This window comes from Trichomycterus rosablanca, chromosome 3 (assembly GCF_030014385.1).
Source record: "Trichomycterus rosablanca isolate fTriRos1 chromosome 3, fTriRos1.hap1, whole genome shotgun sequence".
Lineage (NCBI taxonomy): Eukaryota > Metazoa > Chordata > Actinopteri > Siluriformes > Trichomycteridae > Trichomycterus > Trichomycterus rosablanca.
This window is the reverse complement of record NC_085990.1, coordinates 51,974,617-52,106,186: the sequence shown is the minus strand read 5'-3', so window position 1 is coordinate 52,106,186 and position 131,570 is coordinate 51,974,617. Positions and strand designations below refer to the sequence as shown.

Genomic DNA, 131,570 nt, shown 5'->3' with positions numbered 1-131,570 from the left:
TATAAAACTTCTTCCTTGAGAGAAGGGCGGCTTTCCAAGAGCTCATTACCTGTTAAAATGTATACTGACATGATCTGGGGGCTATAAAATCTTAAATAAATTTTATGTACACTTATTTCTGGTAGTCTGTGTGTTTTTGTTACATTTTCGCCATTTAGAAGACGCTTTTATTCAAAGTTACTTACAGTACTGTGACAGTATACACCGATCGGGCATAACATTATGACCACCTAATATTGTGTTGGTCCCCCTTTTGGTCAGCAGCGGATCCTTTAACTCCTGTAAGTCGTGAGGTGGGGCCTCCATGGATCGGACTTGTTTGTCCAGCACGTCCCACAGATGCTCGATTGGATTGAGATCTGGGGAATCTGGAGGCCAAGTCAACACCTCAAACTGGTTGTTGTGCTCCTCAGACCGTCCCTGAAGCATTTTATCTTTGTGTCAGGGAGCATCATCCTGCTGAAAGAGGCCACAGCCATCAGGGAACCGTCTCCATGAGAGGGTGAACATGGTCTGCAACAGTGCTTAGGTAGGAGCTACGTGTCAGAGTAACATCCACATGGATGGCAGGACCCGAGGTTTCCCAGCAGAACGTCACCCAAAGCAAGTCTTCTTCCCATAATGCATCCTGGTGCTGTGTGTTCCCCAGGTAAGAGACACACATGCGCCCGGCCGTCCAAGTGATGTAAAAGAAAACGTGATTCATCAGACCAGGCCTCCTTCTTCCATTGCTCTGTGGTCCAGTTCCGATGCTCAAGTGCCCATTAATGGTGCTTTCGGCGGTGCACAGGGGTCAGCATGGGCACCCTGACTGGTCTGCAGCTATGCAGCCCCATACACAAACTGTGCTGCTCTGTGTGTTCTGACACCTTTCTATCAGAACCAGCATGAACTTCTTCAGCAGTTTGAGCTACAGTAGCTCGTCTGTTGGATCGGACCACACGGGTCAGCCATCGCTCCCCACGTGCATCAATGAGCCCTGTCGCCGGATTTCCACTGTTCCTCCCTTGGACCACTTTTAATAGATACTGAACACTGCAGACCGGGACACACCCCACAAGAGCTGCAGTTTTGGAGATGCTCTGACCCAGTCGTCTAGCCATCACAATCTGACCCTCGTCAAACTCGCTCAGATCCTCACGCTCGCCCATTTTTCCTGCTTCTAACATCAACTCTGAGGATAAAATGTCACTTGCTGCCTAATATATCCCCCCCACTAACAGGTGCCGTGATGAAGAGATAATCAGTGTTATTCACTTCACCTGTCAGTGCTCAGAATGTTATACCTGGTCGGTGTATATTGTCTAAGCAATTGAGGGTTAACAGTGGTAACCTGGCAGTGGTGGGGCTTGAACCAGCATGACTGCAAGTCTGTTTACTGAGGGAGAAAACCCACACAGACATGAGGAGAACATGCAAACCACACAGAAAGGACCCGGACCGCCCCGCCTGGGAATCGAACCCAGGACCTTCTTGCTGTGAGGCAACAGTGCTACCCAAGAGTAAGTAATACCGTCTCTTCAGGGCTTATATAGTCACATGAGGCCTCAAGCTTCCACCTAATGCTTACATGCCACTTTTTGGGAAGCACTGGACAGGACCTCACTAAAGGACCAATTCATACAGTTATAATAAAGTTCTGAGTGACATTAAGCTTCAATTAACTTGGTACGCCCGTCTGTACCTCAGATACGTGTCCCAAACCTCATGGAAAAGGTCAGCCAATTCCCTCTTGTTAATTTAAACCTCAAGTGAACGGTCAGTGTGGTGTGCGCTCTCATCGGTGACCTGCAGTCAGACACGTCCGCAGGGGGAGCGACACCCCTCCGTTTCATGTGTGGTCCCTCCCTTTCCCCTTTCAGTCTCCAGGGTGCCGAGTCCCTTTTCCCATGTCGGGAGGTCTATTCTCATGCTAAATCCCTTCACCCCCCTTCCATTTCGGCACTCTCCTCCCCCGGCTTTCTGCAGTGCTGCTCTCAACGATCCTCCCGACAAAGTGAGAGGCTGGGCAGGGTTTTGTTCAATCTTTAAAAAGGAGCTCAGATACTTGGAGCGTGACGCCCACTGCTCCCGCTGTTACTCAAGACGTTTCGGTTTCAATAGAGCGATTGTTCATCAACGTGTTCCTTAATTTCCTTAACTATAATCAATATGGAATGATGTATCAAACTATGCTGCCATAAAATTGATGGATGAATATGATTATTATTTGGATGACCTGGATCTTTGCCTGCTGGTGTTTCTGAATAAATATTTGCTGAATTTTAGTGTCAGAAAGCTTCAAACTCTATGGGTTGGTTTCCCAGACAGGGATTAAGGCTAGTCCAGGACTACATTTTGCTTTAAATGGAGAATCTCCATTCAAAATGCTGTGTAGTCTAGGACTAGGCTTAATCCCTGTCTGTGAAACCAACCTTATATCTCTCACCTTTGAGGCTTACTGTATCTCTCAGGCCATTTTAAAAGTAGCTCACCTGATTGAACTTTTTGGTTCATAAGACTTCTGTAACAGGAAAAATCCCTCCAGACTTGAATGTTATCATTTATTCATTTAATCATTCACTGAGGACTTTGTGCTTTTTAGGACAAGCAGTGGGTTCAGCGCCACCTAGAAACACTGAATCCACCCTATGCAGGGTAGCGAGAATAAAAAAAAAAGCACCTCCACATTTTCCATTAAGTCATAGTCAAATCACCTACTGCATACTGCACTCAGTATATACTGTTATTTATTTATAAGGATTTTAACATCATGTTTTACACACTTTGGTTGCATTCATGACAGGACAGGTTGTTACTGGTTACATAAGATTCCTCAGTTTTAATGTCAAACACGGTCATGGACAATTTGGTATCTTTTATTAGCGTCACTGCCACATCACGCCACTGCTGCGTTCTCTTTACTGGCTTCCTGTAGCTGCCCGCATTCAGTTTAAAACACTGATGCTCGCCTACAAAGACAAAAGTGGACCAGCCCCGAGTTACCTTCGGGGTCTAATCAAACCCCGCTCTGTACCACACAACCTCCGAGCCACCAGTCTCGCTCGACTTGATCCTCCACCCAGGACTAGAGGAAGACGAGCATCAAGGTTCTTCTCTGTACTGGCACCCAAGTGGTGGAACGAACTTCCCCTGTCTGTCCGAACATCTGAGTCTCTCGCTGTCCTCAAAAGATGATTAAAAACCTTCATCACCTCTTTACTAAGCACTCAAGCTGACAAGTACTTACTAATACTCTTTATTTCTTGCAAATAACATAAATCAATAAATTAAAAAAAAAACACCTAACAGGCTTTTCAGCAGATTTGTGTTCTTGGACTGTTGTCTTGTTAAACTAGAGTAAGATAATGTTCACTATGGAAGCACGTTTGTAAGTCGCTCTGGATAAGAGCGTCTGATAAATGCCGAGAATGTAAGTGTAATTAACCTGACTGCATGTCTCTGTACTGTGGGAGTAAACCCACACAGACACGGAGAGAACATGCAAACTCCACCCAGAGAGGACCCAGACCGCTAGATTAGACCAGGGCCTTCTCGCTGTGAGGCGACCATGCTACCCACCGAGCCAACATGCTGCACTCATAATACATACTACCACATACTACACTCAGTATATACTGCATACTGATGTATACTACTTCTACATACTGCACTTAGTATTTACTGCATACTGTACTCAGTATATACCTTATAATACTGCTACATACTACACTCAATGTATACTGCATACCACACTTATAAATGTGTGTCAGTAGTTATTTCAAGAATGACAGTTGCTTAGGAACCGTTTTCCTTATTATAGTTTGGAATGACCCTACAAAAGGCCAATGTGGGCAGCCCTACTGTAGCCTAGAACCATTTGCAGTGGTGATCACATCAGAATGGACGAAAGCCAACACCACAGCACAAAATCTTAGATTTACTTCATAAAAAAATTACTTTTATTTATGTGGTTTAAGCACTTTTTATTGACACCAGTCTGTTTCCTGTTGGTCACAATCCCAAACTTTACCGGTGTAAATAATTGATGATTGCTGTCCCTTATTCACTTACGCAGGGTTCAGTGCAGCATTGCATTCTGGAACTTGTGAGTCACCTACTTCTGTGCTGTATTTGTTTTAAGGTCTTGCACAAAAATGACCGGTACACCAGCGATAACCCGTACACGGCTGCCGACGCCCCACAGAAAGAACCAAAATAATGGAACACCAAACACACAGTCCAGACAGTTCAGCCTCATGTAAAGTCATCTTAAAACTAAGCCTTAGATCACATGGTCAGCATTTTTCTCTGTGTGTGTGTGTGTGTGTTCTGGTTTAAACCAGTTATTTTAAGAGACCATCTGTCTGGCCATTCTGGTTATCCAGCAGTTTGAAGCTGGGCTTTGTTGACCTTATGGGCAGGGCACACCCATGACCTATGACCCTTTGGTATGCAAGGACTCCGATTCCTCACACTGCACTGATGGCAGAGCTGGCTTTTGTTTAGTGTTTAAATTAGATTTGGGTCTGAACCCCCGCCCACCACCACACACACAATCCCCAGGGACTGACCGTGTTTTGGTCAAATCGATGAGGTTTAACATTTCATGTAAATGTTCATGTGGTCAGTTAAAATTCTTACATGATCTTCTAATGACATTAAATTAAATTACATTAACCACGATTCACAATCCTACATTTTATTTTCATACACTGGCAAATATCAGATTCATTATTATTGAGTGATTAGTGGATTAAATCACTATCATATTATATACCATGTACTGTTATGTACTGTATATCAATCGTCATTTTAAATCAATAAGCTACTTGTTCTAATTTAACTATATTTACTTTATATTTGCTTAAGCTCCAATAAAACTATTTCAGCACAATGTTTTAACCATTTATTATTTTTTATATGGACAATCTCAGGTTAGACTGGGTTCCATTCTGAGTTCAGAAACAGAAACGATTCATCCATATAACGTAATGTAAGGGAAGAGATCCACAAATTTCTCACAGTTGTGGGTCAGCAGTTAAAGTACTGGACTAGTAATCTCAAGGTTCAAAGCTTAAGCCCCAGCACAACCATAATCCAACTGTTGGGCTCCTAAACAAGGCTCTTAACCCCCTGATTGCTTGAAATGTATTCGGGCAATAAAAGCGTTTGCTAAATGCTGTAAATGTAAATGTGTTGACTATAAACAAATCAAGTGAATTGGCTGAGAAATGTGTTGCAGGAAAGTAAAAATGACTTTATAAAGGATAATAAAGACTCAAAATCTCAGGGAGCATTCACATGAGAAGTGGCAAAACCACTGTTGGCTGCTGTGCCGTACATCACTGAACTTTAACCACTGACCTTTTCAAAGCTCCTCCAATGAGACAAACTGTTTGATATGACGCAGAAAAAGTGACGTGACTTATTGTACTGAAACAGCGAGTGAGAAATGTGATTAGTGGAGGAACTTATGAGCAGTAATAATGAAGAGAAGTTTAGTGCTCCTGTCTCCTTCTTTTACTACATTAAACCAAGTTAAGCTTTATTTAGACTCTGGGAGAAGCTGATTCTGATTCTCACCATTTCTCAGAAGCTGGAGCTGTAACACAAGTTTAAAAGTGAAACAGGGAGGAGAATCCAGATAAACACAGATACATGTGGAGCTGTAACCCTGGATCTGACGCTTATTCCACACTAATGCAGATTCAGCTCACATTCACACTTTGATGATGTTTTACCGCTCAAGCCGAGCGCTGAACAAAGCGGCTGTTTGTGCCGAGGCCCTTAGAGTTTTCTTTTAAACGTTTTACTAAATCGTTAAAATGCTTCTGTTAGTTTTTTGGCTTTATTAACTGGGAAAAAAGACGTCAACACTGATGATTCATTTCTGATGTTTTTGCTGATGTTCTCTTGCTATTAGTCATAAATGGTAGAAAGACATGTAAACAACGTTAATGTGATGATGCTAGCTAAGATGCTAAGATGATACAGACAGGGACAAAGGACAGTTCGGGGAGATGGGACAGAACAGGGGACAAGACGGGGAAGGTGACGGAACAGGGAGATGGGACAATATGGGGACGTGGACAGGACTGGGAAATGGGACTGGACAGGGAAAAGGGAGAAAAAAGAGAGATGGGACAAGATGGGGACAAAGGACAAAAATGGGGAGATGCTACAGGACGGGAAGATGCCACTTGCTGCGGTTCTCTTGCTTTTAGTTGTAAATGGCAGAAAGGTGGGTAGACTAACAATACTACGGTGACGCTAGGACCACACGCCCATCAGCCGATCGTGTCACCGGTTCGTTGGTTCCAGACCAGCAGCCAGTGCAGCACCAACTTTTCTTTTCCTCGAGAATCTGTGATTTTGAAATGGAAAAGCACCGAACCATTCAGGATTTTGGCACCAGCACCAACGCCATGCCAGTGAAAAAGGGCTAATGGTTCATATGACAGTCTCGTTTGTACAAGTTTGCACAGTTAGTCAATAAAAACACAACACAAACATTGAGGATCCCAACAATTTTATTGAACAGTAAAGAACAGAAAATAAAATCAGAATCTGCATAGGAAAATATTTAAAGTCAACAAAGACAACATCAGAAGACTGTAAACCATCAAAAAACATCCCGGACAGTCTCATCGGTATAAAAGAAACACAAATCCATGAGCATTGTGCAATGGTGAGCGCTGCTTAGAGAGCGAGGGGGGTTTTGGAGATGACAGAACCGACTCTTGGAGGGCACCGAATGTTCCACCTACTTCAGGAGACGACCGCTCTAGAGCTGGGATTAAGTCTTGCTACTTTGATCCTACCCTAAGTGATATATTTTAAAAGGCAAAACCCATCCCAGCCGTGAGCGTTCGGTCGTAGTTTAGCCTGTCTCACAGCTAAGCTTGCGATTATGGAATGATCAAATCACACACTGTAATAATTCAAACAAAAAACAGAGTTTTACTGTAGTATAAATTTAACATATATTAGGATTTGGATCGCTGCTGTGACATCAGTGTTTCTATGTTGCATTTTGAGATGCATTTTTTATATTTTAATTAGGCTTGTGCGATTAAATGCTGATTATATTTCAGCATTACAGACTCAGATCTAAAATTATAATAATATATAATAACATGCATTCCTGTAGAATTGATTTCTAATAAATCATTAATTGCATTTCATTTTAATTAATAAAGCTGTTTAATCTGCTTGAGAATGGGCTGGATTAAAGGGTTACAATAATGACGCACAATCACCTCATTCTTAAAAAAGCATTAACTATAAACAAACACAGTGAGAACGGGGAAATGAAACAGGACGAGGAGATGGGACAGGGTGGGAAAATGGGACAGAAGAAGGAGACGGGACAGAAAAGAGAGATCGGACAGACAGGGACAAGGGACAGGTCGGGGAGATTCGACAGAACAGGGGACAAGACGGAGACGGTAACAGAACAGGGACAAGATCGGGACGTGGACAGGACTGTGAAATGGAACAGGACAGGCAGATGGGAAGATGGGACCGGACAGGGAAATGCTACAGGATGGGAGGATGCTACAAGAGATGGGAGGACAGGACGAGGACAGGGAGATGGGATGTGGCCAGGGGACAGGAAGGGGAGATGAACAGAACCAGGACGGGGAAAGATACCAGGACAGGGAGATGGGACAAAATGGAGCAATGGTACAGAACGGAGAAAGATACCAGAACAGGGAGATAGGACAAAACGGAGAGATGGGACAGGACAAGTACAGGATGGAGACAAGGTACAGAACAGGGAGATGGGACAGGACAAGGACAGGGTACAAAAGGGGGAGATGGGACAGGATGGGACGAGGAGATAGGACAGGAAGATGGCACAGGGTACATTATAGAGACAGAATGGGGAGATGAGACAGGATGGGGAAAGGAAAGGGAGATAAGACAGGACATGGACAAGATGTAGAGATGGAACAGACGATGAGATGGGACAGGACGGGGAGATGAGACGACACGGGACAGAACAGGGACAAGACCGGGACAGAGGACAGCGTGGTTATGGGTCCAAATGCAAACAAACTAACTCAGATTTTTACAAATAATGGGCACTGCCACAGCAAGCCAATTATCCCCCACCCCCCCCCCCCCACCTTTGAGATTAGGATCATGTCCTGCATGGTAACTAAATGATAAATCCAAAACAAACAACCACAAACAAAAGCAAACTGGATATTTTTATATAAAATGGTAACAATGGACATGGTGTAAGATCACGTACTGACAAATGAAATCATTTTATCGCACAAGCCTGTTTTAATACCATGAGGACTGTTTAGTGTACTAATGTAAGAAAATCAATGAGGTTTTATAGTTCCTTTGGTTATCAGAAACAATATAAACGCTATTTGGTTTGATTATACCAGTTTTTTTTCTCTTAAATATCAACATTTCGTTCAGACCGGGTATGAAAATGAAAAGAAGTTACAAACCGAGTCGTCGAGGATCCTACGGAATTTAATAACAGCAAAGTTTCGTCGATCAATACAATAAATGCACACACACAAAAAAATAGATACTAAATCCTAAGAAATACTACCAGAGGATTTACTATCCGCTCGTAAGAAACACTGAATTCCAATCGAATCTCTATAAAGCTACCTGAGTTCATGTTTTCTTCTTCTTTAGTAAAACAATCAATTATAATAAAAAAGAGACCGTGCACTTCTGAACTGCTCACGTTTTCCTTTCTAAGATTAGGAAACAGATCAAAAGCTGGAACACACCACAAGCGGTGGTGGAGGAAACCCGTACAGACACTGACCAGAGGTTTAAACGTGCACCAGTGTGCAGTGATTAGATATTCTGAAGGACAAAGCTCCAGTCTGATTGATACGAGGGCTCTTCAAAAAGTTTACGCACTTAAGACAATAAATAGTCGCCTTCTGATGCATTTTTCCAGAGTCGCATCAACGATTTAATGTCGTCAGCTGCTCTTACATTATCATCGCATGGAAATCTTCTTCCCCTTAAAGCTTCTGGAGCTAAATCCAGACTATAAGCATCTCTCAGACACGACCGATAACAGGTGTGGCCTAGTGGTTAAGGTACTGGACTAGTAATCCAAAGGTTGCTGGTTCAAGCCCCACTACTGCCAGGTTGCCACTGTTGGGCCCTTGAGCAAGGCCCTTAACCCTCAGTTGCTTAGACTGTATACTGTAAGTCGCTTTGGACAAAAGCGTCTGCTAAATGCTGAAAATGTAAATGTAATGTAATGATTACTACTCCTCCACCCTCACCTCTTCCAACCAACATATAAAAGTGTGGAAACTTTTTGAAGATCCCTCGTGACCGTCGCACATACAGGATACACCGGTACACGCTGCTAACCGGACGCTTTCTCAGCACAGGTCAGTACAAATTCTAGTTCTAATTAATGAAATCTACAATCACTGTGAGCAACAAACAACACATTTTAATGTGGAGTTTTCTCAAATAATAATAGTAAAAAAAAAAATACATAAGGACGTAAGGAACAGAGACTGGATTAGAAAGAGAAACATAATTCGGGTTAAAAGTTAAAAAAGAAAAGAAATCGAGCGAGCTCTTTGGCTTTTTAAGTTTAGTTTCCGGTCTGATTTCATTCCGAAATAAAGTGGGAAGGGGATTAAATACAAACACAGCAATGTTAAGGCATATGAACTGACACCTTCCTTCTAGGACCGGTTTCCTGGACGTGGATTAAGCCTGGTCTTGGAAAGAAAGAAAAACAACCAGTAGAGCCGTCACAGTTTTATTAATTTAGAAAATATGAAGTTCTATTATTTATGTGGCCGATATAAGAAATGATTGGCTAGTAACGTGATCATTCAGTTCATGTGGCACTTATAAAGCAGTTCATCTGCATTTATTCGAACTTGCGCCTTTACAAGCACGTCCAAAGCCCGTTCAGTCTAAAACAGCAGACATTTAAAGTCCAATTATACTATACTGCAATCAAATTTTATTAATTAATAGTGTTTCGGATATTACTGTATGACTTTTATCGTGACCGCACTAATTTATAGTCATTTAAAGCCTTTTCAGTCCAAGAACGGGACTAATCTTGGTCTGGGAAACCTTCCACGTGTCTTACGAACAAGTACCTCGCTCTTTAAAGCTATCTTATTAGAGTAATACAATCTTGTAGTTAAAGATATCCACCACATCCCTACATAGCAACATTTCTTTTTGGTATAAATAAATCTTAAGTGTAATCATTTCCTCTCGGTTAGCTCTTTTTAAATAGACTCATCTACGAGGGCTTTTAAAGCATGCAAACGTTTCTCCTCTTATAGAGAATAGATATCTTTGGTTCTTCTGGGACTCTCTGAATTAAACAGTTGACATTAATGCTGAAACATGGGGCTGCTTGGGTTCAATACTTATTTTCCGCATGTCAGCCCGATTCTATTAATATTCTCGTCCCAAAGTTTGGCCCAGCACCGTCCAACGGGGTTCGTTTTCCAGTAGCTGGCACATTCACGTCAGCCTGTAGGGAATCTGATCCCATTTACTAAGGTGTAAGATGCACAAGCAGGTCCAAGGATCCGACCCTTTATCTACAAATGCAAGATCGATCCCAGGATCGGTCACACTGAAACATTCAATAAGAAACAAACGGTCATATTGGGCTCTTTTTGGCACATCCATTCAAAACTGTTCCCCTTTGGCAAGAAATAAAATTCCAGGCCACGATTAGTTCAATCTGAGTGGAGCGAACAGTCGCAAAAAGCTCCGGGCTGCAAGGAAATACTGTCAGAACGTCACATCACGAGGTACCAGCTGCCTCGCCGCTCATTTGTAATCTGCTGGGCCCTTTTTTCTTTACATTTTATTTTTTAAACCAGAACTGGAACGTTCGAGCGGAGCCTCTGTATCGAGTCGAATCAAAGCCACGACGAGTCGGTCCTGCTAATGTACCCAAATTGATTTTTTTCTGCATCAGATCGAAGACCAGCAACACATCGGTGACGGCGGCGAATAAAAAAAGCCACCCTATAAAAACAGATCCTGTCCAAAATCAACACCCCTAAGGGAGACCTGCATTCCATTGTACTCCTGAGCTGAGTATTCCCAGTTTGTTTCCTTCAGCGCTTCAGTTAAACTGGGTCCAATCAGGGCAAAAGACATTCAAATCCTTAACCAAAACGAAACGTTCTATATCTAATTTAATTCCCAATTTTATTCCCATTATGTTAATGCACAGGAGCAGCTTTTGGACCCGTTCGCAGCCCGACTGATAGGTAAAAATGTTAAGAACTACTGATCTATAGCGCTAAATACATAGAACTCTATTAGCATAGCAATGAGGCTTTTAAGCTAGGCTGCCATGCCATGTTGACGATGATGCCAGGTTTGTTACACCAACTGACATTCAATTAAAAACTGGACCCAGTCGTCAACCATCATCTATTCAATAATAACTCTGCGCCTGCCAACAGAAATTCCAACAAACTACCAACAGGCAGTCTATAAATAGCAATCAGCAGCAACGGCCTGTGGATGAATATGTAGGGAGTTTGACCCAGCAGCAAACGCCTATCAATGAATATGTAGGGAGCTTCACCCAGTAGTAACGGCCTGTGGATAAATTTGTAGGGAGTTTCAATCAGCATCAACAACCTATGGATTAGTATGTAGGGAGTTCCACCCATCAGCAACCGCCTATGGATGAATATGTAGGGAGTTCTACCCAGCATAGACTCAAATGCCTATAGATAAATATGTAGGGAGTTTCAATCAGCATCAACGTGGATTAATATGTAGGGAGTTCTACCCATTGACCATCCGCACTGGCCGAACGATTGCAACAACAATCCAATCCGGGCCAGCCGTATCATTGGAAAATATAACGGGTAAGAGGGCCGTCAGTGTCCTTTTAATGGTAAAAGCTGCTCCGCATAGGTTTTCAATAAAGGCATTTAAGGTACATTCACAGGAAAGTGGATTCCTCTGGGGCCGCTTCTCAAAATATGACAGCACAGTGTTGGATTCAGATTTATTATACTGTGTTTTATGCTTATAATAAAGCTATGAACTGACCATGAAGCTTGCAGATTTTTTAGTAGTTCTATAGTTGTGGTTTAATTCCAGTCTTATTTCTAACAACTACAAACCAGTGTAGAGTTCCAGAGGTAAATGGATTCCGAGTACAATGGATAGCAGGATCAGTCCCTGAATAGTGCAGGTGATGATAATCTAGCTAATACTAGATCTTCCCTGTCTCATAATCAAATCTCTATTAAAAAAAAAGTTTCATCTCATGATTCCATCTGATTCTGATAGATTTCAGTGCTCGTCTTTATTGTTGCTTTCTAACACTTTTTTTTTTTGACCAACAATCAGGCGAAGCAGGCAACATTCATTATAGTGGTTCCCCACAGACAAAGCAAATAAAAAAAAAATAAACAAAGGCTAATTTAAATTTAAGACCACGCCCGAGGGATTGCTGATGTTTTTAAACTGTTCCACAGACAGAGCGAATGGTCTTCGAGGAGATCTAACTGAGCATCGAGCACGGAATGAAATTAAACTAAAGTTGTAACAAGGTTTGGATTAAATCCAAGCAAGTTAAAGCATGTGCCGATGAACCTTTCTCATAATTATCAGCTACTTCATCTTCACAGCGCAGGATGACGAGAGATGAAGAACATACAAAATAAACACAGAAACGAACAAAACGTGGGATGATTCGATTATCCCAGGTCCCACGGAAACATAAAAACACACATTTTTTTCTTAAGTTTTCAATAACACATTAAAAAAGACTCAAAACTCAAAACCCAGAGCAAGTCGCTGCTTGAACCGCTCGGATCTTTAGCGATAACTGATCTAGGAAAAGACCGTAAGCCAGACCTTGGCAGACGTCAATATCTAAAGAAATTCAGACACAAAGTGAGGTATGTAAAATGAGGCATTTGTACACTCGGGTACAATCAGGTTGTGAGGTAAGAGGTTTAGATGAGGTATGAAAAAAACAAAACAAAAACATGACAGCCAGTAGATTTATCAAAACATATCTGTCCGAATATTTGCCCTATAGGGGTCACCGTACTCGAACATTCAGGGTTTCGTCCCGCGCTATACGTGCACAGTAAGGATCAGGAGGAAATTTGTGCGAGCTGTGCAAATATCGACCAAACATTGCTTCGTTTTTTCTTCCATTCTTGTCTCGGATTCTACAAATAAAAAAAGAAAAGCACTGAGGTAGACTTCCTTTATAAAACTTCACAGATGCCGCACACACCGGAGAATACATTCATACGTAAAGCTAGATGAGGTAGGTATAATGCCGAGAGTAAAATGTTTCAAGAACGCTAGAAATTCCCTGAGAGAAAAAAATCTAAACAAAACTCAGAAAGAGCAAAACAGCAGACGATACCGGCGACCGACCGACCGGTCTTTCTTTCTTTCCATCTATTTCTTTCTTTTGCTCTACTCCTTCTCTTTGAAAAAATAATAAAAAAAAGGCGTGTGCACGAGAGGGACACTTTCGCCAGCAGCGCGAATCAATCATACTACAGATTAAATAGATAAAGACGTAAATATATATATAAAAAACTCAATATTACTGCCACATTTCTGACATTCAGCCACGTTAGCTCCTGATAAGCATGAACCTGGAGCTTTCTCTCGACAGGAAACCCGAACACGCCAGCTCAGAAGATGAGGATTCGATTGTTACCAAAGTCAACGGCTACAATCATTCCGTCAGGGGTAACGGCTATACCCGATGGGCGATCCATCTGCCCGAAGCCGCTACCTTGAGTCCCAAACTTGCATAAGAAGTTGCCGTTGGGTTCGAACACCTGAATTCGATGGTTGCGCGAGTCTGCTACGATGATGCGATCCTCCTGGTCCACGGCCACGCCCTGCGGACGCAGAAACTGCCCGTTCCCCGTCCCCTCGGAGCCCAGGAAGCGAGCCGACTGGCAGTCGGGCCTGATGACCAGCAAGCGATGATTGTTGAAGTCGGTCACCACCAGGTGACCCTCTTGAGTGAAGGCGACGCCCCGGGGGGAGTCAAAATGCTTCCAGAGGGCGCCTTCGAACCCGTACTTGTTGAGGAACGTCCCGTCGGGGCCGAACAGCTGTACTCGGTGGTTGCGCGTATCCGAGACCAGGATCTTCCCCTCGGGGTTGACGGCCACGTCCCAGGGGTAGTTGAACTGCCCGTTTTTGGTTCCCTTTTCGCCGAATTTGAGGAGGAACTGGCCCTCGAAGGTGAAGATCTGGATGCGGTGATTGTCCTTATCAGCCACGATGATTCTCCTCTGGCTGTCGCAGGTGACCCCTGCCGGTCGGTCAAACTGGCCAGGCCGCGAGCCCAAAGTACCAAACTTGTGGTGAAAGGTGCCACCTGGCTTAAAGATCTGTATGCGATTGTTGCTCCGGTCGGCAACGATGACGTAGCCTTCCTTATCCACACAGATACCCCAGGGTCGACACAGCTGCCCATCGCCATCACCCTCCCCGCCAAATGATGCCATAGGGAGGCCGATGCCTCCATAGCTGCGCCCGGATTTGACCATAACTTTGAATGGACTTCCCTCAATGTGCTGGTTGCAGATAAGCACAGAGAGCAGATGCTCACCTTCACCCTTGGGCAGGTAGCTCACCGCGTACGTGCCGTCTTGGTTGTCAGAGACGTCTGCGCTGAACAGGTTTCCTTCGGGATTCATCAGGACCACAGATACGCCATCACCCCCGGACAGGCGCGGTTCTCCATCGTGGTCGTATGCCACCACTGTAAAGCAGGCCAGTTTCCCCTGCAGCGCCCTCTTGAGGCCCTCTCCGTGGGCTTTGGTGGCCGACGCGAAGGCTCCACTGCTTATCAGACCCATGGACTGGATGGCGATCAGCAGGGCCTGATCCGGAGGCGTGAAGACGATACGGTCGTCCTCCTGCGGCGGTAGGATGCAGCGCAGCGATTTGAGCTCCTGCAGCTGGTTCAGCATGTGCTCGCGCGCCAGCAGGACGTCGATGCTGCGGCCGTCCTCCAGCACTTTGGTTACCGTGGCTATCGTGCTGTCCAGCTTGGTCAGGTTCTGGTGTAACTTCTCCACCTGAAGGTACAGCGACTTGGCCTTCACCTGCCGAATCTTCTCCACCTGCATTCGGAAAACAAAGGAAACAATATCAGACTGAACTGTAAAGACTGTAAAGATGATTGTCTCAAAATGTTGCTGTCATTTTCTTTTAGGCCTTTTCGACCGACGTGGAACAGGCTCCGTCTCTCCATCTAGTGGTACGAAGGTTTACCTTCCATAGAAGTTCACACTCGCGCTCCTCCAGGGTTTTTTTGTGCCGCAGCGTGGTGGTCTTCACCTCCGACTGCACCACCTTGGCCTTCATTTCCACCTGTTCAGCGATGGCTTGAGCTTTCTCAATACTCAGCTGTAGAAACAAACAAAAAACATGTATCAGAACGCCGACAGTGCACATTACAGCGTACAACCATGTACACAGAGCAGTAGCTGCAAGCAGGCAAATGTGGGGCTTAAACCAGTGACTTTCCGATTACTAGTTCTGTACCTTAACCGCTGAGCTACCCCTGTCCTATAATATGAAATATAATATTAGACTAAAAAAATTGTTCCTTGTAAAGAATGTTAACTTGTTTTTACTTATTTTTTAAACAAATGATACCAGGATATAAAAACACATTTTAAGTGGTTTTGGAAAGTAGGGACTTGCTAAATGCATCTGTTAAATGTAAAAGTATTTAACTCTAATTCAATTTTACTCTACTTGTAATTATTTTAACCCAGACCATCTAGACCAGCACTGACAGTCAATTAAAAATAGATTATGTAACTTCATAACACTCATGGGCTGTTTGCATCAGAGTGAGTAAACACTGAAAACGAGTCTGTCAGAAAACCTAGTGATCTCATTTTACGTCATCCTACACCCCTGAGAAGAGGGCGTGTCTAAATTCTTAGATTCCCTAAAATGCTCCTACTGAGGCGCCTTAATTCTGAGTGATGATCTGACCGAATGACGAGGGAGCGTCCGACGCCTCCTCAGCGCTGAAGGCAATCCCAGCATTCAGTGCGGCACGACTTTTCTCACAAAAAACTACAAACATGGTGGACGAATGTGAATGTGGAGCAACCAACGGAGTTCTTTTCAAATGTAAATAAATTCTCATTGATGTTTAATGTGTATAAAGGTGCACAAGTGTTGTTTATCTGTAAATTCAGGCTCGTCAGGGACATTTTAACCGTTTTCGGTACACGGAGGGAGACGTTAGCTGGCGTGCTAGCAGTTTGTGCCGCCTCAGCACGTCAGTTTGAATGGCCTGAGGCTAACTGTGCTAGCTTAGTAAGTTAAAACTGCAGTGACGTAATTGCTAAGTAGAGCGTCTAAATAATCTGCCTTATGAGTTCCATGTCTTATTAGAATCCTCTCTACTAAGGCAGCTTGCTAGGTTTTCAGATAGACCCCTAATGTAATGTGATCTAATGTCAATCATTTGACTGTTGTTACAATGCTGTGTTATATATTTGATTTAACCCCTTCAGAACAAAGCACAGGTAGCTTAAATACTAAGAAACACATTCTCACATGACTACTTTGGTTCGAACCCTGAGTTTAATACCTATTTTAGTATTAAGAGTAGAGTGTAGTATAGTAAAAAAAAAAACATGCTTTCATATTGTAATAACTAGAATGCACACACATGCGCACAAACTATAAAGATATAAAACATATGTTTACAAACATGCCAGACATTCCAGTGCTACAGCACCAATGTTTTTTAAAATATTTTTTTTATTCATGCATTTTCTCCCCTTTCCTCCCTTTTAGCGCGTCCAGTTGCCCGATTGCGTCATGCTTCCTCTCCACCAATGCCGATCCCCGCTCTGATTGAGGAGAACGAAGCTAACCCACGCCCCCTTCGACACGTGGGCAGCAGCCATATGCATTTCATCACCTACACTTTGACGAGTGCAGTGCGGATCAGCGTTGTGTACGGAGAGACGCGCCCTGACAGCACTCTTTTCTCATCTCTGTGCAGGAGCCATCAATCAGCCAGCAGAGGTCGTAACTGCATTAGTTATGAGAGAGAGACCTCATCCGGCTTAATACCCCACACCTATCTGAACAAAAGGCCAATTGTTGTTCGTGTGGCTGCTCAGCCCAGCCGGCAGGCAGAGCTGAGATTCTATATCATGTATTCAAAATCCCAGCTCTGGTTCCAGCGTGTGTTTTTACCGCTGCTAAGTGGCCCAGCTAAGTGGCCCAGCACCAATGTTTTGACCAGAATATTATTAATATAAAAATAAATATTAAGAATTAAATCTCTGGTGGTAAACAGTTTTACCACAAAGTTGGTTTTACATCTGTTAACACAAGTATAATAATAATAAAAACATTGTTTATAAAAGGTCGTGGTGCATTATTTAAACTACTGGAAATTATCCGTAATATAAAGTGCTGGTTAATTATTGTGATTCAACAGTGAATGAAATATAAAATAACAGTAATTATTATAAGCAGGCGGCAGCTCTGATGGATGAGATTTTACCCAGCACACATCCACACACACAAAGCATTTTCCTCCCTGTGAACCTCAACAGATATAAAAAAAAAAAACACAAAGCTTTCTTTCGGGATGGGGAGGGGGGGGGGGGGGGGGGGGAGTTACACAGATACACAGAGGAGAAAATAGAGGTCAAATTGCAGCATCACGACCCTTGGCCTCTGTCCGAGCCGTACAATGAACTGGTGGAGGGGATGTGAACACAGCTTTCTCTCTCTGTACGCTGCCTCTGACCCCCATCACACTTCCACCGGCTGCCTTTTAAGCCCTCTTTACATGTTTTACTCCCTTATTGTCCAACAGATGCTGCTTTAGTTTTACATGAGAGCATTAGAGACTAAGGTGAACAGTTAGCAATACAGTTTTGTGTTTGTTCACCCTGATTAAAAACATTAAATCAGGCACCTCATGCTGATGTGGAAACAGTCTGGTTACTGACACGTGGTGGTCAATGAACGTATATTTGCATGTATAAGTGACAAAAACAATTCCATTATTTTACATGAGACTAAAATATATGCAGTTCTACAGGACCATGGAACACAAACAGGTTCCCCAAACATCCTTATGGAAAAAATACCTTGAGACTCAACGTCTCTTAAACTTGACGCCAGTCCTGAGCTTTGGGTATCCAAAGCGACTTCATGTGAAAAAGTTAGGACATCCCATGAGAACCTTTGTCTTTTTGAACGTATTTAAACACATGGACATTTGAGCTTCATTTGAACGGTACTGAGAGATGGAGCTTATATAACTAAACAAAAAAAAAAGTAAAATGTAATAAACAAAAATGGATGCCTATGCCCTAATAGCTGGTATTTCCCCCTTTTGCTGAAATAACCTGAATAAGACGTTTCCTATAACCATCTACCGTCTCTGACATCAACTGGAAGAAAGTTTTTGCAGAATTTCTTCAGCTGTGTGAGGTTTGAGGGGTTTCTTGCATGCACAGCCAGTTTCAAATCACCCCACAGCATCTCAATATGATTAAGATCCGGGCTTTGACTTGGCCATTCCAGAACTCTCAATTTCTTTCTTTTGATTCATTCCTTGGTAGATTTACTGGAATGTTTTGGGTCGTTGTCATGCTGCATGGTCCACCTCCGCTTCAGCTTCAGTTTTTGGACAGATGTTTTTACATTTTCCTTAAGCACCCTCTGATACAGTGAAGAATTCATCGTGGATTCTATAATGGAGAGCTTGCCAGGCCCTGCTGCGGCAAAGCAGCCCAAAACCATGACATTTCCACCTCTGTGCTTCAAAGAGGTTTTCATGGGGTGTCCTAACTTTTTCACATGACAGCATGAGTAAATACATTTAAGATAAGATAAGACAGCCTTATCTTATTATCCCACAGGGGGAAATTTGCAACATTACAGCAACTTTTAAGAATATAGAGATATAAAAGTGTTATACACATATTAAAGAAATAGAAATGTAAAGATATATAAACAGATATTTTAAAAAATACAGAAAATAACAGCCGTTAAAAAGTTTAACAAGTATTGCACTGGTTTTTTAAGCAGTGGAGCCCAACAGTGGCCGGTTGGCAACATCCAAATGACTAGACAAGTACCCTAACCGCTAAGCTACCCCTGCCCCACCGATAGCTGTTTTTGAAGCTGATAAGTGATTCGTGAAGTCGACGGTATAAGCGGCTGCGCACTTTATCAGCCAAAACCGGTAAATGGGATTAACCAGCATGAAAGAACCAGAGTGGTCAAAGGGTTTGTGGTCAGAACACTTTAAATACGGTGTTGAACACCGGCACTGCAGGAGCTTTCAAGTCCATAAACGTTACAGAGGCTTTGTAGTTAAAACCCTGTCGGCATAGGATTAGGAAAAAAGTGTATTCGCTTAATGGCACACATGCAGCTGGAGACGGGAGGTGAGAGACGGGTCTCTGTTCCAAACTCATCCTTCCAAGACTCATCCTTCCACTATATTATTCACAAGATCTAAAATATTTAAATTATAGTGCATAAACAACTTCAAATACAACCCCAAAAAGTATCCGTCCTCAAATCTGACCAAAAACTCATCATGCTAATGTTCAGCCTTTCAGGTCTTGCGTTCGCCGCTGGGTCTTCCTGCCGATCGGCTCTGCTCAGCATCACCGCCGAACAGCTCTTTTAGGGAACGCGGCACCCCCTCACACAACCCCCACCCTCCCGCTGTGCGTCTTTGAAGCAAATGTGCGAGTGATAGAAACATTTCCTCTGTGCTGGACTAATGAGCCGTCCTGTTCAGGCCATCAGGGCTGTGAATGCAGGCGGGTCGCTCCATTCAGAGCCGGGGGCAAGAACGGAGGGGGTAGGAACACTACAGGTCTGATAAAAACACCACCCAGCCTCACAGTCTGTTTAAAAAGATGTTTTAGGATTTAGGGGGGGGGGGGGGGGGGTTATTTGTGCACCTTTAAAAATCAGCCACTTTAAATGATCTTTAGACAGTTTTGTCCAATCACAGCGGCTTTCTATTTACTGCACGTGTCTTAAATAATGCACATTACAGTTCATGCACAACATTACAGTTATGCATTACAGTAAGTGTAATGCATAAGTAGTGCACCGTACTCCGAAAAGAATGATATTTGGAATTAGAAATGCAAATTTAGAAAAGCCAATTTCTTTAAACCAATAACAACAGTCATTAGCTGACGGTTACCTGATATAATAACTTTAATACACTTTATTTATACAGCACCTTTAATGCAGAAGCAGTTCAAAGTGCTTTACAGCAGTGGTTCACAACCGGGAATCACACATGATGGGATGGGAAAATCAACCTATTCAATCAAGGCTATTGGCACATGGGAGATTTCTTGTGATGTCATAAATCTATTTTATATAGACTCACCTGTACGGCCTGTCGTCCCTGCTGTATGTCGGCCAGCAGCTGGATGGTCAGCGCTCTGGAGTCGTGCAGCACGTCCTGCAGGTAGGAGACGCTGTGGCCCACGTGGCGTCCCACGCTGCACTCCCTACAGATGGGTACGGAGCAGCTCTCACAAAAAAAACGCAGCACCTGCAAGAGACAATTTATATATATTAATATACGTATTATTATATTTTATACATATACACATTATATATAAGCTTGTTTATTTTATTCTATTTTATTTTTCCTCTGTTTTTAGGACCCTACCCCCCATTATCTTCTCTATTCTCTCCTTTTCTTTTATGTTTGCATATTTGTAGAGTTCCCGAGCCTCCCAACACGCATTTTAATGTTCAATTGCTGCCAACATTTGTACAAATGACAAATAAACTGGAAACTTGAACTCATTTATTAATCCTCATATAAAACAAGACACTCAAATACAAGACAAAATTAATCCGAACTGTTCATGAGAACGTCGTTTGTCTGAAATATATTTAGATTGTTTTAAACAAAGGTAGAACATTTGCATCTATGATAAGACACCAAAAAAAGAACCAGAACACTGTTAGGATCTATTTTAGCAAAATCAGCTTAGCGTTCAGAAAGAAGATTGAAGTCAACAGTTCATTACAGTCACTAACTGACCATGCTAATCATAACAAATAGAAAAGTATAACGAAGCTCCTCCTGCCATCAGTCGAGTTATTAGAAGACGTGAGCATCAGTAGTAAACAGTTCATTACAAGAGCTTAAAAAGTGCTAATTAGAATGAATAAAGATGCAGGCAGTGTATTAAAGCTCCTCCTAACAAAATTAGTCAAAAAAAAGTACAATTTTTGCTTGGTTTCATACAGCAGTGGACTCTCTCCGAGAGACTCCAGCACATGCGCACTGTGAGTGATTCTCAACTCGACAGCCGGAGCTTTATACAAACCGAGTGTCCTCAGTTCCTAAACTATAAAAAAATGTCTCATTAATACAAAAAGAGATGGAACACAGGGGTGAACACACCTCTGCCCCAAAATTTTTGGATTGCGTTGCTCAGTTATTTATTTATTTATTAGGATTTTAACATCATGTTTTACACACTTGGGTTCCATTTATGAACAGGTAGTTACTGGTTACACTTGATTCATCAGTTCAAGTTTTTAATGCCAAACACAGTCATGGACAATTTACTATCTCCAGTTCACCTCACTGAACATCTTTGGACTGTGGGAGGAAACCGGAGCCTCCGGAGAAAACCCACACAGACACGGGGAGAACATACAAACTCCACACAGAAAGGACCCGGACCGCCCCACCTGGGAATCGAACCCAGGACCTTCTTGCTGTGAGGCGACAGTGTTACCCACCGAGCTTCACAGCAGGAATCAGTGTATTAGAGCTAATAAACTCTTTCATAGGAACTTTCATTAATTTGTTTAATTTGTGATTTTATCTTTATTTGTGGAATGATAACATTGTTTATTAAAGCAATGAATAAAAGCAAACCGTTTAACATATTAATGATATATGCATTCACAGTCCCAACTTTTTTTCCTGATTTGAGGTCGTAATAAAAATACATTATAAAAATCCCAAAACTGTATTTTTAATGCCAAGTTGTCACATTTGTGATATTCACGGCAGGAATCAGTGTTTTGTGCTTGCTTTATTGGTCTTGTATATTTACATTTTCGGCATATGGTAGATGCTTTTATCCAAAGCGACTTACAGTACTGTGACAGTGTACAATCTAAGCAACTGAGTATTAAGGGCCTTGCTCAAGGGCCCAACAGTGACAACCTGGCATTAGTGGGGCTTGAACCAGTGATCTTTTGATTACTAGTCCAGTACCTTAACCGCTAGGCTACAACTGCCCATATATTTTTGATAAATTCAAGGATTATTTTTGTTTTATCTTAGGTGAGGATGTTTTGTGCATATGTAGTTACTGTTGTACTTTGAGAATTCATTCAGGACGTGTTTTATGGTGATCGGTATCTGATTTATTCTTTGGAGTGTGTCGCGGGCATTAAATTATACAAAATACAAAGAAGTTAATCAGTGAAAACACTGGAAATCTTTTCTTATTGCTTTGCTTTGTTAAATTCACATCACATTCTTTGTTCTGCAACTTTTTCTGAAACAGGGATTGTTTATCCTCCCTTTGCTTCGTCTCTTGTTTGGATCTGTAATTCTCTCAGGTAACAATTAAATGAGATGTAAATGAGGAGATATTTTAATAGTGATGTAATCTGATCTCTGTATGACTGAGAAATGGAGGAAGTTACACTTCCTGTTTTTATTTCATCTGGAGAAAAAGTAAAACTGACTGTTCAGTATTAATTAACGTTTATAACCAGTTTAACTGCTTGGCCACCATTAAGACACGAATAATTGTGTTAATAAGTGTAATATTTTATAATCTTATACAAAATCAAACCAAGTAACCATAAATACAGACAAATCTACCAGATAACTGCATTGTAATGTAAATAAAATCAGATAAAGTATAAAACAAGCCATTAAGAACAAAACATTTAATTAATTGATATACTTTACAGGGTTTCTGAATATATCATTAATAAACCCAGACAAACCAAACAAAGAACCGCTGGTCAGATAACTAAATCAGATGTAACACTTATACAGTAGAGCAGAAACATAAACTAAGCTTATCAGAGCTGAATGAGTCTCTAAAGTACCTCAAACACAAGAACCAAACATCTTTCAGGCCCTAAACAAAGTGTCTGGCTCTGGGTTTCCTGTGTCCCGACAGCTCGGTGATGGATTGTTTAAGACCTATTGTTCTGTCATTCATCCACGGCCATTCAGAAACGACTTCATTGTTCTTTAAGAAACGTCTATCAATCATAAGATTAGATAAACTGCGACCCGTTCCAGATCACCTGCTGTGAGAAAATAATAAAACAGTACAGTGTGTTCCTGGAAGAACTATTAAAAAAAGAAAAACAAGCATCTCGACTCGAAGCCGTAACGTATCGACTTATTAAAATGATTTATCTAAGAACTAAATAGTTTTACAGCAACTTATGACTTAAAATCTGTAGGGAATAACAGCCGTGTCATTTCAGTCACACAAAATAAGAACCGGTTACATGAATAAATAAATCTGAAATTAAATTAGACACATGATTACAGTAAAGAGTGAGGGTCCTACATGTAGCCATAGGTGAATGTGGATTTGTGTGTTTGTTTACGCATGCACATGTATGTGTGTGTATGTGTATTATATTATTTATTGGGCTTTTAATTACTATTTAAGTCATATTTTATACTATAACTAAACCTCCTGTAAGGTTATTCATTCATCTCTTATAATTACACTCTATAGACGTGTGTGTAACTCTGACGGTCTCCATATGTTCTTCTTACTGCAGTGTTTGTTGATACTGTTATATTTACATTATTATATGTAAAGTACAGAAACATTTCAGTTTAATTGTTTATGTTTTTGTGTTGTGTTTGTACAATTAATTCTTTACAGTATTTACAGTTGTATCACGCTACTGAGGCGTCAATTTCCTTCAGAATCAATAACGTATCTGTCTGTCTGTCTGTCTAACAGTCTCTTTAACTATATATAATCAATCTGTCTGTCTATCTGTCTAACAGTCTCTCTAACTATATATAATCCGTCTATCCGTCCATCCATCCATCCATCATCTGTCTCTGTCTGTCTGTCTGTCTATCTATAATCTGTATGTCTTTCTATATGTCTGTATATCTATCTATCAATTTATCAATCTTACTGTCTATAATCTGTCTGTCTTTCTATCTACCTGTCTGTCTGTTCGTTTGTCTGCAGTGATGTTAATAAAATGCTTAAAATAATTTTATTTTACCCAAAACAAATAAAAAAAAGTCAAAAATACAAACACAGAAGAAGAAGAGAATAAAAATATAAAGTCACACTGATCCTGCAGTCATGTTACATGATATAATGATGTGAGGGCGGCACAGCGGCTCAGTGGGTAGCATTGGTTCTGGGTTCGATCCCCAACCCGGGAGTTTATATCACCGGTACTTTGACAGTAACGTTACTGTCAAAGAATTGTTGTGATTTTGTTTACTTTACTTAACACACAGAAAGGAGTGTGTTCTGTGTGTTAAGTAAAGTAAACAAAATCACAACAATTCTTTGACAGTAACGTTACTGTCCAATTGTATTGTCAAATGCTGTGATCAGCTCTGGGCTATTTTTGGTCTCTACATCAGGGAGATTTGTGATTAAAAAGCAAACCAAACATACTAATGATAAACACTGCATTTACCCTCCCAATTTTTTTTTCTGATTTGGGGTTGTAAAATGTATCTATTTATTTATTTACTAGGATTTTAACATCATGTTTTACACTTTGGTTACATTCATGACAGGAACGGTAGTCACTCATCACACAAGGTTCATCAGTTCATGTTTAATATCAAACACAGTCATGGACAATTTTGTATCTCCAATTCACCTCATTTGCACGTCTTTGGACTGTGGGAGGAAACCGGAGCACCCAGAAGAAAAGCAACACAGACACGGGGAGAACATGCAAACTCCACACAGAAAGGACCCGGACCGCCCCGCCTGGGGATCGAACCCAGGACCTTCTTGCTGTGAGGCGACAGTGCTACCTATACAAAAATACATTAAAACATTCCACACTAGCCAGGTACAAAGTTCGCTGACCTCCAGTATGGACTTTAAAGCAGCTACACCTGTAAATACCAACAACTACACTGTGATATTTATCACATGCTTTTATGACCCTGCTACACCACCCACACACAACGTGCTTATTCAGTTTTCTGTTCCAGACCTCCACACGCTGCCGGCAAACACCACATCCCTCAAAAAAGCAAGAGCGACCTGATTAAACGCTAATTACATTTTCACTGACTGTGTGCAGGAGCAGCTGCCTGTAAACGCAGAGCTGTGATTTCACTCCAGCCGCTATAGCCGCTCATAAAACCGGCCGGCCGTCTCTCTGGGGACCAGATGTGATGGTGCGAGTGTACAGAGGTCTGTGGAAGTGAATCATGGGTAGAACTGTGTGGAATGATCTATACAAATGAAATAAATAACTTTCACATTGTTCTCATGTGCTTGTTTGATATTTTACTTGGATTTATTTACATTAGGCTGCAGTAATTTGGTTGATTTTTCTGTATTTATGGTTAATTAGTTAAACATTAAAACCACCTCCTTGTTTCTACACTCACTGTCCATTTTATCAGCTCCACTTACCATATAAAAGCACTTTGTAGTTCTACAATTACTGACTGTAGTCCATCTGTTTCTCTGTGTGCTTTGTTACCCCCTTTCATGCTGTTCTTCAATGGTCAGGACCCCCACAGGACCACCACAGAGCAGGTATTATTTAGGTGGTGGATCATTCTCAGCACTGCAGTGACACTGACATGGTGGTGGTGTGTTAGTGTGTGTTGTGCTGGTATGAGTGGATCAGACACAGCAGCCAAAAATATCCAGCCAACAGCGCCCTGTGGGCAGCGTCCTGTGACCACTGATGAAGGTCTAGAAGATGACCGACTCAAACAGCAGCAATAGATGAGCGATCGTCTCTGACTTTACATCTACAAGGTGGACCAACTAGGTAGGAGTGTCTAATAGAGTGGACAGTGAGCGGACACGGTATTTAAAAACTCCAGCAGCGCTGCTGTGTCTGATCCACTCATACCAGCACAACACACACTAACACACCAGCACCATGTCAGTGTCACTGCAGTGCTGAGAATGATCCACCACCTAAATAATACCTGCTCTGTGGGGTCCTGACCATTGAAGAACAGGGTGAAAGCAGTTTAAAAAAGTATGCAGAGAAACAGATGGACTACAGTCAGTAATTGTAGAACTACAAAGTGCTTCTATATGGTAAGTGGAGCTGATAAAATGGACAATGAGTGTGTAGAAACAAGGAGGTGGTTTTAATGTTATGGCTGATCAGTGCACTTATTATCACAACATCAATGTCCAACAGTTAATACTGGACAGTTGTTTTGACTTTTTCTCCAGATGAAATAAAAACAGGACGTGTAACTTCCTCCAGTTCTCAGTCATACAGAGATCAGATCACAGACGGCATCATTATTAAAAATATCTCCTCGTTTACATCTCATTTGATTGTTACCTGAGAGAATTACAGATCCACATGAGAGACAAAGCCCCGGTGATATAAACTCTACCGACACAAGAGCGAGGAGATACAAACACCAGAAAATGTTGGGACGTTTTGTGAAATGCATTAAAAAGCTTGCCGTCATAGAAAGGAAAAGGTCACTGGCCGTGGGAACGCTGTATCCCATGATGCAGTGTGTCCTCAGCTGAAACAGTAATAAAGGTTCATCCAGGATTAAATTGAATTGTTTCAGGAGTGTTGTGTAGAGTGAGATGTGTTTGAGTGATTAAGCTTATAAAGTCACTATTTTCATTTAGTGTATTGTACGTAGTGACCTGTGTGTGTGTGTGTCTGTGTCACAAACATTATGGACAATTTTGTATCTCCATTCTATTGAACGGCTCTTTCAAATGAACCGAGTCGCATCTCTGGGAGCCGTTATATACATGTTTTCATTTTTGCGCCGTTCTTATCGGCTGTAATACACCCATTCTGCTTCACATCAGTACGGGGAATTAATCAGTCATAATAAAAACTGTTTATTGTCGGAATTCAAATCCGAATTACTTTTAGTATCGCGAAGAGCGACACACACACACACACACACACACACAGAGAGAGAGATAATATTATATTGTATAAACTTGCATAAGTGTGTTTCTTTTGCAAGTCAGTGGGCTTGTCAGTGAATGTAACCGTATTCGGTACACGGAGATGTTATTTTGACATGCTAGCGCGTTGTGCCACCCCATCCCATGGTTTTGAATAGCAAGATGCTAACTGTTAAGCACAACCCGATGGAATCGCTGTCTAAGTAGCGCGTTTGAATAATCTGCCTTATCATAAGTCATTGACTTATTAGAATCCTCTCTACTGAGGCAGCTGCCTATGTAGGCAGTAAGACAGCAAGGCAGCTCACTAGGTGTTTGAACACACCCTATGTAGAGCGCTCCCTAGCTTTTGTGTTATCACCTCAAACAGTGAGCACCCCCACAACCAATCAGTGAGCTCCAACCGCCTACCACTCCCACCCCTCCCTTACTGTGGATGCGCTAAGGTCTTAAAGTCTCCGTTTTCAAGGTAGACCTGAAGCAGAAATTTGGTGCTTCACATTTTCAAAATACCGTCACCGTTTTTAAATACATCAACATTTTTAAATACTGCGGTATACCGCAATACCGTCATACCGCCCAACCCTATGGACTAGTAATCAAAAGTCACTGGTTCTAGCCTCACCACTGTTGGGCCCTTGAGCAAGGCCCTTAACTTTTAATTGCTTAGACAATATACTGTCACAGTACTGTAAGTCGCTTTGGATAAAAGCTTCTGCTAAATGCCGTAAATGTAAATGTGTTTTGTAAATAGTTTAGAACATGCTTAGAAATTTGATGCCTGCAACACACTCCAAAAAAGTTGGGACAGAGGCAAGTTACAGCGTTTTACAATGAGCAGGTGAATCAGTAACAGGTGAGGGAATCATGATCGAGTATAAAAGGATCCACCAAAGGATCAGTCTGTACAAGAAATAATGGGTCGGGGCTCAACACCGTGTTCCTAATGCTTGGTTCACACTACACGATTTTTGCCCTGATTTTCGCTCGCCGACCGGTCGGCGCTAGATCTGCCGGCTCGGGAGCAACTCGGCGTTCGCTCTGCGATCAAAACTCGGCTCTCAGTCGCTATGTGTGAACTACTCAACAACTCCATCTGACCGGCTCGCCGACCGGATCGAGATTTCTAGCATGTCAGATATCTGATCCGAGTTGCACATCTGGCAATGAGTGCTGTGTCGAACAGCCAATGAGAACGCAGGATACAGCGTGAAGGGAAACGCAGGAGAATAGTGTAAACAGGTGGGACAGGGGGATAATATAGTTTATATCAGAATACATCAGCACACACGTTTTACAGTATTTCTGACTTGATCGTTCTCTACAAAACACCAACATTGCAAAAATATTTATTAACCTCCAACTCACTACAGAACGATCCATACTGTTCGTGTTGCCAAATCCACTCAGATTCATTTTTTTTTTCCTCCTTGATTTTACGCTGCACATCAGCGCACAAACAACTTTGATCACTCGCTACTTGTTGACGTGCATTTTTGGACGTGGTATCATTAAACCCCTCGTCACTTCTCGCGTTTGTTTTCGTGACAAAACGTAATTTGGGAGACCAGAGAAGCTCGCCTGTGATTCCAGTTGGGGATAGGTCATGTAATGTGAAACCCCCTATCGCCGATCAGTCATGTAGTGTGAAATATACACCGACTGAAAGACTCCCGAGTGCAAAAGATCCAGTCCTGTAGTGTGAACTGTACAGTGACCCGACAAATCAGAAAGTCGTGTAGTGTGAACTTGGCATAAGAGAAGAACACTTCTTACTGCAAGATTGCACATAATTCAGGTCTTTTACCATCTACTCATCTGTTCAAAATATTGTGAAAAGATTCAGGGAACCTGGAAACAATTCTGTCTGTGTTTCTTTGGAGCTGCCGCATTTATCCGAAAACTGGGGAACATTAATGTTTCGAGTTGGGAGCAAGAAGACGGGGAGTGTTTTAGATTTGCTTTATGGGTTAGAGACACCCAGAGTTCAAGCAGTTCAAGCTGTTACTTTAAAACCTGCTTAACTGCGGGATGACATGCTAACGAGCCACAGTTTGGACGTCCCTGCTGTACACGGTGTTGCTAAACACAGGTTCTGCGTCCGACTGGGTGAATCAAAATGTGGGTTAACTGTACAGGTATTCCAGAATGTGTTAGTCATATCAGCTTCAACAGCTTTTAATCATGTGACTTCAAAAACCAAGTGCAGAAAATCATCCGAGCCCTGCACCCCGACAGACCAGACATACCGAGCGGCCACAGGCCAGGACGCACCACCCTACCCGGGGCCTCCACAACCGAACAGCTCTGAAGCATTCTGAGATCTTTATCAATCATAAATCTTTTACTCTATTACTGTCTCCGAGCTGGACGACTGCACGCCAGTCTTAAAGACCTGAGCAGATGAAGACCAGACGCGTGGAAAGAGGATTGTGGGAGTCTCGGCTCTGGCCCGAGCTGCGTAGATTCGAGGCAACTAAAACGTCTTATACAAATGTTTAAACGTTCAAAGTCAAATTTCATGTTTTGTTGATTTTCAGGGAACAAATTTCCACACATTTTAGCCCAAAATTATTATTATTATAAGAATAACTGTTGCATATACAAATGTTACGACAGATTTGATATTTTTGTCCAATTTTTCCAACGTTAAATGTTTAATTTGTTAATTTAATTTGTTAAGAATTGTTAATTAATCCGTTCATATTTACTGCAAAGAACACCTTACAACAGTTTAGTATATTACATATCTCTCATAATATTTACTGCAATAACACTTTTTAAAGTTTTTTATATTAAGTATTACAACTATTTATTTAATTACATAGTGCTGTACAACATTACTTGTGCACTTTAATACTTTTTACTTTACTCTTGAGCTGATGTAATTAACTTAAGTTCTGTCTATCTATCTATCTGTCTGTCTGTGTCTGTCTGTCTGTCTGTCTGTCTGTCTGTCTGTCTGTCTGTCTGTCTGTCTGTCTGTCTGTCGGTCTGTCTATCTGTCGGTCTGTCTATCTGTCGGTCTATCTATCTATCTGTCGGTCTATCTATCTGTATCTGTCGGTCTATCTGTCGGTCTATCTATCTATCTATCTATCTATCTATCTATCTATCTATCTATCTATCTATCTATCTATCTGTATCTGTCGGTCTATCTGTCGGTCTGTCTGTCTGTCTGTCTGTCTGTCTGTCTGTATAAACCTGCCGTATGCAGGGGAAAATAAGTGGTTGGCAACTGCACACGTGTTGAAGAATCTTGTAAAAATGCCATTTTTAGTGTATGTAGTTCACTACAGTGTACACTTCATTCAATTACAGTAAATTAATCGTTTCATTTCTAAATCATTACATTGCATTTTGGTTGCAATTATCCACAGAAATTCAATTTAAAAATGTATTAAATTCATTTCATTCTATTCCTTTTGAGTTCCTCTATGTGTTATTAATATGGTCTAAACCAGAGAGATCCCCAAATTATATGAGGCCCCTTTCCTTGATGTGTCGGAGCGTCTCAGAGAGCGAATTGGGTGCACGTTTATAAAGCATGTCATGGTTATTTACACTGAAAAGTACACCAGTGCTCTAGATTTTCCATTTTAGAGGCCCGACAGACACTATTACAGCTCCGGGTGTGGTCCTCATTCTTCCTAAAACTGGGTGTCTATAGTATATATTGATCTCAGATCTCAAAGTGTATTTGTCACATAAATATTCCTACATAGTACAACTGGCAGTGAAATGCTTTAGTATAGCTAAAAAAAATAGAGGCAATTTAAAGTAGAAAACTGAAAACAAACGTGAAGAAAAAAAAGAGTTGTGCAGGAACTGAACATAATACTGTGACAGCTGCGATATACAAACACATCTCATCTCTGTATACACGCATATTCATCCATACGTGTGTGTGTGTGTGTGTGTGTGTGTTTTCATTTTCTAAATCAGAACGAACTCCCTCCCCTTTCCTCCACTTCACTCACATACACAAACCCACGTGCTAACACGCTCACACTAGCAAACACGTGTGCGCACTATAAGATGTGAGTAACCGTTCTACTGACCTCACTGGCTGTCCAGCAGAGACCAAACCAAGTCAGCTGGGCCTCTTACACTCTGTGTGTGTGTGTGTGTGTGTGTGTTTAGGACCAGCTGCAAAGTCATTCACCGAACTACACATAAATTAAAAAGAGCACATAAAAAGTACAAACACTGAAACCAAAAATTAAACACTTGTTTTAAAAACAAATTAAATGAAAAGAAATCATACTTCAGTTTACTATGTTTAGTAAGAACAATCGTGCTGAAATAAATCCCTGTTGTACTTCCAAATATTAACATTAAGAATTGGGTTTTGTATATGTAACAAAAGTAAAAGTACACATTTTTGTTATTTATAAAATATTTGAATGTTTTTTTTTATCCTGGCCCACTGTCACATACGCTATATAGACAAAAGTATTGGGACACCTACACATCACACCTACAGGTGCTTTTATGATGTCTCATTCTAAATCCACAGTCGTTATATTCAGTTGGTCCTTCATTTGCATCTATACATCTTGGGGCTGAATAATTGTGACGTGACAGGATTAAGAAAATATCCCACTACTGTAAAATATACCATCAACCAATTTCTTTCTTCATTAGCTGCATCATTCAACTGAAATACATCATTTCTAGCAAAGTCCAGCTCAGAAAAGTAGAGTTATAAATCCTTATTTTCCTATTTTACCCCTTTTGCTAAAATAACTAATAATGAAACTAAATTTAAACAATCCAAACTCTGAGGATAGTGAGCTGCCTTGCTGCCTGCTACCTACCTGATCAGCTGCCTTAGTACAGAGGATTCTAATAAGACATCAAACTCATAAGGCAGATTATTTAGACGCACTACTTAGACAGTGATTAGATTCAAGGCAGCTTAGAATTAAGGCGCCTCAGTAGGAACATTTTAAGGAATTATGAATTTAGACATGCCCTTTTCTCAGGAGTGTAGGATGATGTAAAATGCATCTATGTAGAGAGATCAGTAGGTTTTCAGTAGGGATACAGATACCATTTTTTCCCAACCGAGTACAAGTACAAGTACATGCATTTTTGTACTTGCCGATACCGATACCAATACCAATACCTATTTAGAACACCGTTTTTTTTTTAAACAAAAACACACGAGAAGTGACGAGAAGTTTAATGATACCACGTCCAAAAATGCACGTCAACAAGTAGCGAGTGATCAAAGTGTTTGTGCGCTGACGTGATGAAATCAAGGAGCAAAAATAAATGAATCTGAGTGGATTTGGCAACACGAACAGCATGGATTGCTCTGTAGTGAGTTGGAGGTTAATAAATATTTTTGCAATGTTGGTGTTTTGGTGTTATGTTTTGTAGAGAACGATCAGGTCAGAAATACTGTAAAACGTGTGTGTGTGTGTGCTGATGTATTCTGATATAAACTATATTATCCCCCCGTCCCACCTGTTTACACTCCTCTCCTGCGTTTCCCCTCACACCGTATCGTGTTCGACATGTCACTCACTGCCAGTCGCACATCTCAGATCAGATATCTGACGTGCTAGAAAACTCGAGCGGTCGGTGAGCCGGTAGGATCGAGTTGTTGGATAGTTCACACTTAGCGATCGAGAGCCGAGTTTTGATCGCCGAGTTGCTGCCGAGCCGGCAAATCTAGCGCCGAGCAAAAATCAGGGCAAAAGTCGTGTAGTGTGACCCAGGCATAACGGTAGCAACGTGCACTAGGCACACGGTATCGGACGTTTAGTATCGGAGCCTCGTTTGCGAGTACGAGTTAATGAGCGCGGTATCGGGCAAATACCCGATACCAGTATCGGTACTCATGCATCTCTAGTTTTCAGACAGACCCAGTTTGTGCAAAATGTCAAAACAACTAATGCGCTCTTAATTCATACATGTTTAAACCCAAACACTGTTGAACTTTGCTATTTCAGTCTATAGTTGAAAGACGGCGCTGTCAGTGGGCATTAATCAACCCAGAATGAACTCTCGTGATCACTCCACATTCCAAAACACCGTCAGAAGAAACCTTGTGAGAGAAACGCTCAGTCCACGAGACACTTCCCAAACCAGATGGCTCGCCTCGTGTTCTCTTTAAACTTTGCTTTGAGTACGCTCCGCCGGATTCCATTTCAAAGAGGAGCGCACATGAAAACGGTTAAAAAGACCAGCAGAGGGAAATGCAGTCGGTGGAAGAGGGTCATAAAAGGTGCGCTCAAAGGCTTTTCGGGACGGGCTTTTTAACACAGCCCCCTGCTAGAAACCGGAGCCGCACCACGAAGGGCTCTCAAAGCCACCGCAAGATCGAGTTGAACAGTGCACGGACTGCTTGCGTTTAGGACTGACGGCTCACGTGATCGCCGATCTCGCACAGTAACCGATAACCTGTGTGAGTCAAATACAGGACTGATCCACACTAGCACTGATTTATTTATTTATTTGTGTTTTAACGTCATGTTTAACACGTGTCATTTAATGGCAAAAACAGGTACAGTGGTACTTTGAAATTCAACATCAGTTGGTTTAAAACGTTGAGACGTTGAGTTTTAAGGTATATTTTTCCATAAGGATGTTTGGGAAACCTGTTAATGTGTTCCATTGTCCCGTGGAACTGCAGATTTTCAGGCTCATGTAAAATAATGAGTTTGTTTTTGACTCTTATACACTGAAAATAACACAAATATAATATAAACACACTGAAATACAATTAAATAATTAAATACAATAAAAAATACAATAAAATCTGCACTTTAGCTTTACTTCTTTATTGTTTCCTTACGTTTCTTAATCTTGGAGATTCTTGATCTTGGAATACCGTATTCCGTTCAGTACCGGCGCATTCACATGAGAAGTGACAAAACCGTTTTTGTGCTGCTGTGCCGTTATTTCCTATGAAGTGTGACGGCGGTGCACAAAACTTAACGTGACTTATTGTACTAAAACAGTGAGTGAGGAATGTGATTAGTGGAGGAACTTATGATCAGTAATAATGAAGAGAAGTTTAGTGCTCCTGTCTCCTTCTTTTACTACATTAAACCACGTTAAGCTTTATTTAGACTCTGGGAGAAGCTGATTCTGATTCTCACCATTTCTCAGAAGCTGGAGCTGTAACACAAGTTTAAAAGTGAAACAGGGAGGAGAATCCAGATAAACACAGATACATGTGGAGCTGTAACACTGGATCTGACGCTTATTCCACACTAATGCAGATTCGTCTCATATTCACACTTTGATGACGTTTTACCGCTCAAGCCAAGCGCTGAACAAGGCGAGTGTCACACACGGCGAGTTTAAGGGTACAAATTACTCAACGGAGCACATCGAGTTTGAAAAATTTCACGTTTATTCTGTCTTATTACATACTTTCTGTTGAGGTACAAAAGTTAAAGTACATTGTGTGTGTGTGTGTGTGTGTGTGTGTGTGTGTGTGTTATTTATGTACTGAAAATTCACAACATGCACAAAAGTATTGGGACGCCCCTTCTAAGTACTGAATTCACGTGTTTCAGCCACAGCAGTTGCTAACAGGTGTAAATAGAGGAAATTATATGCTTTCAACTTTGCAGTGACAGTTTAGGGAAGGCCTTTCTCTGTCCCAGAGCGAGGTCTATAAAGACATAAGAGAAAACAGCTCCGGAATAAACTGGAACATCAACATCAATGCCCAGCCATACCAATGCCATACACATGCTGTCATCTTTTAAATGGTAAACAAGCACAAATTCCCACAGACATACTTTAAAGCATTCTCAGAAGAACGGCTGTTGTTCTAGCTAAAAAGATCACACAGGGGTCACTCTGCTTTAATAGTATTTGTTTTTTTAAATGGGACGTCCAGCAAGCTCATGGTCAGGTGTTTTCACCGTTATGATCCATTATTTACATTAACACTTGCAGCATTATGCAGACGCTTTTATGCAAAGTGACTTATAATTGTAACTGAACACACAATTGAGGGTTAAGGGTCTTGCTTAGGGGCACAACTGTAGCAACTTGGCAGGGATGGGGCTTGAACTGGCAACCTTCTGTTTTATTTATTTATTAAGATTTTAACGTCGTGTTTTACACTTTGGTTACATTCATGACAGAAACGGTAGTCACTCGTCACACAAGATTCATCAGTTCACAGATTAGAAGGTGCTGGTTCAAGCCTCACTACTGCCAGGATGCCACTGTTGGGCCCCTGAGCAAGGCCCTTAACCCTCAATTGCTTGAACTGTATACAGAATTGTAAGTGGCTTTGAATAAAGTGACTAAATGCTGAAAATGTAAATGTATTGTCAAACACACTCATGGACAATTTTGTATCTCCAGTTCACCTCACTTGCACGTCTTTGTACTGTGGGAGGAAACCGGAGCCCCCGGATGAAACCCACACAGACACGGGGAGAACATGCAAACTCCACACAGAAAGGACCCAGACCGCCCCACCTGGGGATTGAACCCAGGACCTTCTTGGCAAACTTCTGATTACTAGTCCAGAACCTTGACCACTAAGCTCCCATTTAATTATTTAATCAGACTGTGAGTAAATAAACAAACGTTCTGTATGTACAGAGACTGTATTGCAAACTAGTGTTCCAGACTAGCTTTCCAGACTAGCGTTCCAGACTAGTGTTCCACAGCGCCAGTGTTCCACATTGAATTTAAAGACACAGTGGGTGATCTGTGATGTCAGAAATGAGGAACACAGTGAAGCCTGTTATTTTCTACGTGAACAGAAACACAATGAGTGTGGGATTGATTTCTGCATGTACGTTATTCTGCACCAGCGTCAACATCAAGAACTGGAATCAATCAGTCGTTGAAGTCTTGTGGACTCGAGCGTGGATTATCTAACAGAGGAAATTACAGCGCTGAAGGGAATAAGTTACACAGAGTGTGTTAAAGCGCTGGGATTAGACTAACGCACACACGTACTGTGTAAAATGAAGCTCCAAGCTAACCGAGTTTTGAAGGCTAACAGGATGTGCTTTATGTGCTGTTTTATCGTGTACTGTAGTCCAGTGTTTTTAAACTTTTATTCAAGCGACCCAAACAATTTGGTCCCACTGTGGTTTACAAGGTCTAACGTAAAGCCTCCACCAGGGGGTGTGCACACAGAAGTTCTTTTAATGAATATTATTTTTCTTATTTTAAATATTATTTTTTTTAGTTTCGGCTTGCTGTTGTACTCGATCACGGCTGATCATACACACAGGTAAATACACCGATCAGCCATAACATTAAAACCACCTCCTTGTTTCTACACCCACTGTCCATTTTATCATCTCCACTTACCATATAGAAGAACTTTGTAGTTCTACAATTACTGACTGTAGTCCATCTGTTTCTCTACATACTTTGTTAGCCCCCTTTCACCCTGTTCGTCAACGGTCAGGACCCCCACAGGACCCCCACAGAGCAGGTATTATTTAGGTGGTGGATCATTCTCAGCACTGCAGTGACACTGACATGGTGGTGGTGTGTTAGTGCGTGTTGTGCTGGTATGAGTGGATCAGACACAGCAGCGCTGCTGGAGTTTTTAAAATACCGTGTCCACTCACTGTCCACTCTAGTAGACACTCCTACCTAGATATTTTTGGTTGGTGGACTATTCTCAGTCCAGCAGTGACAGTGAAGTGTTTATAAACTCCAGCAGCGCTGCTGTGTCTGATCCACTCATACCAGCACAACACACACTAACACACCACCACCATGTCAGTGTCACTGCAGTGCTGAGAATGATCCACCACCTAAATAATACCTGCTCTGTGGTGGTCCTGTGGGGGTCCTGACCATTGACGAACAGGATGAAAGGGGGCTAACAAAGCATGCAGAGAAACAGATGGACTACAGTCAGTAATTGTAGAACTACAAAATGCTTCTATATGGTAAGTGGAGCTGATAAAATGGACAGTGAGTGTAGAAACAAGGAGGTGGTTTTAATGTTATGGCTGATCGGTGTATATAGCATAGCCAGTTAGTCTTCGCGACTGGAGACCCCAATCATATATGAGGAGGGTATATTTGCTTGACCCACACTCCCTCAGACACGTGTGTGGTCCACCGACCTCTTCTTATTCGTCCCTGGGGCCAGTCTAGCGCACGGAGAGTCTCACACTTACGTACAGGCGCCTCAGGCTACTAACCAGGGTCCTTACACAGTGTGAAGACCGCCACCCTTTATTTAGTCCGGTCTTTTCCCACCCAGCAAGAGTCAAGTCAAGACTTTAGTGGCCGATATTGTTTGCTGTAGGTACTGGGGGAGCCCAGCCGACCAGTAGCACAGCTGAGATTCAAACTCGCTGCGCCACCTTAAAATAATAATTTGTATATTGTTAAATGTTAATCACTGGAAACACCTGTACATGTTCTGTATAGGCAGCATGGATTTAAGTGCCCAGGTCAAAGGTTGCAGAGTTATAAAGTTTAAGCCATGAGCAGATGCTGACTGACCCACACCCACACCCACGCACACACACGGCAGAGCAGGAATGTAAAAGGCTGCTAATGGCCAGACCTGCGTCTTCCTACCAGACCACAGCACTAAAACTGAGAACCCACACAGACGACGACTGCATTCCAAACTTTACGACACCATTTGAAACACCAACATTTTAAACACGATTGTTTTTCTGCCACAACAAACCATTGAAACAAGGTGGGAATGAGCCAAAACACGGCAGAGAATTTTCCTATTTGAGACAGAACATGACGCCTCGCACCGTCGCTGGATGTTCTGGGTTTACATTCAACTATTAAGGTAGCTGTGCTGCGTTTTGTAGCTCCATTTATTCTATCATTCAGTTTACGAGAGTCATTTAATCACTGTTGCTGTTAAATGTGGCTCTTTTCTTTAAAAATCAATTTCCCATTATTTAGTAGGACCCTGATTATATTGTAATATCTATAGGAAATAGACAGAGTCAGGGAGAATGTGAGGGTAATGTAAAAGACAAACTCAGACTTATGGGAGATGGTATCACTGAGTTCTGGCAGCAAAGGAGCTGACCGAGCGCTTCCTGTCTTTTCCTTCCTACTGACCAATCAACTGTCAGAAACCCTTACATTCCCAACACACCACTTCACTGTTAAGAACATCCAGAGGTTCATACAGAGGTTCATATACACACATCTCTCCAATAGGAACACTGTGTTTGCTATAATTACTGGTAACCAGTGCATCCCAGCCACAGAGACCGTGTTTCCCACATTTTCCAGTATTACCCTTCATGCTCTAGAAATCCCAAGAGTCTGATAATTAGCTGGTTATTAGATTTAACGCTCCAAGAAGTCAGAGGACAGGATCATTAGCTGATCAGCTGGATCATGTGTGTTAGATTAGAGGAAAACATGAACGTGGGCCGAGAGGGGGCGTACGCGGGACTTGTTTTGGGAATCTTACGCCTAACCGCTCACAGTTAATGTGTACGAACGTCGCCTGCTCTCCCCCTGTCCGTGTGGGTTTGTTTTCAGATCATGTGGTTTCCTCCCACCTCACAAATACAGGTGGACTATTTATCTGAAACTGCTCCGAGGTGGTGCAAGGCACGACAGACTAACGTCCTATTGTTTGTCCTTCTGGTTTGTTAAGAAACGACTTTTACAACTCCTGTTTGGAAGACAGCTTGTTAACTACTACTAAGTCAATATTTTAGCCATACTAAAATCACTACTAGGAACAATAATCATTTACCAACAAGGGTCAGACATCAGATGGTGTACAGCGGTACCTTGTAACTCGACGTCCCTTAAACTTGAAATCTTTGAAACTCGAAGCACTTCGTGGGAAAATTTTGTACCCTTAAACTCGACTTGTTCTGCTTTTTTAAATGTATTTATTTAATTTTAAATTAACAATGAACAGCCGCTTTGTTCAGCAGTAAAACATCATCAAAGTGTGAATCTGAGCTGAATCTGCATTAGTGTGGAATAAGCGTCAGATCCAGGGTTACAGCTCCACGTGTATCTGTGTTTATCTGGATTCTCCTCCCTGTTTCACTTTTAAACTTGTGTTACAGCTCCAGCTTCTGAGAAATTGTGAGAATCAGAATCAGCTTCTCCCAGAGTCTAAATAAAGCTTAACGTGGTTTAATGTAGTAAAAGAAGGAGACAGGAGCACTAAACTTCTCTTCATTATTACTGATCATAAGTTCCTCCACTAATCACATTCCTCACTCACTGTTTTAGTACAAGTCACGTTAAGTTTTGTTCACCGCCGTAACACTTCATAGGAAATAACAGCACAACAGCACAGCAGCACAAAAACGGTTTTGTCACTGCTCATGTGAATGCGCCGGTACTGAAGGGAATACGCTATTCCAAGATCAAGCATCTCCACGATTAAGAAGCGTAAGGAAACAATAAAGAGGTAGAGAAGTGCAGGTTTTATTGTATTTGTGTTTTTATGTTATTATATGTGTGTTATTTTCAGTGTATGAGTGTCAAAAACTACCTCATTATTTACCATAAGCCTAAAATATATGCAGTTCTACAGGACCATGGACGCATTAACAGGTTTCCCAAACATCCCTATGGGAAAAATCAGGATTTAGACATTAAACTGTACAGAATCAATTGATTTATTTGTTTTTTTGGTCTCACCTTTTGATATGTAAAGCGACCTTGGGTATAAGAAAGACGCTATATAAATACAACTTATTATTATTTATTTACTTAGATGTTTTGCGCCGTGTTTACACAACTGTTATATTCAGTACAGGATCCTTTCAGAAACTGATGCCTAAAAATGTAGTACAGGATTATCTAAGACAAAATAAGAATAGAATAGAACAATGCCTTTATTTGTCATCTATTTTTTTTTTGCATATCCCAGCATGTCTGGGGTCAAAGTGCAGGGCTACTGCTGTCTATTTACAGCATATTAACTTGTTTGGCTATGCAAAAGTCTTTTATGACACCAAATTGAAAAAAAAAAAAGAAAAGAAAAAAAAAACACTCCTGCTTGGTAAATAGCATTAAATGTATTAATTAAGTACAAGCAACGACCAAAAACAGTCCTAATGATGCACTTATGTATTACCATCAAGCTCATACTGTGTATGAAATAAATAAAGAAATTAAGTACAGCAAAGACAGTTTCTCTGGCTCCCCCCCAACACATACACACACACATCTCGGTTTTGTTTTGACGCAGACAGAACTCAACCCTCACTCATGCATCAGTCTGGTGAGAATACGCTTCCACGCACGGTTGCAGACAGACTAAAGCTTTGCATTCACTAATGTGCTAGGTTTCTTCACATCATTTGGATACGCGGGGCTTTTTAGCACCTTTTTTTTTAGCATTAGGCTACATTCAGTACCTTCAGTGCATCAGCCTGCTGTGCGTTTCACATCGTTATCAGCATCATGTTAAATACATTACAGCACATGACAAAAATACCAGCTCGTGATGGCTGATGGCTATAGATTCAAACTAATACCAGGCAACCAAGAGACTTTCAACAAAGCCGAACAGAACGTGCCCAAACAGCAGGTGCATCAGTCCTAAAACTGCACGTCACCATCTAATGGCAGCTAATGTCAACCATGAACAAAATGTATCAGGAAAGAAGAGAGGAAACAGGTGGAGGCTCACTGAAAAGCATTTTTCAGAAAAATATACTCAACTTTACAGGATTGTTGTAAAACAGATATTTAATCTACTAAATTTGTGCCTCAAATTTGCACAGATGAAAAACACACTTACTGCTTCTTATACCTGTTTAACCTGATAATCGTTTCAACTGTACAATCATAAATAATCTCTAAATATGCATGTTAATGCATGATTTCAATAGTTTTTCATGATGTATTAATATAAATGGTTTACTTTGCACAGTTTAGACAAAAACATCTGAGCTTTTACCTTTAAAATCTAATTCTGCGTAATTTTTATTCACAAATAGGAATCATGACAGTTTAAGGACATTTTTCTAAAAGGTGTAAAACTAATGCCTCATTTCTACAGTAACAATTAATAATGACTTCAATTAATTAAAACAAACGCTTAGTGACTCTTATAACTGTTTAACCTGCTAATCTTTTCAACTGTACAATCATGATCAAAAAACAATCTCTAAATATGCACTTTCGATCATCTTTCATGATGTGTTAATATAAAGGGTTAATATTAATATAAAGGGTTTAATTTTCACAATTTAGATTAAAACATCTGAGATTTTATACCTGTTTAACATGATAATCTTTTCAACTGTACAATCATAAATAATCTCTAAATATGCACAATAAGCCATGATTTCAACGGTTTTCATGATGTATTAATATAAAGGGTTTAATCTGCACAATTTAGGTGAAAACATCTGAGCTTTTACCTTTTAAAATCAAATCCTGCTTATTTTTTATTCACAAATTTAGTTTAAGGTGTAAAACTACAGTTTACATTTCTACAGTAATAATTAATAATGACTTAAATTAAAGAAACAAACACTTAGTGTCTCTTATACCTGTTTAACATGATTATCTTTTCAACTGTACAATCATAAATAATCTCTAAATATGCACTTTAAGGCATAAATTCTGTAGTTTTTTTTATTAGATATTAATACAGAGTGTTTAATTAACACAGTAAAACATCTGAGCTTTTAATGTTTAAAATCAAATTCTGCTTATTTTTATTGACAAATTAACAGTTTAAGGACATTTTTCTAAAAACGGCTCATTTTTACAGTAACAATTAATGATAATCTTTTCAGCTGTACAATCATAATTTCCAAATATGCACATTGATGTATTAATATAGAGGGTTTAATTTTTACAATTTAGATAAAAACATCTGAGCTTTTACCTTTTAAAATCGAATCCTGCTTATTTTTTATTCACAAATTACCAGTTTACGGTGTAAAACTAACAGGGTTTATTTCTACAGTAATAATTACTTCAATTAATGAAACAAACACCTACTGCTTCTTATACCTGTTTAACATGATAATCTTTTAAATCGTAAAATCCTAACCAATCTCTAAATATGCACATTAAGGCATAAATTCAAGTTTGTTATGATGTAATAATATAGTGTGTTTAATTTTCACAATTTAGATGAAAACATCTGAGCTTTTATCGTTTAAAATCGAATCCTGCTTAATTTTTATTCACAAATTTAGTTTAAGGTGTAAAACTAACAGCTCATTTTTACAGTAATAATTAATAATGACTTCAATTAATGAAACAAACACTTAAGTGTCTCTTAAACCTGTTTAACATGATAATCTTTTCAACTGTACAATCATAAATAATCTAAATACGTACTTTAAGGCATAAATTCAGTAGTTTTTTTTATTAGATAAAAGGTTTAATTTTCACAATTTAGATGAAAACATCTGAGCTTTTACCTTTTAAAATCAAATCCTGCTTATTTTTTTTATTCACAAATATTTTAAAAGGTGTAAAATTAATATGGCTCAATTAAAATGAACAATAATATTAATAGTTTTAGTTATTATTGTGTATAGCTGTGACAGTTCTGTAGATTTGTAGGCAATATCGGTGCTAAATATAGATCATGGATGTCTGAGTTATTGATTACTGATAATTGGTTCCATCAAAGCGGTCAAACACTAATCTGTACAAAACACGACCTGTTTCTACTGTTACTATACATAAGATGGTACAAAAAGCTGATACATTTTCTGATACAGTTTCTGATACTGTTTCAGATATAAAAAGCGATGGCACACGTACACACCTACAATATTTATTTGCAAGATTTTAATAACATGTAATACACGCATTAATATTGCTAAGCAGGTAGTTTAACAATCATAGCACTGGTGTTAGTGTTTTTTCTGCTTCTAGCACAACTCTGAACACATTAGAAAAACAAGAATAATCACAGCTATATTACAGCTGAAAAGTGTTTATTGTTTTTTTTACTGTCCAAAAATTAATTTATACTGACACATCAATGTTTTATTTCACTTTTTGAAGCCAGCATGTTCCTCACTTCTTGGTATGTTAAGTGTTCTGGCACTGTTGAAATAACTGTCTTAAATAAATCCAGAAGAACATCATTTTTTCTGTTTATTTACTGTAGATTAAAGCTGCTAAGATGTTTTCTTTACTTACTGAGTTTTAACTTGTGTACAAGTCTAGAGAACTTCAGTCAAATACCATGTTTTGTTGACTGAAGTGACCATACGTATACGTATGTATGTTTATATGCTGTGTTTGTTTATATGCTGAATTTAACATGGAAAAAAAATAATATTATATATTCGTATCAAGTTTCAATCGTATCAATCTGTAAAATGTAACAAATAAATCATCATTTAAGTTAAATTACAGGCACGGGTTTACTAACTGTGCAGCACCTAATGTAGAGTATACACCGATCAAGCATAACATTATAACCATCTTCCTAATATTGTGTTGGTCCCCCTTTTGCTGCCAAAACAGCCCTGCAACTGCAATGCAGTTTGAGCTACAGTAGCTTGTCTGTTGGATCGGACCACACGGGCCAGCCTTCGCTCCCCACGTGCATCACTGAGCCTTGGCCGCCCATGACCCTGTCACAGGTTTACCACTGGTCCTGATAGATACTGACCACTGCAGACCGGGAACACCCCACAAGAGCTGCAGTTTTGGAGATGCTCTGACCCAGTCATCTAGCTATCACAATCTGACCCTCGTCAAACTCGCTCAGATCCTCACGCTCGCCCATTTTTCCTGCTTCTAACATCAACTTTGAGGATAAAATGTCACTTGCTGCCTAATATATCCCCCCCACTAACAGGTGCCGTGATGAAGAGATAATCAGTGTTATTCACTTCACCTGTCAGTGCTCAGAATGTTATGCATGGTCAGTGTATAATTACTTATTGTTTAATAACATGAAATTTGACTGGTGGTTTGGATTCCTTGTCATTTTTTTATATATTTACACATGTATTAGATGCATTTGTTTTTATTTTTATTACATAATCTTTTTGTTATCGATGTATTTTGTGATTTGGTCACTGTGCTTACTAACTAACTGCAATTACAAATAAGAAGAAAAAACCTTTTAAGGTTATTTTTTTTTTTTCCTACTACTCTTATTTTGATTTAGAAAGCCATTCAATACAGCACAGACACAAAGTATAGCTTGTTTCGATACAAAACCCTACAAAGCACAAATCCAAGCACACCCCTTATTTAGTATCAAAAATAACCTGTAAGAGGTGTGTAGAGGTGTGTGAGGACCTCAGGGTCCACCTGAACAGGACCTGGATGTTACCTGAGTGAATGTGTGTGTGTTTGTAAGTATCTGACAGGACCTACCGCGTTGTCGTGCTGCTGACAGTAATCCACACGGTCCTGGAAAACGGGCAGCAAGGAAAAGTTGTGGAAAGCCTGGGAGAGGCTGTTCTGGGTGCAGGGGCCCCCGGTGCGTGGCCCCATGTGCAGACTCTCGATGAAGTGGTCTTTGGTGAGGCGGACTCGCTGATGGGCCCTCACGCAGTTCTCACACAGGTACTCCTGACAGTCCAGACAGTGCGAGCTGGCACAGTTGCCCTCGTCGCAGGAGCTGCACTGCGGATCTGTCAGCGAGGGCTGAGCGCGGAGGAGCCCCCCGTTACCCCTGCAGCCCCCCGTGCCAGGATCATCCGTGGACACCACCACGTCCAGCAAGCTGCTGAAGAGGAAGTTGGACGACGGCAGCGCGTCCACGCCCGACTCGGACATGGGCACCTTCTGGTCGCAGGTGGGGCAGCGGAGTTTAAGGGGGTCGCCGTTGCTCCTCAGGCTCTCCAGGCAGGGCCTGCAGAAGGCGTGCAGACACGGCAGGACGTGCAGCCTGCGTGTGGACGAGGTAGTGGACGAGTTGGAGGTCTGCGACGACGACGACGAGGTAGATGAGCTGGAGGAGATCGGAGCTGAGGAGCCGCACAGCTCCTTACACAGCGGGCACGTCTGCACCTCCGAATCTGGGAAGGAGGCCATTTCATTTGGGGGTTAAGTGGATCAGTAGGTCATCAAATCATGAGTCGAGAGGTCGGCGATTTATTTAACTAAGCCATCACCTACTCGCTGTGACTGTGGCAAATCTTGCGAAGTTAAGGAATGCGCGCCGATTTGCTCCCGATTATTCGCGACTATTTGGGCTACACCATCGTGGAGTCTTACGTGTGCTTGGTTTCTATCGTGGATGTGGTCTGGTTTGACATAAGCCTAAACAAACTAATCACAAAGTGCGCAAATTTGAGGAGTAGCGCTCGTTTAACGATTTGCGCCCGATTATTCGTGTTCGTATTCGATAACTACAGGCCCATTTAAAAGAAAAGTCCACTATTTGGTCACCCAGGAGGTTTTGACTTCAAGGTATTAAAGAAATGTGCTACTATTTGTCTGGAATTTGCTGCGTAAATTAGACCGTCTTTGGTTAATCCGCATCCGCGCAATATTAATAAAGCGGTTAATAAAGTTGGGAATAAATTAGCTGCTCGTAATGGTCAGTAAGGAATCGAATCGTCCACTTTTACACACTGTGCGTGTTAAACTTTTACAATCCGACCTGTTGTCATGCTAGATTCCTGCCCTAAGCATTAACGTCCCTGCGTAACGTGAAACGCGTTCCTGTCTGTGCGCTCCCCGCTCCGATCCTCCCCCAACGCCGCATGACTCAAAACAGCGTCGCGTCTTGGTCTCCCGAGTCTCTAAATTCTTCGGTCGCATTCATTTCGACTCATTGCGACTCATTTCATTCTCATCTGTCTGCGACTTCTTGAGAAAATCGTTCTGGTGGTCGGTGCGTCTGTGTCTCGGAGCGCAGCCGAATTCAACGATTCACCGAACGCGACTCAAGTCCCGTGTCGCTCCTGCAGGGTCTTTCAGTCTTTTCTAAGGGGAAAAATGCAGCCTTTAAACCCCTGAATTCACCCTCGCAAGTCAAATAAGTCCACACACTGATGGCAACAGGAATAAAACCATCTGATCCGTGGATTCAGTTGGAAGCGGCGCAGCGGCGTGTTTTTCCACAGGCTTCCCCGCGCCTGGCGCTCCACACCAGCATATCGCTGCACGTCCAGCTCACGCTGCAGATACCGACCCGAGCAGGCACCGTCAGTTCCAAATAACAGCTTCTTCACAGCGCTTACACTCCGCGTCGTGGAAATTAAAGCGCATTTTGCTTCGTATTCACCCCACGGAACGTGAATTAGCGAGTATATTCGCGTACAAACCTGAGTTCACTTCCGCTTGATCACACGGGGGGCCGAGCTCAAGTGACGACCGGGGCGGGACGTGGGCTCATCCAATCCCGGTCAGACTTACTGGCTCCATCCGGATCCACACAGACCTGAGCTAGCTGGTTTACTAATTAGCTTAAATAATACAAGGGATGGACGTTATAATGGAAACCATTAACCATAATATACACTTCTATTGTATTAAGGAGGTTCTCAAGCTCATCACTGGCAGCCCGAAGAGCTTTAAGCTTGTTTATAGAACCGTTCATTTATTTTTACCAACCACTTCCATAAACCCAAACAGGAGGGCATCTATTGAGAAAATTAGAACATTGCCATATTAATAAACGTTCTACTCACCACATTTAGAGCCAACTTGCAATACTTCAATACAAAAAGCATGTCTTGTGTCTTGAATGTATACTGTGAATCTTTATAGTGTGTTCTATTACTTTTGATATGTAACTGGCTACTGAGGCCTTAATTTCCTTCGGAATTAAAAAAAAATATCTGTCTGTCTGTCTGTCGGTCTTTAATCTAATAACATGTCTGTCTGTAATCTAATATATATGTCTGTCTGTCTGCCTGTCTATCTATCTATCTCTGTCTGTCTGTCTGTCTGTCTTTAATCTAATAATATATCTGTCTGTCTGTCTGTCTGTCTGTCTGTCTTTCTATCTATCTGTCTGTCTGTCTGTCTGTCTTTAATCTAATAATATATCTGTCTGTCTGTAATCTAACAATCTGTCTGTCTGTCTTTCTATCTATCTGTCTGTCTGTCTGTCTGTAATCTAATAATAAATCTGTCTGTCTGTCTGTAATCTAATAATATATCTGTCTGTCTGTCTGTCTGTCTTTCTATCTGTCTGTCTGTCTGTCTTTCTATCTGTCTGTCTGTCTGTCTTTAATCCAATAATATATCTGTCTGTCTGTCTGTAATCTAATAATATATCTGTCTGTCTGTCTTTCCATCTATCTGTCAGTCTGTATGTACTGTATGTCTGTCTGTCTATCTATCTATAATCTAATAATCTATTTACTTATCTATCTGTCTGTCTGTCTATCTATCTGATCTATCTGTCTGTCTGTCTATCTTTCTGTCTGTCTGTCTTTCTGTCTGTCTGTCTATCTGTCTGTCTATCTATCTATAATCTAATAATCTATTTACTTATCTATCTGTCTATCTATCTATCATCTATCTATCTGTCTGTCTGTCTGTCTGTCTGTCTGTCTGTCTATCTGTCTATCTATCTATCTATCTATCTATCTATCTGCCTGTCTGTCTGTCTGTCTGTCTGTCTATCTGTCTGTCTGTCTGTCTGTCTGTCTTTCTATCTATCTGTCTATCTGTCTATCTATCGATGTATCTGTCTATCTCTATCTGTCTGTCTGTCTCCATCTATCTATGTATATGTCTGTGTCTATCTACCTATCTATGTATTTGTCTATCTATCTTTCTGTCTGTCTGTCTGTCTGTCTGTCTGTCTGTCTGTCTGTCTGTCTATATCTATAAGTGGTGAACGTTCTTACTAAAACCAATTAAATACGAGTCATTTCTTATGACGTGTTCATAAGCCAATGACAGACAAATTAATCAGGATTGTTACAAGCTTCTAAAGGAGAACAAATACATGTCCGCCCAGGCATTGTGCCGGACTGCGGACAGGCAGACGAAAAACCAGTCCGTCGACCCTGAAACCGGATGTATGAACACTCTATAATGGTAAGACTAACATGAGTTTGGTGCTAACACTGACATTCACTTATTTATTTACACCCAGTGGTATTTCCCAGTAGAGGATCCACCTTCTGCAAACTTTTTTCAGACAGTGACCAGAGTCCACAATCAAACTAAGCTCCCAAGACCCATGTTCCAGTTGCACTTCACCAGTTTTGCCACCTTAGCCTCCCATTCATCAAACCACTCCTTAATAATTTTAGCAACATGTATGGGGTCACACTGGATCATACTGGAATTATCTTCCATTATTTTGTCAGTACACAAATGCTAGTGAATTAAAATTATGTTGAACATGCAGGAAAATTCAATTAATAGAATTTTTAGATTTTAAATTCTGTAGATCCTGTAGTTTTATCTGTTTTGCATCTGTAGCCACACAATTAAATTTCGTTGTGTAAAACCACCCAGCACTAAAACCCAGAGTTGCTCTCACTCTTTTGTAATGCTACATGGATGGTCCCTCTTGTAAAAGATAGTTACCACATGGAGACCTGACTTTAGAGATCATTTACAGGCTCTCAGGATGGGGTGCTGGCTTGGCTTTAGTGGATGAGGAGGAAGCCTCTCAGTGGGGTTTACACTCCAGATGCGTGCTCCCATTAAAGCAGTGTGACGCCTGGCTGAATGACAGGGCCCTCTATGAGACCCTTTGACCCCTATTATTGGGGGCTAGATTAAGGCTGGTGGAGGCTGGCCACTGTTCGATTCAAGCTTCTTAGGCCATCCCAAGGACGTCTCATTGATCTTAATGAGGAAATTCGGGGGTTGGGAGGAGGGTGCGGGGCCATTCAGCAAAAACTCAGCAAACATGAGAGGCGCTGGCATCATGTCACATGGTCAGAATGACCACAGGCCATGTGGACAGGGGGTTGTGTGCATGCACTTATATAATGAGGTTATCATTCTTTCTTTGACACAGGAAACAAGCAGCGCTTTCAGCTGGAATTTATGTTTAGCACCTGGGCATATTAATGCTGTAACTGTTTAAAACACTTTGTGCATGGTTTAGTCAGTGCTGGGATTCCCGAATGCACCCAAAATCTTAAAAACCTTGACATTTACCAGGGTTTAAAAGGCTTCTTATTATATAGGTGAACTAGTATATACATAGTAGATTTAGATTCGGGTTTCAGTGTTTTAGAATGGACTGTGGACCCACCCAAATCATAATCAGAATCAGGGCCGGCGCTAGGGGGGGGCTGAGGGGGGCATTGCCCCCCCAAATTGTGTCTTTGCCCCCCCAAGCAAAGCAGTCCAGAACCGGGGCTAGGGGGGCTGAGGGGGGCATTGCCCCCCCAAATTGTGTCTTTGCCCCCCCAAGCAAAGCAGTCCAGAACCGGGGCTGATCAGAATGGTTTTCCTGGGTGCTGTTCAATTATCAATTCTGATTGGTCAAAACACTGACAAATAGTGCCTGGTGCTGGATAAATCACAGCTATATATCAATGTGCTCATTGTAATATGTTATAGATGCTTATTACTTTTAATACAGATACAGACTTGTGGAGATGTGTATATACACCGATCAGCCATAACATTAAAACCACCTCCTTGTTTCTACACTCACTTTCCATTTTATCAGCTCCACTTACCATATAGAAGAACTTTGTAGTTCTACAATTACTGACTGTAGTCCATCTGTTTCTCTGCATGCTTTGTTAGCCCTTTCATGCTGTTCTTCAATGGTCAGGACCCCCACAGGACCACCACAGAGCAGGTATTATTTAGGTGTTGGATCATTCTCAGCACTGCAGTGACACTGACATGGTGGTGGTGTGTTAGTGTGTGTTGTGCTGGTATGAGTGGATCAGACACAGCAGCGCTGCTGGAGTTTTTAAACACCTCACTGTCACTGCTGGACTGAGAATAGTCCACCAACCAAAAATATCCAGCCAACAGCGCATGTGGGCAGCGTCAAATGGATGAAGTTCTAGAAGATGACCGACTCAAACAGCAGCAATAGATGAGCGATCGTCTCTGACTTTACATCTACAAGGTGGACCAACTAGGTAGGAGTGTCTAATAGAGTGGACAGTGAGTGAACACGGTATTTAAAAACTCCAGCAGCGCTGCTGTGTCTGATCCACTCATACCAGCACAACACACACTAACACACCACCACCATGTCAGTGTCACTGCAGTGCCGAGAATGATCCACCACCTAAATAATACCTGCTCTGTGGTGGTCCTGTGGGGGTCCTGACCATTGAAGAACAGGGTGAAAATAGGCTAAAAAGATATGTAGAGAAACAGATGGACTACAGTCAGTAATTGTAGAACTACAAAGTGCTTCTATATGGTAAGTGGAGCTGATAAAATGGACAGTGAGTGTAGAAACAAGGAGGTGGTTTTAATGTTATGGCTGATCAGTGTATATGTAGTCATTTCTCACTATTTTACTGCTAGTTGATGACGTGTATGACCTGTATGTGACAAATAAACTTTGATCTTGGAATTAAGACTTTGTACATATAGCTACGTTTGTTTAATTCTTCTTATTATTATTATTATTGTTATTTATCATTTATATTGGCGCAACTGTTTAAGTGTTTTGTAAAAGTCAGTTAGAATACTGTTCTATTAAGTAAGTAAAATCAGGGGATGATTATAAATTAAAGCTAAATGTGACATTGTTTAAAAGAAGTAAAGCACTACAAGACTGGTGATTATAAAAACAATAATAATAATAATAATAATAATTAATAGCTCCACCATGTAGTGTTGTGCTTAATTACTTCGTGTTTAATTTTAGTTTGTGTTTTGAAATTGTTCATTATCAATTGCTCTTGCACTGTCAAAGAGCAAACTAAAAAAAGACTAGTCCTCTTTATTTACTAGCATGCTGTGCAGAAAGGGTGCCTTAATTTCCAATGTTATTGTAGTGAAATGTTGTAGCAGCGGTGTACAATTGTTTGTGCGATCCATGCGTCCAAGCTGCCACGGTCTGTGACTTGCAGTGTCAGCAGAGCTCCCACAGGGATCAGGATCAGCCATGTGTCACATTTACATTTATTCAGGTTAACTGGAGCTTTTGTCTCGAATGGCTCACCATGGGTGCACAACCCGTTCATTTGCATTACATTTTCATCTTAAAAGCGGAGAAGCTTAATTTGTTTTACAAACCTGATTCCAAAAAAAGTTGAAACATTTAGTAAAATATAGTAAAAAGAGGAATCTGTGATTCCTTTATTCTGTTTAATCTTTATTTAATTGATAAAAATAGAAAGAAAAGATAGCCAATGTTTTTACAGATCGGCTTTGTTGTATTTTGTAAATATAAAACATTTAGAATTTGATGCCTGCAACAAACTACAAATGTTAAATTTCCTCTTAACCCTTTGATGCACAAGCTAAGCAAACCCCTTCTAGTGCACAACATGGGTCAAAAATGACCCATATTCATCCATTCAAGAATATTTTCATATGCACATTTGTCAGTTATTCATGTATTTGCTGTCTTAGCTAATAAAAGCTATCTATACTAGAATATGTAAACAGCTAGCAAGCTAATAGTATTGGACATATTCAAGATTCAAGAGCCTAATCTTTGGTTGTCTTTCAAAAGATCAGTAAATATGTTTTTGACTACAAACACTTACAAATGTCAGTAGTTCCTGTCAAATTCCATAGTAAATACATAAGGGTCATTTTTGACCCATGTTGTGCATTAGAAGGGTAGTGATACAAAAATGATTTTTATTAAAAAAGCAAAAAATATAAAACTGAAATAAGGATTTGTGATGATCAAAAACAAGTTAATTGAAAAATTCATGGAAGCTTGAATGACGAAATTAATTTATTGCAAAGATATAGAAAATAAAAACTCAGTTGGGTCACTTTTGACCCAGGTTGTGCATCAAAGGGTTAAATACATTTTTAATTATTTGGGAATTGAGGATACTAATTGTTGGAATATATTTCTTGCCCATTCTTGCTTAATATGAGACTTTAACTGCATAACAATCCAACAATCCTTTAATCTGATACTTCTCTTTCTTTACATTATAAACAGGAGACAGATCTGGACTGCAGACAGACCAGTCAAGCACATGCACTCTGTCTACTAAGCTAAGCTTTTTTTGCACATACAGAATGAGGCCTAAATCACTCACTCTATGATTGAGCTCGATATTTTTACTATTACCCTCATTTTACCATATTTCTTTTAGTCTTGTTTTAATTCCATATTCTCTAAACTGTAGGGTATATTTTACTATATTTTCTTTTAGTTTTTATGTTTTATTTGCTTATTTCTCTTGTTTTAATTTCGTATTTACCAAATTGTAGGGTATATTTTACAATATTTTCTTTTAATTTTTCAAGTTCTTAATTTTTATCTCTCTTGTTTGAATTTCATGTTTTTAATTGTAACTAAATGTTTGCAAGAAGTCTTTCTGAGGTTCTAGATCTCAGGAATGTTTTAATGCTTTTAATTTTTAATTTTTCCTTGTGTAAAGCACTTTGAATTGCCACTGTGTATGAAAGGTGCTATACAAATAAACTTGCCTTGCCTTGCCTTGCCTTGCCACTCACTCACTTTCTTAACCGCTTATCCAATCAGGGTCGCGGGGGGTGCTGGAGCCTATCCCAGCTTTTTTTCAATGGGCGCAAGGCACACAGTAACACCCTGGACGGGGCGCCAGGCCATCGCAGGGCAGACACACATACATACACCCATTGCCACTTATAGGGCAATTCAGTGTCTTCAATTAACCTGACTGCATGTTTTTGGACTGTGGGAGGAAACCGGAGCTCCTGGAGGAAACCCACGCAGACACAGGGAGAACATGCAAACTCCACACAGAAAGGACCTGGACCGCCCCACCTGGAGATCGAACCCAGGACCTTCTTGCTGTGAGGCAACAGTGCTACCCACTGAGCCACCATGTCGCCCTACTCCTGAAAATAAAGGTAAATAAATGTTTTAGAGTATTATACTTAAAGAACCCTTTTATTATATACTTTAATAACACTTTTTTATTATATTTATTATACATATTTACCCTTTCAACAATATACCATAAAGTAAACATTTATTTACTTTATAACCAGTTAAAATAGAATGTAAAAGTGTAAATGCACTAACTGCTTTGTTCTGTAAACCTAATCTGACAGAAATTGCAGGTGTTGGCTTGAATAACAGGGAAAGAAAAATGCCATCCTTAATATAGCTGTACAAGTCCAGGAGTCCTAGAGAGCGTAGTATGCTAAAGATTTGATGAGTGCCAAAAGGTTAATGAACCTGGGATCAACTTCTTTTATTTTACAAGTTGCGAGCTCTGCTAGACCGGTCACATTTGTACAATGAAAACAGCTTCAGTAGTTACAGCTGGTTACAAAGTGAATTGAAGAGACGAGCTAAAATTCAAGTTGAAGTTTTCCCTCTCTTTTAGAGCAGGTCTTTAATGTAGGATAACTATTATGTGTCACAAAGGTCAGACAAGCTTTAGATTTAATGCCACTGCCTACAGACATGCACTTTAACTCCGAGGGGGTTCTTAGTTTGTAGGAACCGCACAACGTACTATTACTTTAAAAATGAATAAAAGCCAAGAGTGATTAATATTAAAAGGAAACACACAGGGTCACTCAAGACACAGAGGTTCTACAGTTCTAAATACCGGGGCTTTGAGTCACTTAAATAAGTAGCTCTGCATGGAGGTAAATCACAATCTACAAAGCTCAGAGTACAGAAAACAACTCCAAAAAGCAACATTCAAAAAGTTTGAATAAATTCTATTACACTTTAACTCATACAGAAAACTATAAACATTTATTGGTATTATGTTTTTGGTATTATTACTGTTGGCTAAACAAGATTTCAATGACACTTTATTTCACATTATTTATTTAGCACTTATAAACCAAAGACATATGTATATTGTGACCTTATTAAAAATGTAAACTTTGTGGCTATTATTTATATATAAGTACAATTATTCAGCTGAACTTGTTAATAATGATACCTTGCTGACACATTAAAGGTTGCTGGCACAGGATTCAGATCCACAACAACCCTGACAAGGATAAAGCTGTTACTGGAGATTAATAAATAATGAATAAATAAAAAGATTATCAGTTCTTATGTCAATCTAGGGTTATAATCACTGGTGTGTTATTTAGTTTTCTCTCACTGATTTCTTTTTTGTGGATACCTCGTTATAAATAAATGCTAAAAAAATAACGAAGATTGTGTACGCTTCACCAAAGTTATTATAATTTTCGGCTAAGATTTAACCTTAAAATCAATTCACAAATTCACACAGATCAATTATTTGTGAATTTGCGAACTCATCTTGCAGATCCACTGCAACCCTGACAAGAATAAAGCTGTTACTGGAGATTAATTAATAAATCGTGGTTGGTGCAAATACATTTATCAGTTCTCACATCAATCTAAGATTATAATAGATAATCAAGATTTCAATAACTATACATTTCACACGACTCATTATCACTCAGCATTTTTTTATTAACACATATACAGAATAAATTGTGAATTTGCTAACTTACAATCACAGTTATGCATTGTGACCTTATTAAAATGTAAATTGTATTTATTTATCTTTGGCAAGATCAGTTGGCTAATGGGACAGGATTCAGATCCACATCAACCCTCATAAGGATAAAGCTGTTACTGGAGATTAATAAACAAATTAATAAACAATGTTTTCTTGAGATCACAACTTGTTTTAGTTACCTCAATATGAAAGTTGCTTTCTTAAGATCACGACTTATTCTTCCAGTGTTCTCATGATAACAAAGGTTGTGTACACTCCACCAAGGCTATACTATAATTTATGATTAATCAAGATTTCAACGACTACAGTATATAATTTACATGATTCATTTAGCATTTATTAATCAAAGGCATATACAGAATAAATTGTGAATTTGCTAACTTACAATCACAGTTATGCATTGTGACCTTATTAAAATGTAAATTGTATTTATTTATCTTTGGCAAGATCACTTGGCTAATGGGACAGGATTCAGATCCACATCAACCCTCACAAGGATAAAGCTGTTACTGGAGATTAATAAACAAATTAATAAACAATGTTTTCTTGAGATCACAACTTGTTTTAGTTACCTCAATATGAAAGTTGCTTTCTTAAGATCACGACTTATTCTTCCAGTGTTCTCATGATAACAAAGGTTGTGTACACTCCACCAAGGCTATACTATAATTTATGATTAATCAAGATTTCAACGATTATATAATTCACATGATTCATTTAGCATTTATTAATCAAAGGCATATACAGAATAAATTGTGACCTTACTCTTATGCATGTAATCTTATTAATAATGCAAACTGTCATTTAACTAACCCTTGTGTGTTGGCTAATATTTATTTATAGTACAATTATTCAGTTTAACAACGTTAATGTTAAATGTTGCTGGTGATTCAGGACAGAATTTATTTATTTATTGGGATTTTAACGTCATGTTTTACACATTTTGATTGCATTTATGACAGAAATGGTAGTTACTAGTTACACAAGATTAATCAGTTCACAAGCTTTTTAAAAAAAAAAAATTTTATTTATGCATTTTCTCTCCTTTTTCTTCCTTTTAAGCGCGTCCAATTGCCCGATTGCGTCATGCTTCCTCTCCACCAATGCCGATCCCTGCTCTGATTGAGGAGAACAAAGCTAACCCACGCCCCTCCGACACGTGGGCAGCATGCCGTATGCATCTTATCACCCACACTTTGACGAGTGCAGTGCGGATCAGCGTTGTGTACGGAGAAACACACTGAGAGCACTCTTTTCTCATCTCTGTGCAGGCGCCATCAATCAGCCAGCAGAGAGACCCCATCCGGCTTAGTCCCGCCCATCTGAACAACAGGCCAATCGTTGTTTATGTGGCCGCTCAGCCGTAGCCGGCAGGCAGAGCTGAGATTCTATACGATGTATTCGAGATCCCAGCTCTGGTTCCAGCGTGTTTTATCGCTGCGCCACCTGAGCGACCATCAGTTCACAAGTTTTAATGTCAAACACAGTCATGGACAGTTTTGTACTTCCAATTTACCTCACTTGCATGTCTTTGGACAGACACGGGGAGAACATGCAAACTCCACACAGAGAGGACCCTGACTGCCCCACTTGGGGATTGAACCCAGGACCTTCTTGTTGTGAGGCGCAAGTACTACACGCTGAGCCACCGTGCCGCCCCCAAAAAGGACAAAGCTGTTACTGGAGATCTGGAGAGTACACTCCACCAAATTAGCCTTATTAATTCTTATTAAGATTGCAAATGACTTTATGGCAGTTTTGGGCGGCACCGTGACTCGGTGGGTAGCACTGTTGCCTCACAGCAAGAAGGTCCTGGGTTCGATTCCCAGGTGGAGCGGTCCGGGTCCTTTCTGTGTGGAGTTTGCATGTTCTTTCCGTGTTTGTGTGGGTTTCCTCCTTGAGCTCCAGTTTCCTCCCACAGTCCAAAGACGTGCAAGTGAAGTGAACTGGAGATACTAAATTGTCCATGACTGTGTTTGATAATAAACTTGTGAACTGATGAATCTTGTGTAAGCAGTAACTACCGTTCCTGTCATGAATGTAACCAAAATGTAAAACATGACGTTAAGTCCTAATAAATAAATAAATAAATGGCAATTTTGTTAAAGCATGTAAAATAATATCAAACAGTCTAAAATCTGTCATCAGTAAACTATTAGTCATGTGTTCTATCTTTATTCATGCTAACTCTCGTTCCTAAGTTGCTAATGCCTGGATCATCAAAAAACGTTTATCTTGAGATTACGAAATATAAAACGAAATAATTCACTTCAGTAATAATCACTACATTTCAGAGTGGGATTTAAACATGTAGCACATTATTAAACGATGTTAGGTTTTTAACATATCATTATTAAACATAAATTACATCCAGACCACATGGTCTATTGTTCAAAATGACGCCGTGACCCGGATCCCCCCCCCCTGACTCATACCGAAGGGGGGAGGCGGAGCCCGGGGCTTTTTAGCACATTTCATTGGCTCCAACAGCAGCGGCGTAGGAGGAGCCTAGACTAGTTTAAAAAAAGGGATGGCGGGCTCAGATCTGCCTCTTTCTTACGTGGTGTGTCTAGACTGCAGGAGTAAGGAGCGCTGGCCGGCTTAGCTCTGATATATATTCACAGATTATTTTTACACTTAATAAAGTGTTTTAAAGAGTACTTTCTGGACTTCTCGACTGCTTTCTTCAGGACCTTTTTGAACCAAAAGATTCATCCTAACAACGACTACTGAAATGAAAGTCTGCTTAATTAAGAAGTAGATTACGCTGTGTTTTTTTTTGCTAAGTGAATTTTAGCTGAACATCTCCATCATACAGAATGACCTCCATCTTCTGGACATCAGGTGCATTACACAGACTGCAATACCGTGCACAATGCTAACACTGCTAATACTCGCTCTCTTATCCTAATCAGGGTCGCGGGGGGTGCTGGAGTCTATCCCAGCTCTCAATGCGCGCAGGGCACACAGAAACACACTAGACAGGGCACAAACACATTCACACCTTAACACACAAACAGACACGGGGATAACATGCAAACTTCACACAGAAAGGACCCAGACCTCTACACCTGGGAATCGAACCCAGGACCTTCTTGTTGAGAGGCGACAGAGCCACCCCTAATGCTACAAAAACGCTTTATTAAATAAACCCCAAAGTCAAGGGCTTGGCCATATACACTGATCAGCCATAACATTAAAAACACCTCTTTGTTTCTACACTCACTGTCCATATTATCAGCTCCACTTACCATATAGAAGCACTTTGTAGTTCTACAATTACTGACTGTAGTTAATCTTTTTCTCTACATACTTTTAAAACCTGCTTTCACCCTGTTCTTCAATGATCAGGACCCCCACAGAGCAGGTATTATTTAGGTGGTGGATCATTCTCAGCACTGCAGTGACACTGACATGGTGGTGGTGTGTTAGTGTGTGTTGTGCTGGTGCTGGAGTTTTTAAATACCGTGTCCACTCTAGTAGACATTCCTACCTAGTTGGTCCACCTTGTAGATGTAAAGTCAGAGACGATCGCTCATCTATTGCTGCTGTTTGAGTTGGTCATCTTCTAGACCTTCATCAGTGGTCAGAGGCTGGTTGGCTGTTTTTGGTTGGTGGACTATTCTCAGTCCAGCAGTGACAGTGAGGTGTTTAAAAACTCCAGCAGCGCTGCTGTGTCTGATCCACTCATCCCAGCACAACACACACTAACACACCACCACCATGTCAGTGTCACTGCAGTGCTGAGAATGATCCACCACCTAAATAATACCTGCTCTGTGGGGGTCCTGACCATTGAAGAACAGCATGAAAGGGGGCTAACAAAGCATGTAGGGAAACAGATGGACTACAGTCAGTAATTGTAGAACTACAAAGTGCTTCTATATGGTAAGTGGAGCTGATAAAATGGATAGTGATTGTAGAAGCAAGGAGGTGGTTTTAATGTTATGGATGATCTGTGTATCAGTGCACTTTTAGTGCCGGTCCCAAGCCCGGATAAATAGTAGGGCTGCGTCAGGAAGGGCATACGGCAAAAAAAGTGTGCTGAATTGAATATGATAACATGATAACATAATAAATCTTTTTTCATGAAATCTGAGTCATTTGTTGATAAACAATCAGATAATTGACAAAATTAATAATGACCAGCTTATTAATTTACGTGTACATGTGCTTAGTCTTTTACAGTGATTAGTCATTGCTCCTGTCAGGTTCTTCACTTACTTTGACGTCCAAAAAAGTCCCATGAATGATTTTTTGGGGCCCTCTCTTGGCCATCAGCTGCTTTCACAGAAATGCAGCTACTCCTACACATCCAGAGTACCTAAAACCAACATACTGACATACGAGTACCCTTCACACAAGTCCAAAGTGCACTGGAAATACGCTACATATAAACCAAACCTAGTACTGGCTAATTTGTGCAGGTACATTAACCCTTCCAGTCCCAGGGAATACACAGATCTCCATCCTGCATGACCGAGTAGAAGTGTGAAACACGGAGGTGCAGGCCCTGCATGTGAGGAGACCTCTCGTCCATTAAACGCCTGCAACAGGGGATCATCTGACTGCTGGAGACGCTGGGCTCTTTGGAGAGACGGCGCAGAGACAGACCCTGGACACAGCCGGACACCACGTTCCTCTCCTCGGTCTCTAACCTGCAGGAACACATGCAAACCATACTGAGCAGAACAGAAACTGCGGTGCTCAGTAGCAGGGCTTTTCAAACAGAGTTGCGAGCCAAAAAAAATGGGTCGAAGAGAAATATAATAATAATTAAATACAGTGGAATGTTCTTTTAAACTATTTCTTTTTCAAAAACCTGAGGACTGACAATATTATTGATAAAATCTCAAGAATCTTTGAAAGGATAATTATATTGGGATGCTGTAATAATGTACTAGATGCTGAACATACACCGATCACGCAAAACATTATGACCATCTTCCTAATATTGTGTTGGTCCCCCTTTTGCTGCCAAAATAGCCCTGCAACTGTGCTGCACTGTGTATTCTGACACCTTTCTATCAGAACCAGCATGAACTTCTTCAGCAGTTTGAGCTACAGTAGCCCGTCTGTTGGATCGCTCCCCACGTGCAACAGTGAGCCTTGGCCGCTCATGACCCTGCCGCCGGTTTACCACTTTTGATAGATACTGACCACTGCAGACTGGGAACACCCCACAAGAGCTGCAGTTTTGGAGATGCTCTTACCCAGTCTTCTATCCATCACAATTCGGTCCTCGTCAAACTCGCTCAGATCCTCACGCTCAACCATTTTTCCTGCTTCTAACACCAACTTTGAGGATAAAATGTCACTTGCTGCCTAATATATCCACCCCACTAACAGGTGCCGTGATGAAGAGATAATCAGTGTTATTCACTTCACCTGTCAGTGCTCAGAATGTTATGCCTGGTTGGTGTATAAATTTGTCTTACTCTGTCCATCACCACCATAATAAGTATTGTAATACCCTTTGTCTGTATTACAAAACTAAAGTGGGGGTTGCATATCTTGTACAGTGGTACTTTGAAACTCAATGTGAACTGGTTCGTCCAGTTTCATGTATGTAAAACCTGTTAATGCGTCCATGGTCCCGTGGAACTGCATACAGTATATTTTGGGCTAATGTAAAATAATGGGGTTGTTTTTGACACTTATACACTGAAAATAACACAAATATAATATAAAAACACTGAAATACAGTAAACCTTGTACTTTAGTTCTGTATTGTTTCCTTATGCTTCTTAATTGCCTGACCTTGGAATACCGTATTCTGTTCAGCACCGGCGCATTCACATGAGAAGTGACAAAACCGCTTTTGTGCTGCTGTGCCGTTATTTCCTGTGTAAAGTGGTGCTGCACAAAGCTTAACGTGAGTTACTGTAGTAAAACAGTGAGTGAGGAATGTGATTAGTGGAGGAACTTATGATCAGTAATAATGAAGAGGAGTTTAGTGCTCCTGTCTCCTTCTTTTACTACATTAAACCACGTTAAGCTTTATTTAGACTCTGGGAGAAGCTGATTCTGATTCTCACCATTTCTCTGAACCTCGAGCTGTAACACAAGTTTAAAAGTGAAACAGGGAGGAAAATCCAGATAAACACAGATACATGTGGAGCTGTAACACTGGATCTGATGCTTATTCCACACAGATGCAGATTCGTCTCACATTCACACTTTGATGATGTTTTACCGCGGCAGTCGCACACACGTCGAGTTTACGTGTACAAATTTCTCCACAAAGGGTGTCAAGTTTCAAAGGTTTCGAGTTTACAAGGTACCACTGTGTATCTGTACTGGCTTTATTTTATTTACTTGTTTATTTATTTCTCACCTCATTTATGGCTGTATAAATGTGTGTAAAAGCAAACATTGAGATGTATTGGCTACAGTGTGGAGGACTGTACATATCGAATATATAAATAATGTGTAGTGGTCACTGTTTGTGTATACGTTCAAGTTTTACGATAAGCGATAATATATATATACAGTGTATCACAAAAGTGAGTACACCCCTCACATTTCTGCAGATATTTAAGTATATCTTTTCATGGGACAACACTGACAAAATGACACTTTGACACAATGAAAAGTAGTCTGTGTGCAGCTTATATAACAGTGTAAATTTATTCTTCCCTCAAAATAACTCAATATACAGCCATTAATGTCTAAACCACCGGCAACAAAAGTGAGTACACCCCTTAGTGAAAGTTCCTGAAGTGTCAATATTTTGTGTGGCCACCATTATTTCCCAGAACTGCCTTAACTCTCCTGGGCATGGAGTTTACCAGAGCTTCACAGGTTGCCACTGGAATGCTTTTCCACTCCTCCATGACGACATCACGGAGCTGGCGGATATTCGAGACTTTGCGCTCCTCCACCTTCCGCTTGAGGATGCCCCAAAGATGTTCTATTGGGTTTAGGTCTGGAGACATGCTTGGCCAGTCCATCACCTTTACCCTCAGCCTCTTCAATAAAGCAGTGGTCGTCTTAGAGGTGTGTTTGGGGTCATTATCATGCTGGAACACTGCCCTGCGACCCAGTTTCCGGAGGGAGGGGATCATGCTCTGCTTCAGTATTTCACAGTACATATTGGAGTTCATGTGTCCCTCAATGAAATGTAACTCCCCAACACCTGCTGCACTCATGCAGCCCCAGACCATGGCATTCCCACCACCATGCTTGACTGTAGGCATGACACACTTATCTTTGTACTCCTCACCTGATTGCCGCCACACATGCTTGAGACCATCTGAACCAAACAAATTAATCTTGGTCTCATCAGACCATAGGACATGGTTCCAGTAATCCATGTCCTTTGTTGACATGTCTTCAGCAAACTGTTTGCGGGCTTTCTTGTGTAGAGACTTCAGAAGAGGCTTCCTTCTGGGGTGACAGCCATGCAGACCAATTTGATGTAGTGTGCGGCGTATGGTCTGAGCACTGACAGGCTGAACCCCCACCTTTTCAATCTCTGCAGCAATGCTGACAGCACTCCTGCGCCTATCTTTCAAAGACAGCGGTTGGATGTGACGCTGAGCACGTGCACTCAGCTTCTTTGGACGACCAACGCGAGGTCTGTTCTGAGTGGACCCTGCTCTTTTAAAACGCTGGATGATCTTGGCCACTGTGCTGCAGCTCAGTTTCAGGGTGTTGGCAATCTTCTTGTAGCCTTGGCCATCTTCATGTAGCGCAACAATTCGTCTTTTAAGATCCTCAGAGAGTTCTTTGCCATGAGGTGCCATGTTGGAACTTTCAGTGACCAGTATGAGAGAGTGTGAGAGCTGTACTACTAAATTGAACACACCTGCTCCCTATGCACACCTGAGACCTAGTAACACTAACAAATCACATGACATTTTGGAGGGAAAATGACAAGCAGTGCTCAATTTGGACATTTAGGGGTGTAGTCTCTTAGGGGTGTACTCACTTTTGTTGCCGGTGGTTTAGACATTAATGGCTGTATATTGAGTTATTTTGAGGGAAGAATAAATTTACACTGTTATATAAGCTGCACACAGACTACTTTTCATTGTGTCAAAGTGTCATTTTGTCAGTGTTGTCCCATGAAAAGATATACTTAAATATCTGCAAAAATGTGAGGGGTGTACTCACTTTTGTGATACACTGTATATTATACGATAATAATAACAGAAGAAACATGAGGATCAGCACTGACTGGTTCCTGCACTGGAGACGTCGGTGGGCCTCCTGGGCGTGGCTTTGAAGAAAGTTCTGCAACTGTTTAGGGTCACACATGGTAGGGATGCTGAAATGACCCATCTCATGGAGACTGGGAGTCGTCCGGTCACTACAGGAAACACAGAACACACTGACTAACAGAAAACTGTTTTGCATAAACTTATTTGAAGAGATTAAAATAAATAAATTACTTCTCTACGATCATGGAGAGGCCCTGCAGGCTGCGAGGGTGCAGGGTGAGACGGTGGGGCAGAAGTCTTTTGTGGAATGTGCTGAGGGTGCTGTAGTGTTCCTCCAGAGGAAGCACCGGATCCATACGCTCCGAGTGGATCACCTGGATCCCCCCTAATAGAAAACTGATCCGATCCTTGAGCCACTCCGTCTGTTGGAGCAGACTGCAGTAGCTGGGTAACCTGTCGAAGAGCTGCACGCAGAGCAACGCACACGGGTTACACCAGAGCAACACACCCGGTGCAGCATGAGCCTAAAGAAACCGGTCAATAAGAGAACAGCTGACCTGTTTGAATGCTTCATTTGAAGTGGATGCAGGCTACAAATCATGGTTAATAAACTATATAGCCAAAAGTATATGGACACCCCTGCTGAATATTGTGTTCAGGTGCTTTAGCCACACCCGTTCACCCATTTCTATTAACCCTCATGTTCTGTTTGTTTTATTTGATCCTCTTTAACAACTCGCACAATATCCTGAGCCTTTTACAACCAGCTCAATACTTCATGACAGTTCCTAATTTTATTGATGATCCCTTGTAGAAACATCTTTTTATTTTTTAATAAGCAGCGTAAAAACAAAGAGAAAATACAGGAACAGCTTGGATTGTTCTATAGTGAGTTGGAGGTCAATACATTTTTTTTTTGCAATGCAACAATAGAACACTGGAGGTCGTGTGTTATCGCGAATAACATCACGTCTGTGATTTGGTCGCAGGCACGACCCGAAGGCGAGTGCCGTAGATCATTCAGCTGTGATGTTATTCGTGATAACACACTCCCTCTCGTGTTCTACTGCTTTTATACAACAGTTTATACAAAATAAAGAAAGAAAATAAATCAAAGAAGCCCTGAATTTCATAATAAATATGCTTTAATATTGACAATACCTTCCGCCAAAAAGTAGTTCCACAACCAATATAAAGTTTAACACTACAAAGCAGACATCCCAAGTTGCAAAAACTCATTTCAGAGAGGTAAGAACAACAAGAAGAAAAAGGCAAGAACCTCCGAAGGGAAAAAAGAAATAAAAAAAAAACCTTTTGCACACACCAAAGGATTATGGGTGATAACAGAACTTTTAGGAGCTGTTAACTGGGCTATTAAGCTAACTGTTCGCGTTACAAACACATTAATGTTCCCTACATAGTGCACTAGATTGTATATCAGATCACGGATTTATATTCCCTACATAGTGCACTAGATTGTGAATTAGACAATTGGTTATGTTCCCTACACAGTGCACTAGATTGTGTATCATAGTGCACTAGACAATATATTAGACGATTGATTTATGTTCCCTACACAGTGCACTAGATTGTATATCAGATAACGGATTTAAAAGGTGATCGGGAAAAAAGTCTGTGTCGCCTGCGTGCGCGTGTGTGTGCATGAAGCTTGTCGTTACTGGCAACGCGTCAGCGGAGTAATACAGTTGTGGTGTGAAAAGGCCGTAACTGTTATCACCAATATCAGCACGGTTAGAACGCTTCTCAACCAATCAGATTGTAAGGTCGGAACTAACTGTTGTATAACATAAACTATATTACGCCCCGTCCCACCTTTTTACAACTCCTCCCCTGCGTTTCCCCTCACACCGCATCTTGCGTTCTCATTGGCTGTTCGACATAGCGCTCATTGCCAGTCTGGCAACTCAGATTCAGATATTCGACAACCTGAATATCTCTCTTCGGTCGCCGAACGCTCGGCGAGCCGCTCGGATCGAGCTGTTGAGTAGTTCACACATAGCGATTGAGAGCTGAAAATCAGGGCAAAAATCGTGTAGTGTGAACTAGGCGTAACACGTGTACAAACGACGAATAAACTTGAAACTTGTTTGCGTTACCGTGAAAACTGATTTTTGGTTTGTCCAGGTAAACACACTGTCAATTTAAAATAAAGTAAATGAAGTGAATTAGATGGATACACTAGAATTAAAGACACGTTACCTTTGTCCACTGATGGTGCACATCCATTGTTCCCAGCATTACATGCCCTGAAGCGTTCATTCCTGATTGGTCAGTGAAAACGATCGTGTGCCCTGCGTGGTGAGACAACATTTAGATTTACGACATTTAGCGAACGCTTTTATTCAAAGCGACTTAAACTACTGTGACAGTATAAGGTCTAAGCAATTGAGGGTTAAGGGCCTTGCTCAAGGGCCCAACACTGGCAACCTGGTCAGCGACCTTTTAATTACTAGTCCAGTACCTTAACCACTAGGCTACAACTACCCTCAGTTCATTCATACATTAAGAAACACCCATAATCCTTTACTCCCGCACACTCACATACCTCTGAGATTGAGCAGAGCCTCCGGGTTCTGTACAGCGAGACGACTCAGACTCTGCAGCTGACAACACCGATGTGCAACACCCCATTTCCTCTGCCACCTGTACCACAGAGCACATGGCACCATTGGCTGGCATCCTACGGATGTACTTCCGCATGAAGGTATGTGTACTGGGAGCTGACCTGATGTCCAGCAGTCCCAGTCTCTGGATGAGCTCTCTCTTCAGTCTGTCCAGCTCTGCTCGCCGGGGTATGCTGGCGTTCTGCTTTTTCGAGGCCTCCGGTTCATTGTTTCTCAGCCACAGACTGCAGGAACACAGCAGCAGCATTAGGGATTCCACTGCTGGGCCCTTGAGCAAGGCCCTTAACCCTGTACAATCGCTGACCTTGCGATCTGACCCCAGCTTCTAAACAAGCTGTGATATGCAAATAAAGAATTGCATTGTACTGTACATGTGTATCTGTATATGACTAATAAAGGTGTTAATTATTCTTATTCTATTATTCTTATTTATTCCACAGATAGCTTTCAAAAACACACTTTTTCTGTCAGTATGAACTAAAAAGAAATAAGATGTATTAAAAAGATCTTCAAAATTAAATTACTAATATATTAAATGGCTTTAAACGTAAGTTTAACATTTTTCTTCATTAAAGCACTGCACGACACTTCTCAGGTTTTCCACTGTGGTTAAAATAAAATGAAAAATGTAATTTAGGCTCTCGAATATCATTATTGAAATATATTTATAAATAATATTTTTACCTCTAAAAAAGATCAAATAAAACAGGTAAAAAATATTTAAAAGCTATACTATTTTTACTAATTTTTACACAAATTGTCGAATTTGCATCATTATTACATTAAATAATTATGTATAATAATACATACAATTAAAATATATTAAAAATATATAAATAATAGTTTAATACTTTTAATACTTTTTTTTAATTTTTAATTTATAATTAATATTTTGAAAATATATTTAAATTATTTTACATAATATATTCAAAACATATATATAATTATTATATTAATAATTTATTTGTATTTAAATACTAATATATATATATATATATATATATATATATATATACAGTATATACTGTATATATATAACCTAAATAATAATTACATTTAAATAATTTTAAATAATATATTCAAAACATATATATATATATATACAGTGTATCACAAAAGTGAGTACACCCCTCACATTTCTGCAAATATTTCATTATATCTTTTCATGGGACAACACTATAGACATGAAACTTGGATATAACTTAGAGTAGTCAGTGTACAGCTTGTATAGCAGTGTAGATTTACTGTCTTCTGAAAATAACTCAACACACAGCCATTAATGTCTAAATAGCTGGCAACATAAGTGAGAACACCCCACAGTGAACATGTCCAAATTGTGCCCAAATGTGTCGTTGTCCCTCCCTGGTGTCATGTGTCAAGGTCCCAGGTGTAAATGGGGAGCAGGGCTGTTAAATTTGGTGTTTTGGGTACAATTCTCTCATACTGGCCACTGGATATTCAACATGGCACCTCATGGCAAAGAACTCTCTGAGGATGTGAGAAATAGAATTGTTGCTCTCCACAAAGATGGCCTGGGCTATAAGAAGATTGCTAACACCCTGAAACTGAGCTACAGCATGGTGGCCAAGGTCATACAGCGGTTTTCCAGGACAGGTTCCACTCGGAACAGACTTCGCCAGGGTCGACCAAAGAAGTTGAGTCCACGTGTTCGGCGTCATATCCAGAGGTTGGCTTTAAAAAATAGACACATGAGTGCTGCCAGCATTGCTGCAGAGGTTGAAGACGTGGGAGGTCAGCCTGTCAGTGCTCAGACCATACGCCGCACACTGCATCAACTCGGTCTGCATGGTCGTCATCCCAGAAGGAAGCTGACGCACAAGAAAGCCCGCAAACAGTTTGCTGAAGACAAGCAGTCCAAGAACATGGATTACTGGAATGCCCTGTGGTCTGACGAGACCAAGATAAACTTGTTTGGCTCAGATGGTGTCCAGCATGTGTGGCGGCGCCCTGGTGAGAAGTACCAAGACAACTGTATCTTGCCTACAGTCAAGCATGGTGGTGGTAGCATCATGGTCTTGGGCTGCATGAGTGTTGCTGGCACTGGGGAGCTGCAGTTCATTGAGGGAAACATGAATTCCAACATGTACTGTAACATTCTGAAACAGAGCATGATCCCCTCCCTTCGAAAACTGGGCCTCATGGCAGTTTTCCAACAGGATAACGACCCCAAACACAACCTCCAAGATGACAACTGCCTTGCTGAGGAAGCTGAAGGTAAAGGTGATGGACTAAACCCAATTGAGCACCTGTGGCGCATCCTCAAGTGGAAGGTGGAGGAGTTCAAGGTGTCTAACATCCACCAGCTCCGTGATGTCATCATGGAGGAGTGGAAGAGGATACCAGTAGCAACCTGTGCAGCTCTGGTGAATTCCATGCCTAGGAGGGTTAAGGCAGTGCTGGATAATAATGGTGGTCACACAAAATATTGACACTTTGGGCACAATTTGGACATGTTCACTGTGGGGTGTACTCACTTATGTTGCCAGCCATTTAGACATTAATGGCTGTGTGTTGAGTTATTTTCAGAAGACAGTAAATCTACACTGCTATACAAGTTGTACACTGACTACTCTAAGTTATATCCAAGTTTTATTTCTATAGTGTTGTCCCATGAAAATATATAATAAAATATTTGCAGAAATGTGAGGGGTGTACTCACTTTTGTGATACACTGTATATATATATATATATATATATATATATATACATACAGGTATATATATAATTATATTAAAAATGTATTCATATTTAAATACTTATATATAAATATATATAATGTAAATAATAATTACATTTAAGTAACTTTAAATAATATATTCAAAACATATATATACGTACATATACTGTATATTTATATAATTATATTATTAATTAACTTATATTTAAATACTTACATATATAATTTAAATAATAATTAATTAATAAAAAAATTATTTAAAATTTATTTTTAAAATGTAAAATAATATATTCAACTTATATACATATATATAATTAATTTTTATTCAAATACTTATATATAAATGTATATATAATTTAAATAATAATTTCATTTAAATAATTAAAAAAATACATTTAAATAATAATTACATAATCATGACACAGAAACGAATATTAAAATTGAAGAACCTTACATCTTATGGAAAAAAACCCATCTTTCTAAAAATTCCTACATGTTTATTCCTATTCTAGGTGACACAGGTTGAACTAATTCTCTTGGGAAACAGGAGTACATTACATAAAAAGATAATACAGGCTTAATAAAGGTCACCAGGGTTTGGCTGGACTACCTGAGCGTGGTCTCCACTTTCCTGGCCTGCTCCAGCTCCTGCTCTGGGTCTCTGAAGCCAGTGAACGCATAGTACGTCTTGTCCCATTTAATGGGTCGATAGAAAGGAGTTCCACCCTGCTGCTTCGACTTCTGGCTTTTCTCTCTGGCCTCGAGGAGACCCTGCATGTGCTCTACTGACAAGCTACAGGACTTTAGAACGTCCACCACCGCACACAGCACATCCTTCGCCTGCAGAGTGAAGGTCACTAAGCGGAAACCTGGGAAATGCAGGAACACGGTCTTAAAGGATTTTAACGTCATGTTTTACACTTTGGTTACATTCATGACAGGAACGGTAGTTACTCATTACACAAGATTCACCAGTTCACAAGGTTATATCAAGCACAGTCTTGGACAATTTAGTCTCTCCATTTCACCTCAGTTGCACGTCTTTGGACTGTAGGAGGAAATCAGAGCATCCAGAGGAAACTCACACAGACACGGGGAGAACATGCAAACTCCACACAGAAATGACCCGGACCGCCCCACCTGGGGATCGAACCCAGGACCTTCTTGCTGTGAGGCGACAGTGCTACCCTCAGATGAAAAAATGAGGTTCAGAAAAGAACCACCAAACATAGTCTTGACCTGCCCACCACCCTTCAGTCCAAAGTGCAGCATCACTGGTCAAAATATATTACACAGTATTCATGTGTTAATAAGCCTAATTACTTGATAAAGTCAATTTATGGGTGGATTCGAAAACCTAGCGATCTCTCTACGTAGACGCATTTTACGTCATCCTACACTCGCTCCCGACAAGGAGGCTGTTCAAAATCCTAGATGCCTTAATATGCTCACTAGTGAGGTATCTTAAAATGTCAATGGTATTTTGACTCAAGAACGAGTGAGCATCCGATGCCTTAGCGGTAAAGGCAATCCCAGCATTCAGTGCGGCACAACTTTTCTCACAGAATAATAAAAATTCGAATAACCTGCCTTATTAGTCGATGACCTGCCTTATAAGTCGATGACTTATTAGAATCCTCTCTGCTGAGGCAGCAGCCTATGTAGGCAGTAAGACAGCAATGCAGCTCACTAGGCTTTCGAACACACCCTGCATTGCTAACATTGCAAACAACGTCAACCAAAAAATAATGGACAGCTGTGGAGTAGCTTGTTTATTCTGTTGCAAATTCAATCATCAAGCGTAATTTACCTACACTGAATTGATTTTGCTAACTTTAATACACTAGAGGTGAGTGGCCCTTAGTATGTGGCCCTCAGTAAAAAAAAAAAAAGTTTGGACACCCCTGGTAGTGGTACCTTGTATCTCGACATTCCCCAAACTCTAAATCTTTGAAACTTGACGCCCTTCGTCGAATCTGCATTAGTGTGGAATAAGCGTCAGATCCAGTGTTACAGCTCCACATGTATCTGTGTTTATCTGGATTCTCCTCCCTGTTTCACTTTTAAACTTGTGTTACAGCTCCAGCTTCTGAGAAATGGTGAGAATCAGAATCAGCTTCTCCCAGAGTCTAAATAAAGCTTAACGTGGTTTAATGTAGTAAAAGAAGGAGACAGGAGCACTAAACTTCTCTTCATTATTACTGATCATAAGTTCCTCCACTAATCACATTCCTCACTCGCTGTTTTACTACAATAAGTCACGTTAAGTTTTGTGCACCGCCGTCACACTTCATATGAAATAACTTCTCATGTCACTTCTCATGTGAATGCGCCGGTACTGAAGGGAATACGGTATTCCAACATCAAGCATCTCCACCATTAAGAAGCATAAGGAAACAATAAAGAAGTAAAGCTAAACTCATTATTTTACATAAGCCTAAAATATATGCAGTTCTACGGGACCATGGATGCATTAACATGTTTCCCAAACATCCTTATGGGAAAAAATACCTTGAAACTCGACGCCCCTCCCAGAACCAAATGACGTTGAGTTCCAAGGTACCTCTGTAGCAGATAAAACCACCTCTAATGGTATAGGAAGAAATACACAGGTAAAACAAACTCCTACTGTTTCCGAAGTGTTTGCCCAGTCAGATGGGCAGATATACAAGCTTCAAAAAAATTGTGGTCTAATCTGGACTGTCTGTTCTTTTCCACTGCACAACTTCAAAGCAGACCAACATGGTACACATAATGTCTGCAACCAAATACATACTTGCACACACACAATCACAAATGCTGCTGCAACACTGCAATTTCCCTTTGAGGATTAAATCACTCAATCAATCAGTTAATCGATTAATTAACACAAATTATTAACAGTTACCAGAGGGCAGCAGGTCGGCGTCACTCTCCGTTTTCTCCTTCGTGTCCCTGACGTAGAAAGTAAGCCTCGCAGGACTGACAGACCTAAATCCAGGCTTCTGAAGATTTTCCAGATATCCGTTTAACCTTTTCAGTGAGTTTTCATTCACTACCTACAAAGCGGAACATAAAGGACGAGGATAAAGAGCAAGGAAGGACAAAGAGCAGGTTATGAAAGCACCAACACCCTTCTTACCCGCTCTCTCGGATGCTGGCCGAAGAAATCGGGGTGCACGGCGAAATAAAAGGGTCGGAGAGCGTTAACGGCGTCAGCTCCCGACAGAGCTCTCCTCTGAAATATCTGACCCGTGCAGCATTTGCCACAAAGTCTGGGTAAGATAAAGAGTGAAGAATGAAGATCAGTCCACATTCACACCAACTACATACTTGCACACACACAATCACACAACTGAGCAAAAGTATTCACATCCCCACTAAATACATACTTGCACACACAAACACACAATCACTTAACTGAGCAAAAGTATTCACATCCCACCAAATACATACTTGCACACACACAATCACTTAACTGAGCAAAAGTATTCACATCCCTACTAAATACATACTTGCACACACACAATCACTTAACTGAGCAAAAGTATTCACATCCCTACTAAATACATACTTCCACACACACAATCACTTAACTGAGCAAAAGTATTCACATCCCTGTTAAATACATACTTGCACACACACAATCACTTAACTGAGCAAAAGTATTCACATCCCTACTAAATACATACTTGCACACACACAATCACTTAACTGAGCAAAAGTATTCACATCCCTGTTAAATACATACTTGCACACACCACACACAATCACTTAACTGAGTAAAAGTATTCACATCCCTACTAAATACATACTTCCACACACAATCACTTAACTGAGCAAAAGTATTCACATCCCTGTTAAATACATACTTGCACACACACAATCACTTAACTGAGCAAAAGTATTCACATCCCTGTTAAATACATACTTGCACACACACAATCACTTAACTGAGCAAAAGTATTCACATCCCTGCTAAATACATACTTGCACACACACAATCACTTAACTGAGCAAAAGTATTCACATCCCTGTTAAATACATACTTGCACACACACAATCACTTAACTGAGCAAAAGTATTCACATCCCTGTTAAATACATACTTGCACACACACAATCACTTAACTGAGCAAAAGTATTCACATCCCTGTTAAATACATACTTGCACACACAAACACACAATCACATAACTGATCAAAAGTATTCACATCCCACCAAATACATACTTGCACACACACAATCACTTAACTGAGCAAAAGTATTCACATCCCTGCTTAATACATACTTGCACACACAAACACACAATCCCATAACTGATCAAAAGTATTCACATCCCACCAAATACATACTTGCACACACACAATCACACATCTGAGTAAAGTATACACACCCAGCCACAAATGTTGTTGCAAACACATAATTAAATATCTAAGCAAAAGTATTCACCCCCCCACCACACACACAAATTTTATCACCATTTTCTATTGGTGGATGGTTAATATGCATCTATAAAACACCATCTATAATAATTTTAAAGAATCTTAACAACCTTGAACATAGAAAGAAGGTCAGAGACATGACGTTAGCCTTCGATGCTGTCAAGCACTTGGTTTTCCTAAAAATAACAAAAACAAATCCACAAAAACATGACATGATGCAATGCCTAAATGCCTAAACATTTTACGTCATCCTATGAACGCTCCAGAGAGGGAGGCTGTTCGAAATCCTAGATGCTTTAATATGCTCACTAGTAAGATATCTTAAACATCAATGTAAATAAATTATTATTGATGTGTAATTTGTAATTTGTATTTATTTGTAAATTCGGGTTTGTGAGGGGGAGACGTTAGTGTACATGCTAGCACGTTGTGCCACCCCATCCCATTGGTTTGAATGGCATGATGCTAACTGTGTTAGCTTAGTAAGCAAAACCTGATGGAATCGCTGTCTAAGTAGTGCGTTCGAATAACTTATAAGTCGATGACTTGTTAGAATCCACAAATCCACAAAAACATGATATGATGCAATGCCTAAATGTCTATTCAAAGCTTTTTTGCCAGCTGAACTAGGAATAAAACTAAAGTTCTGAATCTAATTGTCTGTTGTGAATGTTAATTCAGTCTTGCCACTATTTACTACCACAAATAACATGCCGCTATTTATTTACAATTTCTAGGTTACACTTTTATGACCCCCCTGAATCGGCATCACAAACTCCCAGATGTGAACAAAACCCAGTTGTAAGAACCTTAATTTTAGGTATAATGAGGGCAGCACAGGTTTAATCATTGACCTATACAAAAAATAATACAACATAGTACAACATAATACGTGATCAGTTCTAATTTTGTTTTATCTACTCATAATTTGACAGTACCAATTTAAACAAATACAAATCTAAGCAAATAAATCCTTCAGACCTGTGTATTCAATTTGTTTCGGAATGTAAAGGTTTAATTAAAGGAAACCCACACTCTGCCACTGCTATACAGAATATTGTGCTTTGATTAGTGGTCCAGGTAAAAAAAAAAAAAAGGGCAGAGCAATAGAAATCGATTAGGGACCAAATGACAGTAAAACTGACCAATCACATCGTTCCTCTTAATGAGGCAGCTTTGTTATTACTAACTTTATGTCAAGTTCCGCTCGCTGTGCCAGCTTAAATAATATGTCTGCAGAGCCGCATGGGCGTGATTGTCATATGTTTTGAGTCGTGGTGTCCGGCCATGAAACCTCTGGTTGTAAAACGATCATCTTATGGTTGCCACTGACACATTTATCTCAGTCTTTATCAGGTCGTCCTGTAGGACTTTTGCCGTAACACAGGGATTTACCATCATTGTGCTGATGAGATAGCTAAGGCCTCTGGATGAAATGTCAAGCTTTCTTTGGCACAAGTTTGAAACTTCCAGACTCCGAATTGTGTCTCTAGGAATGTTCAAGGTCTTGGAAATCTTCTTACATCTAATCATCTCCTCTCTCAGTTTTTGTGAGCAGCCCCATCATGGTTGTAACACACCTTGAACACTTGAATCTCTGGGTGGTGTTTATATATAACACATCACAGCTGAAACAAACTAGAGATGGTTATTGAGTTCCTTATGGTTTAATCATGTTGTAACCCAACTTTAGGTCATACAGACTAGCACTTGCAACTGCAGAGCCCTGTCTGCCTGTTCAATATATATATATTATTATTATTATTAGTAGTAGTAATATTCAGCTATTATTGTTATTATGGGGCGATTCAACAGTTGTGCAATTGAAGAACAGTAAACAGAGGTCCTAGCTCGCAGGCTAAAAACAAACACGCAGGCTAACCCCTAGTATTCTGTTATCCTCTATCAGTAACACATACAACTGAACTGTTATAATATATTAAATATAATAATTACCCACTTTAGCGCCGCATTACCACATTTGCTTTGTAATTAGTAAATCGGTGGTGTAATTCATTTAGGTCGCAGTTTATGTAAACAGCCACACATGGTCACACAGAACAGACAGGGGCGGTACAGTTTCAGTTGGTTGGGATGATGGCGACATCTAGTGGTGCAAAGAGGAAACACAACTCATATTATTATTATTATTATTATTATTATTATTATTATTATTACTATTATTAACCCTAACATTATTATTATTAGCTTTAACCCTATTATTATTATTATTATTATTATTATTATTATTAACCCTAACATTATTATTATTATTAGCTTTAACCCTATTATTATTATTATTATTATTATTATTATTATTAACCCTAATATTATTATTATTATTAGCTTTAACCCTATTATTATTATTATTATTATTATTATTATTAACCCTAACATTATTATTATTATTAGCTTTAACCCTATTATTATTATTATTATTATTATTATTATTATTATTATTATTCATGGTCTGTGTTACCATCGCTTTATCCTGGTCAGGGTCGCACTGGGCAAACACACACCCTCACTCACTCGACCTCAGACGTAGCTTTATTGGCATGACAGAATATGGACTTAGTATTGCCAAAGCTTAGTAACATTTAGGAGTAGGGATCAAACAACACACTCTACCCATGATACGATACAATTTACGATACTGGGTTCATGATACGATTTTTTTTACAAAATGAAATTGAAGGCAAATTATAACAAAGTTTCCTTTTATTATTTCTCTTTAAAAAATAAAATAAAATATTGTATGTGGGCTTATCTTTTATTTATCTGAATAATGAATGTCCTTTTATTTCTGAGGTAGGTACAAACTGTGCCAAACAATGCTTATTGTGTAAAAAACCTGAAATTAAATTTTAAAACAAATCCCAAATTATATAAGTACATGAATAATACAAATAAAGAAAATATCCTCACATAAATACATTTGTCTGGAAAATTCCGAACCTGGCAACCCTCTAGCGATTCCTCTTAAATGAATAACCTATACAAATCGTGGCACACGTGCACCAATTTTTAACTGTCTTGTGGTGCATCGTTACATCCCTATTTAGGAAATATAATAAAAATAAAGTTTAAATAAAAATAGAAAACAACAATAATAATAGCAATAGAAAATGTACAATATATAAAAAGTTAAAAATATACATATACAAATTTAAGAGAAAAAATTGTGAAAAAGTGACATGAACTAAATAAGCAATAATAAAAATATAACACACACACACGTTCAAGACTTGCACCCAGTGTTTACCCAACCCAGCCCAGGATAAAGTGATTGATGAAAATGAGTTGAGAATGAAATAAAATGCTCATATAATAAAATACATATTTACAATATTATTCAATCAAAATCTAATATATTAATTTATTTATGTTTATAGGACTGTGTATAATTAACAGGATTCATTTACTTATTACTAAATATAATCTAAAATACACAAGAAATATGGAGAGCATAACCCTAATTTAATGCATTTTAAATATTTAAACCTGCATGCCAATATATTGCAAAAAAACATTTTGAAACAAAGTTTAACGATCATTACATTTATAAACTTTTTGTTTGCCAAAACGAATCATGACTTAATTAGGCACAGAGACTGCTTTTGAAGTGCGGCTAAAATGATTGACACTATCAGTCAATCTGCTCTTTTATGCCCCCTGTTGACCGCTGTAGGAACGTCAGATGGCACATTACTGTAATCCACCCCCTGGTGGCTCATTTGGGGACAGCAGGTATGTTAAACCTAACATAGGCTCTCTTGGTTGCTTCAATATACTAATAAAAAGTTCTCCAATCTCCATTGTTCCCATTATTCCCCATCTCAGCAGAGGTCGTAGTTGCAGCAGGAATCCCTACATCCCTCTCACCCTCACTGTCTATATAGTTGACCGGCCTCAGCTCAGATTCGAAATCATGAGTTCAAGATGTCCTAGAAGCTCCTAGTTTAGTCACTGCAGTTTGTTTGTTTATTAGGATTTTAACAGCATGTTTTACACTTTGGTTACATTCATGACAGGAACGGTAGTTACTCATTACACAAGATTCATCAGTTCACAAGTTTATATCAAGCACAGTCATGGACAATTTAGTATCTCCAAATCACCTCACTTGCACGTCTTTGGACTGTGGGAGGAAACCCACACAGACACGGGGAGAACATGCAAACTCCACACAAAAAGGACCCGGACCGCCCCACCTGGGAATCGAACTCAGGACCTTCTTGCTGTGAGGCGACAGTGCTACCCACTTAACCACCGTGCCCCCCGAGTCACTGCAGTTTATACTCATTAATAAACAGCACAACCTGGATACCAACCTGGAAAAACGATGGCTAACATGTGCTTCCTTTAGAACATTAACCACTCCTTCTGCTGAACATGATGTGATGCTGAGCTTCATGCTTGAAGATAAGATGACCTTTACCTGCCCACTTTAATACACATTGACCGGGGCTATCGGCTTTCGCCAGGAGAACAGGAAGCGCGGAGCGAAGCCCTAGAGTCCCAAAAAGACTACACCTCCCATGAGCCACTGTGCTCGGTACTTGGGACTCGGCACTATTTTAACGCACCCCTGAAACAACACAGTGCTAAATCAGTTGAGAGGGAAGACATATCTCTTACTTAACACCAACTTCTAAATATGATTTGACTGTGAACATGCTTACCTTTACAAAATATATGTATTTATTACCCTAACGATCACAATCATTGTTGTCAGGTCTCCGAGGGCCGATCATGTTCATTAGTAATTAAATAATTATTCCTCTTAAGTCAATCAGCTCCTGCTGAAATATTAGATCTGCTTAAGCTTCACAGGACAGAATTAAGTTCATTCCACTCTACAGTATATCTATAACCACCGGTCAGCAGGGCGCTGTGCCTCCACGCTCTGTATCCCCGCTTCGATCGGTGGTCTGGACGATCGCACTCATAGTCACGAACTGCATTGATTTGAGCTTTTCTCCACCTAAAAGCTCATTTCTGCTCTTTGATCCTAATGTTAGGGTGGTGAAACAATCTTCCTGAGTCTTTTACCCCCTCACCTCACACACATGAGCTCAGAGAATAATTTTACTCTGACTGATGAGAGAGGCAGGAAGGTCAAACATTCTCATGTGGACCATATGCAATCCAAGCAGTTGAGGGTTAAGGGCCTTGCTTAAAGGCCCAACATGTTGGGTTTGAACTAGAAACTTTCTGATTACTAGTCTCGTAGCTCAGCCGCTGACCTACTACTGCCCTTTTGTTATAACGTCAGTACAACAGCATTATCAATATGAAAGATCCGTTTTAAAAATAGTCCAAGTATGTAATTTAATATGCAATGTTAAAACTTGGCTTAAAGGTATTTATGGTTTTATCATATAATAAATAGTAAAACAGTTGAGCTAACAGTATTTTTAAAGCTTATGTATAGCAGCTGAAATGCAGCTACTTTCAAAATGTTTTTAGGCCAAATTACTCAAAACAGTACAATATAGTAATATCTGTATACATCACTGTCCATATCACCCATGTGGTGGTGGATATAGATCTCCCAAATGGTAAGAACGTATAAATTAAACAGTATATTTACATTTGCAGCATTTAGCAGACACCTTTATCCAAATTATCCCAATTGTGACTGAATACAGTTTGAGCAATTGAGAGTTAAGGGCCTTGCTCAGGGGCCCAATTGTGGCAGCCTTCTGATAACCACTCCACTCTAATACCTTAACCTATAACTAAATATCTATGAACTAAAACATAAAACAATAAACCAAATAAACTGAATAGCCTTACTGAGAAAATTAAATTGACTTTACCTATTTTACAGCCAGTGGGGGAAAACTCCCTACATATTTATCTATAGGCCATTGCGTCTGGCCCATACCGATGATGTCTACTGAAGAGCTTTCTGTATCTATTTATAGACTGCCTTTCTGTGGGCGGGCATAAAATACTGTTAAATAGATAAAACCTAAATACAATGATTGCACTAAAAGTCATGTTAGATGGTAAACGGTTGAAATCATCTTCTATCATCTTAAATGAACTGGGACTTTGAGCTGCAGTTTGTCACTGTTATTAATGATACAAATGTAAATGCTTGTTTGAGACCTGTTAAGGATGCAAATACCAAAAAATCTCTTTATTTCTTATAATTATAACAAATGATGCACAGAACTGTATGTGTATACCCACACACCTTCACAACAAAACACTAAATAATGCCATAATATTACATTTCAAATGTGATTTAAACCATTTACATGATTAAACTAAACAATAAATTACACTGACAGTTTTATGGTTGCATTTTTATTTAAGCATATAAAAGCTTTAATAGAATAAAAAGCATAATACACTTACAATTTGTTTTGGTTTCATCTTTACAGTGTAAAAGTAAAATGTTCAGTTTTATTTATACAATGGCAGCACCAGGAATATTTGAAATGGCTGCTATCAGGAACTGAATCTATTCAGAGTAAAGTCTATAGGGTCTGTAGGGTCTGTTGGCCTTAAGACAATCCTGTGTTTTCTAAAAATAATCTAGGCTGACCTGTAATGCAGTAAAGAAACTCCTACACATTTGTTCTGCAAATATATATCAATAAATGTAAGTGCATTTTACACACGTATGTGTGTGGGGATAGATAGATAGATAGATAGATAGATAGATAGATAGATAGATAGATAGATAGATAGATAGATAGATAGATAGATAGATAGATAGATAGATAGATAGATAGATAGATAGATAGACAGACAGACAGACAGACAGACAGACAGACAGATAGATAGATAAATGATAGATAGATAGATAGATGGATAGATAGATAGATAGATAGATAGACATAGATAGACATAGATAGATAGATAGATAGATAGATAGATAGATAGATAGATAGATAGATAGATAGATAGATAGATAGATAGATAGATAGATAGATAGACATAGATAGATAGATAGATAGACATAAATAGACATAGATAGATAGATAGATAGATAGATAGATAGATAGATAGATAGATAGATAGATAGATAGATAGACATAGATAGATAGATAGATAGATAGACAGACAGACAGACAGACAGACAGACATACAGACAGACAGATAGACAGACATACAGAAAGATTATAGATAGGTAGATAGATAGACAGATAGATAGATAGGCAGACAGACAGGTAGACAGGCAAACACAAGACTATGTAGGTGAAAAAATAGAATAAAGTATGTAATATGTGAAATGTAATATGTAATATAATAATCTATTGTGAAAGTGTCCTGTGCAGTAAATATTAATATTATACATATTAATATAATACTTACCATATATTATCATGTGTTATGTAGGCTTTATAAACAGAGTGGCAGATGACACATAATACAAACAGTGCCCATCTATACCAGCATCCTGAGACAAACCTTTGTGTGTGTGTGTATTAGTGATGAGGACGGGCGTGTGTGGTAGGGTGTGACCCTGGTGTTATGAAAAAGCCGTGTCCATTCATTACGGCGGCCTGATTCACAACACCAGCTGACCCACTGTACCATATATCTCCATCTAGTCTAGTGCACTTTTAATGTCCTGGTCCTCAGATCACAGCACCTACTCACCTGTAAAACAAACAAAGAGATCAAAGATCAGAAACAGTGGTCACAGGACAGATCAAAGTTAATGTCCCAGACATTTAAGGAGACTGCATTAGTTTATTAGTAATCCAGCTGTAGTGTTACAGATGTGGAGGTTCCCTGTCTCTCCTAGAGTAGGAGCATTGAGGTCAGACCGACAGTTCTGCACAGCACAGCACAGTGAACTGACCTCACACTTCAGCTCTGACCTCATCTCTTTATTACTGTAACTGACCTGGAGACTGACAACAGGACAGAGGCCTGGAGAGGTTAAATCACTCTAATATGCTGAATAAACACACCCTTCATGATCATGATATTGTTTATTATTAAAGACTTGTGTGTTATAAAGTACGTTCATCACATCACTGAGCTGGGGTTATACTGGGCTAGTTCTTCATATTTCCACTGCAAATCATTTTATTATCGAATAAAATAACAATCTCATACTCTAATAATAAAATATTTTTTTATATAATTATTAATGTAATACTGTAATATAAATAAAATAATGAAATACTGTAATATTAATAAAATAATGTAATACTGTAATATAAATGAAATAATTGTATACTCTAATAAAAAACATTTATACTCAAATAGTACACTAATGATAATTTCATACTATAATAGTACTACAATAATAAACAATATTTTTATTTCCATTAGAATTATAATAAGAAAATAATCTCATACTCCAATAGTACTATAATAATACTTAAAAAAAATATTCTAATAGTACACTAATAATAAAATATTTTATACTGTAATAGTACTATAACAGTAATTTATACTCTAACAGTACTATAATAATAAAGTAGTTTAATACTACAATAGTATTATAATAATACCATTTTTAATACTCTAAAAGTACACTGATAATAAAATAATTTCATTCTGTAACAATGCTATAATAAAATAATTCTATACTGTAATAGTGCTATAACAATAACATAACTTCATTCCTACATACTAAAATAATAAAAAAATATTTTAATTTCTAATAGTACTATAATTACTATAATAATAAGATTTTTATACTCTAAAGGTAGTATAATAATAAAATCAGTGTATACTCTAATAATACAATTCATTTTATACTTTAATAATAAAATATATTTTTATAATCTAATAGTACTCTCATAATAAATGTCATACTCTAATAATAAAATAATGTCACATTATAACAGTACTATAATGATAAAAATATTTTAATCTTTAATAGTACTATAATAATAAAATAATTTTATAATGTAATAGTGCTATAAACATAACTTCATTTTTAATAGTACTATAATAATAAAAAATGTCTCTAATAATAATAATAATAATAATAATAATAATAATAATAATAATAATAATAATAATAATAATAATAATAATTGTATACTGTAATAGCACTAAAATAATAAAACAATTGTTTATACCGTAATTGTACTATAATAATAATTTTATACTCCAGTAATAAAATAATTTCATACTGTAAAAACAAAATAGTTTTATACTGTAAAAGTGCCATAATAATAACATAATTTTATTTATTAATAGTACTATAATAATAAAATTATAATTGATATTCTATTAATACTAACCACACAACATATGAAGCATTTAACAAAAATAAAAAGCTACTAAGACCTCCTCTGTCTCTACACAAACAAAACCTAATATTTTAGTGTAATAAAAATACTTTTTTATGTTTTATTTATGTCCAAACCTACTAAAATCACAGCCCAGACAGATTCAGGTCTGTAATTAAATGTAGGTTCAACCTCAGTGTGATTGCATTAGTGCATTAATGAACATGCCTGTATCTACAAGACTTTGTAGATGAGCAATCATCTCAGTGAGACTGTGAGGCTTTAGGGAATCTTACTGAGTGTAAAAAATCCTTGAGAATACACAGCTATCAGTAAATATTTGTATCAGTTATTAGGCTCTTTAGTCATGTTAACGTGCTACACATCTAAATTCAGTCCCCTGATAAAGGTTTTGATATGTTTAATGTGAAATAAGAGCATGCCGCTGCCTGACAGAGTCGTGGTGGCTTCCTGGTGAAAAAACAGCTGCTCTTCTGACAGTTTGTCGAGTAAATGAACATCCTTCTATTGCACTTCTCCTTACCGTCCTCCTTCCTAACAGATCTACCGTCTCCTGGGTGACAGCAGCACCCCGCTGATGGTTGTCTTTACGTCTGATACTTTAACTGAACAGTCAGGCAGCGCTATTTCTATATATAAAGATCTCACACACATGTATTTAACAAGAAACTAGTACGATTAGCAGAAAAAATTGACTTAATGATGCATGTCTCTGATGGGTCGCCCTATAAAGTTTAAACCCAACAACCTACAGAAAGAGAAGATTTCTGTGTACACATACACGCACACATTCACCTATAGGACAATTCAGTGTCTCCAGTAAACTTGACTGCATGTTTTTGGACTGTGGGAGGAAACCGGAGCTCCCGGAGGAAACCCACGCAGACACTGGGAGAACATGCAAACTCCACACAGAAAGGACCCGGACCGTCCCGCCTGGGGATCGAACCCAGGACCTTCTTGCTGTGAGGCGACAGTGCTACCCACTGAGCCACCGTGCTAGAATTGATTTATCCAATTTGCATTAATTTCTGTAATAAAACTGATTCAGTTCCAAACCAAATCTGTTTTCAATCAACCTTTGGAACAGATTAAGCTCGAGAACCGAAGTTCCACTTGGTTCTATTACATTCCAAATGCTAATCATGAAAAGAAGAAGCCACTGAAATAGAACGCTTTTAGAGAAATTAGAATTAGTTTTATAGGCTACATTACTTGGACTTTGTACTCAGGTACAGAACTGAACAGAGAATGCTCTAAACATCTGCAATCAAACATCTTAAAGGAAACACCCGTCTACAGCCAATCTACATTAACATTTATACATACACCGATCAGCCATAACATTAAAACTACCTCCTTGTTTCTACACTCACTGTCCATTTTATCAGCTCCACTTACCATATAGAAGCACTTTGTAGTTCTACAATTACTTACTGTAGTCCATCTGTTTCTCTGCATGCTTTGTTAGCCCCCTTTCATGCTGTTCTTCAATGGTCAGGATCCCTACAGGACCACCACAGAGCAGGTATTATTTAGGTGGTGGATCATTCTCAGCACTGCAGTGACACTGACATGGTGGTGGTGTGTTAGTGTGTGTTATGCTGGTATGAGTGGATAAAACACAGCAGCGCTGCTGGAGTTTTTAAACACCTCACTGTCACTGCTGGACTGAGAATAGTCCACCAACCAAAAATATCCAGCCCACAGCGCCCCATGGGCAGCGTCCTGTGACCACTGATGAAGGTCTAGAAGATGATCAACTCAAACAGCAGCAATAGATGAGCGCTCGTCTCTGACTTTACATTTACAAGGTGGACCAACTAGGTAGGAGTGTCTAATAGAGTGGACAGTGAGTGGACACGGTGTTTAAAAACTCCAGCAGCGCTGCTGTGTCTTATCCACTCATACCAGCACAACACACACTAACACACCACCACCATGTCAGTGTCACTGCAGTGCTGAGAATGATCCACCACCTAAATAATACCTGCTCTGTGGTGGTTCTGTGGGGGTCCTGACCATTGAAGAACAGCATGAAAGGGGGCTAACAAAGCATGCAGAGAAACAGATGGACTACAGTCAGTAATTGTAGAACTACAAAGTGCTTCTATATGGTAAGTGGAGCTGATAAAATGGACAGTGAGTGTAGAAACAAGGAGGTGGTTTTAATGTTATGGCTGATTAGTGTATATAGCATTTAGGTCCCAGTGAAAATCAGGCATTTTAGTGATTCATACAACCACAAGCAAAGAAAGAAAGAAAGAAATTAAAAGTGAATGCATCATTATTTTGCAGATGAACGCTATAATCGTCCTGACCAATCAAATAAAATGCAAAGCAGGATTAGGTTCCCTAAATAAATAATATAACCGTGTGTATATAGGTTGGTATATGTGTGTGTGAGTGATGTGTGTGTTTGTGAGATTGGGTCAATGGTTATTTTTAAGCCGGGGGATCTGTTGGTGGTTTCGAGTCTCTTATCAAGCCTGCTGCAGCTGCCTGAGGTGAATTTCCAAACTGACAGAGAGAAAAATGACAGCCGGGCCGCCTCACGACTGCCTGCCTGACACTTCAGGTGTGTTCACAGCAGGGCTGTTTGCGCCTGCCTGTGCATAATTAAAGAAACCTGGTTTAGATATAATGTATTATATATATTTATTCCATATCATTGCAGTTTCACTTCTGCATTTTCACCCTTTTCCAATTAGTCTCTGCTGCTGGGAACCCCGATCGCGCCCGAGGAGGGTACATATGCCTGACACGTGCTCACTCCGATGTGTACTGCCAGTCTCACCCATGGAGAGTCACTCACTTATCTCCACGTTCCTCCACTTCCGTACATTTACATTTACATTTTCAGCATTTAGCAGACACCTTTATCCAAAGCGACTTACAGTACAGTTACAGTATACAGTCTGAGCAATTGAGGGTTAAGGGCCTTGCCCAACAGCAGCAACCTGGCATTGGTGAGGCTTGAACCAGCAACCTTTTGATTACTAGACCAGTACCCTATACACTAGGCTACGGCTTGCCATACATGCACCTCGGGCTACTAACCAGGGTCTTTACACAGCGTTGAAGACCCAACTCCCTTTTAGGTCCGGTCTTTTCCCACCGAGCAGACTTTATTGGCCAATTTTGTCAGATGCACTGCCAATTGTGCCCACTAGGGGTGCCCAGCTGACCGGTAGCAGAGCTGAGTTTCAAACATGGGAAGTTCACACAGTTCGTTGACAGAGGGAAGGTCTATTGTAAAAAGCACAATACAAATAAATTTGACTTGACTACTTATGCTATGTGAATTAAGTCAGTCTGTGATTAATTTTCGATACGGGGAGACGTTTTTTTCTATTTTATTTATGCATTTTTTCCCATTTTCTCCCCAATTTATTGTAGTCAATTTGTCTTCTGTTGCTGAGGGATCCCTGATTGCAGTCGAGGTAGTCGAGGGTACACGCCTCCGCCGACCAATGTGCAGCAACCTTTTTTCACCCATGCACTCTGCACAAGCGCTTCTCTATCTGCCAATCTGGGTCCTTACACAGCGTTGAAGACCAAACCCACATAGTCCGGTCATCCTGCCCTAGCAGAGATGTGTCTGCTGCAGGCACTACCAATTATGCCTACCGGTAGCAATGCCGAGTTCAGAATCTCAGAGCTGGTGTGCTAGTGGAATATTCCGCTGTGCCAACTGGACGCCAGCTTAATGGAATTTTAATAAGAGCACAAAGAGAATTATTTACGAGCATAGCACAGAACCAGGTTAATGGTTAGGAGTTTGTTAAGGATTCGAAGGGGGAACAGAACCCCTTCTCCAATGAAACAGGTTCTGTGGTTAGCTATTACTTAAATGAGGACAGAGGTCAGAGGAAAAAAACAAGTTACCAAAAATTTGTGGACAAATAATCAAGACAATCAGACCATCTGATATTGTACGAAACATTGGTGTTGTTCTGGATAACCAGCAGACCAACATGACGAGATGGTGCCGGTTCCTCCTCTACAACATCAAGAAGATCCGTCCATTTCTCTCCATGGAAGCCACTCAGATTCTTGTCCAGTCACTTGTAATCTTACAGTTGGACGACTGCAACTCCCTCCTGGCAGGTGCTCTTATGTCCACTATTAAACCCTTACAACTCATCCAAAAAGCAGCTGCTCGCCTGGTTTTTAATCAACCTAAACACTGCCACATCATCACCCCACTGCTGGCACATCACCCCACTGCTGCCACATCATCACCTCACTGCTGCCACATCATCACCCCACTGCTGTGTTCTCTTCACTGGCTTTCTGTAGCTGCACGCATTCAGTTTAAAACACTGATGCTCGCCTACAAAGCCAAAAATGGACCAGCCCCAAGTTACCTTTGAGGTCTAATCAAACCCCGCTCTGTACCACGCAACCTTCGAGGCACTAGTCTTGCTCGACATGATCCTGGATTAACCCAGAACTCAAGGAAGACGAGCATCAAGGCTCTTTTCTGTACTGGCACCCAAGTGGTGGAACAAGCTTCCCTGGTCTGTCTGAACATCTGAGTCTCTCACTGTCTTCAAAAAACGATTAAAAACCTTCATCACCTCTTTACTAAGCACTTAAGCTAACATGTACTTACTAACGCTCTTTATTTCTTACTGATACATTTTCAGCAGATTTGTGTTCTTGAACTGTTGTACTTAAACTAGAGTAAGGTAATGTTCACTATGGAAGCTCTTCTGTAAGTCGCTCTGGATAGGAGCGTCTGCTAAATGCAGAAAATGTAAATGTACATATAAACAATGGAAAATCAGTTACAAGGGGCGTAGAGAGGGCGGGGGAAACATAATCGCACAAAATTACGGCTTCATCAAAGGATGGTTTGAGATGCAGTAGTAGGAGAAATACTATCAGGCGTCTGTAAGAATTCTATCACACAGCAGACGGGCATTTGCTCATTAAGGACCGAAAAAGACTCGTGATGAGCTAGTGGTCTGAATCCGACTGCATGCATTAACCAGATCCTCTGTGAGCAGACTACACACACACACACACACACACACTCCAGGCTTTCAATGAACACATGGCTGACAGCTACGTTCCCCGCTGAACGCATTCGATATAGAACAATCGCAGCAAACACACTCGCTTTGCATCACATCATTTTCTCTCTTGCTTTCTCTCTGGTCTCGCGTTCCAGAAGCTTTCTCTGCAGCGGAATCAAGGCTGATTCAGAAAGAAAAACGTCAATGACTAGAAAACATCAATCAGTCTGTGACAGACTGTGTAGCCTCCGGGAACTAAACGCTTACATTTTCACCCCGGGCTTGTGCTTTCATTTTCACCAGAAATACCAGTTACTAGAATATTGAATCAGACACCCTTTTAAAATCGTTTTAAAGAAATGATGGATTAATGTTATATTTGTACTGTGCAGAGTGCAGAGTAGATTCCTCAGTACCGGCTTGTACCACGGACTGTAAGTGGCGGAGTGTGTGTGTGTGTGCGTGTGGGTTTGCCAGGCGTGGCACTGCTGCAGTGATTGAAAAAGAAGGAAAGCAAGAGAAAGTGATGAAGAAAGACAAAGGAAGAAAATGACAAAGTAAGTAAGGTTTTGGCTGTGTCTTGGTATTGGTGCTGTATGTTGTGATTTACTGGTGACATAAAACACACTGACAGAGGGGAGAGATTAAAAAAGACAGAGGAAAACATAGCTGAGAACAAGAAAATGCCAGAGAAATAAAAGGTTGGCAGGAAGAAAGTAAACAAATACCTATATTTGATATCGGTATACATTATATGTACGGCTCTACTAAATTCACGGGACAATGTGCTTAATTTTACGAACCTCATTTTTCAAAAATCACAGATTTCATGGCAGTCAATAAATTACAGTCAGAATGATAGAATAAATGGATCTTAATAGTCTCGTCTGTGTTTTGACCCCCCTCGAATTTTGTCTAACCAATTGCTAACTGAATTGCTGTAGGATTGCTGGTGTAACCGAGCGTCTTTAGTGTGCTGAGTTTATAGATAAAGAAATAAACTATACATAGACAAACTATCAGGAGCAGAATACTTTACTGGTTTGCTTATTTGAGGTGCAGCACAGAGATGATCACGTGTGTAGAGATGCACACTTTTACATTGATTATGGAATCCACAAAGGGACAAAAGGGACACACACATCAAACATTACAGCACACTACACCACTGTTACACTAGCAATCCTACAGCAATTCAGTTAGCAATCGGATAGTCAAAATGTCCAAGATGTCAAAGTGTAAAGCAGCTAAAAACACGACTGTGTTGTAGCATCTATTTATTCTACTGTATTATTCTATCATTCAGTTTATGAGTGTCATTTAATGACTGATGTGAAATGTGGCTCTTTTCTTTATAAATCAGTGAAATCTGTGATTTTTTAAAAACAAGGTCCATAAACTTAAGCACATTTTCCCTTGAATTTAATAGGGCCCTGGTTATATGCATAATGTTTTATGTAGGCTTTTTTTTATGTATCCTTTAAGGTAAGAGGGATGAATATTTCCCATTTTATCTGTAAACAATTTAAAGCTAGTAAATATGAATACACTATGTATACTATATTGCTGCCCATAGCGGTAAAGTGGGTAGCGCTGGTTTGGAGTTTGCATGTTCTCCCAGTGTCCTACCACAGTCCAGAGTGTGTGTGTGTGTGTCCTGTGATGTACTGATGACCTGTCTGGGGTGTTCTCAACCTTTCGCCCAATGAATCAGACCCCTCATGACCCTGACCAGGGTAAAATGGTGGTAAAACAATGAACGAATGAATGATTTTTGCTTTATTGATCCCTCATGGGGGAAATTCGAGTGTAGAATAGAATAAACTAAAAATATTGACTGTGTAGTGCAATTACTATTATATAATAGTATGACAAATTGCAACTACACAGGAGAACACTATACACTATTCTATTTCAATAATGTTTTTACTTTTAAGTAAGAAAAACAGAAAACATGACAGCTAGCTTATGTCATTTTTAAAGTAAAATCAATTTAGTAATGCTAATATGACACTTTCTTCACAGTTTAATTGGACTATTTGATACATCAGGGGGAAAATAAGCTCATATGGTTTAGAGTGACTGGTGTATCTGGCGTATTGATCTGGAGCTGAAATGCAGTTTTTATGCTTTTCACTGTCAGTCCTACACAAGCCAGCAGACAAAGCGATGTCGGTGCATTAGGACTTCCATTAAAACTTTGCTTTTCTTAATTAGCCCTACAAAGATTATGAAATCCCCCGTGGGCTCGGAAAAACGCAAGTCATTCTGCAGTGCCTCCACCCTCCAGGTCCAACGTTATCATCATCTTCCTCACCGTCAGCAGCGACGGAATAAAGGACTGACCGCATCCGGCGCTTCTTCTTAAGTAGCGTATTAAATGATAACATCTGTAATACTTCGTTTAGACTGATAGCAGGAACACACGGAACTACAGAAACCAGAGATGCTAATGAAGGTCCTTCTTGTGTAGCGAACATAATATTCAATTCGATTAAACACTGCACACACCATTGACTTATATGTAATGATTAGCAATTATGGCAGCTAGTCGAGTGTTAAATATAATATTACATCTGCACAAGAGCGTCTAATGACAGAGCGCTTGTCAAATGATGAAAATGTCATTTAAAAAATGATAAAAGCATCTAAAAGATCACAGGCAGACAACCTATCAGTTTGCTTAGATTTGCTAAATGTATGTATTTATGTAGTAGCAGCAAGATTTAAAAGAAACACACACACATATGGGTGGATAGTGCTGTCACTTCACAGAGTTTGATTACCGGTCGCTTCTGTGTGGAGGTTTCCTCCAGGTGCTCCATTTTCCTCCCACAAGTCCAAAGACATGCAGTCAGGTCAATTGACGATAATACAAATGACCCTGTGTGTGTGTGTGTGTGTGTGTGTGTGGCGACCTGTCCGGGGTGTTTTCTGCCTTTCGCCCAAAGAATCAGACCCACCACGACCCTGACCAGGATAAAGTGGTGGTAAAACAGACAAAGCAACAGCGCTACCCACTGCACCACCGTCCCACCCAAACGATTAAATAATTGTTGAAATTATTGATTAATCACCATTAATTGAAAAAAAAGCCTAATTCGTGAAAATCTTTATTTATTTATTTACTTATTATTATTTATTATTTATTATTTACATGGCCGAAGAGTTGTGAACACCTCACCCTGACCATCTGCATATGGAGTGTGTCTGTGGGAGTCTGTGCCTATTCTTTTTAAATAGCATTTAAAGACAATTTATCCCGAAAGTGTTTAGTACAGTTAAGGTCGGTTAAGATTTTGGTTTCTGGGCTCCAAGTTCCTCCACACCAAACCCATCATACTGTCTCTTTATGAACCATGATTTGTACAAGGGTGCACAGTCAACAGTCCAGCAAAATTAGAAGCAAATAATTAGTTGAACATAATTGTTATAAATTTTAATCACTTCTTAGCAATGTGTATGGCTAAGAGACCTGACTTTAATCATTAGGGGGTTGTTTACATACCTTATAGTGCCATACAGTGTATTTTTGTGTTTAATTGTCTAATTTTGTAAGATTGCTGTTTAATACAAGGCCAAAGTAAACATTCATTCATTCATTCATTTGTAAGGTCGCTCATTTATTGTTGGGGCCGATACACCCCGGACAGTCCAATACAGGACACACACACACACACACACACACACACACACACACACACACTTAGGGTAATTTTAGTAGCTCCAATTAATCCTGCCTTCACGTCTTTTTACTGGAGGTAACCTGAGCTCCCGGAGGAAACCCACACAGACACGATGAGAACATGCAAACTCCATACCGAAAAAGGGAATTAAACCCAGGACCTTCTTCCTCTCATGCTGCCCCCATACCAAACATATGAACCTGATATACAGATTATTTAAATCACTTTGAGTTACAGACTAAACCTGAAGCTTTGAAAATTGCATGTTTTATGCTTAATTGCTTACACATTATAAATGTAACTTTATGATATAAAAATAAATTTACCCAGAGATGATAATGACAGCTATAATGTTCTTACAATATTATGGCTGAATAGGTATGGTACACTGAATACCTATTTAGCATTAGCAACTCAGATTCTAAATTTAATTTAATTGTTAATGTGTATTTTTAAATTCCAATTACTTGCCTCTAATTCACCACTTATACATTTATTTATTTACTCTTTCTTTTATTCTGTGGCATTTTATATGCCACAATGCCACATTTTATGACATATTTATATTAAAACCTTCCCCTTAGGGTTTGGTGGGTAGCACTGTCACCTCATAGCAAGAAGGTCTGGGTCCCTTCTGTGTGTCCCTGTGGGTTTCCTCCGGGTGCTCCGGTTTCCTCCCACAGTACAAAGATGCAGTCAGGTTAATTGGAGACACTGGAACGTCCACCTAGGTATGAGTGTGTGTGTGTGTTTGTGTGTGTGTTTGTCCAGTGATGGACTGCCGACCTGTGCGAGGTGTTTCCTGCCTTTCGCTCAGTGAACTGCATCCACCATGACCCTGACCAGTGGTAAAAGAGTCTGATGAATGAACTGTCCCCTTATCAAAAATATAACAATACACTTATTAAAGATAGATGCACTTGTTTATATTTCTTTCTTTGTGCTACTACAGTTACAGGCTTCTCTATTAACTCTTCTTTTTATGAGGACGGGTAGATAACAAATCTGTCCGATGTTTAATAAAACCACTTTTAAATCACTACATTCTACTGAATGCTCAATTAAAAGCATCTATTTACCTTACAACATATAAAAAATAAAGTGAGCAATTAAGCATAATCAGAAATATGATTTTAGACTGATAACATTAGTAAGTAAAAGCATTATAGAGTCGAGAATGTATTAAAACCTACCGTATAGGGAACGTTGGAATCTAATGACCACCATAATGATCTACGATCAGCTTTCAGCACTAAAAACACAAAAGAAATACATGTGTTAATTTTCTCAGTTCCTATTATACAACACTATGATTAAGATTAACATGAAGATTCAGGATTTAGCCGAAAAAGAAACATCAAACTGTATCACACTGTATAAACTATCAGTTATTACATTCATATATACATTTTGCTCATTTAATTTTATATTACATTTCATTTGTCATTTATGGCATTTAGCAGATAATTTTATCCAAAGCAAATTACAATTATCATTAAATACAATTTAAGCGACTGAGTGTTGAGAGCCTTTTCCAGGGGCCCAACAGTGGCAACTTGGTAGTGGTGGGGCTTGAACCAGCAACCTTCTGATTACTTATCAAGTACCTTATCCACTGAGCTACATGTACATATTACATTTTAAACACAAATGTACACACAGACAGGTTACAAACTACAAGTACAGCAGTTTACAAGTACAGTTTTTTTTTCAGGTGATTAAGAACATGCAGCAAGTGTTCAGACTGGGTCAACAACAACAGGTTATTCATAAACACACAGCGATGGATTTTATGGAAGAGTTTTGATGCATTAACCCTCATTTCAGAGACAAATACATTCAGCGGTGCCACAGGAGCTGGTCTACAGAGATGTGATTAAAAAAGTAAGATGGTCAGGTGAGCTATCATTAAAAATAATCTTACTTAGGTGGAATCATATGTGGTGTGGTAAATTCTAATGGACGCAATATTAGTTAAATATTGACCAGTGTTATTCCATTTATTAGACTGAAATGTATTATTATTATTATTATTATTATTATTATTATTATCATTAAATGATTGTAGTGGTAACCTAGTGGATAGAGCTCATAAGGTTACAGATTCGAACCCTGGCTCTGGCTCGACTCCAGGGGCACTGTTCAATATCTGACCCTGCGCTCTGACCCCAGCTTAGAAACAAGCTGGGATATACAGAAAAAGAATGTCATTGTACTGTTCACATCTATGTGTATATATGACGAATAAAGGTGTTCTGTTCTTTAATCATTATGTATTTTGACAAAAGCGTAAGACTAATTTCTTGTCCTGTATATTTACTGCCAGTCTAAAGCATTTTTCTTGATACAGAATATACTTATAATACTTATTTTACTGTGGAAACACTGACATGAACATGCTAGCCCAATAGGTGGCGATGAAACCTCATTATATTTGATGTAAAACACCTAAGGAAGAACATTAAGAGCACATGTCCTGCACAATATACAAACCTGTAGGTACTAAGGGCTGGATACATTTAAAATGTAAACACGAAATTAAATGTAATATAGATGACCGTCAGAAATACATAAATAAAAGCAAAATAATAATATATCCCAGTCAGTCAGGCACAATCTCAGTCCTAACAAGCAGAGATCAACAATAGGACTACAAACTAATGATTAATTATTAAAAATACACATGTCGCCTGTTAAAAAAGCTTTTAAAGAGCTAAAAAGAGAAATAAAACAAAATAAATCAGTTCTTTGTAGTGCTATTTTTATGGATGGGGAGCAAAAATATGAATGATTCCTTTTGGCTCCTACTGTTAAAGGAGTCAAACCCCAGGAACTGAGGCACTGCCGTTACCAGCAGCGAGGATTCTACTATTATGCCACACCAGCCACACCACCAAAAAATCAGCATTTTATTCCATTCTGAACTGTTTAGTGATGCCACATTAGGTGAAATTCAGTGCTAATTTTAAAACGTACAAACACAGAGGCGCTCGTCAACACCGGATAGTTATTGATGCATTTGTCAACTATTTAAACCTCTACCCCATACACATTGCCATGGTGCCATCAATTACATGAAATTACACACACACACACACACACACACACACACTCATCCCCAGACCAAGTGTCCTTTCTTTTTTGAAAACCAAAATATAATCGCCCTGCATAGACTGAGAATGAATCTTTACTGGGAAACAAAGAAAGATGGAGGCGTGTTCTTCATGAGAGATGTTGGGCTTGGGACCAACACTAAGGGGTGCACTGATATGACCCCATGATGGCTAGGTGCATGTAATACCATGGATCTTCAGTATTTGTGAACCTAGCCTAGGATTCAAACCCCCGAAACTCAGGGTAGACTTTATCATTACACCACACCAGCTCACATGGAAAGCAAAAATGTAAATGTAAAAATTTGGTACCTACATTTGGTTTAGTGATGGCACCTCAGGTTAAATTCAGTGCTAATTTTTAAAGCAATTAATCTGGATTAAATATAAAAAAGTAAAAAGCCTTGAAACACGTCCCCTTCTGTCTTTCCACTCACGTAAACACACACAGAGTAAATCTTTACTGGACTTGCACAATTGATTAGTAGAAACAAAGAAGGATGGAAGTATTTAATGTGGATTAAACCTTAATGTGAAATGTATTATCTATTTACACCGGATGCCCTTCCTGACACAAGACTCCTATTACTCAGGCTTGGGACCGGCACTAAGAGTGCACTGATATGACCCCACATTGGCTAGGTTCATGTAATACCATGGATCTTCAGTATTTGTGAACCTAGCCTAGGATTCAAACCCCCGAAACTCAGGGTAGACTTTGTCACTACACCACACCAGCTCACATGGAAAGCAAACATGTAGTTCCATTCCATTCTAACAGTGTGAAAATCTAAATTTGGTACCTACATTTGGTTTAGTGAAGGCACCTCAGGTTAATTCACTCACTCACTCACTCACTCACTCACTCACTCACTCACTCTCTTACTCTCTTAACTGCTTACCCAATTAGGGTCGCGCGGGGTGCTGGAGCCTATCCCAGCTTTTCAATGGGCGCAAGGCACAGTAACACCCTGGACGGGGCGCCAGTCCATCGCAGGGCAGACACACTCACACACACACCCACACATACCCATTTACCTATAGGGCAATTCAGTGTCTTCAATTAACTTGACTGCATGTTTTTGGACTGTGGGAGGAAACCGGAGCTCCCGGAGGAAACCCACTCAGACACGGGGAGAACAAGCAAACTCCACACAGAAAGGACCAGGACCGCCCCGCCTGGGGATCGAACCCAGGACCTTCTTGCTGTGAAGTGACAGTGATACCCACCTAGCGACCGTGCCACCCAGGTTAATTAAGTGCTAATTAAAAAAAAAAAACAATGCAGTTGGATTTAATATAAAAAAATAAAAAGGCTTAAAAGACGTCCACTCACGTAAACACACACTGAGAATAACTAAAAAGAAACTAAGAAGGATGGACGCTGGGAAGAAAGGCAGATTTGGACATGCAGAAAGAGAGGTGATGAATAAGGATGGAGAGGAAATGAGGCACTGATAGGTATTTACTTTTGCAGGTCCACTTTTCACGGAGCAGGGATGGGTGGACAGCGAACAGACCCCTCCGCACGGATAATAGTGTCATTAATCAGGTGGTCAGCGCCTGTCCTCATTATCAGACGTGGGGCGTATGATTACGCTCATTGATTGGGATGAAGAACGCTGCCTGTGATTCGGACCGGGAGCACTCGGCCCTGGTCTGGACCGATTGTTTGGTAATGACCGATTGATTCGAGGAGGAGAGCTGACAGACTAGACCTGGAATGATCCTGTTAGTGGGATGGTAAGCAATTACTACAAAAAACAAATATGTTTCCAAATCCTATGTTTATAAATATATATGACTTAACAAAATGCATTTAATAATGTTTAAGAATAAATAATAAAGTCTCTAAATCAGGGGTGTCCAAACTTTTCTTGTTGAGGGCGAGATGGAGGAAAAAATACACAAACACGGGGTCACAGACTCTTTTATAATAAAATATAATAAAAATATAACAGAGCTCTCTGATTACTAACAATTCCACTTCCTTTTTATCTGAGTGACTGATGATCTATCGTCCACAGTGACATTCAACAACAAGTTTACGACATGCTTATGTCAGTGTAATAATTGATTGATTAATTGTTTAATCAGCTGCTTAAGCTCAACAGTAACACACGTCATTACATATCTGCACATCTTTTGGAGGAATGAGCATAAACTTTATGGGTGGTTAAACTTTATTTTTTCAGATTATTATATTAAGAGAACCTTATTTAAAGTGATCCGGCAGTCAAATAAATAATGTTATAACTATAATGATTATAGACAGACAGACAGACAGACAGACAGACAGACAGACAGACAGACAGACAGACAGACAGACAGACAGACAGACAGACAGACAGACAGACAGATAGATAGATAGATAGATAGATAGATAGATAGATAGATAGATATTTAATGGTCAGGACCCCCACAGGACCACCACAGAGCAGGTATTATTTGGGTGGTGGATGATTCTCAGCACTGCAGTGACACTGACATGGTGGTGGTGTGTTAGTGTGTGTTGTGCTGGTATGAGTGGATCAGACACAGCAGCGCTGCTGGAGTTTTTAAACACCTCACTGTCACTGCTGGACTGAGAACAGTCCACCAACCAAATATATCCAGCCAACAGTGCCCCGTGGGCAGCGTCCTGTGACCACTGATGAAGGTCTAGAAGATGACCGACTCAAACAGCAGCAATAGATGAGCGATCATCTCTGACTTTACATCTACAAGGTGGACCAACTAGGTAGGAGTGACTAATAGAGTGGACAGTGAGTGGACATGGTACTTAAAAACTCCAGCAGCGCTGCTGTGTCTGATCCACTTCTACCAGCGCAACACACACTAACACACCACCACCATGTCAGTGTCACTGCAGTGCTGAGAATGATCCACCACCCAAATAATACCTGCTCTGTGGTGGTCCTGTGGGGGTCCTGACCATTGAAGAACAGGGGGGTAACAAAGCATGCAGAGAAACAGATGGACTACAGTCAGTAATTGTAGAACTACAAAGTGCTTCTATATGGTAAGTGGAGCTGATAAAATGGACAGTGAGTGTAGAAACAAGGAGGTGGTTTTAATGTTATGGCTGATCAGTGTATATGTATATGTATATATATATATATATATATATATATATATTGGAGGATAATATTATAAGGATATATATATATATATAAGGATAATATTGGAGTAAATGTGTTTACATTTTGAGTTTGATCTTGTTTTCTCAGCCTGTCTGTTGGGCACCGGCGCAACAGCAGTTATTATCGTTATGTTACAGCCATCTTACCTAGTAACAACTTTTAAATGATTCGTTTTATAATTAATAAATGAGAATACATTCAATTCAATACTTTGTATGAACTGTGTAGACAAAACCACACCCACACACACATGCAAAATGTAAATGTAAATGCAAAAGGTCTAAACAACTCACTTTTTTAATAATCACTAAATGAAATGAAATGTACTAAGCTACACCATGAGGAGAGCAGAATCACCTCCACACAACTGGCTCAAGACAAAAGCACATCAGCCACAAATTAGGGTAGGAAATTGGGGCGAGAAAAAGAGAACATTCATTTTACAGGATCACTGTAAAGCCCCAGGGCGCTGCCGGCTCCCAAAGATGACACATAAATGTAGCTCACTATGTAGACCAGGCCAGATTTACTTCCACGTACATTCACTAATACAGAGTTCAGCTGTATTGTACTGCTATATGAGAGGAAGTGTGTTACATATTAGAAACACAGTAATAAACAAATAGAATAATTACTATTATTACTATTATTATTATTATTATTATTATTGTTGTTGTTGTTGTTGTTGTTGTTGTTATTATTATTATTATTATTATTATTACTATTATTGTTATTATTACTATTATTATTATTACTATTATTATAATTATTATTATTATTGTTGTTATTATTAATATTATTGTTATTATTATTACTATTATTATTATTATTATTACTATTATTATTATTACTATTATTATTATTGTTGTTATTATTATTATTATTACTATTATTACTATTATTATTATTATTATTGTTATTAATATTAATATTATTGTTATTATTATTACTATTATTATTATTATTATTACTATTATTATTGTTATTATTAATATTATTATTATTATTATTATTACTATTACTTTTACTAATATTATTATGATTATTATTATTATTATTACTATTATTATTATTATTATTTTTGTTATTGTTATTGTTATTATTATTATTACTATTATTATTACTATTACTCTTATGATTATTATTATTGTTATTATTATTATTATTACTATTATTATTACTATTATTACTATTATTATTATTGTTGTTATTATTATTGTTATTATTATTATTGTTGTTGTTGTTATTATTATTGTTATTATTATTATTACTATTATTATTATTATTATTAATATTATTACTGTTACTTTTACTATTATTATTATGATTATTATTATTGTTATTATTATTATTATTATTATTATTATTATCATTATTCAAAACTCTAAAATGCTCCAACACTACCGTGACTAAGTGAGTGAGTGGGTCTGTCTCAGTGATCTCTCTACACATCATGATTTTTCACATCGTCCTACACTCCCGAGAAGAGAGCATGTCTAAATTCTTAGATCCCTTAAAATGCTCCTACTGAGGCGCCTTAATTCTGAGTGATAATCTGACTGAATGACGAGGGGGCGTCCGACGCTTAAAGGTGCACAAGTGTCGTTTATTTGTAAATTCATCAGGGACAGTTTAACCGTTTTCGGGACACGGAGGGAGGCATTAGCTGGCGTGCTGGCTGGTTGTGCCGCCTCAGTCTACTGGTTTGAACGCCTTAGTAAGCTAAAACTACAGTGACAAAATTGATGTAATCTCTGTCTAAGTAGAGCGTCTAAATAATCTGCCTTATGACTTTGATGTCTTATTAGATCCTCTCTACTGAGGCAGCTGATCAGGTAGGCAGTAGGCAGCAGTCCTGTCCAGGTTGTATTCGAAGGATCTTCAAAAAGTTTCCTCACTTTTATATGTTGGTTATAAGCGGTGAGGGTGGGAGGACGAGTAATCGGTCGTGTCTGAGAGACTGAGAGACGCTTATAGTCTGGATTTAGCCCTGTCTGATTTTCACCTTTTTGAACACTCAAAGAAGCTTTAAAGGGAAGAAGATTTTCATGTGATGATGATGTGAAAGCAGCGCTGCTACGAGCTCAACCAAAAACATTTGTTGCTGATGGCATTAAAAAGTTGGTGCGACGCTGGAAAAATGCATCAGAAGGTGACAATGTAGAAAAGTGATGAAGTTTGTTTTGGTAACTCTTAATAAATAGAGTTAAAAAAAGTGTGTTTCACCAGAGGAATCAGCAGGACTGAGTGTAGTTAGTGTGAATATGAACTACATAGAAATTCTCAGCTGGTATGAGGGCAGAACCTTTGCTTGCCTGAATTAGCGTCCTTTGTTTTGCTGAGTGATAACGTGTGGTGCTGGTGAAGCATTTGAGAGTGAAGAGAGGAAAAAGTGTATGCGAGGGTAGAAACGCTGACACTCTGTGAGTAAGTTTGTGCCTGGCAGCAGAAAATCTCCTGATGAGATGGTAGAGGTGTGAAATGTGTTTAAGTGTGCCACGGGCAGAAAGGTTGCCATCCGAACCAAAGAATCCTCTCAAAAATAGAGTAACAAGCCCCGAGAGTACCGCCACCGCCGCTGCTGTATTATGTTAGTGTGTGGTGGTGTTTAAATGTGATGCTGTGATTGTTTTCTGCTGCATTGTGGGCAGAGGAGGAATTAAGAGAGGAGCTTCCCTCAGTTCCCAAAATGGAACTGTGGAGATTCTGATTCATTTCTGAAGGGTCATCCTGAGGATTTTCTGTCCTTCTAATGTGTTTGTTTTAGAATGCTTTTACACTTCAATGGAAAAAATGACAATTATTTTGATTCAGTATAATAAAAATGCCACATTTATATTTAGATAATCGTATTACTCAGTAGGACAGCTGTGTTGATTTTCAGACCTATAACCTATAACTTAAACTATTAAAACAACAAACATATACTGTTTATTTATTTATTAGGATTTTAACGTCATGTTTTACACACTTTGGTTACATTCATGACAGGACAGGTAGTTACAGGTTACCCATGATTCATCAGTTCAAGTCATGAACAATTTAGTGTCTCTGATTCACCTCACTTGCACGTCTTTGCACTGTGGGAGGAAACCGGAGCTCCCGGGAGAAACCCACACAGACATGGGGAGAACATGCAAACTCCACACAGAAACGACCCGGACCACTCCACCTGGGAATTGAACCCAGGACCTTCTCGCTGTGAGGCGACAGTGCTACCCACAGAGCCATCGTGCCGAAAATCCAATATACTGAATTGTGTTTGTTATAAAAACAGCAAGATGCTATATTTGGCACTAGGGATGTAACGATGCACCACAAGACAGTTAAAAATCGATTCACGTGTGTAACAATTCAAATCGGTTTATATGTGTAATGAATCGATATTTACTTGAAACAGCAGAGGGCGCTGACACTATTCACCTCGCCTGGTTGACGTCACTACAGGGTTGCCAGGTTCGGAATTTTCCAGCCAAATGTATGTATGTGAGGATACTTTCTTTATTTGTATTATTTACTTATTTATTTAATGTTGGATCTGTTTTAAAATTTCATTTCAGTTTTTTTTTACACAATAAGGGAAATGTGCAGCATTGTTTTGCATAGTTTGTACCTACCTCAGAAATAAAAGGACATTCATTATTTAGATAAATAAAAGATACTTTGTCATAATTTGTCTTCATTTTCATTTTGTTTAAGAAATTGGGAAAAAATCGTATCGTGAACCCAGTATCGTGAATCGCATTGTGGGTATCGTTACATACCTAATTAGCACCCTACTAAATTCACTGTAAAATTTGCTTAATTTAAGAAACCTGGTTTTTCAAAAATCACAGATTTCACTGATTTCTAAAGAAAAGAGCCACGTTTCACGCCAGTCATTAAATTACACTCATATATTGAATAGAAGCTACAATACACAGCACAGCTTCCTTAATAGTTGAATGTAAACCCAGAACATCCAGTGACTGTGCGAGGCTTCATGTTCTGTCTCAAACTGGAAAATTCTCATTCACCGTGTTTTTAGCTGCTTTACACTTCCACATCTTGGACATTTTGACTATGCGATTGCTAACTGAATCGCCGTAGGATCGCTAGGACGCCTCATAGTGCAAATTCACCAGTAAATGTGAGCCACTTGAACGCTACACGAATGAAAAACATTAAATCATTAAACACAAACCTTAAAGTTTAAATTTCATAGCGAATTGCATATTACACGGGAAAAGCCTCATTTCACGGTCCGTAGATTAGGTAGGACTTTAGTAATAATACATATTACTAAACATACATTCCTGAACCTAAGGAGACAAACTGCAAGTGTCTGGATTTGAGTCTCAGTAAACAGAACAATGCTCTACACATCCAGTAACGTCTTCTTCCTGTGATTAAGACGAACGATCGTGAACGGCCGACAGTAAATCACAGCTAAAACAAGCCTCCTTAGATAAGACTAATGAAAGGCCTCACATGTCTGTGGTTATGGATCTAAACAGGAAGAACCACTGGGGTTTGCTTAAACCAGTTTAAGTGACTACAATCATCTCACACAGAGCATCATTTCAGCATCCTGCTCTTCATTTTTGTTAGTGAAAAAAATCAACCCCAGATTCCACAAGCACATTAAACCAGTGAATGTTGATAGTTGCATTCCTAACAATGATTGGGGTGGTGTGGTTAAAATTATAATATTATATAATATTAAAGTTTTTTTAACTATTATAATAATATATCGTTCCTACTAGAGATGGAAGAGAAACTCATTGTCGCGGTGTCAACCTTTCACTAATAGATGGAGAGAACAAACAAGTTTGTCATGTTGACTGCACAGACAGTGATGGACTATGCAAGGATGGAATTTATAGACGAGCAATTTCCCTTTTTATAATAATTCTTTCTGTACACTCAGTACAGTGTCATAGTCAGTAAATTACGCTGTACCGCTGTGGTATTCACTTTTTTCATAGGCGATGATGACGCTTATGGTGTGAACACAGGGTGATGAGCAATTCTGGCGACAAGAGATGGAAAATCGCTGCCAATAAGCTTTGATTTGTATTATTTGATAATGTGTTAAGCTACTGTTCTCATGTGTGGTAGTGCTTTTGAAGGGCTTAGTCCTGTGTTTAATGCAGGTTAGTCTGGGAGCTCCTGCTCCACCTGGTCAATAAAAGAGCAAAAAAAAATTATTCCTGTTGTCTTGCCCTTGCCTGCGTTGACACCACAAGATATACCTCCCAGTGGGCAACTTAGTTAAAGCCATGATTAGTTGATTAATCAGTTGATTATGGCAGCTTGCTTGAGACATAAGTCATTGCCACCAGCGGGACAGCAGTAGCCCAGTAGGTAGAGCTTTGGGCTATCAATTGCAAGGTTGAGAGTTTGAATCCCAGCTCTGCCATGCAGCCACTGTTGGGCCCTTGAGCAAGGCCCTTAGCTCTAAACTCCAGGGATGCAGTACAATGCGGAAAAAGAATTTCATTGTACTGTACACTTGTATCTGTATATATGACAAATAAAGCCATTGTATTAATTCATAATAGGTTGTTTTTATATATGTTTTATATATTTTTGGTTGTTTTATTATATATTATATTATTATATAAATTAATATCTAATTAAGCAATGTAAGCAATGGATCATTTTGTATGTGAGTTGATAAATAAAATTGATTTATTAGGCATGTTTATTCGACAGATTTTGTCGAATAAAACACTGTATTGTTGACTGTGGTATTGTGGTATACATTTATTATTACAATTTACATTTTTATGCAGTGAGATTTTTCATTAACTCTGCTAGACGTGTTTGCTACACATAAAGAAATGAAAAGAGTGAATGAATTTAATAGTAAACGACTGCACAACAAAAGCTAAGAAAACAATGCTGAATATCTTTGCTTTGACACAAATTTAGCATAGTTCATCTATATTTCTTTATATGTATAATAATTATCCTCAGTCATGCTTAAACACTTAAAATAAAATAAATATTTAGTAAAAATAAAGGTGACAGAACCTCCCTGTGGTGGTGCAGGCATTTTAAAAGCATGTTAGAATTAAATGACATTTAAAAATGATTAGAAAACGATTTAAAGGTGCATTTTATCTACAGCATTTGTTCATCAGCAGCTTATTGTGTATCGTGACACAGATTGAGGTTTCAGATGTAGTTCAGCGAGTTTGAGCTTCACTATAAAAATGAACTCGTTTCTACTCGTAAATTACAAACACAATCATAATCAAATAGAAAACAAAATAAACACAGATTTAGATTTATGATATTTAGATGATAAAGGCCGAAATCTTGCCTCAGAAAACAAGAAAGCGATCCGTGCTTTATTCTCACCCCTGTAACAAAGCACTGGGGTGAACAAACCACCCCCCTCACCTCTAGCCATGACAGATCAGGATCTCTGCTCCTGCCAGGCTGTAATGCTAATATTAGTCGTATTTCAATAACCACACAGCGTTTACTAGCCATTACGCTTCTCTAATGCACTCGCTTCTTTGAAGTTCATCCAGACGTGTGAAATCACACATGGAGCACATGGAGCTGGTGTAATGAGAGAACAATGAGACACACACACACACCAAGTACAGAAAGTGATGGGTTATGGGTAAGGCCCAGCACACTGGTGTAAGGGAATGTAACACAATAGTCACAATGCTTCATGTAACAATGGATATTTATTTTTGGTTGGCAAAACATGATAAAAATATTAATATAAATGTATAAATGTAATATAAAACATCTATCTATCTATGTGTGTGTGTGTGTGTGTGTGTTTAGCGGATAATAAATAATTTATATTTATGTACTAAATATAAAAGAAATAATATATATATATATATATATATATATATATATATATATATATATATATATATATAAAACAGATAATAAATAAATAAAATACTAAAATACTAAAAAAATACTAATAAATATATACCAGCATGTACTAGCAAATAAAAAAAATAAAACATCTATCTATCTACGTATATGTGTGTGTGTGTGTATGTGTATGCATGTGTGTGTGTGTGTACCGGATAATAAATAATATTTATGTACTAAATATAAAAGAAATATATATATAAAACAGATAATAAATAAATAAAATATTAAAATACTACAAAAATACTAATAAATATGTACCAGTATGTAGTAGCAAATAAATAAATAAAACACTAATATATATGTACCAGATAATAACTGCTACATTTTTATATACTGTTATATGTTTAAAATATATATCCTGTATATACAGTATTTAATGTCAAATTAAATGTGCGCTTATAACTGAAGGAAATTCTTACCATTCTGTTTTATTTCTTATTTATTTATTTGCTATTAGACTGCATAAATATGCCAATATAATATATAATAATAATACTTAAGAGAAATAGAAGAATAAGAATTAACAATAATACTGTATATTTAATACAATAGAATAGTCTTATAGTACAATAAAATAGTGATATTATACTATTATACTAACTATAATATTGTATAATTTAACAGATCCGATACATAGTTAAATGCCATTAAATACTATCACAGTCATAAAACGTTATTAAATGATGAAGAATAAATAAATAAATAATAGATTGTTAATTTATTTTCCTGAATATAATGTATAATGTAATAAGCTGCAATAAAGATGATTTATAAACTGTTGCAATGTTTAATAATGAAAATATAAAACATTTATTTCATAATTTCCCATTGTGCTGTATTTACAGTATTGTGCTGACTGTACTACATTATTTATTTATTAAATATTATAAATTAAATCTAACATAAAACACAAGCAAACATGAGCAACATTCAGACTAAATGATGGTGAAATAATCATTTATTTAAACAAAAAGCAAACACGTACAAAAAGCTTTCTAATTCTCAATCATGTAATGAAAGAACAATGAATGAAGAGCTTACCTTTCTTTAGCATTAGCATACAGAGAGCTGCACACACACGCTCACACACACTCACACACACTTCTGCAAACATTCTCCCACACGCATGGGCAACCAGACCAGAGCCCATCATTGTTCTCCTCTAACTCCTCCCACACAAAGCTCACACTGTACATGTGGAGATATGCAGGATCAACAGACTACACTACACACACACACACACACACACACACACACCACACACACACACAAACAAACACACCACACACACACAAACAAACACACCACACACACACACGGCAGCAAGTGTGTCCTCACACAAAGAAACCAAAGAGGATCTACTACAATCACATGATGTCTGTGAGCCTGAATCTGTGTATGTATCATCTCTGACATGATCATTGTGTGTGTGTGTGTGTGTGTGTGTGTGTTTGTGTGACTAGTCAATATTTTCTTTTTTTAAATACTAAACACACGATGTATTACATTATTTTACAGAACCGCCATCGTATAACGCATTGTAAATGCATCAGAAAAGCAAACTCCACACAAAAAGGACCCGGGGATCGAACCCGGCCCACCCGACCCGACCCCACCCCACCCGCCCCACCCGGCCCCACCCGGCCCCACCCGGCCCCACCCCGCCCCTTCTAGACCTTCATCAGTGGTCACAGGACGCTGCACACGTGGCGCTGTTGGCTGGATATTTTTGGTTGGTGGACTATTCTCAGTCCAGCAGTGACAGAGAGGTGTTCAAAAACTCCAGCAGCGCTGCTGTATCTGATCCACTCATACCAGCACAACACACACTAACACACCACCACCATGTCAGTGTCACTGCAGTGCTGAGAATTATCCACCACCTGGGGTCCTGACCATTGAAGAACAGCATGGAAGGGGGCTTAAAAAGTATGTAGAGAAACAGATGGACTACAGTCAGTAATTGTAGAACTACAAAGTGCTTTTATATGGTAAGTGGAGCTGATTAAATGGACAGTGAGTGTAGAAACAAGGAGGTGGTTTCTTATTTTTTAGATAAGTCAGCTTTAAGCTCCTGGGTGTTTTTTTTTCTTTATTCTTTCGAACAAGAAGGTCCTGGGTTTGAATCCCTGTCTTAGCGGTCTGTCTGGGTTTCCTCAGGGTGTTCCGGTTTCCTCCCACAGTCCAAAGACATGAAGTCAGGTTAATTGGAGATGCAAAATTATGTGTGTGTGTGTGTGTGTGTGACTTATCTGGGGTGTTTCCTGCCTTTCTTCCATTGATTCAGACCCACTGTGACCCTGACCAGGATAAAGTAGAGGTAAAACAGAAATTTAAAATGAGGGGCGTGGTGGTGCAGGTGGTAGAATGGGTGCTGTACAGTATCATGGATCTTAAGGATCTGGGTTTGAGCCTCGTCTCTAGTCACTGTCTATAAAAAAATCTGCATGTTCCAGTGTCCTTCCATGTCACAGAAACATGAAGGGCATGGTCTGGTCACTCCAAACTGCCCCTACATGTCATAAATGAGTGAATGTGTGGGTGTGTCTTGCCAGTCCACCCTCTGCACTGTTTGGAATAGAATAGAATGTTTTTATTTGTCATATATACAGATATACGTGTACAGTACGTACAGTATTTCTGCATATCCCAGCTCTTTGCTGGGCGGTACAGCCTCAGAGCAAGAAGGTCCTGGGTTCGAATCCCTGGCTTAGCGGTCCAGGTCCTTTCTGTGTGGAGTGTAGGGTCAGATATTGTACAGCACCCCTGGAGCAGACAGGGTTAAGGGCCTTGCTCAAGAGCCCAACAGTGGCAACCTTTGATTGATAGCCCAAAGCTCTACCCACTAGGCTACCACTGTCCCCAAATGAAGGCCATCGCCAAACGTGGGGCTCGAGCCTCTTGAGGGTGGAACAGCGCACACGTTCATACCCACACATTGTTTGCATTATTAATGACTCCTAATGGCCCCATTATATGGAACAGAGCTTCTGCTATTTCAACATAGATCAACTTCACCATTCATAAATCAAATGAGGAGGAGAAGCTTGAATGTTTGCTGGATTTAAGGGGTTCATTTTTTATTTATTAGGATTTTAACGTCATGTGTTACACACTTTGGTTCCATTCATGACAGGACAGGTAGTTACACGTTACCCATGATTCATCAGTTTAAGTGCAGTATCAAACACCATCATGATCAATTTTGTATCTCCAGTTTAAATCACTTGCATGTCTTTGTATTGTGAAAGGAAACACATGCAAAGAGAGAACATGCAAAATACACACAGAAATGCTCCACGTGGAAATCGAACCCAGGACCTTCTTGCTGTGAACCATTTACATTTGCGTCATTTAGCAGATGCTTTTATCCAGAGTGACTTACAATAATCACTGAATACAATTCAAGGAATTGAGAGTTAAGGGCCTTGCTCAGGTGAAGGTGGGCCTTGAAGCGGCAACCTCATGATTATTAGTCCAGTACCTTAACCAGCATTTATCAGACACTTTTACCTAAAGCAATTTACACAATACAATTCAAGCAATTAAGGGTTAAGGGCCTTGCTCAGGGGCCCAACAGTGGCACATTGGTGAAGGTGGTGCTTGAACTGGCAACCTCATGATTACCTTACCTCATGATACCTTAACCACTGAGCTACCGCTGTCCAAACTGCATTGCTTTTACATTTACATTGCAGCATTTATAAGATGCTAACCTAAAGTGACTCACACTGAATACAGTTCAAGAAATTGAGGGTTAAGGGCCTTGCTCAGTGGCCCAACAGTGGCAACGTGGTGAGGATGGGGCTTGAACCAGCAACCTCATGATTACTAGTCCAGTACCTTAACCACTAAGCCACCACTGCCCTGAATCGACAGTGCTTCCGACCGGGCCATCGTGCCGCCCTTTTATTTGTGATATTTACACTGAATACAGTTCAAGCAGTTGAGGGTTAAGGGCCTTGCTCAGAGGCCCAACAGTGGCAACGTGGTGAAGATGGGGCTTGAACCAGCAACCTTCTGATTATTAGTCCGGTACCTTAACCACTGAGTTACTGCTGTCCAAACTGCATCATTTTACATTTACATTGCAGCATTTATCAGACGCTTTTAACTAAAGTGAGTTACAGTGAATACAGTTCAAACAATTGAGGGTTAAGGGCCTTGCTCAGGGGCCCAACAGTGGCAACTTGGTGAAGGTGGGGCTGGAACCGGCAACCTTCTGATTATTAGTCCGTACCTTAACCGATTAACTACCGATGTCCAAACTGCATCGTTTTTACATTTATTGCATTTATCAGGTGCTTTTATCTAAATACAGTTTAAGCAATTGAGGGTAAGGGCCTTGTTTAGGGGCCCAACAGTGGCAAATTGGCAACATTGGGTCTTGAACCAGCAACCTTCTGATTATTAGTCCAGTACCTTAACCACTAAGCCACCACTGCATGTTTTCTATAATATTTTGACTTGTGTGCCATCAACAATTATATAATAATTAATAATTAAATATAATAATAATTATTAATAAAGATAAAAATAAATATCACAAAGACAAATATGAGATTGGTTCAATAGAATAGATGTGAAAAACACTCGACCGTCCTCGTCCTTGTAGCACATTTTTTGTGGACAGCACTAGTGTGTGATTTTTCTGTTCTATTCCAGAGAGGCTGGAGAAGATGAAGCTAAAATAAAAAAGAGAAGCGGAGGAGGAGGACGGAGCTCCAACATGGAAACGTAGCGCTTATTCTAGCACATGATCCCAATCCATGAGAAAAATGAACATGAGGACGACGTGATGGTCGGAACGAGAGAAAAGATTGAAATCAGGAGATTAATTGTAGTTGCTGGTGTTTATGGGCATGTGGGATTGAATTGGGGCATTTTTGTTAAACCTGCTTTTGTTTGGTATCTGTTTGTTTGGAGTCTCTTGCTGTCTTTAAAAAACGATTAAAAACACACCTTTTTACTGAGCACTTAAGCTGACTTGTACTTATGTACTAACATTTTTTTCCATTTCCAAAAAAAACAAAAAACAAACAAAAAAAACCTACTTTGGTATCAGCAGATTTGTGTTCTTCGATTGTTGTTTACTAAAACTTGAGAAATGTAATGTTCACTATGGAAGCACTTCTGTAAGTCGCTCTAGATAAGAGCGTCTGCTAAATGCAGAAAATGTAAATGTATCTGTGCTATTATGTGCCAGTATGAAATATAAGCAGTTTTTTTTATAATCTGGGATGCAATAAATAAAAATAATAATAATACTTTAATTGACTGATATATGATACCATTTGCTAATAAAGTAACATTTTTTTGTTTTGCTTGTTTGCTTGTATAGATAGAAAATATTAGAATAAATATGATAAAAAATTATAATAGTTATACATCTACTAATATATAACATAAAATAAATCAATAATAATAATAATAATAGTATTTTTTATACACTGCAAAAAATCTTAAAAATCATGAATAAAAATAAATAGCAAACATGTTTATTATGACATTATTCAACAGTGATGATTATTTAATCCATATGTAACGAATTCATTCATTTATTGTCTGTTTTACCACCACTTTATTCTGGTCTGGGTTGCGGTGGGTACAATTCACTGGGCTAAAGGTAGAAAAACACCCAGAACAGGTCTCCAGTCCATCACAGAATGAACACACACCCACACACATTTAGGACAATTTCTTATCTCCAATTAACCTGACTGCATGTTTTTGGACTGTGGGAGGAAACTGGTGCGCTCGGAGGAAACCCACACAGACACTGGGAGAACATGTAAACTCCACACAGAAAGGACCCATACCGCTCCTCCAGAGAATCGAACCCAGGACCTTCTTGCTGTGAGGCGACAGTGCTACCCACCGAGCCACCGTGGCGCTCCATTAATAAACATTTTACTTACTTTAAGTCAGAGGTGGGGACAGACTTGCATGTAAGTTGCACACACAGCGACTTCAGACACGAAGTATTAGTATTAGAACGAAGTATTAGAACATTAGTTACGTGTGACAATTATATAATTATATTCTGATCGTGCCATTTTCTGCTCTCTAATAACGCTCCAGCCGTTTTAACCTGCAACGCACGCAATGGGTAAATGTTACAGCTTCCGGCGTAGTGATGAAGCGTCGCTCCCTACCTTTGGAATCTCACTTAAAATGGTGGAATACCCTACGTAGTGCACTTCACTGGAACAGCTGGGGTAAATGGAATGCTCCTACAGCATTGGCGCTAATGGTTGAAAGAGCGCTGTCTGAACCAATCAGAGCTTCTGATTGTAATTGTTAGTAAGAAATGCTGTTATTTCCTTTTATTCAGTTTGCATCACACAGATGACGAGTCAATGAAACGCTTGATCGGCTTTCTAACGAGTTCTAAAGACTCGTGACTTGACTTGGACTCTAGCCTAAAGACTCATGACTTGACTTGGACTCTAGCCTAAAGACTCATGACTTGACTTGGACTCTAGCCTAAAGACTCGTAACTTGACTCGGATTCTGGCCTAAAGACTCGTGACTTGACTCGGATTCTAACCTAAAGACTTGTGACTTGACTCGGACTCTAGCCTAAAGACTCGTGACTTGACTCGGATTCTAACCTAAAGACTTGTGACTTGACTCGGACTCTAGTCTAAAGACTCGTGACTTGACTCGGACTCTAGCCTAAAGACTCGTGACTTGACTCGGATTCTAACCTAAAGACTTGTGACTTGACTCGGACTCTAGCCTAAAGACTCGTGACTTGACTCAGATTCTAACCTAAAGACTTGTGACTTGACTCGGACTCTAGCCTAAAGACTCGTGACTTGACTCGGACTCTAGCCTAAAGACTCGTAACTTGACTCGAAATCGTATTTTGTGACTTGTGAACATCTCTGCTTTGAGTTAACTTATAAAGTTTAATTGTGTAATTCTACAGCAAGATAATTTGGTTTCCTTCAAGAAAGAAGAAAAATAGTTGGCAAAAATAAGCTCCTAAAATTACCTAAAATAAGTTCAATATCTCTGGAAATAGTAAATATCGTGCAAAGCTAAATTTAAAGCTATATTTTGCACAAAGCTGTCAGGGATGTGTGTGTAGAACAGAATAGAACACATGTACAGTATGAGCGGTACAGTGGGTAGCATTATAGCCTCACAGCAAGAAGGTTCTGGGTTCGATTCCCAGGTGGAGCATTCTGGGACCTTTCTGATTGGAGTTTGCATGTTCTCGTGTGTCTTTCTTTAATTTCCTCCCACAGTACAAAGACATGCAGTCAGGTTAACTGTAGATTGTAAAATTGCCCTATATGTGAGTAAAAGTGTGTGTGTGTGTGTGTGTGTGTGTGTGTGTTTGCCCTGTGATGGACTTGCGACCCTTCCCGGGTCTTTCCCACTTTTCGCCCAGTGGATTGTACCGACGTGACCCTGATAGGATACAACAGTGATAAAACAGAGAATGAATGAATGAACGTGTACAGTACAATGAATTTCGTTTTCTGCATATCCCAGCTTGTTTGGAAGCTGGGGTCAGAGCGCAGGGTCAGCCATTGTAGGGTGGAGCCATGTGGAGCTATGGCACCCCTGAAACTGAGAGTGTTAGGGGCCTTGCTCAAGGGCCCAACAGTTGTTGGGATTCCAACCCACAACCTTTCGATTGCCATCCCAAAAGCTCTACACACCAGGTTACCACTGTCCCAATAGTTTGTGAAATTATTCTGTCATAAAAAAGCTTCTTCTTTCTCCAAAACACTTTCAGTTTAAGCTTTCCATTGCCACAAGCTTGTATTCATTTATTATTTGTATTACCACCGCTCCTGGTCAGGGTCGTGGTGGGTCTGATTCACTGGGCGAAAGGCAGGAAACACCCCAGACAGGTCACCAGTCCATCAAAGGGTGAACACACACTTAGAGCAATTTCTAGTAGCTTTAATTAGCCTGGCTGCATGTCTTTAGACTTATGGGAGAAAACCGGAGCACCCGGAAAAAACCCACACAGCTCCACACAGAATCGAACCCATGCCCTTCCTGCTGTGAGGCGGGAACGCTACCCACTGCGCCACCCAACACTACAAAACTACTACGGTATTTAAAAATTCCAGCAGCGCTGCTGTGTCTGATCCACTCATACCAGCACAACACACACTAACACACCACCACCATGTCAGTGTCACTGCAGTGCTGAGAATCATCCACCACCTAAATAATACCTGCTCTGTGGTGGTCCTGTGGGGGTCCTAACCATTGAAGAACAGGGTGAAAGCAGGTTAAAAAAGTATGCAGAGAAACAGATGGACTACAGTCAGTAATTGTAGAACCACAAAGTGCTCCTATATGGTAAGTGGAGCTGATAAAATGGACAGTGAGTGTAGAAACAAGGAGGTGGTTTTAATGTTATGGCTGATCGGTGTATGTTCATTTTATAAGCTCTGTTCATTGTCTGTGTGATATTAAGCCACACACTGGTGCACATACTGTACACGTTTACCCCACATGCTCCACACACACACAATGTGCATTTCCACACACACCAGCGCATTATTTTCACAGGTTGTAACCTCTTTAAATCACACAAAGACAAAACCAAACCTGAATCTGTCGCACGATTCATGCATGATTTTTTAGGGAGAGACCCCCGCTCATACGCTGCTGATTCCGCCTGCGTACGAATGCATAGCACAACGTACAGAGCGAATCCACCCACACGCCGGAGCTCCCTGTCAATTACACGCGATGGAGAGCAGCACCAGCACCACAACCACCACGGCCATTTTGTGATCCAGAGTGGAGAAAAGCTTGTGCTGTTTAGCATTTGATGGAATCTGTACATTATAGCTAACATGCAGTTAATTCATGATGATTAAAATAATGTAATAATTCATTTAATGAGGGTTTATTTAGCAGATATATGGAGACAGTGTATACTAATACACATGTTAAATACTACTGAGGCTTTCCTTGCTCTCTATTTTCATTCACTTAATGGGTGTAATAGATTATCGGTGCAGAAACAACTGTAACAGCTAATTAACAAATCAATACTGATAAATGCGTAATGGAAAAATGGTTAATATTATACCAATATAAATCAGTGAAAGTTGGCAGTGAATATATTTGCTATCCTATGTTAGTAATGCAGTTCAATAAGCCATAAACGCTGAACGACGTTTTATAGCCGCAGCACTTCGAGGTGAATACGAGGTTAAACGCATAGCGGTCGGCCGACGTTCGGATGTACGCGTCGCCACGCCCAGGTGAGTGGAAATGAAACCATGGACAGATCGAAAGACGGGATTGGAAATGCTTGAACGGGTTCTGTATGATCAGTGTGTGTGTGTGTGTGTGTGTGTGTGTAACATTTACAGATTCCATTTATAGCCTGAGTGTTAGAGTGTTAAGCATCAGTAAATGCTATCGAGTCCTGACAGTGAGCTATTTGTACCACTGTATATAAATGTATTCTATTTAATTTATACTTATATTTATTATATTCAGATTGCCACCAATTTTATGAATGAATTATTTTCCCTTTTGTTTTTCATTTTGATGCATCGTTTGTGTTGCCTGGGTTGCAGTAAATCACGGACTAGTAGTAGATCTAGTACTGTGTAGAGTGTGCGGCCCTGGAACCCAAGTGGACCCTAATCCACCCTCTAGCGGTCCAGAGATCTACACCCAGAACACCAGAGCAAACCTCACTGAGCCAGTGACCACGCCTTATGTCCTTTAAAATACACAATAAACGAAATTAGTGGAATCGTTTGAGTTAAAGAAACAGAGCATGAGTGCCACACAGCTTCCAGAGACCCGGGTTCGGTGTTTCAACAAGCCACCACCCACAAACATGCAAAAGGAGAATTGGCTATGCTTAAGTAGCACTTGGTGTAAGTATCGTGTATATATGTGATATGTGAGTGTGTGTTGCCCTCCGACGTCCAGGAACCTTTCTCAAAACTGACCAGGTTGAAGTGGGTACTTAAAATAAAAGAAATGTGTGGATTCATATTTTTATGTTTATATTAAAGATTCTTACTGTCATTAAAGCCAAATTCTAATTCTAATTTAAAAAATCACATTTAAAATACAGCAAATTAATTGACTGTTTCTTTCTAAAATTTTCTTTAATAACAATAAAATAATAATATAATGCTACTATTTCTACTACTTCTAATAGAAATAACAATGATAATAATATAATACTACTACTTGTAACGATAATAATAATAAAATTAATAATAAAAAGAAGAATATACTACTAATACTACTGATAATAATAATATAAAACTACTACTACTAATGACAATAAAAATAATAATAACAACAATAAGAAGAAGAAGAAGAAGAATATACTACTAATACTACTACTACTGATAATAATAATAGTAATTATAATAATAATATAAAACTACTACTACTAATGACAATAAAAATAATAATAACAACAACAATGATAAAAATAATAATAGTAATTATAATAATAATATAAATATACTACTACTAATGACAATAAAACAAACAATAATAACAATAATAAAAAAAAAATAAAAAAAAATAATAGTAATCATAATATTAATAATATAAAACTACTACTACTAATGACAATGAAAATAATAATAATAATAATAATAATAATAATAATAATAATAATAATAATAATAATATAAAACTACTACTACTAATGATAATAATAATAACAAAAGAACAATAATAATAGTACACTACTATAATACTATAATAAAATAGTTATAATAAAAACAATTAAATACTGAACCATTTTTTATTTAATTTACGAAATGTTTCTCTGTCAGGACGTGCAGTTGTAGCAGATTTATTTTTATTTGTTTGGCTCTATTGGCATAGCAGTGATGAATATTTAGGTACAGACATGGATAAAGTTAATAATACATAGAACACTACTGTCCACTCTTTATGGTTTACCATGTTGTCGAACCCTTTAACACTTTAATGCACGTATGCTTATAAACACACACACACACACACGTGCATGTACACGCGGTTATCCATGCATTACTGTAACATATGTGTTAATAATTGATATGAAGAAAGGATATCATATTTAATCAGGTGTATGAATCAAACCAGATCAGATATTTAAAATATACTACAGACCTCCTGACCTCAGACACACTCCACCCAGCATCTTTACCCTGACTTGAGAATGTTCTAGTCCCTATGAACAACCAAAGATGTTAAATCATGTAGATTCCAGCATCATTCCAAGTCTGCTATACTATTTCTCCTCAGCATTAGGTCTGAATGCTGTATTTTATATCATTTCAACCTGGAATAACGTGGGAGAAATTTCCATCTCACCAGACGTTTAACCGAATTAGAATCTGACTGATGAGCGCACCGAGCGTCCACGTATCGATCCGCTTTTCCACCCCTAATGTGGAACTTTAGACGTAAGGCTTTATCACACCTGACCTCAGATCTACTGACAAATCACACTTGCATTCCTCACATCCTTCCAGTTATCACAAATAAATAAACACCCCGGATTTAATGACACGCTGAAGCGTGCGAGGCCTTCGTATCAATAACCTGTCAGTTCTGTTAATGTATAAAAAAATCCATTTCGAAACACAAGGACAGCTCAGATATATTATAAAGATCTGAATATGTCAGCGTCGATCTGAATCTGCAAGAGTGTATATGTTGGTGATTAGTATTTGTGCGAGTACAATAATCTCAGCTCTCGGTGCTGTGTTGGCGCTGTGTTGGCTTGCAGAGTCTTTGTCTGCTTGCATAAAGATACGTTCAGCATTTCTATAAATTCTAAACCATTCCTGAACGTCTTCCAAACATTAACACGCTTAAAAAGTGCATTTAAATACCCCAGAATGAGTTTCAGGATTGATAATATTGTCTTTTTGACTGACAGTGCTGTTCATTATTTGCTGTGCATGACAGGTTTATATGTTAATAATAATAATATGCATGAAAAGGTAATAAATGTACATAAATATACTATATAACGTGTTCTGAGTTCTGAGACTTGTCTTCCAGAAATGGTCCATGAGCATCATGCATGATGAGATATAAGGATATATATATATATATATATATATATATATATATATATATATATATATATATATATATATGTATATATATATATAAGCTCTGAATGTATAGATCTATATGTGTATATACGTGTGTGCATGCTCCTTGCACTTACCCGAAAGCTCTCAGCAGACAGGTTTGTAGATCGATGCCCACTGGCTCTTTCTCTCTTCCTGCCTCTTCGCTCATCAGGAGTGCCGCTTCGCTCGGTACCGTCGCCCTGGCACAGAGAGCGGCGATGCACATGGGCCGGCTGTTTTGTAATCTGCCAGGTTGTACCACCCACTGGAGAGAGTCGATCGGAGGGGGACGGAGAAGAGCGGATCGGGAATCCGAGCCGCTATACCTTTAGAGCTGCCCCCCCCCACGCTTTCCCAGTGGTCTGGTCCACTTCCTGCTTCCTGATTGGAGCTCGCGATTCGCCTTCATTGAGATTCAAGGAAGGAGAGGAAAAAAAACGAGGTGAGGAGAGAGGGGGGATGCCTTTGCACCGAAGGCCGGTTCAGACGGCGTTATTGGTCTGAGATGTAAAGATTAGCGTTAGTCATTAGGGTGAGAGTCGTGTTACTGTACGTACGACGCCATGCACGGTGTGTGAGCCGCTGAAGCAGTGTGTGAGCTGAACGAGTGCGTGTATGGGGGCTGCAGACGCGCCGAGCGTGACTGCACAATCACACATTCAGAAACATAAGACGCAGCAATGAAAGCAATTTTATCATAATATCAGCTTTAGAAATGAATAATTGCTTACGCTGCAGTTATTTACCGTCATTTACCATCTAAATCTCAGTAAAAATGAAGTCACACATGAAGCTTCATTATTATACGCCCTCTCACTCGGTTAAACGCTTTTAGTTCATGTTTGATTAAATTTCAGCTTTATTTATTGATTTTTTTTCATTCATTCATTTAGTTAGATGTTCATTCATGTATTTAGCTTCAGTAATTGTGAAAGGGTGGTGGACCAGTACTGGATACACTTGACTATTATTAATGTATTATTATTATTATTATTTTATTATTATTATTTTATTATTATTATTATTATTATTACAATACTGGGTACACCTGACTATACTTATTATTATACATTTTATTTTATTAGTAGTACTATTATTATTATTCTATTATGAACATTATTATTATTTAATTATACTGGATACACTTGACTATTTTCATTATTATTGTTGTTGTTGCTGTTGTTATTTATTAATAATGATAATAATCATTATTAGTAGTAATAGAAGTAATATTGTAATTTATAATAATAATAATAATAATAATGTCTATTATTATTATGAACGTACACTGTATACATTTGATTATTATTATTAACATTATTTTTGTTGTTGCTGTTATTTATTTTATTGTTATTAATAGTAGTAATTTTATATATTATTATTATTATTAACATTATTGTTGTTTTCGTTGTTGCTGTTATTTATTTTGTTATTATTATTATTATTAGTAGGAGTAATAGTAATTTAAATATTATTATTATTATTATTATCATTATTGTTATTATTATTGTTATTTTTGTGGTTGGTGTTATTTATTATTATTATTATTATTATTATTATTATTTTAACATGAATATTATAATTTTTTAATTATACTAGATACACTTGACTATTTTTATTATTATTGTTGTTGCTGTTGTTATTTAATAATAATAATTATTATTATTAGTAGTAGTAGTAATAGAAGTAATATTGTAATTTATAATAATAATAATAATGTGTATTATTATTATCTAATGTCTAATTATTATTATGTACTTACACTGAATACACTTAATTATTATTATTAACATTATTGTTGTTGTTGCTGTTATTTATTTTATTATTATTAGTAGTAGTAGTAGGAGTAGTAGTAATTTAAACATTATTGTTATTATTATTACTATTATTATTATTATTATTATTATTATTATTTTTGTTGTTGGTGTTATTTAATAATAATAATTAGTAGTAGTAGTAATATTGTAATTTATAATAATAATAATAATAATAATAATAATATAAATGTGTATTATTATTATTATCTAATGTCTAATTATTATTATGTACTTACACTGGATACACTTATTATTATTATTAACATTATTGTTGTTGTTGGTGTTATTTATTTTATTATTATTGGTAGTAGTAGTAATATTGTTATATTTGATTATTATTATCAGTATTACCAGTATTTGTATATATTATTATTATCATTATTATTATTGTTGTTTTGTTGTTGTTGCTGTTATTTATTATTATTATTATTAGTAGTAGTAGTAGTAGTAGTAATATTATATATTATTATTTTCACTAATAGTAGTAGTATTTGAATTGTAAATGCATGTTGGACAGGGTCCTGTATCCACACTTATTCACACATATTCACACCCACTCACACACAAGCCAATCCACCTACTGGGTGACACATATCCACAGCAGGTAGTGTTAATTCTGCACACGTCCACACAGGGAAGTGGTGTGTGTAGAGTCTGGCACATTTTCTCCTGACTGTGTAGGTCCTGGATGGAAACCGTCCTTTACGCTCGGGTGGAGGTGTGACCGGCAGTCTGGTGCTGCAGTGTTCTGTGCTTGATCCTGAACTCTGAAAATTATTATACTGGATACCAATAGCACCACTGAGATTCGAACCCCAGATATCAGCATAAGTGGGCTAACATACTTTACTGCTGCACCTACGTAAGATTCAGGAAATATAAATACATATTTTAAAAATGTATTTAATGGTTACATGACTATGCATTAGGCACTGTGGCTCAGTCAACTCATAGCAAAAAGGTCCTGGGTTTGATCCCAAGGCGGGGCGGTCCGGGTCCTTACTGTGTGGAGTTTCCCTGTGTCTGTGTGGGTTTCCTCCGGGTGCTTCAGGTTTCCTCCCACAGTTCAAAGACATGCAGTCAGTTTAAATGAAGATACTAAAAGTCTCCCTAGGTGTGTGTGTGTGTGTGTGTGTTTGCCCTGTGATGGATTGGTGACCTGTCCGGGGTGTTTCCTGCCCTTCGCCTGGTGAATTGAACCAACCGCGACCCTGAATAGAATAAATCAGAGGTAAAACCAACAATGAATAAATGAATCCAATAATATAATTGCAAGAGGGGTGCAATTGTAGCACAACTGGTAAAGTGGACGCTACAAAGCAACAACGTTTGATCCTCACTTTCAGTCATTGTCTGTTCTAAATATGCCCAAAAATGTGTGTAGGGTTAATTGGCTGCCCAAATTTTTTCCCATTATATGACTGATTGTGTGAAGGTGTGACTGGGTGGTGCTTTGCAAATTTTGGTGCCCCGAGAAGGGGTGTTTGCAAAGTGGTTGAAGGGAAATTACTAAAATGAATAAATAAATGATTTAATTAATCTGATTTCTAAATAAACCAGACACCCCACTACTTCAACAACATTGTAATAACAAGTACTGAAGTGCTTTTCAAGTATTTAAGTTCTTTCAAACGTTTATAAAAAATTATACTGGTGTTTTATGTGCAATAGCTGTACTGTATATACTGTAATACCTATGTTTATTTACTTCTTATATGGATATATTTTATTAACTTTTTCTTATATATGTGTATTTTACCATTGTAGTGTACACGTGTAAGTACATTTAAGTCATCGATATATCTCAATAACCTTTTCCCACTGAATTTGAAGCAAAACTTAAGAGAGTTTAGGCCGCTCAGGTGGCGCAGCAGTAAAAACACATGCTGGAACCAGAGCTGGGATCTCAAATACATCGTATCGAATCTCGGCTCTGCCTGCCGGCTAAGGCTGAGCGGCCACATGAACAACGATTGGCCTATTGTTCATATTTGGGCAGGACTAAGCCGGATGGGGTCTCTCTCCCATGACTGGTGCAATTACGACCTCTGCTGGCTGATTGATGGCGCCTGCATAGAGACTGGAAAAGAGTGCTCTCAGGGTGTGTCTCTCCGTACACAACGCTGAGCTGCACTGCACTCGTCAAAGTGTAGGTGACAAGATGCATACGGCTGCTGCACACGTGTCGGAGGGGGCGTGGGTTAGATTTGTTCTCCTCAATCAGAGCGGGGATCGGCATTGGTGGAGAGGAAGCATGACGCAATAGGGAAATTGGACGCGCTAAAAAGGGGAGAAAAAGCATAAAAGAAAATATATATATGCATTTTCCTAAACACCATGAATGTTTCCTCCACCATGTAACTCAGAAGTTACCTGAAGAAATCGGCAGGTGAATGTTTCAAGATTATGGACATGTCTTCTAGAGTTTTGCACTAAATTAATTCCAACTGATTCGAATGTAAGCGAAACTGTTAGCTTTGTTCTGAACAATCTTAATACTAATTATTAGAAATTTAAAAACTACGATGCTGCAGCTTTATTGTTAATCATTCTTAACATACGTCAGTGTGTTACTTGAGGTTGGATGGCGAACTCAAAGTGCTTTTAGAGAACTTGTTTGCACTTGCGCATTAATGTGCTTAACCACTGATCTAACTTACAGCGCAGATTCGCTAAACCTGCTCTCAGTCTGTCACACATCTTACATCATTTAGCTACCGAATTTCTTGCCATTTTATTTTGTAATAATGAGTAACAAATTTGCATACAGAAAATAGGAGTAAAACTTTAAAAACCCAAGTACAGATACTCCAAAAAATACTGTAATGAAGTATTATTAAGAGAGTATTATTACTTTGTTACATTATACCTGTATGTGACAGTGTATGTTCTTGTCTTGTTTGTACATGTTTGTTCTTGTTTACATTTACATTTTACATTTTCAGCATTTAGCAGACGCTCTTATCCAGAGCGACTTACATTTTATCTTGATTTTATCTTGATTTGACTTGATTTTATCTGAGACGCCGGGCAAACATGACAGGAGACTTGATGGACGAGTAGGTGGGCGTGGTTGCGCCTCATGTCTGTCCCTGATTGTGGATGCGTTTTCCTGTCTTTTGTCCTGATGTGTGGGTGTCGGACAATCTCTGTAATTACGCCTGTCATTGTATACGAACATGCATTTCCAATACGTACGTGGGTGTCGTATGTGTCTGTATACGTAGTGCTAACTTAGCTGTCCTTACTGCACAAAAATACATTGGGGCCCTGCTGCTTACTGCCTACCTGATCAGCTGCCTCAGTAGAGAGGATTCTAATAAGACATGGAACTCATAAGGCAGATTATTTAGACGCACTACTTAAACACACCACAGTTTTAACTTTAACTAAGCTAACACAGTTAGCCTCAGGAGATTCAAACTGATGGTCTGAGGTGGCACAACCCGCTAGCACGCCAGCTAACGTCTCCCTCTGTGTACCAAAAACACTTAAACTGTCCCTGATGAGCCTGAATTTACAAATAAACGACACTCGTGCACCTTTATACAAATTAAACATCAATAAAAATTTTAAGGGATCTAAGAATTTAGACATGCCCTCTTCTCGGGAGTGTAGGATGATGTAAAATGTGTCTATGTAGAGGGATCACTGGGTTTTCAGAGAGACTCGGCCATCGTATGGCGTCTCTGGAGCAGACAGAGTTAAGGGTCTTGCTCAAGGGCCCAATAGTGGCTGCATGGCAGAGCTGAGATTCAAACCCTCAACCTTTCCGTTGATAGCCCAAAGTTCTACCCACTAGGCTACCACTGTCAGTCTTAGCAAGTCTGGTTTGCTTGGTTTGGCTCAAAACGTTCAGCCTAAAAAAGAAAGCAAGGCTTCGTTCCCGGCAAAGCGGCGAGCCGGAGACGCAACCCCGCCCTATAGAAATGCCTCTCCGCCTTCGGTGCCTGGGCACAGCGTGGATCTGATTAGCTGCCACTACAGGAGATCGACTGAGAGACGGAGGGAGAAGAAAATGCCAGAGGGACGGCATCAGGCATCGGGATAGAGGAGGAGAAGCGGAAATTGGCCATATATGCCTTCCTTTGGGATGGCCTTATTGATTTTAAAGTATCATGAGACACTGGGAGAGATGGAGACGGGGGTTGATGGGGATGGGGGGGTGAAGTGGTCGTATACGTTTCCCTTCTTTAAAGCACCATTGATTGCACAACGTCATGTGACTGTTTGAATTGAACGGATTGACAGAGATAATATATAGAGAGAGAGCTATGCTAAAACACAAGTGAGTCTTCAGGAGGGGGAAGGGAAATAGAGAGCGTTCCTCAACCACGGAGCTCAACCACTGACTGTGGCTCATTATTAGAACACGTCATTCTGACCAATACTGGAATTAGGCCTAACTAGAGTGAACATACTTTGGTTTTCAAAAAAGAGGACACTTGTGGTTCGATGGCAGCATGGGGTAAATGGGTGGGGGTTGGGAGTAAGGGGTGCATCAATAATGCAACTATATTATTAAACATTTAATAAATAAACAGCTAGTCTTTAAACCAGGGGAGTCAAACTTATTTTCATCCAGGGCCACATCTGCATTATAGTGGCCTTCAAAGGGTCGGTTGTAACGTATCCTGCTGTGATTGCTCTCTGCCTTTTAAGTCTTGGACAATTTGTTGTTTTTCTTGGAAGCTAAATTCTGCTAAATTTATACTGTATATATATAACATAAATCTACATTTATATTGTCCTCCTTTACCACAGACACGGCCTCATAACACAAGAGACGTAGCGGTTTCTCTTCTTGAAGCACAAACTTGTTACACGTCTTTCATTAAATTTCCTCCTTCTGCTTCAATTTTCTCTTCTTGTACATTTTGGGATTATCTGTAAATATTTCTCAACATCAGCTAGTGGCGGGATGGGATCACTTTGCAGGTCACAAGATCGGCATGCATTGTGGGAGATGCATGCAGTTTATGTAGGATTTTACAGTGTGTTTTAAGATGATTGTTCTGCCCTCGCTAAGAGTTTTTTCCCCTTTCTCAGCTAGACAGACAGACAGACAGACAGACAGACGACTCCCTCCAGAATACAGTTACGTTGGTTTAATTTGCTTCCCAGCTGTGTGATACACTGTGTGCATCAGAACGGAGTAAAACTACAAAATACAAACAATAAAAACAATAAAGAACTTAATACAGCACACACAGCTGTAGTTAAGTGTTACATCTAGTACAACATGAAATTTAACCAAACGTAAAATAGCGCTAACGAGTTAGCATTTTTTGTAAATATACTAATTGCTATAGTAACAGTAACAACCGTATTTAACCACGGAATGATGGTAAATTCGTAACTGTAACGCTGTAACATACTCGCTAAACATTTACAAACAACTGAGAATATAAACGTCTACTACTCACACACGACGCTTCTGTATTGGATTGCAGGAGAATTCACTTCTATTTATTACTGTTTACGCTACTGACGTTACCCCGCGTTCTTTTGCAGCTAAAACATAAAAGTGACACGGCATCTTAGCAAAAGTCAAAGTTAGTTGTCATGACTACGATGTCAATGGTTGCCGCTTAAATGCGCAGGTACCAATAAATTATGTGCGTCTCTTTAACTACTTGAACCATCACAACAATCATACGTCCTTTTAATTAATGAAATCAGTGGAGCTATTTCACCAGACGGTGGCACTATCACGGCGTTGACAATAACCTCAATCTTAGCACGTGCATATGGAAATGTCCGCGCTGTTTCAGAATCAGGGAGAGACGTTTTAACAAGGCAGACGTGCTGCAGACCATCGATCAGTAGCTGTTCTGATGCTTTGTGGTGTGAAATGCAAAAACTCCCTCTGCAGCAGTAACATCATCTTCTGTGTTACTCTGTATTTACCTGACGAACTCTCTCCTTTAGCTGCACGTTTGTGTCTTGCTGAACTGCCACCTTTATTGAACGTGCAGTCCATCGATCTGTAGCTGTTGTGATGCTTTGTGGTGTGAGGGCAGCATGGTGGCTAAGTGGGTAGCACTGTCACCTCACAGGTCCAGGTCCTTTCTGTGTGGAGTTTGCATGTTCTCCTTGTGTCTGCGTCGGTTTCCTCTGGGTGCTCCGGTTTCCTCTGGGTGCTCCGGTTTCCTCCCACAGTCCAAAGACTTGCAATGAAATGAATTGGAGATACAAAATTGTCCATGACTGTGTTTGACATTAAACTTGTGAACTGATGAATCTTGTGTAATGAGTGACTATCGTTCCTGTCATGAATATAAACAAAGTGTAAAACATGATGTTAAAATCCTAATAAATAAACAAACACTGTGGCGTGAAATGCAAAAACTCCCTCTGCAGCAGTAACTTTATACCAGACAAAATCTCTCCTTTGCTGAACTGGCACCTTTATTGGACACTTCACAGGTCGTGCATTCTGCATCCCAAGGATCCCGACCAAGACGAAAACACAGAATTTATTTCTGTAATTCGTCTGTAAATTTACGTTTGTGTTTGGGCATTTTTAAGAGAAGTGCAAGATGACTGGACCTAAAAGGAAAAGCAAAATCAGTGCAAAAACACACAATAGCGCATGCAGACTACAAAGGCCGAATCCTGGACATATTTGGTGATTTAGAGATCCCGGATGCATTTTTAGGTCCAAAAAAGACCGGCCAAAAGAGGACGTATGGTCACCCTAGCCTAACATCTTTCATAAATGCGATTATACGGACTGTGAATGTTGACAGTCCGTAAAGCCAGATAGATAGATGGATGGATGGATGGATGGATGGATGGATGGATGGATGGATGGATGGATGGATGGATGGATAGATAGATAGATAGATAGATAGATAGATAGATAGATAGATAGATAGATAGATAGATAGATAGATAGATAGATACTTTATTGATCCCGAAGGAAATTAAAGCCCCAGTAGCATAATACAACAAATAATTAACAGTACAGTGCAAAACACAAGCAAACAGAAAAAACTAGAACTGAATGGATAACTGGTAACTGTAATGACTATGCATGAGGTATAGTTTCAGTAAAACATTAGATTGAATAGTAATTAAGTTATTAAATTATAAAATAGTAAAATAGGCCAATATAGCCTCATTATGTAGTATATAGTATATATACCTGTACATACATATACACACATACACACATGCAAATACATACACATGTATTTACATATGCACATGCATGTGCATACAAGTACGTACACACATGGCTACGTTAGGACCCTCAGTCTTTATCTACAGCCAGCCGTCCCTGCCTGGTGGGGTACGAAGGACCTTCTAAGCCTGTCCGTGGAGCAGCTCTGTGACAGCAGCCCGTCACTAAACATGCTCCTCTGTTTAATGATCACTGTATGCAGGACTGACATTGTCCATGATAGAATAGAGTTTACACAGTATTACTATTACACTCCCGTACTAATAGACTCCATCTGTCTGATCCTGTCACCCACAGAGAAGGAATAGATCGCGATAATATTTATGCTCCCACCACGAGAGCGATAGTGACCCCCCCGGAGCTCCCTGTAAAAGCCCGAACATCAGGTTGACAAACTGCGGGGCGAGGCTGACGACACACAGGGAGGATCTGGCATCCTTGAGCTACAAATAGTTCATTTTTGTCGGATTTAATGATCGTTTCCTGATTGTCTATCACAATAAGAGCTCAGTTCAAGACTTAACCCTTTAATGGTCTGCTCAGCCATTTGGTTGGTCTTACTTTGAGTAAAAATAAGCTGTATTTATAATCCTGTTTGGGTCATATCTACTGCTTGTTTGACGTGTGTTAAACTAAAAATATTGATAGCTGACGCTGTGGTTTTAAGGAAGCAGCTTTTCTAACCTTTATGTCAACTTGAAGCTGCAACTGAATAATCATCCATGAAAGCTGCATCATGTTTGTGATCATCTCAACTGTTTGGTAGAGGCTCATTACTCAAAAAATACTGTGTGCACTTGTAACAGTATACTGTCTAAGCAATTGAGGGTTAAGGGCCTTGCTCAAGGGTCCAACAGTGGCAACCTGGCAGTAGTGGGGCTTGAACCAGCAACTCTTAGATTACTAGTCCAGTACCTTAACCAATAGGTTGCAACTGGCCCAGTTTAACGATTAACCATTAAAGGGTTAAGCTTAGTCACTCCAGCTTCCTGCTTTTTTGTTCACTAAATTCCATCATCAGACATTTTTAGCATGCTAATTTCTAGCGAGAGATGGTAGCGGTACATGTGTGCACACGTGTGCTGTTAAGAGCCGCCTGTCAGCGTCTCAGGCTGCTGAAACGCATGGCTGCCCACTCTCCTGTATGAGGAAACACCCAGCTGTCCTAGGTCTAGCTCAACCCTGCCACCCTTGTGTAGGATGAGAGGATGGATGGGAGCTAGTGTGTGTGTGTGTGTGTGTGTGTGTGTGTGTGGAGGCTGCGCACAGACGCTTGACAGAGCTCAGCTATTTAAAGCAAAACTCCACTGCAGGGCGGCTTCACGACAAGAAAAACGGTGCAACAACAACCCAGATTAAATTACGTGTAAGCGATGCTTTATATTACAGTGTATTAGTGTAATAATACAGAATAAATAAAAAGATTTAAACACTTGTAAGAGTACAGCATGTATCTATAGATGACCTTTTTCAGTGCTAAAAATATTAGGGATTTTTGCCATTATTATTATGATTTTCTTCCTTTTTCTGAGTCTACCACTGCTGGGGACCCTGATCATGTCCGAGGAGGGTATATTTGCTTGACTCACGATCCCTCCGACATGTGCATGGTCCACCGACCCCTTCTTATTCGTCTGTACTTCATCAGATTCAAGCATGAGGCCGGTCTCGCTCATGGAGAGTCACTCTCTGATCTCCATGTTCCTCCACTTCTGTACAGGAACCCCGGGCTACTAACCAGGGTCCTTACACAGTGTCAAAGACCCCACCCACTTTTTAGTCTGGTCTTTTCCCACCCAGCAGACTTAGAAGGGCTGAGATTCCAACTTGAGGAGTTCAGAATCCTATATTCTCCTATATCCACTATATATACACTGATCAGCCATCATTAAAACCACCTCCTTGTTTCTACACTCACTGTCCATGTTATCAGCTCCACTTACCATATAGAAGCACTTTGTAGTTCTACAATTACTGACTGTAGTCTATCTGCTTTCACCCTGTTCTTTAATGGTCAGGACCCCCACAGGACCACCACAGAGCAGGTATTACTTAGGTGGTGGATCATTCTCAGCACTGCAGTGACACTGACATGGTGGTGGTGTGTTAGTGTGTGTTGTGCTGGTATGAGTGGATCAGACACAGCGACGCTGCTGAAGTTTTTAAATACCGTATCCACCCACTGTCCACTCTATTAGACACTCCTACCTAGTTGGTCCACCTTGTAGATGTAAAGTCAGAGACGATCGCTCATCTATTGCTGTTGTTTGAGTCGGTCATCTTCTAGACCTTCATCAGTGGTCACAGGATGCTGCCCACAGGGCGCTGTTGGCTGGATATTTTTGGTTGGTGGACTATTCTCAGTCCAGCAGTGACAGTGAGGTGTTTAAAAACTCCAGCAGTGCTGCTGTGTCTGATCCACTCATACCAGCACAACACACACTAACACACCACCACCATGTCAGTGTCACTGCAGTGCTGAGAATGATCCACATGATCCAAATGCAAACTCCACACAGAAAGGACCCGGACCGCCCCGCCTGGGGTTCGAACCCAGGACCTTCTTGCTGTGAGGCGAGCCACTGTGCCGCCTGTGATATTTTAATGATGCTTATGTTCATAGTTTTTATTTAAACACTGCATAATTTAACCATAAAAATAAAATAGCATTTTCATCAGAATGTGATTGACAACGGCTAATAGACGCGTTAGGTAGGCGTTATTCTTGTTAAATACCTCACAACATCAAGGCAAAATGGCAAATCAGGACCTGTGTTTGTGCTAGATCTAATAAAGCCAAACTCTCTTGTCTACATTTCAGGGGCGTAAGGTAATGGTATTTCAATATTAGACCATTTGGATGCAGACAATGTCAGAGCTTAACCTAAAACAATCCCACCCACTGCATTCTGCATCCATTAACATCCAAGCTTTTATGCACCAGTAATGCAGTCGAGCAGCACCGGCTCTCTTCTTCATGCCGACTTTTATCGACCGACATGTCTGTGGGGCACGCCAAACAACCAGCACAATGTATTTCAGTGCAGCCATTTGCATTAAGTAGATAAGTGTGAGTTTACGCTGAGAAATTGCCGTTAGTGGCCTGAAGCTGCTCAGTCAGTGGTGCCCTGATTCCTGTGAGTGTGCCATCCGAGTGCCCGGCCAGACTTTGCTCCCTTTCCATGCCAACCACCACACTGACCCACTTGCTGAACCCAGTGGAGGAAATTGCATTCTCTTCTCTCTCTGATTACACAAACGCAGAACAAACCTATCAAGCCTAAAATGAGTCAGCATTCCTGGCCGGGCTTCATCCGAGCCTCCTCCCCTGATGCTGCCGCCTTCCCAGAATCCTGCGCTGCTTCCCAGACGCAGCTCAGCACAGGGGTCCCAGCGGAGCGATCGAGAACAAGCAGCCGACAGCAACAGACACGAGTCAAGTGCAGATCAAACGCCACCGTGTGTCACGGGCGTCGTGGGAGGGATTCTCAGATTCTCTCGGTTCGGTTTTGTACTGAGCATCAGATAGAATCTAACTACTCGTTTGTTCCTCAGAAAGCATCATTTATTGATACAGCACATCATTCTAATGAATAAACAAGCAGTGTGTGTGTGTTAAGTGTGATTAATTGTGTGTTTGTTTAATATTCCTAAGCGTTTGTAAATGCTAATGTATCCCAGTTATCGTCAAGCTAGTAAAAGGAACATGATGAATCTAACTTTTCTTAAAAATCAGGCTGTCTTTTTTAAATATAATGTATTTTTTTGAAATATTGATTGGCATTAATAATACATTTAGGTGCTTGGATGGCGCAGCAGTAAATGATGCTGCCCCACTACCCCACAGCTATTGTATGACCGAGGCCCTGAGATGGATTGATGTCCTGGCCGGAATGTGTTTCTGCATCAAGCCCAGTAATATGGGAAAATGGATACACCACGACCCTGACCAGGATAAAGCAGTGGTACAACATGAACATGAATGAATAAATAACATGCAGCTACATATGGTAAACCTATGTAATTACAATATTAGTACAATGTAATAAATGTGTAATTAATGTACACATTGTATACTAACAATAATGACAAACATCCGTATTATTAATTTTATTACTAGTAGTAATAATAGTAGTAGAAGAAGAATTAATACTAATAGTAGTAATAACAGTGGTAGAAATAATTGTAGTAGTGGTATTAATAACAGTAGTTGAAGTAGTAGTATTTGTAAAAATACTAGTTATAATAGTAGTAGCAGTAGTAATGATAGTAAGTGTAGTAGAAGTAGTATTAAAAGTAGTTGTAGTAGCAGGAATAGTAATAGTAGTAGAAGTAGTTATAGTCGTAGTAGTATTATAGTAGTTGTAGTAGCAATAATAGTGCTAGTAGTAGTAATAATGGTAGTAGTAGTAGCAGTAATAGTATTGTTAGAAGTAATTATAGTCGTAGTAATAGGAATAGTAGTAGTAAAAGTAATTGTAGTAGAAATTTTAGTGGAAGTAATAACACTAGTAGTAGTAGTAATAGCAGTAGTTAAAATAATTGTAGTAGTACTAGATATAATAGTAGTAGAAGTAGTAATGGTAGCAATTATAGTAGTAGTAGTATTACAGTTTTTCTGAGTTGCTAAAACACATTTTCTGAATTGTCCTCTCCTTTTCTCAAAACAGTAAACACAAAACCCAAAATGTAAGCTACTTTCACAAAACCTCTGACTTGTCTTGCAAAATCAAACAATCAATTCAAAACTATTTTATCTTTGCTCAAAACCAAACACTGCCGTCAAAATACACACAAATCCAGCCAATGCATGAACACTACACAGCAGTCATTACACACTACATAAAACAATACAAAACACTGTGCTTTTATCATAGCAAAACCCAAAAATCTTTATTCAGGAATTCTAAAATGTTTTTTGTTTACATAAAAACATATTTACTGAAGTGTTTACATATTTAAATACTAGATAACAAACAAAGAAATACAGTATATGAACTGCAATGTATTTATTTATTGTATTTACAATTTGCAAAGTCGATCATTTTTCTGCCTCAGGATCATGTCTCTGGGCTCGGTCAGGCCACAGGACTTCATCTACATTCTCCCTAACTAGAAAATGCAAAAAAAAAAATCCATTCAGAATCCATGCTTGAGAAGAATCTACTCTAGATAGATAGATAGATAGATAGATAGATAGATAGATAGATAGATAGATAGATAGATAGATAGATAGATAGATAGATAGATAGATAGATAGATAGATAGATAGATAGATAGATAGATAGATAGATAGATAGATAGATAGATACAGTAGATACTTTATTGATCCCGAAGGAAATTAAAGCCCCAGTAGCATAATACAACAAATAATTAACAGTACAAAACAAAACAAAAGCAAACAGAAAAGTAAAAATAGAACAGAGTCTTTCTTGTGATTAACATAAAATGAATAACTGGTAACTGTAATGATGCATGAGGTATATTGCTAGTGTAAAAATTGAATAGTAATTAAATTATTAAATTATTAAATAGTAAAGTGACATGTGACAATATTGCACAATGAGGCCAATATAGCCAAATATATACATACACATATACACCCATATACAGTGCCTTGCAAAAGTATTCAGCCCCCTTGAACTTTTCAACCTTTTGCCACATTTCAGGCTTCAAACATAACGATATGAAATTGTAATTTTTTGTGAAGAATCAACAACAAGTGGGACACAATCGTGAAGTGGAACAAAATTTATTGGATATTTTAAACTTTTTTTAGAAATAAAAAACTGAAAAGTGGGGCGTGCAATATTATTCAGCCCCCTTGCGTTAATACTTTGTAACGCCACCTTTTGCTGCGATTATAGCTGCAAGTCGCTTGGGGTATGTCTCTATCAGTTTTGCACATCGAGAGACAGAAATTTTTGCCCATTCTTCCTTGCAAAACAGCTCGAGCTCAGTGAGGTTGGATGGAGAGCGTTTGTGAACAGCAGTTTTCAGCTCTTTCCACAGATTCTCGATGGGATTCAGGTCTGGACTTTGACTTGGCCATTCTAACACCTGGATACGTTTATTTGTGAACCATTCCATTGTAGATTTTGCTTTATGTTTTGGATCATTGTCTTGTTGGAAGATAAATCTCCGTCCCAGTCTCAGGTCTTTTGCAGACTGCAACAGGTTTTCTTCCAGAATGGTCCTGTATTTGGCTCCATCCATCTTCCCATCAATTTTAACCATCTTCCCTGTCCCTGCTGAAGAAAAGCAGGCCCAAACCATGATGCTGCCACCACCATGTTTGACAGTGGGGATGGTGTGTTCAGGGTGATGAGCTGTGTTGCTTTTACGCCAAACATAACGTTTTGCATTGTGGCCAAAAAGTTCGATTTTGGTTTCATCTGACCAGAGCACCTTCTTCCACATGTTTGGTGTGTCTCCCAGGTGACTTTTTATAGATATCTTTGAGAAATGGCTTTCTTCTTGCCACTCTTCCATAAAGGCCAGATTTGTGCAGTGTACGACTGATTGTGTCCTATGGACAGAGTCTCCCACCTCAGCTGTAGATCTCTGCAGTTCATTCAGAGTGATCATGGGCCTCTTGGCTGCATCTCTGATCAGTCTTCTCCTTGTTTGAGCTGAAAGTTTAGAGGGACGGCCGGGTCTTGGTAGATTTGCAGTGGTCTGATACTCCTTCCATTTCAATATGATCGCTTGCACAGTGCTCCTTGAGATGTTTAAAGCTTGGGAAATCTTTTTGTATCCAAATCCGGCTTTAAACTTCTCCACAACAGTATCT

General features: G+C 39.4%; 3 protein-coding genes and 2 long non-coding RNA genes across 8 annotated transcripts in view; 2 read left to right on the top strand and 3 right to left on the bottom strand.

Annotated features, from left to right (window-relative positions):
* Positions 1-115, top strand: part of cnot10 (CCR4-NOT transcription complex, subunit 10) — a 42,575-nt gene extending 42,460 nt beyond the window's left edge. For all 3 annotated transcript variants that reach the window (XM_062991444.1, XM_062991443.1, XM_062991442.1), the window contains one exon: positions 1-115. This exon is cut by the window's left edge and continues 307 nt beyond it. The gene's annotated coding sequence lies outside the window, so the exon portion shown is untranslated.
* A 13,546-nt stretch (positions 116-13,661) lies between these two features.
* Positions 13,662-46,197, bottom strand: trim71 (tripartite motif containing 71, E3 ubiquitin protein ligase). Its single transcript, XM_062992232.1, has 5 exons — positions 46,179-46,197; positions 44,469-45,133; positions 20,411-20,578; positions 15,265-15,399; positions 13,662-15,113 (listed from the first exon to the last, which is right to left on the bottom strand). Exons 2-5 carry the CDS (start codon positions 45,129-45,131, stop codon positions 13,662-13,664), a joined length of 2,418 nt encoding a protein of 805 aa, XP_062848302.1. The 5' UTR covers positions 45,132-45,133; positions 46,179-46,197.
* A 12,575-nt stretch (positions 46,198-58,772) lies between these two features.
* On the bottom strand, positions 58,773-74,603 carry tcaim (T cell activation inhibitor, mitochondrial). 2 transcript variants are annotated; one of them, XM_062992231.1, is made up of 11 exons: positions 74,525-74,603; positions 72,679-72,744; positions 71,267-71,399; positions 71,033-71,183; positions 68,756-69,014; positions 65,549-65,671; positions 65,369-65,466; positions 65,023-65,114; positions 63,034-63,266; positions 62,820-62,951; positions 58,773-59,295 (listed from the first exon to the last, which is right to left on the bottom strand). In XM_062992231.1, exons 2-11 carry the CDS (start codon positions 72,705-72,707, stop codon positions 59,070-59,072), a joined length of 1,476 nt encoding a protein of 491 aa, XP_062848301.1. In that variant the 5' UTR covers positions 72,708-72,744; positions 74,525-74,603; the 3' UTR covers positions 58,773-59,069. The 2 variants fall into 2 exon arrangements, with proteins under 2 accessions (XP_062848301.1, XP_062848300.1); XM_062992230.1 differs by lacking the exon at positions 74,525-74,603 and adding an exon at positions 73,964-74,221.
* A 5,531-nt stretch (positions 74,604-80,134) lies between these two features.
* LOC134310597 (uncharacterized) lies at positions 80,135-115,965 on the bottom strand. The gene is made up of 3 exons (XR_010011325.1): positions 115,867-115,965; positions 91,711-91,769; positions 80,135-80,191 (listed from the first exon to the last, which is right to left on the bottom strand). It is a non-coding gene; the product is annotated as an uncharacterized LOC134310597 (long non-coding RNA).
* LOC134310598 (uncharacterized) lies at positions 87,267-95,439 on the top strand. The gene is made up of 3 exons (XR_010011326.1): positions 87,267-87,388; positions 92,232-92,414; positions 95,108-95,439. It is a non-coding gene; the product is annotated as an uncharacterized LOC134310598 (long non-coding RNA).
* Positions 115,966-131,570: the final 15,605 nt, after the last annotated feature.

Excerpts from the sequence above, each read along its gene's own strand:
- trim71 (XM_062992232.1), bottom strand. The coding sequence starts at position 45,131 with ATGGCCTCCTTCCCAGATTCGGAGGTGCAGACGTGCCCGCTGTGTAAG. Across the intron at positions 15,400-20,410 it reads AGGGACGACAGGCCGTACAG|CTGAGTATTGAGAAAGCTCA; the intron begins GTGAGTCTATAT and ends TTGTTTCTACAG. Across the intron at positions 15,114-15,264 it reads AGTGTGAACTTCTATGGAAG|GTGGAGAAGATTCGGCAGGT; the intron begins GTAAACCTTCGT and ends TTCCGAATGCAG.
- tcaim (XM_062992231.1), bottom strand. The coding sequence starts at position 72,707 with ATGTCTCTGACCTTCTTTCTATGTTCAAG. Across the intron at positions 71,400-72,678 it reads ACCTTCTTTCTATGTTCAAG|ACTTTGTGGCAAATGCTGCA; the intron begins GTTGTTAAGATT and ends TATCTTACCCAG. Across the intron at positions 65,672-68,755 it reads AAAGTGGAGACCACGCTCAG|TCTGTGGCTGAGAAACAATG; the intron begins GTAGTCCAGCCA and ends GTGTTCCTGCAG.